Genomic DNA, 143,736 nt, shown 5'->3' on the forward strand with positions numbered 1-143,736 from the left:
GCTCTGATTTTAACAGTACAGCTGAATGAGTTTTGACACACAATCTACCTGTGGAGGTGAATTTGCTCTTGTCAAGAGTAGAGCATTTCTGTCACTCTGGCAAGTTCTCTCACGTCCTTTCCTCTCTAACCCCACACCCAACCTCTCCAAACGGCACCACTATTGTGGGCTGGTGTCCAGCGAACCCTTGTCCCCACCTTCCAGGCCTTCTGATCCTTGCCTCTGCCCCTTTTCTGGTTGCTGTTGTCTGTGGGGTAACTTTGTGTGCCCTCTCACCTGGTTAGCTCCCCATCTTCCTTCAAGACCCCTCCTCCAGGAAGCCTCCCTGATCTTGTCCTCCACTCAGCCTGGATGAGGGTACTCTTCTACAAAGCCTTGTATTGTGTCGTCTGGATCCCCATCAGATTTTGTTTTATGCCATTTTTTTTTGTGCAAGTATTCTCTCCACCGTGCCCACCAGATGAGATCCTTGGTGAGGACTGGGTCGTATTCTACTTTGAATTCCAGACTCTAGCACAATGCTTGGCATACAGTGTTTGCTGTTTAAAATAAATATGGTAATGATATCCATCCCCACCCCACTTCCAGGACACTTCCTAAACCTTTACCACCACATTATATACTGGGCCCTTTTAGTTGCAAGACAAAGAGACTCAGATAGGAAGATGCCCTTAGTCTTGGAAGGGTTCTGACCCAGCTTAGCTTGGCTGCTCTTGGCTTGTGCAATTTATTTGCTTCCCTTTTCTCCTCCTCCTCCTCCTCCTCCTCCTCCCCCTCTTCTACTACTACTACTACCACCACCAGGGATTGAACCCAGGGGCATTTTACCACTGAGCCATCCCAGCCCTTTTTATGTTGAGACAGGGTCTCTTTAAGTTGCTTCGGGTCTTGCTAAGTTGCTGAGGTTGGCCTTGAACTTGAGGTTCTTCTGCCTCCCCCTCCTGAGCTGCTGAAATTACGGATGTGCACCACGGTGCTCGGTGCCCAGCTGCTTCCCTTTTCTGATTGGCCCCCTCTACCCATCTTACATCTGCTGTCTCCTAACTTCAGCTTGCATTTTTACCTTGGCTTCTTTGGCCCTGACTTTACATCTCTCTGGTTTGACTTGACATTTGTAAAGGTAATAATCTAGCAAGTTCACCTAAGCTTTTTGGATCCACATATTAGCCATATCATGGGCCAGGAACTGACCTCAGGGTTACATGTCCAGTATCCCTAAGGGTGGGTCCCACAAAACATGATTGCTTGAAGAGCAGAGCACTATAGAAGAGGTAGGCAGGACTGTGGCAGGCCTTCTGAGATCTCTCCTATCCTATTACTGAGCAAAACTCCTTGTATTTTTGCCCCTCTTTGCTCCTGAATAATTTACATTTTCTCATCCTTCGTATCAGGAAAGTCCCTTATCATCTTCTCTCTTCTTAGGAATTAAAGGATTAAGGCGTGTTGAAGCTGAAGGAACCTCAGGGACTGTCTGCTTGCGCATGTTCTGTATGACATTAGGCACAAATTTGCTCCGTGAACATACTTCCCAGACCTCTGAGACCTCCTCTGCACAGATAGACCCCTGCAGCATCCAGGTCCTCTGCATTGGAGGCTCTGAATCAGGGGCTACTGGAAAGGCTCCACAGGGAACAAACCACAAACCCCTTGAGATTGTCTGCAACCCTGAGTCAGTGCCGAATGTGTGCACATCTTCCTGAGAGAATGTCTATAGTGCTCATCAAATCATTAAGGTAAATATTACCTGAAAGGAAAAAAAAATGGATAACAACCTCTACTTTAAAAGGTCATTGGCTGACTGTGCCTTCCTAAGGCAAAGCTCTATTCTTCCAAGTTAAACATTTTATTGCTATACTTAGTGTCCACTCACCCAGTGTAAATAGGACAAAGGGCTTTATATGACAAAGCTGAAGGGTCTTGATTACTTAGTGTCTTTAACCTTTTATTTTTCTAGAGATGAAAACACTAAAATAATTATGCATCATTTTAGGTTCGTCAATTGTAACAATCGTATCACTCTAGGTAGGGATGTTGATAAAGAAGGAAACCATGAATGTCCGGGGAGAGAATATATGGGAAATCTTTATACTACACCCTTCTGCTCAATTTTGTGGCAAATCTAAAAATGCTTCAAAAATTAAAAGTTTGCTTAAAAATGGACAAACAAACCAGCCCAACACCAAGAATCAAAGAAGTAAAATATAATTTTCCCAAGGCTAGACAACTGGGTCAGTAGGCACTACAGCCTTCCTCTCTCTTCTTCACTTCTATATTTTAGCCATCATTTTACAAATTCCTGTTATTTTGTGTCAATAAGTCATCATTACTGATCTCCCCCCATCCTGCCCCCCCAAAAACAAAAACAAAAACAAATAAACAAACCAAAAAACAAACAAACAAACATTTGTTTAGGGCCAAGCACTGTGTTATACATTTCTCCATTGACAGGTAGGGGAATCTTTCTATTGGATATTATTACCCCATTTAAAAATTTTACTTTTCTCATGACGATATTGATTCTTGGAGATTTAAAGAAGTTGCCCAAGGTTGCCTAGCTGCTTAGGGGCAAAGAGGGTGCAGGAAAGCCTGTGTTTCCACCACACTTTATTGATGAGGATTTTCTCTCACTTTTGTACGTAACTCGCCCAGGTTAAAAGGCTCCCTCCTGAGGTCTCACCTGAGGCTCCGCGGGGGTACAGGTAGGACCGGACGCCGCCCCCTGGTGGCAGGTGCGCGCCCTCGCAGCGCATGCTAATAAGCCCTCGGCGCCGCTCGCTGATTGGCTGGCGCGGATTCCAGCTGCTTTGCAAGTCGGCGGGTGCGAGGGAGAGTCGAGGGGCCGCGGGCGGCAGCCGGAGCTCTGCGCGCTCCCCGCCCCGCGCATCGCGGTCGACGCCCAGGCTGGGCGGGCCAGGCTGGCTTGCTAACTTGGGGCTTTCCCTCTTCTCTCCCATTTGTGTTGTGGTGGTAGATCCATCCAGGGTCCAGGATGACGATCCGACACCAGGGCCAGCAGTACAGGCCGAGGATGGCATTTCTCCAAAAGGTAACCCGGGTGCCCACACCTGGGCCCTGGCAGGTGGGCGGGGTCCGAGTCTGGGGAGAGTCCGAGGATGTGCTGGGCATCCCTTTTGGGCGGTTCGCGCCGCTAGATTGTATGAAATGACTTATTTGCTTTGTGTGTTGCTTTTGAAGACTATAATAATGAGGATTTCGTGGAAACTGTTTGTAGTGGAGAATCTGAAGCCAGCTATGATGGTCTGCCGGAGGCTGGAAACAACCTGTTACTCGGAGAGGAGGGTGCCAGAGGCAGTTCAGCTGAGGCTGTGAGGTTTGACACAACCTGCCGGTATTGTTGTAAGACATCCGGATGATAAATCAACATGTCTTTTGGCCATGTTTTTCTGATCCTAAACTGTAGTATTATAAAATAAGTATGTTTGTGTGTATACATAGACGATGAAAATGATGTGATCGGTAGGATCAAGGCCACCCTGTTTACAATGTGCAGAGAGCCCTCATTTGTGGATGGGCACTTGAATCTCCCTCTGACAGTGGCTGGCAGCAACATCACAACCTTGTCCCGTCTGTTGTAAATGCTTTCTCAGACCAAGTGACCAGGCACAGGGTGTCCATTCTGGATGCACACGGAGGGCGTGGTGGTGGCGAGCACTTGGAGAGTGATGTGTTTGGGGATGAAGTGGTTCGTTTTGTTCTGGGCTTTTGAGATATCGAGTGTGGGAAGAGATCGACAGAGGATTAGGTCCCAGGTCACCGTCTGCCCTTCCGAAGCACAGCCACTTTTCGCCGTGTGGTGTCCATCCTCTTAGGCTTATCCTGTTGAGTAGAATTAGCTGAATGCTTTTGACAAGCTGGGCCCTGCCCTGAGCCCCAGGAGCTAAGCAAATTGGCGTAGTCAGTGACCAACTGTTTCGATTTGCTAAATGTGTTAAAGCCTGGACAATCCTGGGCACACCAGGACAGTTGTCACACTCTGTCCACTGAGGGTGGCTGAATGTTGTCCTGCCAGAAAAGAACCAAAAAGCCAGTATCACAGATGCCAGTTCCTCAAAGCCAAAGAAACTGCCCAAGTCTAGTGTCTGAGAGCCTAACACCATCTTCTGGGTTTTATCCCAGGACGGCTTTCTTCTCCCAGGCAGGGCAGCTCTGACTTGGGGACTCAGAGAATAATTTTCCGGAGATGTTCAGCTTGCTTTTATTGAATCTTGGGCATTCTTTTCCATCAAGATGGAAGAGAATCTAGTAGATTCTTCTCTCTTTACCTGGTGTCTTGCTTTCAGCCTCCCCTTCTTCACCCCAGCCTCCCCTCCCATTTCAGCCCCCCTCACCTCCACCCCAGCCTCCCCTCCTCCACCCTAGTCTCCTTCCTCCACCCTGGCCTCTGCTCTCACCCCACTTTTCCCTTTCCACTCGATGTACCCTTCCTCCATGGCATACACCCACTGTTTTCCTTTCCCAAACCATCGATGATCTCCTTCACCCAAAACCCTAAGTGGCTTCCCACGCTCAGGATTCCGTCCACCCTTCTCAGTGTGGCCACTCATGACGCTGCTCTCGCCCCCTGCTCCAGCTTTCCCTCCCCCTGCCCTCCACCGCCAGGAGTGGAAGACCAGGAGAGTTTAGGATGCTTCTCAGGGGCTCTTGACTCAGTGACTTCCCCTGCTCTCTGGGAGTCTGTCCCATGCCCCTTCATGTACCAGCCCCCTCTAAGTCCTATCTCCCCTCTGCCAACCTCCCTCTCCTCCTCTTCTCATGCCCCACTCCCAGCCACTCCTCTCTGAAGGCAGGTTCTGTTGACCCTTCAGCAGAGTGACTTCCTTCTTTGTGCCTACAGACCGTGTCCCACCTCCAGTATATTTTTGTTTTCTTTGCCTCATGCCATCAACAACCCTGTCTGCTGCATATATTGAGTCCCTTGATCACATCACGGATTTCCTAAAGCGAGAGCAGGGCAAAAGGCTGCAAGACAGGTGTTGGGAGCCTGTGCCAGGGGATTCTTAGCAATGCACTAGCCTGGGCATCCCAGGACAGTTGTCACACTCTGTCCACCTTCTGGAGGTGACATCTAGCCTTCTGGAGAAGCCTGAAATGTGCCTTGGGTGCAGTGTCATTCTCCACCGGTTCAAAGCCTGTGCGTGTTCCTGGCAGAGGACTCACATTCCTCCTCTCATCTGTTCCCTCAGACAGTGGGGAGGGTCACTGTTCTATGGAGGAAGAAGCTGAGACTTGGAGAAGTTAAGCCACTTGCCAGTCATACAGTCACAAAGTGATGGAACCAGGAAAAAAAATACAGGACTGGCCACCATCTGTCCCCAAAGTGATACGGTGCTGTGAAATTCCCCATGATGTGGGATAGAGTGTGGTGTCTGTGGGAAGACCTGGCTCAGTGTGTCTGGGGGACACAGAGTGAGGACTGAAGAACATATAGGAGGGCGTTCCAAGCAGAGAGGGGGAAGGATGTTCCAGGAGAGGGAACAGCATGGGCCGAGGCAGGGAGGCTCAGGAAATCTGGTGGGTCTGAGGATGGTTGTTCAGTAACGGATGGAGTTTGGAGGGAAGGGGAGAGGGGTGTGGAAAGGTAGGTGAGACAGAGGGGACCACAGTGCCCTTGGAAACTTTTGAAGGTGGTTTGCTTTTTGACAGATTGGCAAATTAAGAAGACTCCTGGTGTGAATAAGAGGATGGAAGGGATGTCTTCTTTTTTCCTGAGCTAGGAGAGTTCACTCAAGGTCTCCTGTGCCTCCCCCAACTCCAGCTACCCAGGACATGGCGGTGTCTCACACTGGGGAGAGTGGAGCTGGTCAAGGGCCCTTCCCTCTGCGATTCCTAAGGCTCTTGCTTTGTGTGCCCACCTCATACTCCATGCGGGGGAGACTGCCCCTCAGCCCAGAAGCTGCCCACCTGTGATGCCTGGGCTGGTTTAGGATGTGGTGGGAAGAGATGGAGGGCCAGCCTGCCCAGGCGCATTGCTGGGGGTTTAGCTGAGGACACACAGGGGACTGATGACACAGCTGAGTGGACTCTTGTGGCTCCAGCACCGTGGGCTTTAGTTCTGGTCCTGGACCATGTCCCAGCAGGTTCCAGTTACCGGGATTCACTATAGGACTGACTTTTTTGGAGAAAGAAGCCTTGTGAGATGATTTGACTTTCCTGTGTGGCTCCATTTCTCTCCTCCTCCTCCTCCTCCTCCTCTTTTTGCTTGGGAAGGAGGAATACTGAATATTTTGCTGAAGAGGAACACTGACCACCTGGGAAGAAAGTGGTATCACTTGCTTGTATCATTCAGTGTAGATAATGGAGCACTGAAGTCCCAGTGTTAGGATACCAAGGAGATTAGAGTCTCTGGAGACAGACAGATGTGTAAATTAGGAGAAAAACACGTTCCATGCACCATGGCAAACACTGTTGGAGGCTCCATCAAGGGGTAGAGGTCAGCTCCACCTGGGGGCTGAGGTGTGAATCAGGGCAGGTTTCTCGGGGGGACCTGCAACGGAGTCGAGTTATGAAAAACGAGTCTTTTGTTTTTGGCAGGAGAATGGGAAGATGAGTGACATTTTAGGCAGGTACAAAACACAAAACATGTGAAATAGTCTGGTCGTTTTGGAGGCTGCTCAGTGGTCAGGAGTGCTGACCCAGAGAGGGCAGAAGAAGTGTTTGGGTTTGGTGGACAGCAGGGCTGGTAGGTGAGAAGGGCCCAGAACTGAAGTGCTTCTTATGACATGCTGAGGATTTGGTGCTCTATGTGTTTAACAAGAAGCTCTCTGATGTCAACCAGGGATGAATATGATGAGGTGATTCACATTCGAGAAGGATAATTCTGATGAGACAGTGTGAGGCTTTCCAACTCTGGATGTACCTTTAAAAATGTCAATATCAAGTCACTGTCCTTAGAGTTTCAGATTACGCTGGCCTGGCCTGGGGTGGGGCTTAAGCAATTTTTTTTTTTTTGTACTGGAGATGAACCCAGGGCGCTTTACAACTGAGTTACACCCCCAGCCCTTTTTATTATTATTATTTTTTTGAAGACAGATTCTTGCCCAGTTGCTTAGGGCCTCAATATCAGACTTGCTGAGTCTGATCTTGAACTTACAATCCTTCTGTTTCAGCCTCCTGAGTTGCTGGGATTCCAGGTATGCCCCACTGCACCCAGCAAGCATTGGTCTTTGAAAGAAAGCTTCCCAGGTGGTTTGAAGTGCAGCAAAGATGACATTCCTTGAGGACATTTGGCAATGTGTAGATGCACTAGGGGATTATTACAACTGGGGCTTTTATTGGCATCTAGTGGGTAGAGACCAGAGATCCAACATCCAACAATGCACTGAACAGCCCCTAAGCAAAAAGTGATCCTGCTGAAAATGTTGGTGGGGCTGTGGTTGAGGGCCCCTGGGCCAGGGGACATGCTGGAGGTTGGAGGCAGGTGCCAGTGAAGACCCAGAACCTGACGGTCCAGGAGGGGGTTAACAGACATTCATAAGGCCGGATTTAATGGGCAGAAAAGAGATGTGTGAAATATAAAAGCACAGTCCCTGGAAGTCACCCGTCACTGTTGTTGGCTGGGGTCATCACACAAGGGCTACGGCATGGTGCAGGCTGGGGTGGGCTGGCCACTGACTCCTTGTGGCTGGGTTTATTAGAAAGAGCTCACCCTCCTGTTAGAACAACAGCTGTTGTGAGGTCACCTCCCCCATCTCGATATGGGGAAGTCATGATTATTATTGTTCCCCTGGGAACCTTCTCCAGCTTAAAGGAAAATTCCAGCCCCTGAGATATTCTGCAGTGAGTGACAGCTTCTTAATTCTTGGAGCAGCGTGGGCCTGGTGGGTGGGATGTCAAAGCCAGCGTTTCTGATCCCTTCACGATGTCAGGGTCCCAGGCACACCTGCAGTCACGCATCCAAGAGAAGAACTGTGGGGCTGATATTTCCCCCTCCACCCCCCACACCCAATTCAGGGCCTGATGGGGCTCGGTGGTAGTCTGATTGTGTGGCATTTATGTGTTGCCTGGGAACACGATGGGGCTGATTCTTCATCTCGTGAGGAGCTGGGAGCTGATGTGGCTTGGAAGAGGGGCACTGATGTTCAAGGGCGGGGAAGGCCGTGGCTCGCTCTCATCTCCAGAGGGATGCCCCTCAGGTCATAGGAGGCTGGTAGGAAAGTTTGCAGCAGTTTGGAGAAGAAAGGCAAGGCTTTCTGAACAACATGGGAAGCAACTGAGTTTGTGTTCTTTGTGAGGGGAAGGGATTTTCCTGATTCAGGATAGAAAAGAGTCTGTATCAGTCAGCTCAGGTTGCCATAACAAAGCACCACAGCTGGGTGGCTTAAACAACAGAAATTTATTTTCTCACAGTTATGGAGGCTGGAAGTCTGAGAGCAAGTTGTGGTAGGGTTGTTTTATTCTGAGGATTCTCTCCTTGGCCTGTTTTCTCTGAGTCTTCATGTCATCTTTCCTACTAGTGCCTCCCAAACCCATATAGGATTAGGGCCGTCCACATGACCTCATTTCACCTTAAAGACCCTTTGTCCCCAAACAGTCACATTCTGAGGTACTGGGGGTAAGGATTTCACAATATGAACTTGAAGGGGCTGGGGGCGGACACAGTTCAGTGTATGACAGCATCTCTCAGTGCCATGAGTTAGAATCCTGCCATTTCCTGCTCAGGTGATTGAAGAGACCACTCACAAGAATTTGCATCAAGAAAAGTCTGAAGAAAATTGATTGGAGGGGGCTGGGGTTGTGGCTCAGTGGTAGAGCACTTGCAGAGCATTTGTGAGGCACAGGGTTCGATCCTCAGCACTGCATTTAAATAAATTAAATAAAGGTCCATTGACAACTAAAAAATATTAAAAAAAAAAAAGAAAATTGATTGGAAACTCAGCATGCTGAACTCCCTCAAAATGTTCCCAAGGTCCATGTGAGGCCCCCTCCCACACAGCTCCTTCTTTCTGTGAAGGGTGACACACCTGCTAGAAAGAAATCTGACTCCTCTCATTGTGTTTTTAAAATAACTCTCATTATTCCTCCTCTGAAAGTTATTTTCGAACCCTTTATAATAATTTTTTTAAAATGCAAAGACAAAGAATCAACTCTGACTTTTGAGAATCTCAGGTTTCTAACTTACAAGGTGGGATTCCATATGGGCCCCCTATTTCCACAAAATGCTGTTGTTTCACCTAATAAAAATATTTAAAATGAATACAGCGTTTCTTCTGGCATCTAATATGAGAGAGGGGAGTCTTGATGTTTGACATTAGAAAATCCAGGACTTCTTGGAATACATAAATCCAAGATGCATTGTTGGCTAAGAACTCTAAGAAAAGTCACTTCCACAGCCCTCAGATTTATATGGGCTTTTAGTCCACTATCTCCCCTGGCCATCCCCAGGGGCAGCAGCCTCCCGGCCTCTCTGCAGCACCCACCTGTCTCTTTGCTTCTCTGTCTCCTGCCACCCCTCATGTCTGAACCATGGCTCCAGACTCTGACAAGCTCTGACCTTGCAGAAGGCTAAGGGCTATAAGTTCCAGTGGATCTGAAATGAACATCCTCCATTCCAGACAATTCCGTGAGCCAGGACAGCCTGCAGATGAAGCCTGCAGTCTGTCTTGCTCAGGGAGTCCCTGATGCTGCTTGGGTCTTGCTAGCCCGCTGAGTCACTCTGTGCCTGGGAGCGGTCTTGATTGTGACCTGATCTTAGCCCATTTCTTAGAGATTTGGGTTCAAAAGCAAATGCTGCAAAAGTACATACAAGAGGAAGTGAGGGGAAGGGGAAAAATAATATAAGGGGGACAAACGAATGTCAGTAGAGGGAGCAGAGAGAGAAGAGGGGAGGGGAGGGGAGGGGAGGGGAGGGGGCATAGTAGAGGATAGGAAAGGCAGCAGAATACAACAGACACTAGTATGGCAATATGTAAATCAATGGATGTGTAACTGATGTGATTCTGCAATCTGTATATGGGGTAAAAATGGGAGCTCATAACCCACTTGAATCAAATTGTGAAATATGATATATCAAGAACTATGTAATGTTTTGAACAGCCAACAATAAAAATTTAAAAAAAATAAAATAAAAAAAAAATAAAAAAAATAAAAAAAAAAAAAGCAAATGCTGGTTTTGCATCAAAGACGGAACTAGTAAATCCCACCCCTCAGCCTTGAGTTGGGACCTTGTCCCACACTCCTGGAAAGGCAAGAAGCCTTCCAGGTGCAGGCAGGAGTAGACTGTGTAGGGAAGAGGAAAGGCACAGGGAGAGTGTTTGCAATTCAGGGCTTCCTGGAATGACCTTTACCTTGCATACAGCTGGGTCAGTCTCTCTTTTTTAATTTTAATTTCAATTTCATTTTATTGTGGTAAGACCACTTAGCAGGAGATCTACCCTTTTAATAAATTTTAAATGTACAGTACAGCATTATTAACTTCAAGTATTATATTGTACAGCAGATTTCTAGAACTTATTTGTCATAACTGAAATTTTTATATTCATTGATTAGAAAGTTCTCATTCCCTTTCCCACCAGCCCCTGGCAAACACCATTCTGGGAATTTGACTGTTTTTAAGGACCTCATAAATTTGGACCGGGAGGCATTTGTCTTCTAGTGTGGCTCATTTCATGAACTGTAATGACCCACAGTTCATGCATATTGTGTATGGCAGAATTTTCTTCTTATGTGTCTCTGTCTAAGTTATCTTTGTCCATTTGTCTGCGGGCACTTAGGTGGTTTTCACACCTCAGCTTTTGCAGTGAACACGGAGGGCAGACCCTTCTTCTAGTCCTGATTTCAGTTCTTTGGGATCTATGCCCAGAGGCAGGACTGTTGAATTTCTTTCTGTTATTTTGGAGGTGTATCCAAACTACTTCTCACAGTGGTCACATCAGTTTCCCTCCCACCCACGGTGTGCAAGGATTCCCAATCCACCCTTTCACCTGAAGCTCAGGCCTCTCCACGCCACGTGCCCTTGGAGGGCACCACACCATCCTCCTCTCCTGGCTGTTACGCCCATCAGTGCCTTCTTATTTCTTGGTGTATAATTTAGTCTGCGGTTGGAATCTCATAAATACTTACTTCATGCATAGCTTGGTCCTAAATGCTTTAAATGCTTAATTTCATTTAATCTTAACAACATCCCTATGATAATGTAGGTGCTATCGTAATCTCCATTTTACACAAATGAGTCTTAGTGGAATTTACCTAAGGCCTCTAGCATCTTAACTGGCGCAGGGATTTGAACTGAGCTCTCTCTGCATCCAGACTCTTTGCTTTTATTTTTGTTGATTCTTTATTCTCAAGACAGGGTCTCCTTATGTTGTTCAGGCTGGTCTCAAACTCCTGGGCTTAAGCGATCTTCCATCTCAACCTCCTGAATGCTGAGTCTGTAGATGTGCGCCATGGTGCCTGCCCTCTTGATTTTCACATACTTGTCTCTGCAACTCCCCAAGGGCTGGGAGTATGCCTTTTACCTTGCTGTATCCCCTACAGTGCCGGGGCACTGCCTGGGTGCTCAAGAAGTACCTGTTTTTGTTTGAGAAACAAAACTGGGTTATTATTCCTGGGCATCTGACTATGGCGGTGCATACAAAGTTTCAAAAATACATTAATCGTATGAATGCTGCTGACGTTTTGTTTTGAGATGGGATCCTGCTAAGTTGCCCAGGCTGGCCTCAAAGTGGTAATCCCCCTGCCTCAGCCTCGTGGGTAGCTGGGATTACAGTGCTCAGTCTGCTACTATTAATGATGATAACAACTAACATGTGTGTCTCCTTATAAAGCATACATCTTTATGCTTACAGAGGTAAGCGGCAAAATCAGAAATCTCGAATGCTTCAGATTCTGAAACATTTTGAGCATGAACATGATGGATACCACAAGTGGAAAAGTCCACGTTGAAACTTGTTTTGTGCACAAAATTATTAAAATACTGTATAAAATCACCTTCTGGTATTTGCACAGGGTGTATATGTGCACCATATATACAACTATATATATGAGGGTAAATGAAACCTAAGTGAATTTCATGTGTGTATTTACTTGGGTCCCACCCTAAGACATTGCATGTATGTGCAAATATTCTGCCCCCCCCCCAAAAAAAAATCTGAAATCCCAAACACTTCTGGTCCCAGCATTTGGATAAGAGATATTCAACCTATCTTTATACATATGTGATATATATATTTCTTCTTATAAAATGTTCTTGTGCAGTTACTTAATTAGATTCCATGAGATTACAAAAGCACATCTGTTAGTGGGATATGTACTATCTTGGTCCCTATTTTTATGATGGAGGAAGGAGATTCAAAGAGGTCACTGTGTTGCCCCAAATCCTTCAGTTGGGAGAGAAAGAAACTCCACAGGGGATGTGGGACCCTGGGGTTCACCTTCGAATGATAAAAGGCCCTTCCTGAAGTTCATTGTCATGGGCTGTAGGGTGTTGGGGTGCTATTTCGTTAAATGAAAGGAGAAAAATGAGGACATGACCAAGTCAGTTAAATTGAGGGGAAGCAGGTCAGTTGGGGCGCTCTTTTTCTCTGGGCACCGGCTAGGGTGTGGCAGGCTGGTCTGAGGTGCAGCCCTCCCTGAGGATCTGTCCAGCTGTGCTCTAGAGAGCGCTGGGCCCGGGGCAGGGGGAGGTTTCTTGTTCCCGCTTGCTGGTGCCTATTCTGAGGCCCTGCTCCTGCTGGGACACCCACCCTCCTTTCCAATTTCTGCTGCCCACGTCCTGCTCACCTTTGTAAGGTCCACTTCGGGAGCTCTGTCCTCCTGACCCACTGCACAGGTGCTGCTGATATCGTGAACCTGCCTTCGTCACTGTGCCTCCTGAGCTGCCCTGTCGTCCTGTGCAGTGGCCCCTTATCCATGGTTTCACTTTATTGGTTGTTTCCCTGGTACTAGGGATCGAACTCCAGTGGTTTCACTTCATTCCATGTGATATGCACAATCAACCTTGGCCTGAGAGCACTAAATGGAAAATTCCTATTTGGAGAGAAGAGAGGGGGAGGGCATTCACATAGCTGTTAGTATATTGTTAGAGTTGTCCTATTTTATCATTAGTCATTATTAATCTCTGACTGGGCCTAATTCACATACTAAGCTTAGCCACAGCTGGGTATGTATGGGGAAAACCACAGTAAACATGGGGGTACACGATGCTGAGGACAATCAGAGCTGTCCTGTGGCTGTCTTCCTGAAGTTCAGTCTTCCTTGGAAGAATTTATCGATTTTCTTTGGCCTCCACACTCTCTTGGATGTTTATGACTCTGTAATTCATAGCTCTGACCCTTGTCCTTCTCAGCTTGGGGCAGCCATTTCCAGTCCCTTGCCGGACACTGTGGGTGTCTCAGGGCCTCTTCACAGCTCACATACCAAAGCAGCAGCCTGTGCTTCCAGAAGGTGCTCCTCCCCCGCCCCCACCTTTCATTTTTTGCCTTGCTGGGGTAGAACCCAGGGCCCTGCTCACGCTAGGCAGGTGATCTACCTCTGAGCCACACCCTCAGTCCTTCTTTTGCATTTTCCATTTTGCTCACTGGTAACTCTGGTCCTATAGGTCATGACCTTGGCATTGTTCTCTGCCCTTTCGCTGAACTACCGGATCCCTTGCAAGTGCAGATGACGGTCACTTCCGAGGGCTCTGAGAGTCTTGCCTCCTTCCATCTTCTCGCTGTTGTTTTCATGTATTTATTAATTCATGCATCGACTGTTTATTGAGTACCCTGTGTGTGCCAGGCACTCTCCCAGGCACTTGGAACACAGTAGCAAGCAACCACAGGCTAATGACAGGTGCTTACAGAGCTTACTTTCCAAGTGCAAGGGGACCACACGATAAACCATTTAATAAATAGGCAAGTCACTTTGCAAGTTAGATGGTGAGTTCTATAGAAGTAAGCAGGGGATCAAGAGAGCCAACCATGGAGTTCAGGGTTGCAGCTCTGAGTTGGATCGTCGGCATGGGTCTCCTGGGGACCTCAGAGGAGAAGGAAGTGAGATTGTGAGCTAAGTAGATCTTTTTGGAAGACTGGTCCAGGCAGAGGGAATAGCTAGAGCAAAGGCCCTGTGGCAGCCTGGGAGCATGTTTGATATTGTTGGGAGCAGCAGGGGGACCAATATGGAAGGAGCTTGTGGGGAGTGGTAGGACAAGAATCAGAGAAGAAAGGAGATCCCAACCACGCAGACCAGCAGGGCGGCCCTGTCATTCACTCCAGGAGAAATGGCTGTGGCAGAGAATGGCCAAGCAGAGGGTGTCCAGGAATTATCCTAATTGAACTGGAAGGCTCATCTGGCTGCCCTGCTGAGAAGAAACCAAGTGGCAGGTGGCAGGGGTAGAAGTCCAGCAGTCTATGCCTGGACCATGCGGTGACTTTGAACGGGTCACCCCACTGACTTCCCATCTCTGGGTTCTTCTCTCTGTCATGGTCACACCTCCAAAATGCTCTCTGGCATTGGCTGCTTGATAAAACCCACACCTGGGGGTGGCATGCGAGGCCACTATGATCTGCCCTCTCTCTGTTCTCTGTCCCTCTTGCTCCGTGGGACAGTGTCATCCTCCATGCCCTCACAGTGACGTTCTCTCACCTGCTCTTAAAAGCCTCCCTGAATCTCCATGTCAGGAGGAATCTCTCCGGGCCTCCCAGCCGGGGAGGTGTCTGTGTCTGTGGGTGGTGGCACCAAAGCTGTCCAATGCCCTCAAGGTTCCTGTGCCAGATGGGACGCCCCAGTGTCCTCCTTTGTATCTTTGGATCCTACTCAATGCCATGAAAAGCCTCTGAAATGACTTCTCTTGCTCTGTCTTGCAGATTGAAGCGCTTGTGAAGGACATGCAGAACCCAGAGACGGGGGTCAAGATGCAGAACCAGAGGGTCCTGGTCACCAGTGTCCCTCACGCCATGACAGGTGATGTAACTCATGGCCTAATCTTGGCCTGGAACAGATCCCCACAAAGGGGTTGTCAAACTTGGTCACACAGGCCCAATGGGGCCCACAGTTGTATTTGTAAATAAAGTTTTATTGAAACGCATCCATGTCCATGCACCTACGCATTGTCTACAGCCACTTTCACACCATACTGGGGGAGTTGGAATATCCACCATGCAGAGGCTGCGTCAGGAGCCACAGAGCTGAAATATTTACTTGCTCATCCTTTACAGAATAGGTTTTCTGATTCCTATAGTACAGTTTTCCTCTGCAGAAGGGTTAGAAAAGAAAGAGAAAAGGACTCAGGGGGTCACTTGAAGCCATTTCTCCCAGAAGGTCATCACAGAAGGCCTCATGTCAGGTTTGTGTTTGCTTGCTGTTTGTTTTATTTTAATGAAATCAGCAGGAAAACAAAGTGCTGTTTGGCAGAAAAAAAAACAATGGCTTTTGTCTTGCTCCACCCTTCCCTACCTTCTAATTCACACCTGGGCCTTCTGAGGTCCCCACAGGGATGGAGCTGCTGTTTCCTCCTTGTGTGTGAGTCCAAGGGCCTGCAGAGCATCACTAGGGGATATTGGCAGGAGGGAGGGTAGTGTTATCTGGAGATGAGCCCAGGGAACATGTGAGTGGACCCCAGGGGCCTCCCCGGAGCGCTCCAGTAAAGTCTCTTCCCTGCTTCGGAAGACAGAAGTGTCATTTATGACTGTCCAGCCACGAGGAGGCAAGCAAAGGGGTCTTGAGTTCTGGCTCTCTTCTTTGATGTGTTTTATGCCAGTTCCCCTGCAGGCAGGGACCCTACGTGGTCCTTGGAAAGCGAGGAAGTTGGTCGGAAAAAGTGGCCATTGGCATTGAAGAGGACTTCTGAGTGAGCTCCCAGAGCACCTTGCCTTCCGGGATGCCGCTGCCCTCCTACAGGGAGCGCTTCTGTGGGGTCCCGTTGGTGGAACTTGGCTGCTTGCCTCGGCCTTAGATAAATCTGAGCCCTTGGTGTGCAAGGAGAGTCCTCTCTGGACTCTCCCCTGCCGGCCTCTCCTGCCTCACCCCATGCCCATCTTCACTCTGTGATTTTCCCGACCAGCCTCTAAGACTTGCAGGGCCTCCTGCAAGAGCACAAGTGAAGCCCCACTCCACGGTCCAAAGATAGAAATCAACCTGAAACCCGTTACTCAAATAGGTACCCTCCTCCCACCCTAATAAAACACCTTCACGATAACCTGAAGGCCGGGTTGGAATTTAGCTTTCTGCCTTTTGGGCCTTCTGCCTGGGAGACGGGGTGTGGGGGAGCCAGCAGGGCCTTCAGCCCCCTCTTCTCTTCCCATCTTTGGTTCTGTTTTACTTCCATGTGTCTCAGCTCTATCTAGAGCCCCTCAACAGCTGGCCTTGGGTCTGTTTTCCCAGTGTTTAGTCTTAGTTTCTTTGCTGTCTGGCTGATGAACGGAGGTCCAAGCACAAGTTTTTGTAAGGTAAAAGATAAGCACAACAACAGAGCTTGATAGTGAGTATGTGAAGGTCGGGTTACGCTCCAGGTCTGCTGACTTGCAGGCTTCAGAGTTGCACTGGACATACAAGTGGGAGGTGGTGGTGGGGATGATCACAGCCGAGCCGGGAGGGACTGGCCAGGTGACCTCACAGAAGAGGTCATGGCTGTCCAAGGATAGGTCAGGATGCTGTGACAATGACCAGATACTTCTCTGCTTTGCAGGAGGCGATGTTCTACAATGGATCATCCAGCGTCTCTGGATCTCCAACCTGGGTGAGGGTCCGTCCTGCATGGGCAGTTATGGCAGACTTGCGGTGCCCACTGCACCACACAAGAAATGAAATGGAGGCTTTGCCTATCTCTAAGAAACCTGCTGGACTTGGTAGTACATGTCTGCAATCCCAGCGGCCCCTGGAGGCTGAGGCAGGAGGATTGCGAGTTCAGAGGCAGCCTCAGCAACTCAGTGAGGCCCTAAGCAACTTAGAGAGATCCTGTCTCAATCAATCAATCAATCAATCAATCAATAAAAGGGCTGGGGGGTATGGCTCAGTGGTTAAACACCTGTAGGTTCAATCCCTTGTAAAATTGGAGAGACATCACTTCCATGCATAAAATAATCAGAAGCAAAAGCATGATAATTTAGGGACAAAATAGTTATTATTACATACAAAATATCGAGAGTGTGTAAATAGTGGGAAGCTGGAAAGACCTAGAAAGGCTTCCCAGAATAGGTGCTGCATGCCCCTGCTCTGGAAAGAAGTGATGCTCCTGAATGGGGGAAGGAGAGTTAAGAAGGTCTTTCCGGAAGGAGAGACTAGCAGGAGCAGTGATGTCAGAATGGAATGAACAGGAAATGGAGGGGTCATGTGGGGGATTGGGAGGAGTGACATCAGCTTACTCTGGAGGGTGGTGACAGGGTGGGAGTCCACTTAGCAGGTTGACAGATTCCGCCTTATCTGGAGATAAGTGAGAGGAAGCCACTGGCAGCATTTGAACCTGGCACCCTGATCAGGGTACTCAAGCTGGGATGTTGGAGCAGAAAGAATCTGGGGACCAGACTTCACCCTAGAAAAAAGGCTGTTGATAAATGAAGGCATGAAAACCGAGGGTCTGGTGTGTGTGGGAAGGAGTGGGACTTGCAGGGCGGGGTCTGGGGAACAAGTCATCCCAAACCTTCAATGATGATACGGCTGCAGGTTGGGGCCCTGGGCAGGGTGGGCCTGCAGGCTGAGGGATGCATCCCTCTCTTGAGCACGAAAAGCTACCTGCTTCCACTGGTGTTTCTGAAAAAGAACAGGAAAGTTTTCCCCTAATTGATGCAAATCCAGAAACAAGCCCTTGCTTCCAAAACAACTGAGGTGGGGTGGGAATTAAAGTGAGGCGGGTAGGAGTGGAAAGATCTGGACCCATGGTGCAGGTGAGTTGCACTTGACAGTAAACATGGCCTCCTTCCTGTTTCCTCTTTGGTTGAGGAAGTGTCCGTTGGTTAAGCAGAGACGTTTGCAACCATTCATGTGATCTTTTCTAGATCCAAAGAACCTAGATCCAAAGAATCAGGGCTTCCCCAGCCATCACCCCCAAGTCACCTGCAGTAGGCCACCTGCAGTACCAGTTGACATCTAGGTTCACTACTTCCCATCCAGACTTACTGAGTTGTCCTGGGAACAGGACCTGGGGGTCCTCTTGGCATGCTCCCCGGCTGGTGCTTGTCCATAGTCAAGTTCAGGAACCTCCACCCCACTCCTTAGGTGCTGCTGTGTGAGGACAGGGCACTCTCGTGGAATTTGGTGGGTGAGGGAGTGGGGCAACGAGCTTCTTCCTTCAGCCCCTGCTCCTGACATCATGTCTGAACTGCTTCTCCCCAGAGGCGCAGAACTTGGGTAACTTCATTGTCAAGTATGGCTACATTTACCCCCTTCAAGACCCCAAGAATCTCATTCTCAAGCCTGATAGCAGTCTCTACAGATTTCAGGTGAGACTTGGCCTTGACCTTGAGTGTTCATGGGGCTGAACTTATTTGAAAGATAATGGTTGGCCTCATGTCCTCACAGTCAGGAGTGCAGAAGTGGTGGAGAGGGATAAGGTGATTTTGTCTGAACCCAGTGGGTGAAGCATGGTTTCTCTGCCTTTATTTTTTTTGTAGACGCCATATTTTTGGCCCACACAGCAGTGGCCCGCTGAAGATACAGATTATGGTAAATACTTCATCCCCACCTCTGCCTTGGGGTGTGCTTGACACGTTGCTTATTTATTTTCAGCATTCTGTGACATTTGTCTTGTTGTCATCACGACCTTTAAGTCATCTGTATTGGGACCCCCAGGGGCAGGGACCCAGTGGGCTGAGCACTCTCCAGCACTCTGACCTCAGCACAGCAGCCTCCTGAAGAGAGAGGCGGCCAAGGGAGTTCTGAAATATGATGATGATGGAAAATGTCATTGTTTTCTTTTCTAGCCATCTATCTAGCCAAGAGAAATATCAAGAAGAAAGGAATTTTAGAAGAATATGAAAAGGTACAGAAATGTTTTCAAGTAGAGTTCATTATGATTGAGTGGAATATCATTGTAAGATTTTTCTTCCTCTTCCCCACATTACTACATTCATCTGTACCCTCACGAGCCATCCATCCACCCATCTATCTATCTACCCACCCACCCACCCATCCATCCATCCACCCATCTATCTATCCACCTACCCACCCATCTATCCATCCATCTATTCCCCCACCCCACCCATCCATTTATCCACCCACCCATGCATCCATTCATCCACCTTCCCATCCAGCCATCTACACTCCCCACCCATCCACCCACCCTTCTACTCACCCATCCATTCAATCACCCATCCACCTACCTGTTCACTTCCCACCCTCCCACCCATCCATCCAATTCATCCATCTATCTATTTGTATAGAAGCAGCTCACTGAAGTAAAGTTTTCCCATATCAAGCTTTAATTTCTTCTCTATAATTTAGGGCCTTGCCTCAATGTCCATTAGGCATGCAGAGACTACCCCCTTCATTTTGCTTTGTCCTGAGACAATATGACTTAATTAATTATATATAACAATTGACAGCCCTTGATTAGGGAATCTGAACCTGAGTTTATGACGTGAAAACAGTAGTATAAGCTTCTCAGGACAGGCGAGTCAGATTTCCCCCAGAACACACCCTAGTCCTGAAAAGGCTAACAATCTTGCTGTGTTATAATTCTTTAGAAATATATATATTAAGGGCCAACATCATATCAATGATAAGGCTTATCTTTGTGGATATTTTTTTGATACTCCATTGTTAAATATTGAGTTTCCATATTCTTCTCCATCCCAGTTTTCTCTTTCTAATCAGATTTGGGTCACATTTATTTCAAACAAAACCCAACACAACTGAGAAAAGCAAGGTCATAGTGGAAGCTTTTGAGAATCCCACACAACCCATGAAAGGAGCCTCATTGACGAGCTCGGGCTGAGAGGGCCGGGTCGGGCCAGCAGTTGCAGGGAGCCCGGGTCGTGTCTTCGTGGGTGGAGGGCTCTTTGCCCTGCTTCACGGGCTCACTGTTCTCATTTTGTTTCTTTTCTCTAGGAAAATTACAATTTCTTGAACAAAAAAATCAACTACAAGTGGGACTTTGTCATTATGCAGGCCAAAGAACAGTACAGGTGAGTGAAAGAAGGTCACCTCGGTCCTCTGGTTGTCTCTCCACCCTCCTCTCTTCTTTGTTTCCTTTCATTAAAATAAACCTTTATTGGGCATTTAAGTGCCAAACCCTGGGCTGAGCGTTGGGGGAAAAAGGTAATGGCCTGGTGGGTTGAGAGAACTGGCCATGACATGAAGCTACTGTGACATGAAGGCCACAAGGCAGGAGTTTGCAGAACCAGCTGTAGGAGTGATTGAACCCAGTAGCTCTGCTCACTGAGCTACACCCCCAGCCCTGTTCTCATTCTTGAAACCCAGATGGGATCATGTCATCTGACCTGTCCTCTGAGCTGTTAGAGGGAATGGTGACTTCAAATCTCTCTTCCTCAAACAGGCCTTTCTGATTAGCTGTTACTCAGCTTATGCAACATTTGTTTTATTGCCTCTCATGATTTCCATAGGTCAGAAATTCAGGAAGGACATTACTGGTTTGTTCAGAGCTGGGGTCTAGCTGGCATTCCTTGCTCTTGTTTGATAGCCTCTGGCCTCTCTGTGTGGTCATTTGAGCTTCTCACAGCAAGGCAGCATGGGGGCAGTGGATTGCTTACAGGTGGTGGAAGCTTCCAGAACCTGTAGTCCAGTGAGGAGGGTGGCGGCTGTCCCATCTTTGGTGGTCCAGCCTCAGAAATTACCCAGCACCATGCCTGACCTACTATATTGGTTAGAACCATCACAAAGCCCACCTGGTTTCGAGGGGAGGGAAAATAGACCCTTTTGTCATTGGAAGGAGTATCAAAAAAATTAAAGACATGTTTAGAAAAAATCACCACAGAGACCATCCCTGATTCTACATTGTGTTACCTGAATATTTGTTTCCTTGTAGCATATTATGCAACTTGCAATCTTTATTTCTTTACCATTTGTGTAGTGTTTAGATCAGAAGCTACACAAAAGCTGAGACTTTTGTCTGGCTCACCAGCATTCTCCCAGAGCTTGAAACATAGAGGAAGATCAACAAGTCCATGAATGAATGAATGAATGAATGGGCAAATGCTTTTGCTAAAGAAAAATCACAATTTGACCGAATAAAAGAATTCTGAGTTTACTGCCTCTCTTGGATTCCATCTATCTCCTCCCTCTTCCATGAATATCAATCACAGAGAAGCAGATGAGCAAAGCCAGACAGGACCACGAGTGTGAATTAGAGACGGACTGTTTCTAGGGCCGTCCAGCATCACGGAAACCCCGCCGTGCTGCAGGCTGTGTGTGGCCATCCTCCCGAGGACCCCAGCTAGTTAACCTGGTAGAAAATCCAGTTAGACTGTCAAGGGGAAGTGGGGAGAGACACTGTTTATATTTAATTTCCAGAAGAGGTTGGCAAAACAGCCCGCTGGAGTGGCGCTGCTCACCCATCTGGTCTCTGGATGTTATTGTGTTGTTCACAGAACATTAACGGGGAAATAAATCTGCAGACTCCATGGTGGAGCGGGCCTGTGCGTCATCTCATGTCGCCTGGGAAAACAAGCAGTAATGAATGTGAGCACAGCTCACCGCAGAAATGGGACCGGGTAGGGCCGGTGGCGTGATAATTGGAGCTCCTTTGCTCCTGACAGAGGAAAGCCCAGCGTCGCTACCTCTCCATAATGGGAAAGGAGGGCCCTGAGAGAGGAGAGGGAAATGACCATCCTTTCCCAGGCCCAAGCTGAGTTCAGAAAAGGCCTGAACTCTTTGGAGTGATCAGAAGAACTCATCAGCAGGGAGGAAAGAGGAGTCCTCGAGGCTGCATCTCCCCATCGCAGGAGGCTGACAGCTTGTCCAGATGTTAACTATGTTCTTTACCAAAGCAGGGACCCAGTAATGAAGCCAGGGGGTCCAATGGTGGCCCAGATGGGCATCCCCGCCTGCTCCAGTGTGAAGCCTGTTTGATTCTAGAGCTGGTTATGGCCACACGGTCGACCTCAGCCCAGCCCAGTGCTGTCAGGGAGAGCTGGACCTGGGCCTGACTCTGGGTTCAAGTCCCATTTCTGTTACGTGCTGACAGTGTGGTCCTGGCTGGCCGTTCAACTGCTCTTTGCTTCAGTTCCTTGAATTACGAAGCCAGCAAAGATCACTGAGAGCGTTAACCAGGATCAAACCAGTTAATATGCGTAAAAGAGGTTTGAGTGCCTGAGTGTGAAATTGGCGTTTGTTATTATCGTGGTGCATGCGAATTATTTGCACAGATTGGGTGAGCAGACCAGGACGCCAAGAACACAGACCATCATAGACTAAAAGATGCAAAGGGTTATGGCCCTAATCATGGCTTTTGGTTTCCCAGGGCTGGAAAGGAAAGGAACAAGGCCGACAGGTACGCGCTGGACTGCCAGGAGAAGGCCTACTGGCTGGTGCACCGATGCCCTGTGAGTACCGGTTCCCCCACCTCTTGCCAGGTGCCCCACTCTCTCTCTGCACTCACAGTGCTCATTGCCAGCTCCTCCCACTCTGGAGTTAGAACTGGGTCATCAGGAGGAGCTGCTTAGAGTTGGGTGAGCCTCCAAGCACCACCAGGCTTGGAGAAGACATGCTCTATGTCTGGAGGGTATGAATGTCAGGTAGCAAGGGACGTGGATGAATTTGTCTTTTGTGAGGGCTGGGACATTTTCTTTTTTCGTTTAGGATACCACACCTTGGAAAGGAATATAAGAAGAAAGATGTAGAACACAGGTTTCAAAGCAGAAATATAAAATTCTCTGAGAATGGAAACTCTGCAGAGCCAACGCTGTTCTGTGTGTCTCGTCTCCCTTTCCTCCTGCCTTAGATCCAGGCCCCAGCAACTGAGATGGCAGAAGAGAGGGCATTAGTGTGTGATGAGCTTCTCATGGCTTGAAGCACTTTGCTTTCCTGGCTTGGGAGCGCTTTTGCTTTTCCTGGCTTGGCGGGACAAGCTGTCCATAACCCATGTGACTTGTCCCAGCCCATCTCTGGGAAATGGTCACCTCACCCCCCAGCAGAGAGAAGCAGCCTCTGGCTGCCACCTGCTGGGGTTAATTCCAGTGCCTCAGTGTCCTCCTGGGTCAAGCTCAGGTGCTTCTTCTGGGAGGTGGGAGGTGGGCGATGTGAAAGAGATTCTGGAAACTCAAGAGTTGCAAACAGATGTTCTCCCTCCTCCTCTTTCAGTTTCCTTGCCTGCCGCTAGGTATCAGAAGTTTTTAGAAGCAGAAAGTGAGCTGGGTCAGGTGGGTTGACCAACGGAGCACAGGGTTCTGGAGACCAGGACACCAAGGGCATGCTCCTCACTGGTAGCTTAGGAGTGAGATTGTTGCAATGGAAGATGTGCCACTAGCTTGGCAAGGTGTCCCCCATGTCCAGTGGCACCATGATGGAAGGAGCCCTCCTCTGCGCCAGGTGGAGCATGATTTCCACTGCATATTCAGAGACTTTGTGATGTAAGATTGCCAGTGTGACTGCATTCCTTAAAAAGGGACAGCCTGGCTGTGCATGTGATCTGCCCAGGGTCTCTCTCCTCCCCTCTGTCTCTGTATCCAGAAAATCTGTAGGAAAGAAAGTGAATAACACATCGCCTCCATGAGACAAATGGCCGAGCTGAGCGGTTCCTTGCAGCACAATACAGAAGAACATAAATAGGACAGCATGTTAGATGACTCTCCCCACCACGCCCCCATGTCTACCACCATGACCATAGCCGACCTCCAACTCCATCCCCTCCCCCGCCTTCCCCATTTCCACCACCTTGCTGACTGTCCCCACTTACCTCCCTCAACTCCCCCTCTTTCTCCACCTCACCACCACCATCAGCACAGTTGTCATCGTCATTGATGTCATTATCACAACTGATCTGAGAAAACTCACAGTGTGCTGGGTGCTGTGCTGAGTGTTCTGCATTCGGTCTTCTTTAATCTTTGCAGTAATAATTTCCCTATCTTACTGATGAACAGGCTGAGGCTCAGGGGTGTTGCTAATGTGCCTAGAGCTGCACAGCTTACAAGTGCCAGAGGCTCGGAACCCACACTGCTGACAGGGGATCCTCCCTCTTGGTCTTGGATGCCCCTTTGCCTCTCATGACAATGTCACATGCCATGTTCGTGCGTTTTGGTGTTTCGTAACTTCCTTGGTCATGGGAATACTGCCGGAGTCGCTGCTGCTCCAAGAAGCATGGTGCCTGGGGTCACATAGGCCTGCTTTCTCTTTAATAGACCCAACTTCAGAGTGGGACTCTGATGTACTTGGAGCAGTCCTAAAACACCTAAGATGCAAACTGCTCTTCATACTCTTCATATCTGATCTCCTCCCTCAGTGCTGCTCCCCTCGGTTGAATCTGGACCAGTAGTCAAGGATGTGGCAGGACTGCATCCGGGGCTTCCCTCCTTGACTCTTTTAAAACAGGCTCCACCTCTCATTGGCCTACAGGGAGTGGACAGTTTTCAGTCTGAGGAGCATCTCAGCCCAGAATGGAACAATCCTTCTGAGGAGCCAGGGAGCCTAGAGTCTGTCAAGCCTGTCTCCAGGAGACCCAAACAAGCATCAGTTCAGTGGGACAACAGCCAGTCACAGCAGACTAAGCATTTGGCTCTCTGGAGGGTGAACAGGTTTTCTGTGGACCAACCGTAGCCACCTGTTGTAGAGTGTGACGCGGCTGCAGTCAATGAACTTGTTCATTTGTTCATGAATCTGGGAAGCCCTCATTGGGCCCTGACTCTGTGTGCCAGGAAAGGATTGAGGTGCTGGGCACCCAAGAGCTACATCATCAAGCACCTGCTGTGTACATGCACGCAGCTGTTGGCACAGGTTGTCTCAATCACAACTGGCCGCGGTGCTGTCCAGTGGGAGGTGTCGTTACTCCATTGCTCAGATGAAGAAGTCAAGGCTGAGTTCGGTCTGCTCAGTGCTGGGTGTGTCTCCACCTCTGTGGGATGGCAAAACCCACAGGCTGCTCCCATGCAAGGAGAACCCCACGTGCCCTTCTCTCTCAGCTCAATGAGCTCAAACTCCAAGTTGCCATCACACGGGTGGGTAGCCCCCTTCCAGAGATGAGACCCCAGTGCCCAGCAGGCACAGCCAGTGGTGACTGATTTAAGGGAAGGGGAAGGAAGGTCTGTCGGATGCTCCGTCGGAAACAGCATCCTTGGCAAGAGGCCAGTGGCAGACCTGGGAGACGGTAGTTGAGGAGTCTGATCCTAATTCCCATTCGGAGCCCAAATGCCACCCGTGAGTCAGCATCCTGTTGTAAAGAAAAAACCCTGTTTCTCTTTTGTCTTTGACTTGGATGGAGCAGAGGACGGAGATGGGCATGATGCAGAGAGGAGTGTAAATGGTTCCCGCAGCCAGTCACTCTGAGCCTTCCCTGCATCTTTGTGGTGCCACCTGGGTCTTGAACCTAGTCTGTCACTCAGGACTGGTTTGTGGACAGAGGCTGCTTTCTGGTGGTGTGTGACCTTAATCAAGTGGTCACCTGTGTGAATATCAAGCAAACTGGCCCTTGTTTCAACCACATACCCAGACACTTGCCTTCCAGGGAAGGGGATGTCTGGCTTCCATTTTCCAGTGAGCTAAGTACCCCTTGAGGGAGAAGGCAAAGTAAAGTAAGGCAGCGCCAACATGTTGATGATGACGATGATGAAACATTATGAAGCTATTAACCTGACGTTTTCAAAGGCCGTTCGATGACCTACAAAAATGATCCGGCAGACCATGTTGTATTATAAAAACAACATGGAACACTCCATATACTCTGGTCCTAATCTTTGAGAAATTAGCACATACTTTGTGCATGTCCAGTCTCTGCCAGATGCTTACGAGGCGGTGGGGATATTTGAATTGTGAGCCAGGACAGACACGGCCTGTGACCTCGAGGAACTTACTACAGTCTGGCAGAGAGACAAAGACTAAAACTATTATATAAATGAGTGAGTAATGTACAGAACACCGTGGCAGCTCGTAGGAGGCAGGGGCCCTGCAGCAGATTGGGGTTAGGGAACACCTCTCCGTGGGAGTGACGTTCAAGGCAAGAGAAGCTTGCGGCAGACTTCTCTAATCTTTGAACCTAAAATTCTCTCCCTGTTCCAGCTTCATCCCCTGTTTTATTTTTATTTTTTTGGTACTGAGGATTGAACTCAGGGGCACTCAACCACTGAGCCACACCCCCAGCCCTATTTTGTATTTTATTTAGAGACAGGGTCTCCCTGAGTTGCTTAGTACCTCGCTTTGCTGAGGCTGGCTTTGAACTCACCATCCTCCTGCCTCAGCCTCCCGAGCTGCTAGGACGACAGGTGTGTGTCACCACACCCGGCCCCCTGTTTTATTTTGTTTATTAAATCATTTAGCTTTTCTCTCTCATGCATCAAAATGCTTTCAGAAATACAGTGATGATTAGTGAAGGAGGTGGAAACTGAAGGACACGGTAGAGGGTCACCAAGCAGCACACATCAACTCGGATGCTCACAAAGCGGTTGTCTCAAAATACAAAAGGCCCTTCCTTAATGCCATCCCCAGGCATTTAGCAAATTTTCTTCAAGCCCAAGGGATGTAGCTGGGGCGGCAAACCCCGGTGTTCACAGTTCTGGTTGAAGCAAGGGAAGTTCGCTCACATGTCTGTGGAGTCCTTCGTGCATGTGGCACCAGGGCAGAAGGTGTCTGTGTGCCTCCTTATCTGCAGGCTGCAGGGGCACATCAGTTGTCCTGATTTTCTGACACTGAGTCAGCTCTAATGTATTGAAGAATGAGTGAGTGAGTGAGTGAACGCATGAGCCTCGGAGTCTCCCAAACCAGCAGAGGCAGAAAGGCAGCCCCCTGGGGGGTTTGGGAGCAGGGTCCTGGGTGGGACCACAGCAGGGACATATAAGACTTAGGGGGATGCTGCCCACAGAGAGCCTAAGAAGGCAGGAGCTGGGGCAGCAGGACAGCCAAAGGAAGGCAGCAGGATGTCTAGTAGAACTGGTGAGGGAAGCTGAAGGGGGCTGGTTCTGGATCCGCTGGCTGAGTAAGAAAGTCCAGAGGTGGCAGCAGGTCTGACAGTTCACGGCTGCCCAGCCCAGGCTGTTGAGGGTCACCCAGCAGCACATTCCAGATGAAGGGGGTGATTCCTAGAACTGATTTCAGGCAAGGATGTTTTTTTGGATGGCCACACTCTCCACTTTTCCTCTCCGCGCTACGCTAGACACCAGTGAGGGCCAGTTTACACCTCTGTATTGTCCCTTCATGCCACTTGTCACAACTGTAATTTGTTTTGGGGGTGATTAATTGCTGAGTGGCTTCTATCCCTCAAGACTGGAAGTGGCTTGACTTGCCTTCTGAGGATGCCCCCCCCCCCCCAAACCAGGGGGACACATCCATTCACCAGCTCCCCAGGGCTGGACACGGCGTCCAGGAAGTGCCTCATGATTGCATGTTGATGGAGGTCCCCAGTAACAGCCAGGGCAAGGATGGGGGCTCCCCTTCCCTGTCCTGCTCCGTGCCCATATTCTGTTTCTTGCTTTCTCGCTCTTTATTTTGCCTAGGCTCTCGGCCCAGTATTTGCCTCCACGGTCGCCTGCTGAGCTAGACTGCCAGATTTAGGAAGTTAAACACAGGGTGTACGGTTCAATTTGAATTTCAGATAAACAACGAATAATCTTTATATAAAAATATATTTTACATCAAAATGTATTTCCTATGAAAATCTATTTGCTATTTTTGGTATAGATACACAGTCAGTGTAAACATAATGGGACTTGAATCATTTGCTGTTTATCTGAAATTAACTGGGCCTCCTCGTTTTTCGTCTGGCAGCCCTACCCCAAGCTAAAAATGGTCTCCATCCTAGATGAGGCTGAATCGGATGGAGAAGAAGCTCAGTCACTTCCAACCCTCTGCTTCAGTGTAGCCAGCCTGGATAATAACAGGTGCTCAGCACTTGGTGGGTCTGCCCCAAACCTGCAGAGAAGTGACCACCTAGATTGCTGGCCTCAGGGAGTTGGGAGAGGCCAAGTGAGATTGGCTGGGGAGTTGGGTGACCTGGTGGAAAAGGGATCTGGCAAAGATTGCTGACCCAGCTTTGGGCCACCTCTTTACATACAGGATCTTATAATGAATACGGTCCCTTGCTCAATGACAGTAGCCCTCTGCTGACAGTGTTACATCCCACCTTGCTAAGCCCTCATGAGAACATTCCAGGTAGGAGGCATCGTCTCTCTTTCTCCGGTGAGTCAGCCAGTGCAGGGAGAAGTGGTTTCCAGGATTTTTGGCACAGCTGGGAAGCAGCAGAATTAGGATGGGAACCCAGAGGTGCCTGATTGAAGCTTGGACTCTTCCAACGCACTGCTGTGCTACCACTGTGCTACCCAGCCCGAGGCAGAAACTAGAGTGTGGGGAAGGGGCACAGTGGAAGGAGTCAGGAGTTCCACGTATTGATCCCAAAGAACTGTGACTGAGCTTGATTGTTACCTATCCAACCATTTACTCATCCACCCACCCATCTGTCCATCCCTCCACCCACCCATCTGTCCATCTACTCATCCATTCATACATCCATCCACCCATCCATCCGTCTATCCATCTACCCTTCCATCTATTCATCCATCCATCCATCCATCCATCCCACTATGGTACTGGAGAGGCCATCCGTCTGTTCACCTATCCTTCTATTGATCCATCCATCTGCCCATCTATCTTTCCCTCCTATTCTCTTAGGCTCTTGGGATGCTGTGGGTGCAGGAAGCTCTCTCACTCACCTGAAGGGTTCACACACCCTCGTGTCTCCCTGTGCACTCTGCCACGAGCCCTTCTCAGCTCAGTCTCAAGCTTGGCAGCTTGGTCAAGACCCAGAATTTAATCAGAAACTGGGGACTTCCTGTCGTGATTCTTTCATTGTTTTTATTCCATTCAGCCGGGAATGAACGACGTGCTGGACTATGGCCTGGACCGAGTGACCGATCCAAATGAAGTCAAGGTAAACCAGGTACGTTTTTGCTGCATTGTGGGTGGGACCTAGGTCAGGTTCTGAGGCAGGGAAGGTGTCCACATGTCCCTTCCTACCTGTGTGGGCAGTGCCATCTTCCCTTTGAGACTGCCATGGAGAGGAGCACCATGTCTCTGTGGCATCAGGGTCCAGGGAGAGGGGAGGCCATGGCCAGGGTCCTGGGTAAAGGGAGGTGACACTTGGAGAGAGGAGAGGGTGCAGAGTGTGGGTCAGAGCAGATGGCATCTAGATGACTGGTTTTCAGTCTTCTGTGAGTTACTTTCCCCTTTGAGAATCTGATGAGAATTATGAGCAACCCTGCCCAAAGATGCACAGGCAGACATTTTACACACACTGAGTAACCTCCAGGCTCAAAACCCTTGAATCAACTTTAGATTTAAACCGTAGTCCACGGGACTAGAATGTCATAGTTTGTTTCATATCCTAGTGGGGATCTTCCAAAGACTCTCAACTTTTTATTTGTAATGGATGGCCATTACAAATATATATATACAAATATATATATGTATATATATTTCAAATATATATATATATATATATATATATATTTGTAATTTAAAGAAGCATAGTTTGTATATTGTTGAAACCATGTCACTGTTGACATTTTGGGTCAGATAATTCCCTGGGAGGGGGCATTCTGTACAGTGTAGGATGTTTAGCGGCATCTCTAACCTCTGTGCACTAAATGCCAGAGACTCCATTCCTCTACTGGACCCACATCTCCAGGCCGACGATCAAAAATGCCTCTAGACACGGCCCAGTGTCCCTGGGGAGGGAGTCAGAGTGGCCCAGGTGGGAGCCGCTGACCTCTGCCAGCCAGCCTAAAACCCGTTTAAATTTGAATTGGGTGGTTTCATGGCTTTCCGTCCAGTGAGTCTCTGGTGGCCAGGAAAGGCCCCTCTTCAGTGCAGCTGTCACCTGCAGGCTTGTGCCTTGCAGCCTGAGCGCAGGGCTGGAGGGCTTGCTGGGCTAGGAAGGCGGCCGGCTGTGGAAGGGGAAGAGACAGGCGCAGGAGAGCAGTGCTGAGGCAGCTCTGGGACACGCGGAGAGGGACTTGGAGTTCCTAGAGAGTGTCACCGGGGGACTTGTTAGGTCCCTCGTCCACAAGTCAGACTGACCCTTCTTTGATCCCCACGTGGGGCTGTCAGCCTTCCCCCAGCGCCGTTCCCACGGCAGGCAGCCTCTCCTTGTTCCCCTTGTCAGATAGCAGATCACTGCTGAGGCCTTGTAGGCTCGGTTGCCATGGAAACAGAATCAGCCAGTGAAACGCAGAACCGGGTGGAGGATTTGCCTTTTTTGTGTGGCTAAGGGCTGCTCTGGAAACCTCTTTCCTGGGGAGGAGGGGGAGGGCGGAGGAAGAAAGCACGTCACTGGCTCTGACATGGGTGGGGCGTGGGGACAGTGCGGGGGGCACGTGTCTGTGACTGAGGCTCTGCTGCGTGTGTGGCGGGGTGTGTGTGTGGGGGGAAGGACACCGGAACTGAGCTGCTCCATCTGGGGCGCTGTGGTCGGGTGACCCCTGAGGGTCATGTCCTCCCTGGTGGTGCAGGAGGGAGGGAGCCTCTGGCTCTCAAACCCGTTTCTTGCCAGCGGCTGCCGGTGCCTCCAGCCCAGAGCCAAGGCCCAGAGGGTGTGAGGCTGAGTGTGTGCTCATGGTGGGCTCCACGCAGCAGCGCCTCCCCTGCCACTCACACCTCTCCCTCTCTCTCTCCCTGCAGCTCTCCTCCTCCGTCTGTGCACACGGGCTGCTGTGGACTAGTGACAAGAGCAGGCGCCTGCTTCTCATGCAAGCTGACCCCTCGGCCTCCCTCAGCCTCCAGCCTGTCCGTCAGACCTGGCTGTGCAGGGCATGGGGCGGGGGCCGGCCTCCTTTCCCACCATCCGAGTGTCCCTGTCCCCACGGCTTACCTGCCCTGAGAGGAGAGGGCGCCTGAGAGTGCAGACTCCCCAGAGCTCTGGGAGGGCAGAGGTTTTGCATTTTGTACATGGCGCCTGAGCTGGTTAGAGGAGAAAGGTGACTTCTGAGAATGAACGATTGAATGAAGAGAGGCCTCTTTTTCTTAAATACAGGCCAAACCCCATCAAGCACGAGAAAGAGGCCGCTAGGCTGGCAGGTGTCCAGGGCCCCTGGTGAGCCGCTGTGTCAGGCTGATGGCCTCTAGTTGGCAAGGCTGCCCAGCCCTGGGAGGACCTGGTCATGAGCCTCTCCTCAGTTCTGACCCCTTGAGACAATGGGGTGTATAGCTGCCCATTTCCCCTTTTATTACAGAGAGGATTTGGCCCCATGGTAAGGACCCTGATTGGAGGCCAGGCTTTGGCAGTGATGTGCCCTTCCTCCTGACCCTCCCCAGGAAGGGCTCCTCTGACAGGGTTCTCACTGTTTCTAGCAACCAGGGGCAGCACTGAGTGCTGAGGGTCAGGTCAGCTGGAAGGACCAGCGCTGCCTCGCGCTGCCTGGGTGGTCTTGGGCGAGCTCTGGAGCTGTTGCAAGTCTCAGCTTCCTCGTCTGTAACATGGGGACAACCATAGTTCCTTCCTCAGAGGATCGGACAGGATCATTCATGTGAAGTGTCCAGAATGGGAACCGACATGCTTCACAGACAGTAGCCGTGATTGCTAGAACGGGCGCTGGGTCATGTGGGAGATGATTTATGGGGTCCTGTCAACCTTTGACCCCACCCGGGAGGCTGTACTTAGCCGTGTTCCTGTCTGCCCTCATACCTTCGCATACTCCCACGTTGACTGGAGGGAGGGGGGTGCATTCCAATTTCAACCTCTCTGCCTGCTCTAGTCACCGACCGCTGAGCACAGAGTGGTTACGTAGGTGTGCGCAAGAGGCTTTGAGTAAAAGGAAGAAATATAAATACTGCAGAGCACTCAGCCTGGGGCCTCAGGGGGCAAAGCCCCCCTAGTGCTCACACCAGTAGGGGACAGATTGCTTTCTTCTTGTGGCCAACCACGCATTGGAAAAAGAGCAACCCTGGGGACTGATGTTTGCTGACGGCTCGCTGGCCAGGGAAGACTCCCGTCCGTCCGAGGAGGGACAGAACGTCGGGGCATCCCTGTTGGAGAGAAGAAAAAACCATGAAGCCCGGATGTGACCCTCAGCTGACAGCCCTGCAGAGCCCGCTCCGTATCCTGCCTGCTGCTTAGTAATGCCCACTGTGTGGCCTTCTGAAGCTTTGCTAGATTTCATTAAGCCCATGACGGGAGGTAATGTCAGCTTCATTTTTCATATGACAAAAACTGCAACCGAGAGATTTAGCCCTTTGCCAAAGGTGGCGCAGTCAGGACTCCAATTTAGATCTTTCCAGTTTTTACAGCTCAGGCCTAAGTCTTGCACCCAGGGCCACTCCACTGGCAAGTGACTTGAACCCTCATCCAAGGCCCCACACAGGAGGGCCTTGTATGATTTAATATCCATCACTGTCTTAAAATTTCTCCTGTTTTTCTGGAGAAGGGGCCCTGCGTCTTCCTTCTGCACCGGGCCCTGCACACTGTGATTAAATTCTGTCTCCACCTGATCAGGAAGTACCTTGCAGGGTGGGATTTGCTCCAGATGATAGCAACCTGGGATCCTCACTTCCGGAACAGCAGTCTCTCTTCCCTTTTCCTGTCTGCTTTACATTAACGACTTCCTTTTCTGGATTTCCCTGTTTGCAGCTTCTGTCCCCCTCTCTGCGGTCAGTGCTGTCCACTCCTCAGATTCTTTTCATCTTGCCCTTGGTTCTGCGAGGACGTCTGCCTGGCCGCCTCCTCCCAGACGCTCCCTGGCTCTTATCTGACAGGGGCCTCCGGGTCTCTCAGGCACGGCCCGGATCCCTCTGGCCCTGTGACGATGGTCCACAACCTCCATCCTGGCTTTGGCCCCAGAGCTGTGTAAACAAGTCTAGATGTGTCCCTATTTGGGAAACTCTGCAAGTGAAATATATTGAGTTGTTAGAATTCCAGGAATGCCGAGCACTCCAAGATTCCTTCAGCAGAGTATTCTTAGTGTGGCAAAGTGTATCTCTTCCCCGTAGAGTAAAGAGAGGGCCTCAATGCAGGGTGGGGTGGGGGGACTTTTAAGAAAGGAGGGGGTTGATGCGAAATTCTAGATGGAAAAATGTTTGCATCTTCCTATTTCATCAGGAGGTGGTTTTTTTGAATTGCATAGAATGGCAGGTAGGTGGGTGCGTTTTTAATAACTTCACTTTAAAATGATGTTTCTTATGACCTTTGGCTAAGTAATAATAATATTGAGAGTCGGCTTACAAGATTTAGCAAATAAAAACAGAGGATTCCCAGTGAAACTCGAATTCCAGATGAGCAATGATAACTTTTTAAATGGAAGTATGTCCCAACCATAGCCTGAGCATCTTGTAATCTTATCTTATAATGAGGCTTACGCCATACCATGTGTGTGATTAACCTCTCCATGTTGGGTCTCAGCAGTTAGCCAGTTACCTATGTATATTACCTCACTGAATTCCCTTTTTTCTTCTATCTTCCTCTTAAAAATGAGAAATCAGAGGCTCTTGGATGCTAACTAATTCATCTGAGGTGACATAGCCAATCCAATATGTGGTAGAGCCAGAATTTTAACATTTGACCCCAAGACTCTTTCCTGAGCCATTCCTCATCTTACAGATAACATTGTCTCTCCATCTTTTAGAAAAGTCCAGAACCACTTGGGCCAGGCATGGTACACGCCTGTAATCCCAGTGGCTCTGGAGGCTGAGGCAGGAGGATCACAAGTTCAAAGCCAGCCTTAGCATGGAGAGGTGCTAAGCAACTCAGCGAGACCCTGTGTCTAAATAAAATACAAAATAGGGCTGGGGGTGTGGCTCAGTGGTCGAGCGTCCCTGAGTTCAATCCCTGGTACCTTCCCTCTGCACTGTCCCGCCGCCCCTTTCCCTGGGCAGAGATACCTGTGTGCCAATCTGGAGGAAGACCCCATGAACGGCTATTTTTAAAGGTAGAAAAAAAGCTAAGGTTCACATGGACCATCTAAGGTATAGATGAAGCAGCCTCAGATTCAAAAGAATCCTGTCACAGTTGGAGCATCCCTAATCAAAAATCTGAAATCCTCCTAACCCTGAAACCACCAACATGGCGATTCATATTATAAAACTTTGTTTCTGCACAAAATTATTATTACTATGATTTTGGAACTGGGGACTGAACCCTGAGGTGCTTAACCACTGAGCCACATCCCTAGCCTTTTTAATTTAGAGACAGGGTCTCACTGACCTTAGGGCCTCAATAAATTACTGAGGCTGGCTCTGAATTTATGATCCTCCTACCTCTGCCTCCCAAGCTGCTGGGATTACAGGTGTGCACCACCGTGACTGTCTTCTGCACCAAATTGTTAAAAATATTGTATAAAATTACCTTCGGGCAAGTGTACAAGATGCATATAAAACACAAATGCATTTTGTGTGTAGACTTGGGTCCCATCCCCAAGATATCTCGTTATGTACCTGTAAATATTCCAACATCTGAAAAAAAAATTTGAAATCTGAAACCCTACTGGCCCCAGGCTGTGGTATAAGAGCTTCTCAACCTGCATGAGAGAATCTGGTTCCCAGAAGACAGCTGGTAGTTCTGGAAACCAGAAAACATACAGCAAACCACACCACAGAAGTGGATTCCTAAGGAGATACTAGAAGCAAGTAAAGTCAATAAAAATATAAAAATTTAAAAACCGAAGACTGAGATTAATGGCCCCAGAAGCAAATAAATACATGAGGCCAAAGAAGAACCAGGAGAGGTGGAAGGGAAATGCGGTGCTTGTGGCTATGGCTTGCAAGAACACTAGGGCCCCACCCCTTCCCTCTGCGACTTGTCTCGGGAGTCCTGGGCTCCAGGTGTTTGGACAGGAAGTTTGTGGAGCTGGGCTCTTTGAAGGAGGGTGTTTATGCCCCTGGCTGTGGAGCATGTGCCTAGCATGATATTGATCTTTACCATCATTAGAGTCAGTTGAAGAGCATTTCCTGTGTTTGTGTCATCATGTGGTTGGGGCTCTTGCTTTCTTTTTGTTTTAAGTTAAATGACTGGACACTCATTCCATTCTGCAGCATTCTCAGCTTCAGGGCAAAGAAGAAATTGGTGAAGAGAGCAGGCTAGGTGGGAGAGCTCATGGGCTCCCTGATTTTGTGTCTCTCACAGATCCATCCTCAGCTTTGCAAAGGGCAGAACTGGGTTTGAATCATGGCTCAGCCAATTACTGATCAGAAGATGTTGAGGAAGTTATCCACAACCTCTAATAGCCTTTGCTTTTCTTAGCAGAAAATCTGTATTAAAAATCTCCCTCCCTTGAGCTTTATAAAAACACAGAGTTGTATAAATTGCTTTGCAGTATTTGCTAGTCGTATTATGCAAACATCCCGCTTCCCCTTTGAGCAGAGGTCGGAGATCGTTAGATCTATTCTGAGTAATCTGTTTCTGCCAGACTGTAATAGAAAGATCTGATTGCATCAGATTTGATAGCTAGTTCACACTGGCCCTTTTCCTACCTGAAATTCATGTCTTCTAAAAGAGCGCCTTGTATTGAGAGAGAATGGAAGTGGATGGTAAGTGTGGTCGCTAAAATATTTAGATCATTTGGGGGAGTGTTTTCGAATTTTTGAGTGGAAAAGCTTAGAGAAAATCCTCGGTTTTCTAGGCCTCCAACTGTGCTGAAGTCATCATTTATTTGATATTTGTTGAGCATCTACCCTGCACTGGACATTTTTCAAGGGAAGAAAGCCATGGACTCTAGGCCCTTAATGGTGATAGTTTAAAAGAGTCACACAAATAAATACATGATTGGAATTGTCCTGGTGCTGTGAAGAAGGTCAGGATGTGTGAGAATCAGACACCTACCTGAGCTTTCCTTTTCTGAGATAACTTTCCCTACCCTGCTATGGAAGAAAAAGATTTCCCGTGAAGTGCATCTATAAAAGCAGAGTGGAACCCAGCTGGATCAGACAGGAGAGATGAGAACATGGCTTCCCACCGTGGGCCGGCCCTCATCCCTTGTCAATGGGCTCATGAACCAGTGCTGCTTTGGCTAACTGGCTAAGGAAAAGGTGCATCCATCATGGACTCTGACTCCGTTCCAAGTGAAGATTGGGTTTGGTTCAGTGGCATGGATGGCAGCCACCTGGAATGAAGAGGTTCAGCTTGAAGTGGGCACTAAGCAGGCTGAGGACATAACCACATGTAGGAAGGCCAGGACTGGAATGACCACCCACCATACCCAACCTCATGTGGAGCACAGAAATGGTGCCATGGGAGCCTGTCCCTCTGGGGTTGTAGGAGGTGATGTGTTTTAGCTGGAGACAGATTTGCATGGTTTCCAGGGGTTTCTAAAGCAAGCCCTTCTTTCTCTGCCTTAGCTCAAAAAGTCTGGAGAGAGGACACCTTGCAGCCCTTGCCCAGCCTGAACTTGCTTTGGTAGCTCAACTCTAGGGCTCAGCTGTCAACAGACACTGGGTTTTTAATTGTGTGCTTTAGTTTTGGCAATGAACTTGTTTTTTTTTTTTTTTTTAAACTTACAGTTGTTGATTAGATTGTTATGAATGGAGAGACTGAATCTCACCTTTCTTTCAGAACTCTCCCCTGTGAGAAAAGAAACACACTCAAGATCTTTGCTACTCTTTCTTTCTCCCTCCTTTTGTATCTCAGTGAGAGGGAAGGATTCCCTTCTTTATCTCCCACTTTCCAGATGGTTCTACAGAAGATCAAGGCCAACCCCAAACTTAGTCTTTAATTCATCTTGGATTTAGAAGAGCAGCATAAAATTACAGTGGTAAATGATACTCCTTCCCTGGCCGAGTCTTGTCCTTGATCTTGTCCTCCAGCGTTTGCATAGAATAGGGTGAAAGATGTGGCAATGGGGAAATCCTACATTTTAAGAAAAGTCGGACAGTTTTCTCTTGGGGAAGGGTTCTTATTTTTCAGATGGGTATTTGAACTGGAATGATTTAATGACATCGGTTTAATGGCTTTGTTTCTTTGCTTTACAGAAACAAACAGTCACTGCTGTCAAAAAAGAGGTAATTAGTTTCCTGGTTCCAGTGAAGTTCGATTTAAAGTCTTCTAACAAATTATATGTACTTTGGCCTCATGCTCTGGGCTCAGTAATGAAATGAAAACCATGTGTACTGTTCAAACAATTGTTTTCAAATTAATGGGCAACACAGAATGACAAAGGATCTTTTGTAAGATCCCACTGGGGCTGATGCTGAGACTCAGGATTTGAAACACCCCTTGAAGTCATGGAGCTGAGGGTTGGCCAGAGAGGACTGTGGGAGTGGACGTAGCAGAGTGTCCATATCCTGGCCCCCTGCTCTTACAACTGCGGGGCCACCCAGAAGCTAACCATCATGGTGAACTGCCTATTTGGGCAAATTTTCTCTCCAGGTCTCAAGTCTGAGGCCTGGGAAGCATTGGCCACTGATATGGGACATAGAGGGATATCCAAACGCGGGGGAGGGTGGTTGAGAAGGGAATGGCATGCTAGTGCTGAAGCTGTAGAACCAGGTCCCTGTCCTGGTGACCACCCTGTTTCTGTCAGCCAGAGGCATGTGAGGGCAAGCGAGGCATCTTCCCCCAGGTTTTGGTTTAATGTTCCTTGGGACATTTTTTTATGTGTTTTTCCAGGGGGTTAAGGAAGCCACTGACTTGGAATTTGGGAGTTACCTATCTTGGTGGGAGGGGGATGAGCCCTTTTGGCACACAGGTGCCTGGCTTAAGGGAACAGAGTGGGCTGTTATTATGGATAAATGGCTTCTGGTCTTGGAGCCAAATGTAACATCAGTGTTGGTGACACTTGAGGATGTGGAGTTGGACATGTTCTAACAACTGCGTCTCTTCCAGATCATGTATTACCAACAGGCCTTAATGAGGTCCACAGTGAAGTCGTCAGTGTCCCTTGGAGGGTATGTCCCTGATTTATTGGTCTTTTGGAACCTGGTCTTGCAACAGGTAGACAAGAGGGAAACTTCTGCTTTAAGGCAGACTTGATAAGTCATGAACTGAGATAAGATCCTAAAGAATTGTAAGATACAAACTCAGTCCCTTGGGTTTAGTTTCCAGCTCCTCGCTCAGAATAGATCTCCAGGTCTCACTTGGTTTGGGTAAAATCGAGGGTGGCTGAGGTTCTGTGAGTCTGCCATGTCTCTGGGTCACTACTTGTGTGGATGAGGAGGTCGGAAGAGTCGCCAACTCCATGAACTGGGCTCCTGGGGATCTAAAACCATCTAGATTCCTGTCACCACCCACTCCAACCTATTAGGGATATGTACGCCATATTTACTGGTTCAATGTGTTGTTAAATGTCCACTGCTTACCTTCAAGTTCGGTTTGGAGAGATTGGAAATTTATGTTTGATTGATTGAACTATCAGCCTACCTTGTCCAGGTCTGCATGGGGAATTATCTGGGAGACAGATCACTTAAGGGTTTAAGTGCCTCCCCAAATGCAAGAAGTTATCCTTTTGAAATATGGAATTCATTCTAGGAGCATCTTGGTAACTCTGAGATCTTCCTGCACACATGAAAACAAACTCAGTTTGTTTCTTTTCATTGTTTATTCTGACTGTGTTGGACTCCAGCCGTGATAAGGGGTATGATAAGGGGTATGAGGCACTGTGGGGGCTGACAAGGTTGTATTTTGTCCAGTACCCTCCTTCCAGTGGGGTTAGGGGTCAGGCTCTTTTAAAAATCTTTCTCATCTTCCCAAATTCCTAGTTTGTAAAAATTCCACCCTGAGAAAATGTCCTGTGACCCCACCCACATTTTTCAGTGACTTCTCTGTTGAGCTCTGATCATGGGTAAAGAGAGTACCTCTGTGTTCAGTGGGCCCCATTTTGGGTTAGGAGGCTAATCATTGCTCTGTGATAATCTCAGAACTATTTACTCTGATGCTTCAGAAACCAGTTTCACAAAAATGTTCAACATCTCTAGAGAAATGCAAATCAAAACCACTCTAAGATTTCATCTCACTCCAGTCAGAATGGCAGCTATCAAGAACACAAACAACAATAAGTGTTGGCGAGGATGTGGGGGGGAAGGTACACTCATACATTGCTAGTGGGGCTGCAAATTGGTGCAGCCAATATGGAAAGCATATTGGAAAACTGGGAATGGAACCACCATTTGACCCAGCTATCCCACTCCTCGGTCTATACCCAAAAGACTTAAAAACAGCATACTACAGGGACAAGCCACATCAATGTTTATAACAGCACAATTCACAATAGTTAAACTGTGGAACCAGCCTAGATGCCCTTCAATAGATGAATGGATAAAGAAAATGTGGCATATATACACAGTGGAATATTACTCAGCAATCAAAGGGAATAAAATCATGGCATTTGCAGGTAAATGGATGGTGCTGGAGAAGATAATGTTAAGTGAAGTTAGTCAATCCAAAAAACCAAATGCCGAATGTTTTCTCTGATATAAGGAGACTGATCCATAGTGGGGTTGGGAGCGGGAGCATAGAGTATTAGATGAACTATAGATAGGACAAAGGGGTAGGAGGGGAAGGGAGGGGGCATGGGGATAAAAAGATGGTGGAATGAGATGGACATCATTACCCTAAGTACATGTATGGAGACACAAATGGTGTGAATATACTTTGTATACAACCAGAGATATGAAAATTTGTGCTCTATATGTGTAATATGAATTGTAATGCATTCCACTGTCATATATAAAAAATTAGAATTAAAAAATATAAACCTGTTTCATAAAACCAAATGGAAAGAAAATTGAAGGAGACATGAATACTTTTGGATACTTCCTAGACTCACTTTCTAGTTTTAGGAAAATTGCCTCATTACCATAAATTTATATTATTAGTGTTTGGACCTGTGGACCAGTCTTTTTTGTCTTTCCAACGGATCCACTGGTAGTGTGATTAAAGAAAAAGCATGAAGGGCAGCTAGGAGGCTCAAGTTCTGCAAACCTAAGACTCTAGGCCAAGGATCCCGTGCTATCAAAATCCATAGCTATGGGAAGATTTTGCAATAGGTGCCTTATATACACCTATGGATGCAGGCTTCCCTACTTCTCAGACATCAGGAAATATATCAACTCAGAAGGTCTGATAATTCAGGGGAATTTGCTTTTGCCCAAAGTAGTGGGTTTGGAGTTCACACATCAATTAGGCCATAGGTTTTCAAGTTCCCAAACTTAGGCATGACTCCGACAGAGAGTGGAATCCAAGATGGCAGCAGAATCTCCGCACATGGGGGGCAACCTCGTGCCTCCAAGATGGAAGCCAAGAGACAGGCAGACTGAGTCGGTACTGAATTTTAAAATATCCTGATAAAATGTGAAGAGGTCATGTTTTAATGGTCTAGGGACAGAGAAAGAATAAAGGATCTGGACTGGGGAACAATACCTTGATTTACAGGTAGAATAGGGACAGATATTGCCAAATACCTGCCAATTCCAGCAGCTCTTAGAACACTTTTCTAAGAAGATAGTAATAAGTGTAGAACTAAATCGATACAAGGAAAGAGGAAAAGCTGGTCAACCCAAACACTGATTTACTCTCTTGGTGTTGAGCTTCTAGGAAATTGTTTTTCTGCTTTTCAGGATTGTCAAGTACAGTGAGCAGTTCTCATCTAATGACGCCATTATGTCGGGCTGCCTCCCTAGCAATCCTTGGATAACAGACGACACCCAGTTCTGGGATTTAAATGCCAAATTGTATGTATTCAATATATATATATATATTTTTAAATAGCTTTTGAATTGTAATTCACATGTATACAATTTAGTACAATTGTCACTACAATTGATTTAAAAATATTTTTATCACCCCCAAAAGAAATCTTGTATCCTTTAGCCATCACCCACCAAGTCTCCATCCCCCAGACCCCTCCAGCCCTAGGCCACTTCTGGTCAACCTACTTCTGTCTCTGTAGAGGGATTTGCCTGCTCTAGATATTCACATAAGTAGAATCAACAGTTCGTGATCTTTTCTCGTTAGTTTGTTCACTTAATATAGTGCTTTCAATCCTTGTCCATGTTGTAGCGTGTGCTGGCACCTCGCCTCTGTTTACAGCCTAACAATATTCACTGTGTAGATGACTGCGTGTTGTTTATCTGTTCATCCATCGATGGACACTTGGGCGGTGTCTGACCTTTAGCTATTATGAGTATGTTGCTGTGAACATTCATGCAAAAGTGGTGAAGGGGCAGCTGCCGTGGGTGATGGGTGGCTGGCTGGTGGCTGTGACTGTAGCATCCATAACCCAGGCTGCACTAGAATTCTCTCCTGGCTGCGGTGGCAGCCTGGCCCTCCACTGGATGGTCTTCAGGCCATCCTGAGGCCTTGGAGTAGGCCTGGAGCTCTTTCCCTGGAGGCTGTGGGAGCAGGGCCTGGTCACATGGCCCCCGCCTCTGCATTGCCCGAGGGTCCGCGTCTGGGGCTACATCTTCCTGGCGAGTAAACACTTGGATTGGGGACTGGGAGAGGAGGATTGGGTGAAGAGGTCAAGCCGTGGGTTGTGAGACTAATGAGGAGTGTGAAGCTCCTCGCTGCCACCCTGGCCACCATTAGGGACCTCCGCTGCCTTCACGTGGAGTGTTACATTTATAAATCATTGTCCTTGCAGGGTGGAAATCCCAACCAAGATGCGTGTGGAACGATGGGCCTTCAACTTCAGTGAGTTGATCCGAGACCCCAAGGGTCGACAGAGCTTCCAGTACTTTCTCAAGAAAGAATTCAGTGGTGGGTATTCTTTTTTAAAAATTTTAAAATAAAAATTTGACTTTTAGTAAAATTCCTTTAATGTCTAGCCGAGAGATTTAGGACTTTTTCAGTAAACGTTTCCATAGCTCTGCTGAGACACTTAAATAGGGGTTCCCTCCTTTACAGCTTCCAGAGTCAGACCTGGGTCCAGGACCAGTTCTAGGCCTCAAAGGGGCCCCACAGTCCAGGGGGATGATTGCATCTCTGCACAAAGTCCATGTTAGCTTTAGGGCTTCATCCTGAAGTAGGGCTTTTCGGGATGGGATGTAAAATAAGTGAGGTTTACCTCTTTGCCTCCCAGTTTGATGTTTCTTTAGCCCAGTTCTGCAGATTTGATCCACCAGGGAATATTTTAAAACATATCTTTGCTGGATCCCACCCCTGGAAATTCCTTTTTTATTGGTTTGGGCTATAATCGCTAAGGTGTTGGAAGGTCCCCAGGTGATTCCAATCTGTGATCATGATTGACAGCCACTGCCTTTGCTCCTGTCAGGGACCGAGCAACGTGCAGATGGTGATGAGTTGTAGGACCACATTTTATGCCCCATCTCTGGGTGCCCCAATGGTGGGCAATTGCAATTTCTTAAATATAGTGTGTTGAGAAACATCTGGAAAAACCAAGAGGCCAGATTAGAACCAGTGTCACCAGGCTGCACATTCAACTGGCTTCACCACCTTCATTGAACTATTTGCTTTCCTGGGATGTATTTTCTTACTTATGAAGTCCCCAGCCCTGGGAGCTTCATGTTGAGCCTTGAGACTCAGCTGCTCACCACTCAAAACCTGTGGGGTTGCTCTGGAAACAAATCCCACTGGACATGCCTTTGGTCCATTGGCCTGTCTGATGCAGAACATCACATTATAACATGGATTCTTGAAAAATTTTCTCCCTAATCAAGCCTAATGGCCATAATGTAATAAACCCCAGAAAAGGTGATGGAAGCGAGTGCTCTTAGGGCCAGCAGGTAAATAAGTGGAAATGGTGCCATCTAGTGGCTAGGTGATAAACTACGTCGAGTATAGTTCCTTCGAATCAGATTTCCCTGCGTTATTAAAACCCATTATTGTCAATCTCTTTATGAGAAGCCCAAGGGTTCACGTATGAAGAGAGAAGGTGAATAATCAGTTTTCTCATTTAATTAAAAAAACTTAATTTGAGATATGATCCACATAACATGAAGTTCACTCTTTTATATTAAAAAAGTAATAAAGTGTAAATTTCAGTGGTTTTGAGCACATCCATTAAGTTTGTACTGCCATCAAAACTAATTCACCATGCCAGAAAGTACCCCCTTGCCTGTTAGAAGTCATTTCCTATTCCTCCCTCTGCCCATTTCTCCCCCCGCCCTCCATTCTCCCCTAACCACACTCATGGATCTATGGATTTGCTATTCTGGACATTTCTTATAGATGGAATAATAATAAAACACATAATTGTTTGTCTTTCCCCACTTATTATATAGTGTTTTCAAGGATTGTCCACATTTTCGTGTGTAATGGGGCTTCATTCCTTTTTATGACTGCAGTATATTCCATTGTATGGATAGACCACCTTTTATCCATTCATCAGTTAATGGACATTTGGGCTGTTTTGACCTTTTTTTGTTGTTGTTGTTGATGTTCCAGGAATTGCACCCAGGGCACTTAACCACTGAGTTACATCCCCAGTCTTTTTTATTTTTTATTTTGAGACAGGGTCTTGCTAAGTTACCTAGAGCCTCACTAAATTGCTTAGGCTGGCTCTGGACTTGTGATCCTCCTGCCTCAGCCTCTCAAGCCACTGGGATTATAGGCATGTGCCACTGTGCCCAAGTGTTTTGACTTTTATTATAAATAATGCTACTGTGAACATTGGTGCATAGACTTTTCTGTGTATTTACTTAATCTTCTGGTATTAAAATACATATAACAAAATCTACCATTTTATTTTTATTTTTTCCAAGTTATTAAAGTTACCACTTAAACCATATTCTTAAGTGTACAATTCGGCGGCAATGAGCACATTCACATTGCTGTGCAGCCGTCACCACCACCCACCTCCAGAACTTTTTCAGTCTCCCAAGTGAAACTCTGTACCCATCACACACTGAATTCCCAGCTCTTGGCTACCACCATTCTTTCTGTCGCTATGAATTTGATCACTCCAGGCACCACACAAAAGTGGAATCCTTCAATATTTGTCCCTTTGCACCTGGTTTATTGCACGTAGCCTGATGTCCTCCAAGTTCATCTGTGTTGGGTCACGTGTTGGGATCCCCTTCCTTTTCACTGTTCTTCCTGAGCTATCCTCCAGCCCACGTGAGGACCACATGTTGTTTCTGCCTTCCTCCATCCATGGCTGTCTGGAGTTATTTTCACCTTTTGGCTACTGTGGATAGTTGCTTATTTAGTTTTAGCCATAGGCAATTAGCTGCCCTTTGTAGTGGGCAGGGTGGTCTCCATTCCACTTGGTCTCAGCTCAGCTGTCAGTTAAGAGCATCGCTGGTCTGTGATCCTGGAGCAAAGAATACCCTGAAAAGTTCATGCTGAAGAGCAAGGACCTGTGTGGCATGAAGGGACAAATGCCATAGAGTTTAGAATTGTGTAGCCTTTCCCAATATGAAATACCTGGAAGCTTTAAAACACAACAGGAAAGGAGAAGAGGGGAGTCTCCTCCATTTTCCTCTGCCATGGCATTTTGTGGTTTGCATGCAGGCATGCACACACTCATAGGCTCTTGGTCGCCTGTTAGTGTGATCATCTTTATTTTCCCAGTCAAAAATTCCCACCTGGGATCACTGTACCAACATGTTCCCAATGCTTCTGAGTGTCATGGACAACTGGTGAGAGAACGTAAAGTTGGAAGGAGATGAAGAATTTCTAGGGGTCTGGATTTTCTTCTAGGCCAAGAGGGACAGAGTCCCTCTGACTCTGGTGACGCTCAGTTGAATCTCCCTGGTGGCCAGGCCTTCCCTGAGGGTCAGTCCATCAGCATCATGCCTGAGTGACGCAAGATCCTTGCAAGGACCTCTGGGCTGGAGCCGCTGGGGGCTGCAGAAGTTCATGTCTCCACATGCAGTCACACCGACCGGAGGCAGAAGTCATGCAGTCAGTGAACGCAGCCCAGCAGGCAGGGGTGTTCAGGAGGAAAGTCTTGGGTGTAGGGATAGTGCTTACGTGCTTCATCCCATGGGCATAAGCCAATGAGAAAAGAAAGGTCACAACCCGGGGTGGGGGGGTTATGATGAGCTCTGTCCTGTGTATTGCTCTACAAAGGAACAGCACCCACCATGTGAAAGTGTTGCCCCAAAGGTGGCGGGCACCGAATCAGATGATTTCAAAGGCCATTGCTGGGTTCCAGATGCTCTCCCCGCCCGGGACGTGAGGCGGGGCTCCTTCCCCAGGAGTATTTAGCCCGAGGTCCCAATGTGCAGGGGCTCCCCAGGCTGCAGAGCGGATCCTGTCCCAGCTGACCCATTTCTTTTATGTCTCCTTTTCTTCTCTGGTTGCCCTTTGGTCCGTGTGGACCCTTCCTCCTGGTGCAGGGGAGAATCTGGGATTCTGGGAAGCCTGTGAGGACCTGAAGTATGGAGATCAGTCCAAGGTCAAGGAGAAGGCGGAGGAGATTTACAAGTGAGGCCTAGCTGGATGGTTGGGGGAGCCTTCCCGGGTGGGGCCGGGTGGAGCAGGAGGTCTCATACCTGTCCAGCTGTCTGCTTGGGTGCTTCGAAGACAGCCTGGTGGGATGGACATGGGATCCGGTGAGAATGTGTCTGGGGGCTAAAAGAGCAAGCTGCACGATTCCAGGGCAGAATTCTTTAGCTGACCCTCCTCAGGTCTCCCTGGGTTGTGTGTGTGACGTCCTCCCCTCAGCCGGGCAGTACCCTTGTCCTGCTGTGGGCTCCTCCCACTGGTCCTTCTGTCTGTGCTGGGCACAGTGGGCACCAGTCTTGGGCTCCGAGGCCCAGGGCTTTTAGCTCCCACTCACACGGTTCCCAAGGTCCCTACTGTGCAGCTGGAGCCAGCCCTCGGAGCCCCGGTGCTGGTGTTTGGGCAGCAGGCCAGGCGGCCCCTCCCCTCAGAGACTCAGCCTTTGTCCCTGTGACATCCTTCCTTCATGTGGTCTTAGGTTGGACCAGCTGGTGTTCAGAGAGGTGAGGAGAGCAGTGCCTGGCTGCTCTGTTGGGCAGGTTCACTTCCCTCCCCCAGTGGGAGGGGCTCTGGTCACCAAGAAAGATGTGTGTGTGTGGGGGGGTCTAAGAAGGACCTGTACAGGCTTCCCCAGAACAATGGACTGTGTTCACGACACATGGAAAACTCCTAATGCCAAAAATCTGCTGGAAGGGAGCATCAGCCTCCAACCACATTAGCCTTCTTTCTCCCCAGCCTCCCCATTTATGTAAATCTTTGAATTCCAAAATTTTAATGTCCATCCTAGGAGTGTAGGAAAACATCCGTGTGAGTGCTTGCAACCTGTAACTACTAAGAATTAGAAGCACTGGGGGAGCTCCCAGTGCTCAGATCCCAGGCAGAGCCACAGGACTTAGAAAGTAGGGCAACTTCAGGGTCAATAGCCAGGCCACCTCTGGGTGCCGGGAATAAGGGCTGCCTCCTGACTCAGCACTGGAGATTTATCACCAAACCCATTTAGGTTGGCACAGGGGAGAGCAGAACCTCCCTTGGGAGGTGTCTTGTCCTGGCTCCAGGTTGGCCCTGGAATCCGGATGAGTAAGGAGGCGGAAGGTGTTAAACTGGGGTGGACTGGCCAGGGCCTTCCCTACCTGGGCCCTCCCTCCCTCCTAGAGGGCAGCAACATCAAACTTAGACACTCTCGTTCCCAATTCTGGCATGGCTGTTTTCTCGCCTCTAGGAAAAGCCGCTGGACCACCTCTTCAAAGTTCAAACACTTCAGTGTTTCCTAAACGACGAACCTCACCCTGGGGAGCCCTCCCAAGCAGCTGTGAACTTGGTTTGGCTACTTTTGTGACTATCTCCCTCCTTCCCCAGACTGTTCCTGGCCCCGGGAGCCAGGCGGTGGATAAACATAGACGGCAAGACCATGGACATCACGGTGAAGGGGCTGAAGCACCCGCACCGCTACGTGCTGGACGCAGCGCAGACCCACATCTACATGCTCATGAAGAAGGTGGGTGGGGTCCGGCCAAGGACCAGGGGCCAGGGAGCCCTTCCCTTCCTAGCTACCTGGGCGGTTCTTTAGATACGGGGGAGGGAGATGACAGGAGGATATGGCTTTGCTGGTGGTAGGAGGCGGAATTGCCCATTGGGCTGGGCTGGACCCTCCTTGAGCCCCCAGGCCCACGGGCCATGGAGGACACCTGTTTGCATCTTATGGGCCCCTTGCTCTGCAGGACTAATGTAGGTGGCATCGATGACATTATTAATGATTGTGTTAATACGATAGCCACTTGTTGCAACTGGTGTGCCAAGTATAGAACTTGGTTCTCCAGGAGAACCGTGCAGGAGGCATTGCTGCTCCAGAGCCCAGGGTTCGCCCAAGATCTTGGCAGAGATGGGCGTGGGATGCCAGCTCTGGGTGTACCTGAGTCCAGAGTCCTGTGTTTTGGGGTGGTGGCAGTGTTTCTGGTGCTGGGCAAATAGAACCCACGGAAGGCTTGGTGTCTAAATGACACAAATTAGATATGATTGTAACCAGACCCTGAGAGAATCCAGATAGCCTTCTGGGTCATTAGTGAAATGTGAACATACTACGAATTTTCAGGGAACTGTTAAAAATAAAATGAAGAGAGAAGAGATAAAATCAGGCGGAGTCAGGTTTGGAGAATTGTCTAGTTTGGTCCATCCTTGAGGGTGGGGTGAGGAGGACTGTTGGTCCGGGAAGTTTCCACGACAGCCTTCCCCAGAACAGTTCGGAATCCCCAGTAAGGATGCTTCCATTTCTCATTACGGCAATGATTCCTTTTATGGCAAAGTACCCGGTACCTTGTCGTGTGGTGAAGATCGGTGTGAATGGTCAATGTTTATTTATTTCCCTTATTTATGTTTTTTTTTCCTAGTTAGTCTTTCATTGTGTTGTAAGGAAATATATTTAATGAAAACAGGTAACCCTTTAGAATTTTTGGCAAGCATCCTTAGCCATCTCTCATCACTTTTTCCATCAGTGAAATTTCTCTGTTTTTCTTGCTAGAGGTCCACAGCACGGTTTCTATAAAAATAGTCCTCCTTAATGTACTATGAAATGTGTCGATTCTTAAAAATGTTGCTTCAAGAGAAGCCCAGGGAGGCATCCAGCTCCCAGCCAGGATGGAACAGCGTCTCGGGTGACTTAGGAAATGAGCAGTGTATGTGCTTGTTGGTCTCCACGTTCCCATAGGCCGTGACCCATGACGACAAGCTCGACAGGACTCCCGGCTCCATTATCCCTATTTATTCCCAGACTCATCCTGGTTCCAGAACTGTTGCTGCCCACACTTGGTCTTCAGAAGAGCCCTGTCTCAATAGATCCCCCACCTGCGGTTGTTGCAGGGGGCTTTGTCCTCTATTTGTAATGGCCAGTGCTTTGGGCGAGTTTGGAAGTAGCAAACGTTCATGAAGTGACTTCCCTGAACCTGCCCAGGGCGCCAGGAAACATCCCCGTGAGAGGAGTCTGTCTTGGGCTTGTTATTGTTTCTTGCATTCTCTTGCTGTTATTCCCCAAATACAGGCAGACAGGGGCGCCGGTGGGCAGGGACGTGGGTTTCATACCCTTGGCTACTTGTGTTCTTTGAAGAAGATATTGGATGGGAGAGGTCCCTGTCCTCTTGTCCTTGTTGGCTTCACAACAGGCGAACAGCTCCAAGGAGGATTTTAATGAGTGGGGTTAGAGACTGGTCGCCCTGTCCTTGGAGTTTCTGATTAGGTAGGACGGGGGTGGGCTGAGACTGTGCATATCTAGGAAGTTCTGCGGCGAAATCGATGCTGCTGGTCTGGAGCCCACACCTGAGGGTGGCTTCCCTCAACACCTCCCTGGACACCTTGCATCCAGGAGATTGGCCATCCTACCTCCCAGGGGGGCGCTGGAGACTGGCACATGTATCTTTGTGATGTGATCAATTCCCTCTCATAACCGCTGTTTTTCTCTTGTTCCGATTAGGATTCCTATGCTCGCTATTTAAAATCTCCCATCTATAAGGAAATGCTGGCCAAAGCTATCGAACCTCAGGAAACCACCAAGAAAAGGCAAGTCGAGCTGCTTGTACTGCTGGCTGTCCACCAGAGGGGCCAGAGGGGCCAGGGTCCCTTCAGCCGAATGGCTACCACTGAGACATTGGCCTGGTGAAAATATGGGGGTCTGGGAAGGATTGTTCAGCCAAGGGGCACCTCGTTGGCTTCACGGTGCCCTGAAATCACTCTAGCAAGACTCCTTAGTAACGGCCTCCAGGAAGTTTCAGTTTCCTGAAGCTGGTGCAAAAGGAAACTGGTTCTGATTGGCACATCAGTAATGACCTTATCACCAGTGGCAACATCTCCCTGGCTTTTTTAATTGCTGTGCTTCTCCCCCTTCAAACGGACCCGTAGGAATTCACAAGCTTCATCCCTGGGTCTCTACCGTATGAACCTTAGAATAGCAAACTGTACCCCAAAAGAAGATGCTAGGCTGCTAGGGCAAACAAACAGTGACACTCCAGGTGTTCAGGGACTGCTTTCTAGAAGTCCATTAACTCATTTAATCTCACTTTCCGTATTGGAAACGAGGATCCTGTCATCTTGAACAGCCATCAGGATGTCGGGTGACATGGTGTTTTCCTGGGGGCAGATGGAACTCTTTATTGGGAAAAGATAGTCTACTCCTTGAAGATTCAAAAGAGCAAGGAAACGACAGATTGAGCAAAACCAGGGGACCCTGGCAGAGGTTTGCCAGAACCTCACCAGCCATGTGTGCTTCCAAACGTGGTTGGTAAATTCTCCTGCTTGTCCCTTCAGCTCACTCTGGGCCCTTTTCCAGCTCTTTGGTCCATTCAAAAGCAGGGGTCGTTGGGCCAGACTTAAGATCACAGGATCTTAAGAAAAAAGCACCCTGACTTGGTCTAATTCTTGAGGATAATGGCCCTGTTATGACTAAGAGGGAAAGGAGGGCTCTGTTGTGCTGTTCCAGGTTTACAAAGTAAGGAAAGGAGTTCAGAGCCCCTGGGGACTTGAAAGCGTCTCCTTGAAACCACAAGAAAGGGCCACAGTAGCTCCAGAAGTTCTGCCAGAAAGCAGTGAGGGAGGAGGGCAGCACCTCGTGCTTCTCCCTACAGATATTTTAAAAGTCAAGGCGCCCATGAGAATTCAGCTGGGATCCTTCCCCTGGCACAGCTGGGGCTTTGAGGGCCCGGGGAGCACCTGGCTCTGGCACAGGGTGTTGTGGTCTGGGAATGTTGTCGTCAACTGTTTCAAGTGAGAACCGCCTGTGAATGCTGTGGTCACCAAGAAGTTCAGCCTGCACCCAGGCAGGGATTGCAGTGGGCCTGAACTGGTTCCCTGATGTTGTCTTAAAACTTACTCTTTTCGGGATAAGACGAACCTCAGCTCCAAGCCTTCCCCCTGCAAGAGACCCAGTGTCAGGCTTCCTGTTAGGGGAGCTTCCACCTGCCTAGGGTAGACACCAGGGTTCTAAGGGCCTTTACAATCCCTGAGACTGAAACGCTTGTTTCCCAAGCCCGTGTGGCCTCAGGGACAGGTGTCTTATCCGCTTAGCTTTCCTGCATCACATGGACTCCTAGGTCCTCGTCTGGCTCCTAAGGGCCTGATGGAGAGTTCGGTCCATGTTTGGCTTCTGAAGACATTTCTGATTCATCCCAAGACCCTGTGCATGAGCAGACAACACCAGCCCACGCCCCGCCAGGGCCTTCCCTCTTTCTCTGCCCACTGGGACTCAGCCCTCTTGGACAGTCCAGCTCTTTTCTTCCTTCTCAGAGTCTTGACTTTTGAGGAGAAAAAAAGTGCCCCAACTCCTCCCTGAGGCTGAGACCCTTGGTTTTCCATTCCCCTAGCCCACCTTGCTTGCTGTTTTTACAGGAACATCTGACTACAGGATGTTCAGCTAACGCGTTGGTTTATGAATGTGTTGGAAAGTGTGTCTGCCATTTTTACCATCCACAGAGTCTTCCTGTGTCTCACCTAAAATCTGACAGCAGGTGATGATCACGCTGGTCCTGTCTTCCAAGTGGGGAGAAAAGAGCTAAGGTTGGCCGTGGCTCTGAGGACCCTACTTAAGGTTCACTGGGAAAATAAGGGAACATATCCAGATTCTGGCCTTCCAGCCACAACTCCCACCAAGTGTCGCTGGGCAAGCAGCGTGGTTTCCCACCAACCACCCATCTGTCCTTCCTTCCAGCTCCACCCTGCCGTTCATGAGGCGTCACCTGCGCTCCAGCCCGAGCCCGGTCATCCTGAGGCAGCTAGAAGAAGAAGCCAAAGCTCGAGAAGCAGCCAACACGGTGGACATCACCCAGGTCATGAGCAAACTAGACCGCCGGAGCCTACTCAAGAAGGAGGAGCCTCCCAAATAGACCTGTGAATCCAGGGGGCGTGGGGTGGGGCGTGCCCTCGGGAGAGGCAACCAAAGAAAGGTAGGGTCAGAGTCTAGAAGATTCTGCTCCTGGCAGTGTGGTCAACAAGCTTATCCCAGAGTCCCTTTCAGGGTGGACTTCCTAATACTAGAGTCACCAGAGCTTCTTGTTCTACTCTAGCTCACGAAGGGACTGGGTGGAGGGATCACCGGACTCAGTTGCCCACCTGTCTGACCTTGGGCAGTTCTTGTTGTGAGAACCATCGGGCAAACAGGCTGCTTTGTGTCCCACCATTAGCTTTGGGAAATTAAAGAGAAGGCTTCTCCCTACCCCCAGGGCATAGTTCTTTAAGGGACATTTATTTAAAATAGTTTTAAACAAAATGAAGCTCCTCAGGGACACCTGCTAGGACCCTTCTGTGGAGCTTGTTCTTAGCCACCGTTGCTGGAGGGTTAGTGAGCTCTCTTGTTCCTGACTCCCTATCCTCTTGTATGTGCTGTGTGGAGAGGTAGCTTGCAGGAATGAGGACTCAGGTTAAGCACAAGTGACATGGCTGTCTGAGGAGCATCTTTTCAGCTGAAGAACAAACGATCGGATGTCTTCATGGGTGGGTGGGTGGTGGACACCTGTGACATTTGCAAGATGAGTTAGGATCAAATACAATACTTGTTAGGGTATTTCTGGATGTTGATGCTTCCCTCCTCTCTAGCTATCAACTAGGCCAGTTCTGTGGTCAGGGCTGGAGGGATAGGACAGTTCAAACCTTGACCTTGTGAGCTTTAGAAGGTCATTCTTGGCAGTGAGGCTTACCCCATATACCTGTATGCAAAAGTGAGAATAAAGAAGAGAGTGAGGGACCAGCATCACACAGCAGGAACACTCACTTGTTCAACACATTTATTGAGCATCTACTGTGTGCGAGGCATTGGTGAACAAAAAAGACATTGTTCCTTTCAGGGAGCTTATAATCCAAGACTGATGAAAAGCAATTAAACTATCAGGTAGAAGCTGCTGTGTCCCAGCCAACAAGAAAACCGGAGTGGCATGCAATCATGTGCTTATTGTTCATGCACATGATCTGTGGCTGTCAGTTTTGGTTGGGTGGACGCGCTTGTCTGGCAGTTGGTCTTCAGTGGTCTAGGCTGGGATGAGGGGAATGAGTCTGCTCTGCTTCATTTGTCTCTCATTTTCCAATCACCTGGCCTAGGCATGAGCCCATGGCGCTGGCAGAGTTGCAAGGAAGCTAGTGGAAATATGGAAGGCTGCACATGGTCTCTTCCACCTCATTTTATGGGCCAAAGCAAGTCACAAAGCTAGTTTAGATTTAAGGGGTCGGGAACACACTCATAGCAAAAGTCAGAGTCTCATAGCAAAAGACACGGGTACAGGGAAGTGTCAAGAATTGGGCCATCATTGTAATCAATAGCACAAATATCTGATAAAAACCTGTAGAATGTATCATATAGGAATAGCCAGGGAGTTGTGATGAGCATTATGGGGTGTGTGCAGACTGTGCCTCCTTGAAGCAATCACAGGAAGAGGGGACTATGTGGGCCACGACCCAGAGGTGGGAAATGGCCAGTGAGGGGAGCCTGGTGGGCGAGGAGGACACAGTGCAGCACAAGGCGGGTGGGCGGGGGCAGGTCACTGTAGGCCCGTGTCAGGCATTCGTGGTCACTGGCCTGTTAGCAAGATGATTCCAACAACAAAAGGGGAGCTTATGCGTCCCAATTTCACTAGTCACAGGTCAGTTCACACTCCTAAAGAGCAGCTGAGGATATCCTTTGTTCATCTGTCTTTTGAGGAATGCTGGAGTCCCCATCCAGTGGTCACCCCCAGAAGAAATTTTAGGTAATGAACCATTATAAACTGAGAAGCATGAGAGGAGGGACGATGGTTGTCTTACCCCAGAACCTAACGTCTAAAACCTAACAGGTTCTGCCCAATATGTATTACATGGATGGATGGGTGGATGGACGGATGGATGGATGGATGGATGGGTAGGTGGATGGGTGGATGAGTGGATGAGTGGGTGGATGGGTAGATGGTTTAGAAAAGCCTTGGATTTGGAGAAAGCCTCCTAGGCTCTGTTCCTGGGTCTCATTGCTAGCCATGTGAACTTGAGCAAGTCACTGAAACTTTCTGCTCCCTCCTCCTTTGTGAAAGAGGGGATGGCACAAGATTTATGGTCAGAACAGATTTTATAAATTCCAAAGGGACACCATGACTGGGGCACTAATTTTACTTGAAGATTTGGAATAGGAGGAAAGTCAGGTAATTTTTAAAAATTTGCATTAAAACAATCTTGAATATATTATGAAATAGAATGCAAAATGTGCATGAATTTTTTAGGATAACATTTGAGACATCAAAGACATTTCCTGCTGGGCTGTGGCATGTTCAGGCTCTAGCCTGAGATGCCTGGGGGTGGTGGGGAGGTGGTGGGGAGGAGGTCTGTTCACCCAGCTCTCCTGCCATTTGGCCTAGTTTAGTGGGGAAGTTTAAGAAGCATGAAACTAGAGGATATATGCTGTCCTTTCCAGTTATTCCACATGAGCTGAGATCATATGCCTGGGAAAATGGTCAGGGTGGTGGAGGTATCGGGTAATTCTTCAGAGCACTGTGTTCTGTTCATCTTTGGTTCAACTCTCCACCATCCGATTCCCCATGTTTGGGCTTCACATATTTCTCATTCTCCAACAGATTACCATGTGCTCTGGGTCTGGCACTTGCTAGATTGTCCCCACATACCCACAGAAACCTACTCCATGTCACACACACAGGATCCACAATCTCATGAGAGGCACAGGCTTGTAAGCAAAACAGGTGATCATTCTTTACTAAATGAATGAAAAAATAAAGGTCTCATTACTCATGAAGGAAGGTTCAGGATCCACAGCTTCACCCCTGGATGGCAGCAATTATGTTCCACACATGTTTATTAAAGTCCACTTTTGTGTAAGCATGGGTGAAGGGTGCTAAGGGTAGATACAGCAATGGATAAGGTGGTATCTGCCCTTAAGGGGTTGATACAAAGCCTCTACCATAAGTCTGAGTAAGACTGAGATTGGGTGGAGGATGACACTGCAGAGGAGTCCAGAGTTGAGGGAGAATTTCTTGGCTTGGGAGATCAAGAGAGGCTTCCTGGAGGAGGAGGAGGAGTATCTTTAATAGGTGGAGCCTAGGCAGGGCTATGGCTGTTGTAGACACAGCTTGTGGGATTAGGAAAAGGTGTTCCCTTCAGATAGACATAGCCCCATAATATTTGGCTGGATTTCAGTCCTGGCTGGCCACTTAAGCAGGACACAGCTTGTATAACTATTTGGTGGCTCAGAGCACAGGGTCCATGAAGTGAGCCTGGAAGAGCAGGTTGAAGTTGTCCCATGGAAGGTCACAAGCGGAATGTGGACTCTCTTCTGTTGCCTGTGAGCTAGGTGGACGGGCCTTGGTCTTCAGACTAAAGCGGGATGTAGGAAGTAGGTCCTGGCAGCATCTAGTCCTTGAGAACCAGATGAAATCCATCTGGAGCCATTGAGGAAACTAGACTCAAAGATCAAATGGAATTTTCCAGGTAGAAAGCCGAGATCTATAGTTAATAATTATAATCTTCCAGAAAGACTTTGAGGCAACGTATAATGTGATAATACCATATGATGGAATTTCTGAAAAGATGAGTAGACAACCAATTTTTATCAGTAAGGCTGAGCAGGGTACCTTGGGAGACTGGGTTGTCACAACTGAACGTCACATTTTTTTTCAAGCATTAAGTTTTGTTCTGAGGTTTCTGATAACCACCAAACAAGAGACTGTGACATGGAACAAGGCATTCAGCCCTTCTTGACCAGATTCTTCTCACCCCCAGGTCCCAATAGGAAGTTGAAAATGTGCTTCTGGAAGGAGACTTTTAAGCCATTCCTTTAGGCATGAAGGATGCAGAACTGCACAAGACAGTCAAGTTTAATCTTATCAAATTTACTCTTAGTGAGAGACCCAGAGTGGATGGTAGGTCAGTGCTCCGAAGGCAAAGGGCGCTGGCTGGAGTAATTCTGAATCATGAAGAGGGAGTCGTGTTAGATGGAGTCCTTTACCAGGAAGTGATGGTTGAACATGTGAGCGTGGACAAGGACTCAGGGGAGAGGGTGGACAGGAAGAGAGAAGAAGGCTAACCAGGCAACTTGGAGGAAGTCACATTTTAAAGGTACAAGAGAATAAAGAGTCCAGAATGGATGGAGTGGGGTTAGAATGCGTCATGGAGAGGACGAGGAGCAGATGTGAGGGAGTGGTCAAGTTATGGCACAATACAATTGTTGGGCAGGGACAGTTGGGCCTCGTGAAACAGTGTGAGTCCTTCCACTTCCCAGCCTCCCCTGCGGCTGGTGGGGTCATGTGACCAGTGCTGGCCAATGGGCTGTGCAGAGGCCAAGAGCACGTGTTCCACCCCCACCCCACGCTCTGCTGTGGACCTGGAGACTACATCACCTTCAACATAGCACAGCAATAGACACAGGAGGCCTCCGTCTGTGTTAGACTCGGTGTGTGGGGGTTGGAGGCAGGGAGACCTCTATTGGAAAAAGTCACTGAGAGTTGGGAGCTACTGCAGCCTGGCCCTGCCTGTCCTGACCGATCCAGGAGCTGGATGTGTTGAAGGCTGGGAGGAGGCTGCTGGATCGAGTGGCTTGGAAATCACTGGGGATTTTTGAAGGGAGTGATTTTAGTGGAACAGTGAAGACAAATCCCAGGATGTGTTGAGGTGAAGAGGGAAGGTGGTGAATGCAGATCAGCATTTCAAGCAGTTTGGGATGAAGGTGAGGGCTGTAGTGGTAACCTAGATGGTGGAGGGTTGAGGGGAGGCCTTTGTAAAGACAGGGTGCAGAGGATGTGTTTGCCAGCTGAAGGGTGGATCTTGGGGAGGCGGGGAGGTAGGAAAAGAAATGATTGATAAGACACACCTTGGACAAGTCTGGAGGATATGACTGACTGGTCTTGGAGAGGATGGGTTCACTGCCTGGTGTCGCAGCTCAGAGAGAATTTGAAATGGAAGAGGGAAATGAAGTCACTCACTTAGCCTGAGATCAATTTTCATGATAAATAGAATTTGCGAGAGCATGGCTGAGGGCGGGCAGTGGGAAGGTGCTTGACACTCTCTGGCTGACAGTGATGATGTGATGCTGAGCCAAATAGAGGGGAGCAGAAAGGCTGTTGAGCTGAGAGAGGTAAGAAGTGTCCTGTATCTTTATCCAGAATCTTCTATATGTTGGAAGGTGAGCAAGAGAGTGAGCCCATGATGCTCCTTGGCCAGCCGGGTACCATTTTGGGGAAAGTTTTGGAATTCTCAGAACCTTGTCTGTGCAAAATGCTGGGGAATTTCCTCAGCGATGAGAAAAGGTGGGCTTCAGAAAGCACTGGCTACTTTCAACGCTGAACTTGAAGAAAACCACTCACTATTTGCTCCTAGTCAGTCCAGCATCCTGCGTGGGATTGGTCCTTAAATGTCACTGAAAAAAAAAACAAATCTCTGTGTTGACATAAGAAGGATTATTTCTAAACCCAGTGAGTGTGGACTGCAGAGTCGGGAGGACACTGTTTTGATATTTACTAGCTGTGTGACTTTGACCTTCAACTTACCTGCTGTTGTAATTTCTTCTAGAGTGTTACTGAGAGCAGAGTGTCTGGCTCAAAGTGGGTGCTGAGAAATCCTCTTTCTGTCCCCCCTTTTCTCTTTTTCCTGCCTCTTGTGGACCACCAAGACTGGGGTCCATAGTCTAGCTTCTGTGGTTAAAGGGGCCAGGCTCTGACAGTTTTCTTCTTCTTGTCCCTACCATTCAACATCCAATAAAGACGTTCAGCACCTGTGACATGCTCAGCATCCTGCGAGGTGCTGGGGATCAAGGACGGGGGGACTCTGACCCTTGGGACACTTGCAGTCAACAGGAAAGACAATTGAACAAGAGCATCACTAGCTGAATTATGGGATGGTGCTTTGGGAGGGCATTGCAGGGACCACTAGCTTGGGGATGGAGTGAAGACCAGGAGATCAGAGAGACCCTAGATGGTGTATGTGATGAGGACCAACGGTCAACCTGGACCGCCCATCCTGGAAGGCTCTCCACAGCCCCTAGGGATGCAGGGCTTCATGCATCTGTGTGGGCTCACTGTAGCTCAGCTCCATGAATCTGCTCTTTTCCACTCTCATCTCCTGCCTGCTCCCCTACTAAAGGGTCCACTGGGTTCTGCTCTCTGATCCTGGAATTTACCAGGAAACTCTCATGTTTGATGTCAGTGGGGCCACAGGTCCCTACCCAGTTCTGAGGTTTTACTAGAGCATCCTCAGCTGTGGCCAGAGCTCTAGCAGGTGGCAGCTGCTCCTGGTGACTTTGTTGCTATGAGTCAAACTAACAGTAGCTCCACGAGGCCCATGTGGATCTGAAATGGCATAAAAAATGGTATTTATTTGGGCACTATTATTGACATATTTACACCACAGGGATAGCCTCTACCATGCGGTGTACTTAAACATCATCTTAATTCCTTAATGGCATAGTTTAAACACATAACTTACCCATAGAGTGTACATTTATGCTGGAACATAAATTATTCTACAAGATCCCAGTATTCTCTTTGTAGAATTCCATTTTCTAGCTTGACTTTTAGGGAAAAGACTGTTTTCATTATGAATATTAAGTGAAAATACAAGGACTAGGGATAAGGAAATAAGGGTAAGGTCATTAGAACCATGTCTGGCGTATCATAAATGCTCAATAAATGCTTGCTGCTGGTATTGTCATCATCACCATCTTCACCATTGTCAACTCCATCATCATCATCTCCACCATCATCACCATACTACCATTATTACCACTGTCATCATCACCACCACCATCACCATCACCACCATCACCATCACCATCATCACCACTATCATCAGCATCACCGTCGTCACGATCACCATCACCACCATCACCACCATCACCACCATCATCACCACCACCACCATCATCATCACCACCATCATCAGCATCACCATCATCACCATCATCACCACCACCATCATCATCACTATCATCACCACCACCACCATCATCATCACCATCATATTTATCATTGCCCTCTCTGGAAGCTTAATGGTCCTCAAGTAAGCTTGTGCTTTCTCCTGCCTGTCAGTGTTGTCTAACACAGTGGCTCATTCTTTATTGTTTAAAGATTTCCTGAGGGATATTTAAAACATTATTGTTCCAAAACATTTTCTGTGCTCCCTCAGAATCTCTCAGTGTAACCCTCTGAACCCTCCAGGGAATATTAGGATATATTCAGGGTGGGGGGAGTTGATGTCGCGCCCCTGCCTGCAGCTCCTAGGAGAGGACTGACTGACCAACAACAGCATAGTGACTGGTCCGTCCTGAAGTCCGAGTTCCATGGCTGAAGTGAGGTCACTCCCAGCTGGAAAGGCTCTTGCAGGACTGTGTCCGGTGGGTTGAGTGGTAGAATGGCATGGTTACCTAAGTGGATTTTTCCCCGTGGAGCCAGTTTTGCTCGTTTGCTTTTGGAGAACTGGGGAAGGGAAGAATGGGAAGGGACCAGAAGGAACCGCAGACCTTGCATGCTGAATCTGAGTGTGGCCCCTGCTCACCTTCCTGCTGTGGGGAAGGGAGTTCAGGTGGCCTTCACATTCTCAGCCACTCTCTGAGGACAGAAAAGTGAACTGCATCTCTCTGCACCATCTGCTGCGCCTTCTGTGTAAACATTCCTGACTGTCCTCATGTCAGCGTACCTGCTCATTTCATGCTCCTCCTCCCTCTCCTGGCTCTTGCACAATAAAAATGCTGCACACAGTGAAACAGAATCAAGCTCTCCTTTACTTTGTTTGTGTCCCATCACATTTCATTGCCATGTGTCTCGAATACCATTGCTTTGCTGCCCCGCACAGGAGTAGGTGGGGCTTGAGCTGGAGGGGCTGGGTCTCGAAGCACAGGCCCTGGCCTCTGTGGAGGGGCCAAGGTGGGAATTCATGGTTCCCTGGTGGAAGGGGGTAGAGAAAGCAGCCCGCTTAAAGTGATGTGGACCCACCAGGCTAATGGCCATTGGCCCAGAAGAAAGGACCATCTCAAGTCGGTAAGTGCAAAAAGATAGTGGCCATCATTCTTCCCTGTCTTGTCATTCATTCTGGAAATCAGGAGGTGCTGGAGAAGAGTGGGGTGGAGGGAAGAGAGACAGAGGGAGTAGGAAGGTGGGAGTGAGCACAGAACTGGGGGAGGGTATGTGCAGAGGCTGATCCCATGGAAAGCTTTGATGTTGGTCAAGTTGCATCATCTCCATGAGCCTCAGTTTTCCTATCTGTAAGGTGGAATTAGAGCAGGAGTTTATCACGAATTCTAAAGGAGTGGGATTCAAGTTCATGAGCCCAGGAAGTGCCGCTTTGATACCTCTGTATCCCTCTTCACAAGGCCGATTTCCTAGTTAGAGTATTTTTACCCCACTCTCTAGGACCCCAAGTCCTATCTGAACTCAGCAGACAGTGGAATGGCCACACGGGGGTGGTAGAAACAGCAGGGCATTTGGGTCACACAGGCTTTGGTTCAGCTGCTCACCAAGTCATGGCTTTGGTGCTCTGTTGCTGTGTGACCAGTGACCACGGACAACAAGCAGTTGTCCACCTTGGTCCATTTTGGCTGCTATAACAAAATACGTAAACTGGGTGGCTCAAAACCAACAGAAACTTCTCACAGTTCTGAAGGTTGGGGAGTCCACAACCAAAGTACCAGTGGGTTCAGAGTCCAAGGCCCGCTCTCTGGTTCTTAGACGCCTTCCCACTGTGTCCTCATGTGGTGGAAGAGCTGGGCTAGTGCTCTTGGGTCTCTTTTTATAAGGACACTAATTCCATTCCTGATCACCTCCTCCCAAAGCCCATCCCCCAACATGAATTTGGGCAGGACAGGAAACCTTCAGACGGAACCGACAGCCGAGTTCCCTGCTCAGGGCTCACATGCAGGCTGAGCAGCTCTTATCTGGAGGCTCTGGGCAGAATCCTCTTTCTAGCTCATTCAGGTTGTTGGCAGGATTCAGGTCCTCGAGACTGCAGGCCTCGTGTCCTTGCTCTTGGCTCTGGAAACTGCCCACTTTCTTTGACCTGAGGCCCTCCATCTTCAAAACCAGCAACAGACAAGTTCGCCCACCTTGAACCCCTATCATATTTTGAGTCTCTGATTCTGCCCCTAGACTCAGGTTTAAAGGGTTCCTGTGATGAGGTCAAGTTCACTGGCTACTCTCCCTTTGTAAAAGTCAGCTGTGCCCTCTCACGCCGCCTGGCCTAAGAGTCACCAATCCATGGCACTCATGGTTCACATGCACACTACAGGGCAGGGATGGGAACCCCGGGCACCATCTTAGAACTCTACATGCCACAGTTACTTACTAGTCATAAGAGCCTGGGGAGAGCCATGAACCCCTCTGGGTCTCAATGTCCTATTCTCTAAAGTGGGGTGATCATAGAGTCATAGAGGAGCCAGCGTGTCAAGTAGATGGGTAAACCTGGGTAAAGGGTAGAATATGCTTCCCCAGAGCAGCGCCTTCTGCGGGGCTGGCTGGGGCCAGGGTCTGTGTTTGTAAAAAGTGGCCTTGGGTGATGGTGAGGAGGCGGCTCTGCCCTGCTGTCCCCACAGTCCCTCGGCTGCTTCTTCTCCTTCTAAGGTCTCTTTCCTTGGCTTCTTGAAGCAGGTGTTTCCTCGTCTGTACAATGGGGTAATAATAGTTGCTTCACGCAGAGGTTCTGGGGAGTCAACAGATCATCCACACTCAGCCCAGGGCCACATTTGCTAAGGTCCTACTGCCCTCTACAATGACGATGACCGTTATCAGTGGCCCCTGGCCTGGGCCTTGGCTCTGGAGTCTGGGGGCGGGGGGGTGGAGCAGCAGACCCAGCTGCCCTTCAGAACGGGGTCTTCTCTGAACCTGAGGGAACTGGTGCAGGAGAATGGAGAGCCGCCCTCTCAGCCCAGGCTCTGAGCGCCCAGTGGCCCCTGGCTGCCATCTTCCTTCAGGAGCTGTTCTGGGTGCACCTGCCCTGCCCTCTTAGGGTTGGGCCTGGCCTGCTCAGGGGCCTGGAAACTAGGCCTTGCTCTGCGGAGGCCAGAGGCAGCCTCCTTCAGCCACAGGGAAGTCCTGGGCCAGGGACAGCGGGGCCCTCTGAGGACATCGTGAGGCCATTTCAGTCTGTTCTTCACCAGAGTCATTTCCGGTTCTCTCTTGGGGGTGGCATTGGTCCAACTGTCCCACAGGCCCACCCGCCCCAGGACTTCTGTCCTGCTGGGCTTTGATGTGGTGCCCTCAGGAGGAGTCCAGCAGGCCCAGGCCACAGACCCGTGTGTCCTGCGAGGGGAAGGGAGGTCGTGGTGAAGAGCCCCACTGGAAATCCCGATTTCAGTTTCCTTCTGTCGGTTTGGGTGAAGCTCCTTCAGGCTCCTCAAGCTGCAGATGCACCAGATCTGTCCCTCCTGCCCAGCCCTCGGGGCGCTGGGAACACATGGCCCAGGGAGGCTGACGGCCGCCCTTTCTCCTCAGATCACCTCCTGCCCCACGTCGCCAGCTTCCTTGCTGGAACACCCAGGCTCTAGGCTCAGCCTCTGTACCCTTCTCAGGGGAAACCAGGGGAGATGCTGGGGCTGGGCCACCCCCAGGGCACTGCCAGGGTGGACTTGGCAGGCTCTGGCCTGGAGGGGGCAGCGAGGCATGCTCCAGGATGACTTCTGCCACCTCCGCTGCTCTGTTCAAGCGTTAAGTGCGGTGCAGCGATGGAGACTTGTGACGTGGGAAACGGCGGACGGGAGGCCTTGCTCATTTGGAGGCTGGAGCTGAGGGTGAGGGAGACCTCAGCCTGGCTGAACTCCCGCATCCTGAGCCTGGAGGAAGGTGGGGTTGGGATACAACTGTCTGGCCCTGGGGACAGATCCCCGGGTGGGCAGGAGGACTTTATATGGCTATACCTCTGGGTGACAGAGGTGACTCCCCAACTCCTCAGGAGGCAGCCACACCAGGCCTGCGTCTTGCCACTGGAAGTGGGCTGAGTCAGCACAGGGCCGCTCAGGGCCCTGGTGACGGGTCACACGACTCACCGCTGAAACCTGTCCTTCTCTCCTCTACAGCCAGGCCAGCACATGGCTCCCAGCCCCCACCTGGCTGTGTACACTGGGACCTGCGTGCCCCCCTCTCCTTCCAGCCCCTTCTCCTCCTCCTGCCGCTCCCCCAGGAGGCCCTTCCCCTCGCCCAGCCGCTTCATCAGGAGGCCCAGCAGCACCATCTGCCCCTCGCCCATTCAAGTGGCCTTGGAGGGCTCCTCAGGCTTGGAGCCCAAGGGGGAGCCCAGCTGGTCAAGTGTGCAGCGCAGGGCCCTCATGGCCGAGAGCAGCGAGGCCTCCCTTGACGGCCCCAGGCCCCGCAGCCAGCCCAGGGCCCTGCCCAAGGCCCGCGCGGCCCTGTCCTTCAGCAGCTTCCTGAGATGGGGCTGCCTGGCCTCGCCCGTCTTTGCCAGGCTCCCACCCAAGTGCCCTGCGGTGTCCCACGGAAAGGTGCAGCCCCTGGGGGATGTGGGCCAGCTGCCGCGGCTGAAACCCAAGAGAGTAACAAAGTAAGCGGAGGGGCTCGTGCCTGGCGCCGGCACCGGGGGGCTGTGGTGTGGACAAGGCTCCGAGCCATGAATGTGGTCTGGGGTTGATGGGGTGGGTAGTGAGGAGGGTCCTCCAAAGCAGACACCATGAGTAGGCTGCTCATGTCCCTGGGCCACCGGAAAGTCTCAGTCTTGCTCTTCCTCCTTTTCCTGAGGCCAAGAGACAGGCATCCTTCTCCTCTTCTTTCCCATTCATGCACTTCCGCCCAGCGGCCCATCCAAGCGTGTTGGCCAGTATGTGCACTGCATTAGGAAAGGGCAGGAAAGATCTGGCTGCAGTGAGAACCACAGGCGGTGGACCCTGGGAAATGACTCCAGGGTCCCCGCCCTCCCCTGCTTTAGGTGCCCTCATCTCCCCGCCCCAAGGACCCCCGCCCACATCATTCCTGCACCCACCTGCACACTCTCTTGACAGGCTTGCAGGACCCTGGCCCCAGCAGGCAGTGGTTTCTGTGAAATCAAGGTGCCCTGTGTTCTCCTGAGCAGTGGCCCCTCTAAACTCCATTTTGGGTGGTCCCGCAAGCCTGATGTCCCCTGATGTAAAACCACAGCTCAGAGGAGATGCCTGAACCAGGGGCAGAAAGCAAAGAATGGAAAAAGTCAAGAATCAGCCCTGTCCCCGTTGGGCTTGGGAGTGGCCAGGGGCAGGCACCCCAGTCCTGATCAACGTGCTCTGTGCTTGGTTCTGCCTGGGTTTGGTGAAGGAAGTGATAGGCAGAGGTCTTAGGTTCCACAGAGACTGAGACATGTGGCCTGGGCAGGGCAATGTCATGGGGGACAGCAGGGAGTGGAGGTTGTTACCCTCTCCTGCCTTGTCTCTTGGGGAAGCAGGAGGCAAGGTGGCTCCGTGGCCTTGGGAGGGGATCGGGATCCAGCGTGTCTGCTGAGTCTTCCCAGCTGGCCCTGCTGAGGGAATGTCCTCTCTTACAGCCACTGTCATGCCTCACACGTGGACCGGAGGCTTTGAAAATGCTCTCTTCTCAGGGATCATCATGTCCTCAGAAAGCAATTTAAAAAGGTTGAGAATTAAGTACTGGTGTGTCCTACAGGAACATCCTGAACTCATCAAAACCATGCAAATTCAAGCCCCTTGAAAAAGAAAATCGAACATGTTCAGAATTACCTTTAATTCAGCAGCAAAGCAGGAATCCCCAACCAAGGGATCCCTGGCCAATGCTGTGCATGTGAAGTTTGGGAAACGCCCCCCAGGCTGATCCTCTCCGGGCCCCTCGGGAACTTGAGGGTGAGTTGCCCTTCTGCCCTTTGATCACGGCTTTTCTTTTGTGCCTGAAGCTTCTTCCAGATCAAAATGGATGTGCCCATAGAGAGTGGAGCCTGCCTGATGGACTCGGATGACACTGGAGAGGCTGGTGACCGGGCCACAGAAAAGGAGGTCATCTGCCCCTGGGAGAGCCTGGCTGAGGGGAAGGCAGGCTGAGCCGGGCCGGGCTCCCTGAAGATGCTCGTGGCAGACCCTGCTGGACAGGGCCACGGGGCACGCTTGCTCTCAAACCAAAGTGCATTAGGATGGTATGTGAGGGCCGAAGAGTCCAGAGGAGGTGGAGTGTAGGGGAGAGTGCTCTGGCCGGCTCCCGATGGCCAACCCCCTCCCTTGCCCTGACTTCCCTTTGCTTGGCCAGAAAGGCATGTGGGCCAGAGGATGTCCCTTGCTGCCTTAAAACCAATAAAAGGAGAATTTGGAAGATTTTCTTGGATCAAAATGTTAGCATGTGCCTGGCTTAACTAGTTATTCGTGACCTATTATTTGTAAGGTGAGCTCATGTCTTCCTGAGTCTTGTCAACAAAGGGACACTGAGTTCCTTCCGAGAGCTCCCTCCCTGTCCAAACTGGTTTGAGCATGATGCTTTTAGTAACTGCACTTCAGGAGTCGGGGTGCCCCAGAGAGTGGCATCCTGCAGGAAGTGGGGGGTGGATGAGGAAAGACACTCTCCTGGAGTTCCAGATCCTCCAAGAAGCTGACACCAAAATGGGATTTGGTGATGCAGGTCTGACCTGTGGGGAAGGAGGTGGGGAGAGGGAGAGTCTCAGATGGCAGTGCAAATGGCCAGGCCAGCCCTAGTTCACCCTTGAGTTAGAGTCATCGTCAGAGGAGTCCTAGAGATCCTGACTTGGTACAACCACTGTGCATGGTCACTGCATGGGAGTGCTCATGGGAAACTGCCCCAGCAAGGACATATGCTGTGGGTCCCACTCTGCACCAATGAGGCCATCTGTTCACCTGCTGTCTGCAGGAGGTGGTCAGACTGCTCCTCTTCACCCCCACTGCACCAGGTGAACAGCAGGCAGCCGTTCCGGAGGTGCAGACTTGGTGTGCACTTCCCATCTCTCCCCCCAAGTACTCATCCAATAAGTAGTGATTAGTTGAGCTCCTACTGTGTGCCCAGCACTGTGCTATGCTTAGGGATGTCACTGTGAGTAGGACTCATAGCCCCATGGATTTGGATGGTTCTCAACCGGGTCGATTTTTCTCCCCAGGGGACACGGCACAGTGTCTGGAGATATTTTTGGTTGTCAAGACTTGGGTGGGGAGTGGGAGTAGCATCTGGTATCTAGTGGGTAAAGGCCAGGGATGCTGCTAAACATCCTACAAATGCCCAGAAACCCCACAACAAAAGATTATCAGTCCAAGACGGTGTCACTGTTAAGAAACATAAACTGGAGGTTACGGATTATATTGTCTTTGGTTTCCAACCCCATTCTGAAGCATTGCCCCAAAGAGTCCTGCTGGGATCAAATTGGGTTGGACAGTGGGTTGAGATTAAGAGATACATGGTTAATAAAACAATTCTTCAAAGTTGCATGGAAAGTCCTTGAAGGAGAGCAAAATTCCATTTGTTTGCAAAATCACTCATTATGTTCCTCCCCTTTGGCCCTCAACTGTATCAGAATTCAGTTAGTAGATAAGAACCCCCAACTTGCTTTTAACCTCTGACAGCTTATCTTATTTAGGCCATAAATACTGGGACTGCTGAATCCTCTCTCCACAGGGCAACCACAGATGTGTGAATACTTCAAGAGCTTAAGAGCGTTGCTCAGTTTAGATTCTAGCAAATCTACTCCACGGAGCACACACAGAAGTCACTCACCGAGGGCAAAGGAAACTTTTCTTCCAGGAAATAAATAAAATAGTCTGGTCTTTCCTGAACGGGGCATGGGTTGGTTAATTTGATTCCTTTATTTGTAAAACTGATTCAAAATGAGGTTAAAGATGAGGCCAGTTCCTACCTTTAGTTACTACCAGTCAATATGTCAAGAATAATGACAATCTCAACTCTGGATTTGGATACTAGTGTTTATGGGCCTTTCCTCTAAGACCCCAAGATGCTAAAGAGAACTAACCTTTCCTGGATCCCCAGAATCAATGACAGAAGGCTCCAGGGTCTACTGGTTGGATAAGGTAAAGTCCAGGCTGAAGTTCAGTAATAGACATCAGAAGGAAGTGGCTCAAATAGGATCTTCTGCCTCTGTTACATAGTTACCCAAAGACAGGAGAGTAGTCCTATGGGAGGAAAGTCCAAGGAAGATAGGAAATGCAGGGGCCACTATTTTTTTTAGTTTATTGCTCTGCCCAGATCCACGTCACAGGCATGGAGTATGATGTTTCTCCATCTTGTGTGGATATTAGAATCCACCGGGGAAACCTGAAAGGTTCAGGACTTTCTAGCCCTTCCCCAGGTGACTTAATGTCCTGATGAGGTTGAGAACCATTGCCCTGGGGTAGGGATTCAAGCTGCCTCACCACCCTCAACACTCATGCCCAGGAGGGAGTGGCAGGAAGGTAGCTGACCTTTAAGTTCACCACCCATTGGTCAGCACTTGGTCACATGGTCTCACCTAACTGCAAAGGAAGCTGGGACATGTAGTCTTTACTCAGGCCCACTAAACTTGAGGCTTTTTGAACACTAGGAAGGAAGATGGAGAGAATTGGTATTGGTAAACACTTGTTCTCTCCCACTCTGGAACCATTACAGTCTTGGGGGGACTGAGAGTATGATGGGACAGGAGAATACAGGTGGTGGCACCAGTTAATTTTCATTTGATCAAATATTTTGTAAATGCCCCCAAATGCAACTATGCTCTATTCCATGGTCAGGTTGCTTTTCACTCCCTCAAACCCCACGTGAGGATTGGGGTAAAGGTGTTCCCCTCATGAAGCTGCTCTGAAGCAAGCTGGGGAACTTGGGTCTGGAAGTCCTGGTGGACCATAGGGTGTAGGATGTGTGAGCCCTGCCTGGGGGTTAGTTGGAAACACATGGAATGAGGTGATGCATATATGGTCCCTGGAAACCCTGACTTGTGTGTCAGTAGTTTTTCATTGCTGTGAACAGACAAGAACAACTTAGAGGAGCAAAAGTCATGTGAGCTCATGGTTTCAGAAGTTCAGTCCATGGCTGACAGACTCCATCACTCTGGGCCTGAGTGAAACAGAACATCATGGTGGAAAGGTGTGGTGGTGGAAAGCTATTCAGCTCCTGGTAGCCAGAAAGCAGAGAGAAAGAGAGATGGAGGCTCCCAGAACAAAATATAAACCCCCAAAGCAGGTCCCCAGTGACCTACTTCCTCCAGCCACACCCCACTTGCCAACAGTTAACACCCAGGACAGTTGTTCTTTTCAATTATTAATCCATTAAGTGGATTAATCCACTTACTTAATCACTGATTAGGCCACAACTCTCCTAAGCTAGTCATTTTACCTCAGAACATTCCATTATTAACACAGGAGCTTTTGGGTGACACTTTGGATCCAAATCCTAACACTTAGCTTAAGAGAGGACAAAGCACCCTGTCCCAGTGGGTGAGTTTGTGAGACGAACTTCTGGACCCCTGCCTGATCTAAGCTGCCCATGTGGCCCAGCACCTCCACTTCATGGGGAGCAGGTGGTTGGTGTCTACTGCTTATTCTCAGCTTCTGGGGTCACAGTGGACATAGAGGCAACAAGAATCCCTTTGTAACATTCCATTACACTTGTCAGAATTACCACAGTTGTCTCTCGACCAATCTGTAAGCAGAGCGAGTTTCTCCCGGGGCCTAACATGGTCACCCTCACCTTGTCCTCTGGGGCAGGGAACCCTTGGTGGTCCACGTAGGACGGTGAATTCATTGAGCCTGGGAGGAGGCCAAGCTGCTCCGTGCTTATTTGCTAGGAAAGAAAAAAGGGGCATCCAGGATTCTGTGCTGGTCAAGTCCTGGAGGAGTCCCTGGGTGCCCAGCAGGTGGACTGGGCAGGTGAGGGGAATACCGTCCCTTGAACAACTGACTCAGAGTCCCAGCCTTCCAGGCCGCGTGGCTGTTTCCTCCTCACACTTCACCAGAAGAGGGAGTCCTCGGCTCACGGATCCCCGAAGAGAGGCATCTGGGATTTCCCCTTAAGACTTCAGAGACCAGGGCTGGGAAGAGAAGGGACTGGAGAGAGGAACTCCACTCTTCAGAAGCTGGGTTGGGGTGTGGGTGACGAGGGTCTGGGCCCCTGCTGTGACTTTGTCCTACTATCCTCAGCCTCCAGATCTCCTGGAGCTGGCCAAGGTGGGGACTCATGAGAGGGAAGCCTCTGGCTGGGCCTTGAAGCTGCCTCATGGCCCTGAGTGACTGTGGGGCCCCCAGCAGGGCTCTCCTGGCCTCTGTGCACAGAGGGGGACCAGGCAGTGAGACCCTATCCCTGGTGGCGTTGGGTGAAGGTTGAGACTTGACAGAAAAGCTTCAGCAGAAAGAAAACCTCCCCCTTCCTTCTCCAGTGGACTGTGGCCAGTAGAGTCTCACCCTGGGGGAGCCATTTCCTTTTGTCTAGCTCTGGTTCCTAGGACTCGAGTCTGATGAATCTTCTCTCATCTTTGACTCCTCAGCCTGAGGGGTCTATCCGCTCCTCTGTGGAAGGCAAGGCTGGGGGGCTGGGGTATCCAGAGGGGCCAGGCCTGCACAGGGGGTTGTGAGCGGGAGAGTCAAGCTTTCCAACTTCTCAGTCGATGGCAGGGATTCCTCTTATGATAAACTGGGAGAGGAGCAGGCTCCTTTTCTCGTGGGCTTATTCAGAGACCCTCAAGTAGGGGGAGTGTATGGACACAAGCACCCAGGGCCACATGGGCACACCCTAGGCTGGGCATGCGTGGAGAGGCCCCATGGTGTGTGCACGGACGGCTGTGGATGTGGGCCTGGGATTGGCTGCCTGGGGACTCCTCAGACTCCAAGGCAGCAGTAACTGTGGGCTGAGGTTGTGCATCAAGAGGCACATGGGAAGCATCTCCAGGAGGCCCCCGACGAGCCTAATGCTGTAGAAGAACATCTGCCTCCCTGACCCCGTGTTTAGGGACAAGTGAGATCCGTGCATGAGCCGAGGCAGCTGGAGGTCCATGGGGTCCAGCCCACGGGACCAAGGTCAGGCTCTGGGCTGGGCCTGGGCAGATGACAGCATGTCTCTGCACAGAATCTTTAAAAAAGAAACGTTTTCATGGTCCATCGGCTAACTTTTATCCCTTCACTTCACCCACAGGTAGCCACATGAGTTGTTTGTCCTGAAGGACTGCATCTCAGGGAGTCAGGGATTTGCACACCTGTAGCTGACACACTCACATGGAAACAGCCCTCTCTGAGTTCCTGCCTGCCCCTCACCCTCACCACAGTCCTGTGTGTCCTGCACCACCACCCTCGTTTTGTAGGAGTGGTTTCCCCCTCTCTTTAAATTTCAGAATCTAAAAATATAGAAAAATACAAAGAATAATATAACAAACATTCATAGACACAACACTTAAAAGTGGCTCATGTTATTATTTTGCCCTAATTACTTCGAAAGCTTAAAACAAAGTAAAATGATCTCTCTGTCTCCCTCCCCTCCTTCACCTTCTCTCTTGTCTTCTGTCTGCAATTTTTTTCTCCCCGGTAAATGGCCAGTTGGTAGATGTTTTAGATTTTCCAAGCCTCATTTGGTCTTTGTCATCCCACAACCCCTAAGCTCCTCCTCTTCCTCCTCTTCCTTCTTCCAACCATTAAAAATGTGATGGCTATCATATATATATAAGAAGAGATTAATATCTAATATCCAGAATATATAGGGATTTCTCCAACTCAGCAACAATAAATATCAGATGAATGAAAAGTAAGCAATGGACTCGAAGGCCACTTCTCCAAAACAGATACACAATAAGCCCATGAAAAGATGTTCCACGTCACCAGTCATGAAGGAAATGCAAGTCAAAACCACAATTCACACCAATTAGGGTGCCATTTGTAAAAACAAAACAGAAAACAAATAGCATTGGTAAGGATGTGCAGAAATTGGAGCCCTGGTGCATTGCTGGTGGGAATGTAAAATAATGCCATTATTTTAGACAAGAGTATTGTCAAAAAATTAAAAACTGAATTATCAAATGATCCATCAATTTCATTTCTGGGTATATTCCCCCAAAGAACTGAAGGCAGAGACTTGAACAGATATTTGTATACCTATATTCTCAGAAGCATTATTCGAAACAGCCCCAAACTGGAATCAAACCAAATGTTCAATAATAGAGGAATAGATGTTAAGGATGGCACAATAAAACATCATTCAGCCTTAGAAAGGTAGAAAGGTCTAATGAAGGCTGTGACATTTACTGGCCTTGAAGACGATATGCTAAGTGAAACAAGCCAGTCACAGAAGTACAAATACTGCCTGATTCCACTTTTATGAGTTTTTTTTTTTTTTTTTGTCTTTTGTCAGTTAATTTGCAGGCCACCAACCACTGAACTAAATTGTTACAGGGAAATGATTTTACCCTCTTAGTGTATCCATCCGTCCATCTTCCTTCCATCCTTCCATCCATCCATCCTTCCATCCATCCATCCATCCATCCATTTATCCATCCATCTACTCATCCATCCATCCACTCATCCATTCTTCCACCCATCCATCCATCTAACTATCCATCCATCTATCCATCCATCCTTCTATTCATCCACCCAAATATCTACACATCCATTCACTCATCTATAGTTTCATCCAAAAATCCATCCATCCATCCATCCATCCATCCATCCATCCATCCATCCTTCCATCCATCCATCCATCCATCCAAGTTTCATGGAAGGCCTACGAGGCATTTGGTATGCTTTCATGAATCAGGCCCTACTCTCAGGAATGCATGGTTTCGACAGGAAGCATTCTTTTAAATGAACAATTACAACACCCAGTACTAGGAGGGAGTGCAGAGGGTGACAGCTAAGAGCCCACACTCTGGTGTCACAGAGCCTCAGATCAGGTCCAGGTTCCACCCTTTCCTGAGTGACCTTGAGCATCTTATTAAAATGTTCCAGGCCTCTGTTTTCTTATCCATCAGCTTGGGACCTGGGTGACACTGGCTCCTGGGGCTGTGTGAAGATCATGAGCTGTTTATGTAAATAGCGTTGACCTGTGCCTGGGACCTGGTGAACCCTTGATCAATATTTGCTACTTTAACGCATAAGGCGGTATTAAAGCAAAGAGGAGCCTCATTAGTCCCAGAATGTGGCCCTGTGTGTGCATTGGAGCCAGGGGTGGGCAACGTCAGCTTCTTTCAGGAATATTTAGTAGTGATGGCCAGAAACATGAGAAAATTATCTCGGAACACTTAACCTTCTGCAAGCGTTGAGATGAAGTGAGAAGACACACCATGAGGGAGACAGCCGCCTCTGGGAAGAACTGACAAAATATATCCTGGGATCTAGTTCCTGGAAGTCCAGGAGTTGGGACTTAAGGACATGAGGAAAGAGAAGAGCATATTTCCAGCCACAGGGACTGTGACTATGTATTGAGGAGCTTCCGCTTCCCAACAAGGAGGCCCAGGCACTCCAGCCAAACCCCGAGGTTCTGTTGTGTGTGTTACTAATTCTATATTAGAAAGACCTGAATTCCAGGGTTCTCAGCTTTCCTTGCAGACATCCCAGCCCTGGTTTCCTATGCTAATCCTCCATGTCTCCCCCTCCCCCCTTTTTTGGACTTCACAGCAAGGAGGATTTAGAGCATGGTGTTAATAGATACAGTGCTCTTAGGAGTTTGGGCCTTGCTTCTTGTGTTGGCTTTCTGTCTCTGTGACAAAATACCTGAGAAAAATCAACTTAAAGGAGGAAAGATTTATTTTGGCTCACAGTTTCAGAGCTTTCAGCCTAGGATTGGCTGGCTTCCTTGTCTGAGGGCCTGTGGCGATGCAGCACATTATGGGGAAGGCCATGGTGGAGCAAAAATGCTCACCTCATAGTGGCCAGGAAGCAGAGAGAGAGAGAGAGGAGGGTGGGGGGCAGGAACAAGATACCCCCTGAAAGGACACACCCTTAGTGACCTACATTCTCTAATAAGACCCCACCTCCTTAAATTTCCACCACCTTCCAATGTTGTCACCAACTGGGGACCAGGCCTTGAACACATGAGCCTTTGGGGACATTGTAGATCCAGGCCTTCTGGACAGGTCTTGGTCACTGTGTCATGGTTATTGAATTCGACTTGTCCAGCTCATTTCTAGATATTTCGACAACGGGAACGTCTATAGGGCAGACGTGACATCTACAGCCTCCTCCTTGTACAGAGCCCATGCTCAGCCTGGGGTTGACAAGGTAACTCATCTGTTATTAAGACAAAACTCCTTGATTCTACAGCACACGTCCAGACATAGGGTTAATTGAAGCTAATATTTTTACTTTGTTACTTTACTTTTGTATTTCCTCATCATCTTCTGCATTCTTGTCAAAACAGGCAGAACTATTAATAACTTCATATCAGTCTGAATTTTTACACCTTTCTTTTAAACCCTAGCAGTGATTTACTGAGACAAGAGTCATACTAGATTAGAGTGAGCCCTAGGCCCAAGGCCTGGGGTTTTATAAGAACAGGAAAGCTGGGTGAGATGGCACATGTCTGTAATCCCAGTGACTCAGGAGGCTGAGGTTCAAAGCCAGCCTCAGCCACTTAGCGAGCCCCTTAGCAATTTAGCGAGACCCTGTGTCAAAATAAAAAAAAAATATAAGGACCATGGATGCGGGTCAGTGGTTAAGCACCCCTGGGTTATATCCCCAGTACCCACACCCCACCAAAAAAAAAAAGAGTAGGGGGGAGACACACAGAGGGAAGAAGGCCACGTGAAGAGGGAAGTGGAGATGGGAGTGATGCAGTCACATTTCAAGGGACACCACAGACTGCTGGGCACCATCAGAAGCTGGAAAAGGCCATAAGGACCCTCCCCCGGGGCCTTCAGCGGGAGCATGGCTCTGTGCACAGTGATTCCTTCCCGCCTCCAGAACCTTGAGAGAGTAACTTCTGCTGTTTCAAGGCACCTGGAGTGGGGTGCTTTGCTCTGCAGCTCTAGGAAACTAACACAGCCCTGCATGCCATCATTTGCTGAATCTCCTAAAGAAGAACATTAAGTTGTTCCCGATTTGTAATGAACGTCCTTGTGCATTCCTCTGTATCTTTCCAGGACAGACGCTGCAAAGAGGAGTCGCCAGGTTAAAGATTGGCATTAGGACCAAGCCACCATGCTGAATTGCCTCTCTGAAAGCCCACCCTAATTTAGACGACTTCCACCAATGAATGTGTGGGGTAATCATTTCCCTACGCCCTGGGAGGACCACAGGGTCTGCGCTAGTGTTGACCGCAGCACGAGGCAACCTGGGTTGAGTGCATTCTTCCAGAGGCCAAGAAAGCTGGGGTTCTACTCCCACTGCCCGCTCTTAACCCTGGGAGGACAAGGACAGTGAAGATGACCAGATGACTGCTGGGATGCCCTCTGTGGCCTCCCAGCTGGCAAAGGGGACTCAGCCTTGGTGGGGTTTGGGGTGTAAGTGTTGGGTGCCACTGTTCCCAGGGTTCCCAGGATAAAGCTTAACCAGAAGTAAGAGATTCTGTGTCACGACATCTGTGACACTGCACTGTGTGACATTGCAGTATGTGGTCTATCTCTGAGAGTGGGAAGTCACTGGGACTGGGAACTGGGCAATCGTCTTTGCATCCCTGGATGCACAAGACCCTGTCCCTGGAAGGAAAGAAGTGGGAGTTCTTTTCACCCCCTTGTTGGGATTCTGCCCTTGAGGCTGCTGGTGCCCCTGCATCTTCCCCAATAATAGATTCTGTCTTTGAAAACTTAAATATGACATCCCTATCCCCTGTCCACTCAGGCCTGAGGATGTCAGCTACTGGGGTGGCCGTCCTGACCCTGGAAAATGCTGCAGGTGCCTCCCGCATGCTACGGCCCCTCGTTGTGGGGAGTCCCACCTGGAGAGGCTGGCTCCAGGGTTGCTGAAATAGAAGAGGCAGGTTCTGCCGGTAACTGCTTAAAATTCATGTTGCCATAGCAGCGTGGCGTTGGGCCACGGGTGATCCTACTGCACAGAGCTTTGATCTCAGGGAAGGCAGGGCTTCTTTTGCTCTTTGGCTGGTTCTAAGGGGACACTACCTTGGGACCAAGCTTTGCCTTTGCTCCGGGGCCTGGGGATTGTCCCCAAAGCAGAAAGCTGAGGACAGAAAGACAGAGAATGAGGCCCTCAGAAGTCCACAAAGCCTGGAGACTGTGATTCTAGTCTGAGGGAGTTGGCTCGAAACCCTAAGGGCAAGAGATGTGGGTCTGAAGAGAGCAGTCAGATGGGGCTGTAATGAGGGGATGTGCCTGGGCGGGCTGACTTAAGAAAAAAAGCACAAATGAGACATTTGTGTGTGTTTTGGGTCGCAGCGCTGAGGAAGAGGGTGGTTTATAAATAGATGTGGGCTAGCTCAGCAAGTCTCAGCCCTCTTTATAATTTGCCCGTTCATTCAACACACGTTTATTGAGGACGTACTATGTGGCTGGCACTGGGACATGCAAAGGGCTCTGACGATTTCAGCCCTCAAGGGCTTTCCCAGCAGGCAGGGCTCTAAAGCATACCCGGGACTCATTCAAAGCGGAATGTGATCAGTTGCTGGAGAAAAGAACATTTCAGAAGGGAGAGCTCCCCACCCCCCGGCCCCCGGCCCCAGTGCAATTCATAGACACATTTCCATTGAACCTGAAATGACAGGGAGAGATAAGGGGAGCATTCCAACCAGGGGGCACGGCTAGAGGTCGATGTGGTCAGAGGACAGAAGAGAGATGTGTTCTGAAACAACGGGAGCCAGGTTTATTAAAGAGACAGTGGGAGTCCATGCTGAAGTTCAGTTGATCCCAGAACTGAGCCGAAGATGTCGGAGGTGGGGAGCCGGGGAGGGTGGGTCGAGCATGACTGATGGGAGCCACATTTTAGAAAAATGCACAGGGGGTGGCAGGATGTGGGGTGGACTGAGTGGTGAAGTGAAGAGGTAAGGGCGTAGGGTGACGTGATAGGGTGTCACGCACAGGGTGTCCCAGGGCAACAGTGCTGGGATTGGAAAGCAATGAACGGTCAGAGGGGGACGAACAGGGGTAGGGCTGGGGCTGTGACACCCAGGGTGCTGCAGAACACTGCCACCGTTCCAAGGGACCAAGAAAACCAGGAGCAGGGAGAGAAAAGTGGCTCCCTCCAGACATTTCTACCGCTTGGGGCTCCGCAAGAAAACTGCCCCTTTGTGCCAATTTCAGAGGTGCCTTCCTTCTACCACTCAGTGTGTGAAGAGGAGCAAAGGCTTGACTGGGGACACCAGGCGCTGAGTCACACAGTGAAGCAGGAAGGAAGACGGGGGTGGGGGGGGGAAGGCGGGCGACAGGAGTCAGGGGGGTGGCTGGGGAAGACGTCCCCAAGAAGAGGAGGAAAGGCATTCAGGACCCGAGGAGAGAGAAGCCATTGAGAGGTCTCTAGCTGTGGAGTGGCCTGATGCCACCCTCCTGCTTCTGGCTGCTGAGGATGGACTGTGGAGGCCTGGGGAGAAGCAGGGGGACCATTTAGGAGACTCTGGGATACCAGAGTGAGAAATGACGATGGGTTAGGCCAGGGGCCTAGCCACAGGGGTGTGGGAAGGGGCAGTCCCGGTTGTGTTTCAATGGTGGAGCCAAAGCGATTCCTGGTGGACCGGATATGGGATGTAAATACAAGGAAGGGTCAAGAGTGGTTCCAGATTTTTACAACCAAAGAAACTCAGAGGACAGCACGACTTTTATTGGATCGGAGAACGCTTCAGAAAGAGAAATCATCGGAGTAAGAAGAACAAAAGGTCAGAAGTTTTCTTACGCTCACAGATATGTCAGATGCAGGTGTCTGCATTAGACAGAGGAGAAAGCAGTTCATATCTGAGGCCATGGCTCACGGGAATTCTTTGCACTGGAATTAAAAGGCTGGGGGCGAGTGTTGATGGAAAAAAGAAAAGGCCTAAGGAGGTCCAGGGGCCCTCTGCAGTCGGAAGCCTGGTCAGTGAGGAAGAGCCAGGAAAGAATCGGAGAAGGAACAGTCAACGAAGGAAGAGAACCAGGAGAGGGCGCTGTCCTGGAAGCCAGGGAAGAAAGGGCTTCACCGAGGAAGGTGCAGCTGTGTCCACTGCTGCTGACAGGTCAAACAAGGTGTGGGCGCATTCTCCACGGCTAAGTGACGTGGAGGGCACCGTGACCTCCATAGCTGCAGCTTCATTAGAAGGAGGCACCCGCCACGGGCCACCAAACTTTGGGGCTCAAGAGGGTAAGTAAAAGAGAAATCAAAGACATAAGGAAAAGTTTCTTTCCACAAGTTTCTTTAGAAAGAAAGGAGAAAAATGGTCCAGGGGATTGCAGGGGAGTGGGGCCAAGAGCGATTTTTGTTTTAAGGTGGAAGAAATAAGAGTATCCTCCTAAGTTAGTGGGAAAGATCCGAGAGTGGGACAGGAGAAGATGCAGAGGGGGAGCGTCTGGAGGGAAGTCCCTGGGTGAGGAAAAGGGCCGAGAGCTGTACGAGGGGAGGGGAGGGGAGGAGGGGCTTCTGTTGGGCGCACGGGCAGCAGTGACCAGGGAGGGGGCAGGAGAGGGGAGGTGGTGGATGTGGAGGCTGATGGCCTCTCTTTTCTCAGGGAAGGGGTTGGTGGAGGGATTGCTGGAGAAGCAAGCAGAGTGGCAATGTGGAAGTGATTGAGAATGGCAAGGGGATCACTGAGGTCACTTGGGAGACTTCAGGACTCTCCTGTGATTAGAGAGCAGGAGTTTCCATTCTATGGTGTAAAACTGCTCCATGTCACAAGTTTTCAGGGGCAAGTGTCTCAGTCCCGCTGCAGTTGTCCTTCCTTATCAGCAGAGGATGTATCCCAAGGTCCCCAGGGGACGCCTGAAACTGTGGACCATGCTGAACCCTATATACACTGTGTTTCTTACTGCACAGACCTACCTATGACAAAGTTTCACCTTGTCACTTAAAGGAAGCAGTTTATGGCTTCTCTGTAGCACGTCTGAATTATCAGCAATCACTGTTGTCACACTTTGGAGCCATTATTAAGTAAAATAAGGGTTACTTGAACACAAGTATTGGGACATTGAGACAGTGGACCTGATAAGCAAAAAGGCTACCAAGTGACTTGGTCACTCAGCATAAACACGGGTAGCATATACAGTGCGGACACACTGGACAAGGGATGATTCACACCCCAGGTGAGATGGCGTGGGATGGTGTGAGATTTCATGATGCCACTCGAAACGGTGTGCATTTTAAAACTTATGAGTTATTTATTTCTGGAACTTTCCATTCAATATTTTCAGACCACGGTTGATTGCAAGTAACTAAACCCATGGAAAGTGAAATCACAGATAATGGGGAACCCTACTAACTACTGTGTCCAAATACATGTCCTTGAGCCCCTTCTCTAGGCAGGATGACTGTAAGTATTTGACCTCATAATCATGTTTTTGGTGACTTTCAACTTCATTTCCTTTCCCCAAGGCATAGTTGAAATTCTCTCTCAACATCACCCTTAATGGTATGTAGGGAACAAATCAACTTTTTCTTCAACATTTCTTTCTACCTGCTTTACCCACAATATGTGATGAAGGGCACAAAAGTAATAAATATTACTTTTCATTCCCTCATACGTCTTTATGGCTATTTATGTCTCATCTATATCTCAGTGACTCCTTGACTTTATACCACCAAACGTCTTATCCGATTCCGCTCACGTACAACAACTTTAAAATAATTTAAGAAACTGACTTTATTTAGCATTCACATGTTCTCCCGTTTCACCAATTAAAAAATCACATAGCTCCCAATCAGCTCTGTGGATTCCTAGATCTTCTGATAATTTCTGGATGCTTCAAATCATTTATAAGGCCAGAACTTGGTGTGAGAAGTCGAAGGACCAGGGATAGATCTAGAGGGGGTCAAGCCAGACTCTGAGAACTGTTGTCAGTATGAGATTGGGCTGGGAATGGTGTGGAGAACCATGGAAGGACCTCAGAAGATTTTAAATTAGGGAAGACATGGTAAGATTTCTACGACAGTAAGCTCCTTTTTTAGAGCAACATGGAAAATGGATTGGTTGAACCAAGGAGTGAGATGGAGAGAAGCAGAAAGGTTGGAGAGGTGGATCAGCAGTAGATTAGCAGGACTTGAGGGATCATTTCAATTCAAGAGAGTGAGAGCTGAGGATAAGAGAGCAGTGTTTGAGGGAACCAGATTCAGGCCTGGAACGTGGCAGAGTAAGGTCCAAAGGAAATCCACCACAAAGGAAGAAGAGGTCAGCTCACATGGCAGGAGGAACACACATCTGGATGGAAATGTATAAGCCAGAGCATGAATTTAGTGCCTCAGAGGTCAGTGCCCAAAGCTTTGATTGCATAACAGATACACAAGGAACCATCCCTTCCCCGAGGAACTGAGTTTCTCCTTAGGGAGGAAGACATGGAAATAAATAAATGGCCACCCAGCGTATTATAAAACAAGTGTAGATGGAGTACCCTTTGGTCCACTTTCTTCAAGTGATGTTGGTCACATATATGACGTCTTATCAAAAAATTTACTAGATTCTTCTAACTTTACACCAAATACCACATTTTACGTGCAGCTAATTTTATTTTCATCTTTGTGACATTACTTTGCTCTGAAGATTTGACAATGCAATAAGAGTCGAGACAGAAGTTGGAAAACGAGGAGAGATTATTATCGACTATTTGTCGATAATACAACTGTAAATGGAGAAACCCCCACCCCCTAAAAACTATTTCATTGGAATTAGAATTTAGGAGGGAGATTAGATAAAAGACAAATATTCAAAACGGAGTAGGCACATGGTTCACCTGTGTAAAGTTCTTTCTTCCTTTCCTATTTTTGTTGTCATTTTCTTGAAGGCGGCGTAGGCTGAACTTCCTACCCTTGGGGACCATGTGACTTGCTTTGACCAGTGGGAATGTGGAAGAAACCGACGAAGTGACCATTCCCCACTGAGACCCTGAGGCACAAGCTTCCTGTCCACTCTCTTGGAGCACCTGCCCTCCAGGGAAGAACTGATCTCTAGCAGCCTCCACAATCAGGACGGTGTCTAGGAACAAAGGCTCATGCAGGAGACCTGGACTGTCCCCGAAGGCTCCAGAAGAGCTCATTCCAGCTCTAGGAAAGATCGGGCAAATTGCAGCTGACCTACAGAGTGTAAAATACGTGTTTGTATGTGCAAGTGAGGGAGAGTCTTAGAATTGTGGGTTATTCAGAAAAATCATAGCAAGAATGAAGTCCCTGACTTGGGTTGGGAAGAGTGCTTGTGAGGACTGCAAGGAAAAGAATATTTACCTCGACAACCAGTAATAACCAGTTAGGAAATTTAATACAGAATAGGGTATATTTATAAGAGCTTGCCAACCCCAATTCTTACGCATAACCATAACAAGAAAGTAATGATATTTTATGATTTAATTGTTTAAAGCTTTTAGGCCAAAATGCATAGATAAGAATTGTTAAGATATTTTGAAAAGAAGGAATGGCATATGGGGGGATGTTGGCTCTTCCAGATGTTAGCCCAAAGTTACAATATTACAAACATGATAGCACTTGGTGTAAATTAAACAACAATTTTATAATCAAAATATAGGAATAATAAAATACATAATACATAATAAAAGTACTTTATTTTAAGAATTAGATGAAAGGATGGTTATTCAATAAATGGTGCAAGAATAGTTAGTTTCATTTAGAAAAATATTTACTTATTCAGCTTAGAAGCAAATTAAATTCCAGGAGTTAAGTGTAATTAAGGAGTTAAGTGTAAAAATTATGTGCATTTAAATAGAAGAAAATATGGATACTGTAAAAATTTTTAAGATGGGAAAGGACTTTTTACAGTTAAACTATAAGAAAAATAGTGCCAGAAAAGTGGTTGTTCATGGTGCAACCAATCTGGAAAGCAGTATGGAGATAACTTGGAATGGAACCACCATTTGATGAGCTATCTCACTCCTCTGTCTATACCCAAAGGGCTCAAAATCAGCATACTACAGCCACATCAATGTTTATAGCAGCACAATTCATAATAGCTAAACTGTGGAAGCAACCTAGATGCCCTTTGATAGATGAATGGATAAAGAAACTGTGATACATATACACAAGGGAATATTATTTAGTATTATAAGAGAATAAAATTATGGCATTTGCAGGTAAATGGATGGAGTTGGAGAATATCATGCTAAGTGAAATAAGTCAATCCTAAAAAACCAGGGACTGGTAAGTAGATGCTAATCCATAATGTGGGGGAGTATAGGATGAGTGGAGGAACTTTGGATGGGGCAAAAAAGAGGGGAGGGGAGGGGGCAAAGGAGTAGGAAAGACATTATTACCCTAGGTATGTATATAATTCCATGAGTGGTGTAACTCTAGTTCATGTACAACCAGAGAAGCAAATATTCTGCTCCATCGTGTACAATAAATTGAAGAGATTTCTTCTGTCATGTATAATTGATTAGAATTAATAAAAAAGTGGTTGTTCCTAAGGGGAAAAATATTAACCCCAATGATACATTGTGAACAAAATCAACTCAAGATAAATCATGACTCTAAATATAAAAGCCCAAACAATATTAGAATAAATATATGAGATATTGGAAGAAAATATCAGAGACTATCTTAATGATGAAATACAGATATTTTTGGAAGATATCAACATTTCTTAGTATATAGAAAACCCAAACCATAAAAGGAAAATTGATAAATTGGACTCCATCAAATTTAAAAACTTCAGCTCATCAAAAAGACACTCTCAAGAAAATAAATAGAACAACCATAGGTGGGGAGAAAACATTTGCAACACGTTTTGTCTGACAGAGCTTGCATCCAGAATGTGGAAAGAGCTCTACAGCTTTGTAGTGGAAAATGAACACCCCTATTATAATGGGCAAAAACCCTGAAAAGACACTTCAAAAATTTAATTTGTACAAATAGCCAATAATTAAGTTAAAACCACAATGGAATGCCATTACAGACATCCTAGAAAGGTCAAAATGAAAAAAAAAATAGTTGACAACATCAATGTGAAGGTAATGCAGGACACTGGAATTTTCCTACACTGACTGTGGGAATGTGAAATGGTCAAACGTTTTGAAAACTAGAAGTTTCATAAAAACTTAATCATATACCTATTTTATGAACCAGCGATTCCACTCCTAGCTTTTTGTTCCGGAAAAAATAAAAGCATATGTTCCCCCAAAACGTTGGTACAGAATGTGCTTAGCAGTTTTGTTCACGACAACCCAGTTCTGGAAACCACCCAGGTGTCCGTCAATAAGAGAATGGACAGACTTTGGTATATTCACACAGTAAAATACTACTCAATGACAAAAAGGAATGAGCTGTTGGTATACATAATAGCACCGATGAATTGTGATTTGAATTCAGCACTTTAAAAAATTATTTTTTAAAAAATTAAGAGTTTAGTGGTTTTACATAGTAGTTGGATTCATCTTGACACACTCATACATGCATGGAAATCGATTTCTTTTCTTTTTTAAAAAAAAATTTCTTACCCAGCAATTCTGCATCTAGTTTGGTTGGAAAAAATAATCTGAAATGCATTGTTATTTACTAAAACAGAAAATCTCAACATTCTAGGTTATCGAAGAAGGAGAATGAGTCATGATATTTCAGTAATAGAGCCACTCAAATTACTTTTATAAGCAGCATTTAATATAATATGGTAGATGACAATAGCAGAAAATGAAACTAAATAGACAATATGCTTTTGGCAATAGAAAAATGCCAATAAAAACTAAATCTTAAGACATAGATCTTTTGGTGGTTTTTCTGGAAAGCACGTTATTTCTGCCTAACATTGGTTGCAGATAATCCATCATGGGTTGCGTTGGGCTCATAATTGTATTTATTTAATTATTGGTTCCTTCCATATTTTGTTTGTGCATAATAATTATACATAATAGTGGAATTTATTTAAATATTCATACAGGCACATGATGCAACGACATAATTTGGTCAATATTATTCCTAAGTATTTCTCCTTTCCTTCTTCCCTCCTCCTGGTCCCTTTCCTCAACTCTGCTAGGCTCCCTTTCATTTTTATGAGACTCCTCACATTTTTCCTTCTTTCTTTCTACCTTCCACATATGAGAGAAAACATATATCCTTGACTTTCAGAGTTTGGCTTATTTTGCTTAACACAATGCTCTCAAATTCCATCCATTTTCCTGCAAATGACATAGTTTATTTATTTTACTGATTTTAAAATACATTTCTTCTTTTCCATACATTTTTATTGGTGCATTATAGTCGTACATAATGGTGGGATTTGTTGTTCCACATTCGTAAATGCAAACCATATAACCATATACTTTGGCCAATATCATTCCCCAATATTTCCCCTTTCCCCCCATTCCTCCCTTCCCATAGTCCCTTTCTTCTATGCTCAGAGTTTTGAAAATAATAACTCATTTGCCATATTTTAAAATTCTAGTTCCCAGGTCCTCTTGAATGTTAGAGGGTCTGGCGACAGTGTTTCCACATGGCAGCAACTACTGAAGATCAATGGTGGCTCCCTTAGACAGGAAAAGTGCCTTCTAATTACTTTTTTCTTACACGGCGCCTCATTTACATTGCCCATATTGCCCCTGTAGGCATTTGCTCATGCAATCCCTGATTAAACACTGAATTTAATCCTTGGATTATATCAGACCATGACAGAACTCTTTCTTTCAACCACATTGCTTTGGCTTTCTGCCAGCATCTTATGGAATTCATTACTAGAATTATTACAGGAAATTGTTGAGGATGTGGTTCTCTATAATCTACAGGACATTTTTGTTTTCTTAGCACTCAGGGCCCCAAAGTACCTTTGCTTCTCCCTGGCCATGATATTTTTCTCATTCAATTGCGTAGACATCATGAATCTTGGGACCAGTCATGACTCTGCCTTCACACTGGTTGCTGGAAAGTTCAGAGCCAAATCTTCCACAAAGTACACTGTGTCTGAGCCAGACAACGTGTGGTGCATTCATAGAAGAAAGGACGTTTTAACATGTGTTAAAACATCAATAGCAATGTCTTAGGTGGGTTCCCCAAAAGTAGACCCTGAGATGAAGATTTGTGAGTAAGCGATTTTTAAAAGTGCTTTTAGGAAAAACCAGTCAGGGAGAGGGGAAGAAGCCAACCATGGTGGGATCTCAGTACCATGGACAGTAGCTTCCGTCTCTCACAGGGTAACCCTGGAGTGCTCTTACACCTCACAGGGTTTTGCACTCTGCGCTGCCTTACACCTCTCTGCATGGCTGGGCAAAGCTGCTTCAGGAACTGGGGACAGCCCTTCCAAGAAAGTCTGGCGGTTAGAAACAAAGCCACACTGCAGCAGGTAGAGGAGCTCCGGAAATAGGAAAAGGGACCCGGGGATCTGAGTAGAGCACCAGAGAGTCCACTACCCAGTGAATATTTCTAATAAGTAGGATTATATGTGATTACTACATTTTTGAATACAATATCATGATGTTCAAATTTTCTATATAATTGACAATGTATGCTTTTATGATAAAAATAAAATATAAAATAAAATGTTAAACCATCCCTAGACCCTATATCTTCCTGTAACCACGACTCTTTCTTCTTTCCCTCTTTGCTAAGCTTCGCTTTAAAGAAAATTTAAGACAAATTTGATTCATTTTTCTTGCAACAAGGATAATACATATTTACTGTCGAAAAGATAGAACATTCAGATGAGTAAAAAGTAAAAAAAACCCAAAATCCTCTTGAATCCCACTGCCTGGAGATAAACATTGTGATCACCCTCAAGGATATTCTCCTAGGTGTGTGTCAAATAAAACATGGAAAGATATTGCAAATGCCTGTTTCTAAGATATCTAAACAGACTTTTAAATTTCAGAATAGTTTTATATTTATAGAAAATTTGCCACAACAGTATAGGAGTGTTCCCATACACCCCTCACTGAGGATAAACTCTGCTTTTTCCACTCAACTTGTCATGAACATTTTCCCATGTCAGTATGAAAAAAAATCCCAAGTTTTCAATCTTGACATCATTTTTAATGATGAGATTGTATTCTATAATAGGGATAGAGCATAATTTATTTAACAAAGCCCATTTTGTTGGCTCTTTGGGGTGTTTCTAATTTTTCATTTTTATAAGTGTTTCTTAAAAGACTCCAGAGGTAGACTTGCTTGGTCACATCGGAAGAAAGAATTTAAGTCTCTTTAACTTGTTGATCATTTGCCTTTCAGAAAAATACTCTTAGCAGAATATGAGGCTATTTATTTCAGCACTATCTACTGCCTCCTATCTGGGCTCCCTGGCCCCAGTCTTTCCAACCCACATGGCCTCCAATATGGGTTTTTAAAAATATAGACCCTGGGCTGGAGTTGTAGCTCAGTGGTAGAATGCTTGCCTCACATGCATGAGGCCCTGGGTTCAGTCCCCAGTACCACATAAAGATAAACAAATACAAATAAAGATTTTAAAAAAACCAACATAGACCCTGCTTAAAATCCTTCCATGGTCACACTGACTATCAGACGGAGCCCAAACTCCTTGAATGACATCCAAGGTGCTTGCTTTGTTCTTTCCGTGTCCCTAGTAGAGCTTCCCTTCTGTTTAGGGACCATACCCTGCTTGCACTCTCTAACCTGTCATGTGGCTCCATTCTTCTAGAACTTTCCTGAAGCTCTTCTTTCATTCTGCCTGATTGATGAACACATCTCCATTCTTCCAAGGCTCATTTCAAATATCACCTCTAGGAGGACTCTCTGGAGCCCTCTTTCCTCCCTCCCCAACCTGCTTTCTTTTCTGTGTCCAACTCCATCAAAGCCCAGACTCCCTCTCCAGTTAACTGACACTTCAAAACATGTGCCTTTGGCCTCTAAGGTGGTGACTGGGTGGGGGTGGAGAACGGATGTCTGATTCATCTGTGCCTACTGCAGTGATCTAAGCAAGAAGAATTGGATGGGATGGGAAAGGAGGCATCAATTCTGGATACATTCTGAAGGTGACACCAAAGCTTCATGACCAGACTGAGAGACAGTGAGGGTGAGTGATGGGGAGACTGTGGACAAGTCCTCACTTCCAACCTGGTGTAGACCAGCGCCATGTTGGTTTTCTAGGTGGCACTTCTTTGACTTTTTCTTCCTATCAGATCAACACTCTAAGGCCTTGATTCCCCACAGCACCAAGCACTCTGTCCAGTACTCAGGAGGTGCTCAGATCCCCCCCGTGGCTCAGGCACAGTGGCAATTCTAGGCCACACACCGCGCTGAGCTTGTTCACCTACAGAATCTTGTCATGCCAACACAACTAATCTTCAAGGTCCACGTAGAAGTAGGTTTGTACATGCAGTTAATATAAAGTTTTCAAGAAAAGTCTAGAAGATTCAAAGAAAATTTTAGTGCAGTGGATGGTGCCTCCTCTCCCATTTTTATCTGCAAGGGAAGGACACTCAAACTCCTTTGAGTGCCATCCATGATGAAGACATATGTGCCACATGGCAAAACTGATGTCGTTGGAGTGCCATCTGTTCCTCTTGGGCTACCTCAACGTCACCATCATGAGCTCCTTTGCACTTGGTCAGCGATCCATCTCTCTGCCTGAGGGCATTCTGTGGCCCTGGGGGGCATCGTTGGTATATATGATAGTCATCCTAAAAGTGCTAAGGAGCTGATGTCTGTCCCTGAGCAACAGAAGAAGGGAGCTTGTGGCTCAAGGCTCCTGCTCCTTGCCTTTGGAGGGACAGTTCTGAAGGTGTGCCCACAGGATCTCACCCAAGGTTCCCAGTGGGTTGGAACTCCAGTGGCCACAGTGGTCACCCAGGCACCAATACCCAGTATTGGCTGTCCTCCCCTCCTGCCTCATTTCCTCCACTTCCTCACAGTACTTTCTAGAACCACCCCCCCCACCCCCCCAACCAGATAAAGGGACAGGATGAGATACAGTAACCCAGTGTACTCAACTGAAGCAAAAGTTTCAAGGAACCATATTTGCCCTAATGCAGTCAGCCTGTGGATTCGCAGATTTTGCCTTTGACCATGTACAGACTTTTTTTTTCTTATAATTGCTTCCTCAATAATACAGAATAAGAACCATTTATTTTTTCCATATTTTAATTGATGCATTATAGTTGTAAAATACATAATGGCGGGATCCATTGTGAACATATTTGTGCACGCACACAATATAAGGAGAAAATTTGGCCAAAATCATTCCCCAGTGTTTACCCTTTCCCTCTCCTCCTCCCCCTCCCAAGAACTATTTATATAACATTGACATTGTATCAGGTATTAAAGTCATCTACAGATGATTTAATACACAGGAGGCTGTGTATTGGTTCTAAGCAAAAAATGACATCACTTTATGAAAAGGACTCAAATAGATCACAAGTCTCAATAAATTTAAAAACTGAAATCATATCAAGTACGTAAGGGATCTGAGCTTCCCTGGATTTTGGTATCGCAGGGGCTGCTGGGATCAGGTCCCTGCAGGTGCTGAGAGAGGACATCCAATGCTCTCAGACCTCCGCCCTTCTCTCTTTTTTACTCTTCTCTTTCTTCCCCTTCCCTTCCCTTCTTTTTCTTTTCTTTCTGGACACCACCCACTGAATCGTTTAGATGACCCACTCACGGGTCTTGGTCTGCAGATCACCCTCCCAGAAGGCAGGCGGGTCACTTAGGACAAACCGGTCAACAGTCGATCCGTTCCTGGGGAGGCCCAGGGAGCTGGGGTCAGCCGGGAAGGCTTCAAGAGCCTTGCGGACGCCTCCGTTTCATTGAATTTCAAACTGACACTTCTTGTCGAGGGCTATTTCATGGGTCCCTGATGACCATTTTGGCACAAAGCCCAATGGAAACAATGCCCCCCTTTTCTCTGAACAGTCCTTTGGGTCACCTCAGAGAAGACCAGGGCTGGGAATGGAGGGTGGAGAGAGCAATTAGGAAGGAGGAGGAGGAGGAGTGGATGTGGATTTTCAAAGGTCAGCCCGAGTACGATGAGAGAATGCCTGGAGATGTATTCCAAGTGCTTTTCCCAACTGGGAGAAAAAAAAAAAAAGAAAAACAATAAAAGAAGCAGGAGGAAAAAAAGAAAAGAAAAAGAAAAAACAACCCAGCCCACAAGTGGGGTAGAAGTTGAAGAACACTTTAATTCATAAGGAAGAGGGCTTGAATAATTGATGCTGCCGCCATGCCAAAGATAATTTCAGCTCTCTCTCTATCTCACAAAGACATTTAGCATTGATTGAGATCAAAGTACCAGGCACCCCTGCCGCTAGGCTGCAAGGCAAAACTGGCAGCGGCCTTTCTGCGCTCTGATAATGTCGTCTTTATGTAGTTAATAAACTGCACACTTCAGTCAAACTCTATCATTACAGAAGAGTTAGGGAGCTAATAATTTAAAAGCAAAGAATTGCCTCTGTTCTCCACTTTGAACTAAACAACATTCTGTTGAATGAGGGGGGCATCAAAGTCTTGTCACTATTACCAGTGTGGATCGAGCAGAAGGCCTCACAGAGCGGGTACTTCAGTCATCAAGGAGGGGAAGAAGAAGAAGAAGAAGAAGGAGAGAGAGAGAGAGAGAGAGAGAGAGAGAGAGAGAGAGAGAGAGAGAGAGAGAGAGAGGGAGAGAGAGAGAGATTAAAGATATTGGCTTATCAACCAGCAGGCGGTTCCAGGTGTTTCTATTATTTTTATTTGTACTGGGAGAGCATCAGGTGGCTTGCTAATCGATGCACGTCCTTGTGACGTGGATGCACAGGACGGAGTCTGACTGTTTGCTTTTCACCTTGGGCCCGGTCTGCACTTTGTTGAATGGTGTCTCTGAACACCTTGGGCCCTTCTGCCCGCCTTGTCACTCTGTCCTCTGTGGTCCATATCCCCGGCTTCCTGCACCTCTGTACGGGGCGCCATCCAGTCAGCACGGGCAGGGGCAGGGGCAGCCTGGGCCCTTGAGCTGGGGAGACGCAGCCAGCTTGATCAGGGGTTTCCTGGGTTGGAGAACCCAGTTCCACGACCCACACTCTCATCCTGCCTGGGTGGTGGGGTTTTAGAGAGTGACATTAGCTTTTCCCCAACCTCATGAAGCGGGTGGAAGGGTTCTCAGGATGGGTTTGTTAGAAGGAGGGATTCTCAGGCAAGTGATTTATTGGGGTGGGGTGGGGTGGGGGAGGCTGTGGGGCAAAAAACAGCAACAACACCCCCCCCCCCAATAAAAACCCTGCACAGAAGCGAAGGGAGCAAGAGAGACAAGAAGAAGCCATCGAGCGTGTGGTCCCTGCCTGAGGCAAGGGGATTGCTTGTGTGCCCTACATCAGTCAGCCAGCGGGCGGACTGACATTTCAGATGTGTCCTGCCTAAGTGGCTCCTGTTGAGGACACTGCCCTGTGACAATGGGAGTTGTGAGCTCTTCACAGGCAACCCTCACAGAGGCTGGGAGACAGGTGCGCCATCCTGCAGAGTGGCCATGGGGAGGGTACTAGGGAGGCTAAAGTGAAGTCCCAGGTCTCTTTAGAAAATTCCAGATGCCTTTAGAAAGGTTAATTATTTCACCCAGCAGTTTTTGTTTTTTTTCCTGAGGAAAATATCCAGAATTTGTAAGAAGTCAAATTCCAGATATTTGTTGTCATTCCCATCCTCTCTGTCATCCTTTTTTGAGCATGTGTTTGCTGAGCACTTGATGTAGGTCACCTCGTTTAGTTCTTTCAACAATTCAGAGAAGTATTGCGATCTTTTATAAGTCAATAAATGAGGGCTTAGAGAGGTTCTCACCCTTCTTGCCTTGGGACCCACAGCGTGAGGGTGTCATGTCCGGGGGATGTCTATGGAAATACTATTTATGGTAATAAAGATTTGGAAAAGGTCTCTTTTTCCAACACTGGGCAGAGTTAGGTAAATTACTGCCTCCATGGAATAGCGTGGTGGACGGATAATGAAAATGTTCCATGACAGGGGTTTGGGTCCATAGTGCCACAAGGCTGCATTACACTGGTGTGTGTGTGTGTGTGTGTGTGTGTGTGTACACTATTAAGGGATATTATTGTGTCTTCATTTTCTTCTGTACTCTGAGAACCCTCCTCCTATCTCCCAGCTCTGAATTAAAGCTCAGCTCTGGTGCTTTTGGTGTCTGGGGAGGGACGTGAAATAGAAAACGGTGGAGAGGGGAAGTTGCTGGTGGAGGAGCTGGGGCCAGGCCCCTGGTCCACAGGCTCAGGCATCCACCCTGGAGCACATTTGGGCCCCAACCCCTCTCCCTCTTCTTCCAGGAAGGTGGATTGAACTGGAGAGGTTCATTCCTGCCTGCAGTGGTACCTGCACTCAACATCGAGGTCAAGTTGCATTAGAGGGAGTAAAGAGGGGTTTCTTGCCCACCTGAAGGTGTGGCTGGGGTTTATGCCCAGGGAAGGCGCACAGGGACAGAGCTCAGAAGCGTGGCTCAGAGCTTCAGGGTTCCCTTCCTGGTGCTCTCCGGTGTGTTTCATGATATTTGCAATAAAAGATTATTTCCAAAGTTCGAAATATAAAGTTCATTTGAAATCTTTCTCCCCACCCGACCGTGGCAGGAGCGCTGGCTTAGGTCATTAGGTAGCTTGACGTGGCTGTCATAATTGGGCTGCCACTTGTCCCATCCCATGCATTCCTCACGGCTCCCCGGGGGGTAGGGACTATTGTTATCACATTTTACAGGTAAGAAATTTGACTTACCCAAAGTGACAGACATGTACAGTAGCCTGGGTGTACCTGACTCCAACCCATGGCCTTTCCACTTGCCCCACTGACTACCAGGGGAATTCTTCCTGCCAAACACAAAATTAGCCAAAGCATCTGGGGATGGGGTTGAGACAGCAAATGAGCACAGGTGGGAGCAGAGCCGACCTCACCAATGACGGGAGGAGTCCACCCAGAGGGCTGGTGGGCGCAGAGCCCGAGGACACAGCTGTCTGCACAGCATGAAGGACAGTGGCGCCATTATAGATTTTATTGATGCAACAATGAAAGGATTGTTTTTTGGAAGAACGGAACTGATATTTAAAGACACATGAATCATATCAACATTGATCTACTCCATGTAGCAACCAGCATACAGCCTCATGGATTTTCACCAACCGCACACGCCCCACGCCCCTGTGACCAGCTCCCAGCTCAGGAAGTGGGCGTTCCAAGAAGTCCACTTCCTGGCGTTTTCCTTGGTGCCTCCCCCCCACCCCAATCACACCTCTCTCTTTCTCTGCAGGCCTCACTTTTGGGTGGGAGAGCCTCATGGACAGCCAGCAGGGCGCTGTGCTGGAGAGCCGGCCACATTGGCATCCCGGGCAGCAACGCAAGCAGGGGACCATTCCCGGCCCCCTTGTCTGGAGGGGGACAGTGAGCATGGAGGAAGCTCAGAGACACAGAGATGTCTCTCCAGTAGGTCAAGTCATCGTCAGGCAGGGATGGTGCAGTTTCAATTTGTCAGGTCAGCGGAGCTCCTGGGGGGAAACTCGTGGCAGAGAGAGGTTTTGGGAGACAACTGTAGGTTCGGAGACAGTCCACAATTATTTGTCTAATTTCTAATAAGAATCACAAAAGGAAACAGAGGGCTGGAGATGTGGCTCAGAGGTAGGGCACTTGCCCAGCATGTAAAGGGCCCTGAGTTCAATCCCCAGCGGTGGAACGCTAGTCCAGCATGTGCGAGGTGCTGGGTTCGATCCTCAGCACCACATAAAAATAAATAAATAAATAAATAAATAAATAAAGGTATAAAGAAATCACATTAATCTTAAATGAAAAAAAAAAAGAAAGAAGGAAACAGTATTTTCATTTTAGAAAGGAGGCCATTGGATGCCAGGACATTGCAGCCATTCCTGTAATTTACATCCTACAAATGGTAGAGCTGGTATTTTAACTCACCTCATCATATTCCTTTATTCATTTGTGCCCAAAATATTTTCATTGACAAATGAAAAAATCTATATATTATCGGTGATCAATAGGATGTCCTGAAATACGTATAAATAGTGCAATAGCTAAATTGAGCTCATTAACATATGTATCACCTCATTTTTGTGGTGAGATCACTTAAAATCAACAGTCTTAGTGATCTACAAACATGTAATACGTTGTCCTTGACTAGAGTCACCATGTTGGGCAAGAGAGCTCTTGAACTTATTCCTCTGGAACCACGGAACTTTCGTATTCTTTGATCAACATCTCCCTGTTCCTTTCCGTACCTGATAACCACCATTCCATTCTCTGTTTCTATGTGTTTGACATTTTTAGATTCCATACATAAGTGAGATGAGATCATACGGCACCTTTGTTTCTGTGCCTGGATTATTTTACTTAACACAAGGTCCTCCGGGTTCACCCATGTTAGACCATATGATGGGATTTTCTTCTTTTAAAGGCTGAATAGTATTCCTCTGTGTATATGTACCATTTTTCTGTCATCCTTCATCCACTGATAGACAGGACGACTATCTTGTCTATGGTGAAATGTGTTGTGATGAGCATGGGAGTTCAGATGTCTCTTCAACATACTGATCCCACTTCCTTTGGGTAAATACCCAGGAGTGGGATTGCTGGATCACATAGTTGCCCTACTTCAAAGTTTTTGAGGAGCCTCTCTACTGTTTCACATCATGATTACACTAATTTACTTGGGCTCCATTTTCTCCATCCTCACCAACAAGTTCGTTTTTTTTTTTTTTTTTTTGTCTTTTGATAATTCCCATTTTAACAAGTAGGAGGTAGTATCTCGTTGTGGTTTTAATTTGCACTTTCCTGATGATGAGTGATGCTGAGCGTGTTTTCATGCACCTGTTGGCAATTTGTATGTCTTCTTTTGAGAAATGCCTATTCAGGTCCTCGATCCATTTTTTTTTTTTTTACTTAGGTTATTTGTCTCCTGCTCTTGGAGTTGTTTGCATTCCTTGTATATTCTGTATTTGATCCCTTATCATATGTATGTTTTGCAATTATTTTTCCCCATTCTGTAGGTTGCCTGTTCCTGGGTTGATTCTTTCCTTGGCTGGGTAGAAGCCTTTTTTATTTATTTTTTTCTTGTCTATTTTTCCTTTTATTAGCTCGGCTTTCAGATTTGGTCTTATCCACCCAAAAATTGCTGCCCAGGCCAATGTCATAGAGTGTTTTCCCTTTATGTTTTCTTTTAATAGTTTTTCATTCCAGGGCTTATGTTTACCTGTTAACATCTTTTGAGTTAATTTTTATATGGTGTGAAATAAGGGTCCGATTTCATTCTTCTGCATGTGGACATCCAGTTCTCCCTATGTGATGGTACGGTCCTTTCTCTGCTGTGTGTTCTTGGCATCTTTGTGACAAGTCAATCAACCCCATATGTGTGGATCTATTTCTGGGCCTCCCTCTGTTCATTCTGTTGGTCTGTTTGTCTGTTTTTATGCTGACACCATGCTGTTTTGATTACCACAGCTTTGTAGTAGATTTGAAATCAGGTCCTGTGATGCCTTTGTTCTTTTTGGTCAAGATTAGATTGGCCATTCAGCTATTTAGTTTGTGTGTGTGTGTGTGTGTGTGTGTGTGGTTCCATACACATTTTAGGATTTTTTTTATTTATCTGAAAAAAATGTTATTGATTTTTTTTCTTTTTGTACCACGGATTGAACTCAGGGGCACTCTACCACTGAGCCAAGTCTCCAGCCCTATTTTTGTAGGTTTTTAGAGACAGGGTCTCACTGAGTTGCTTAGTATATACCTCGCTTTTGCTGACGCTGGCTTTGAACTCATGATCCTTCTGCCTCAGGCTCCCAAGGCGCTGGGATTACAGGTGTGTGCCACCATGCCCAGCTTGTTATTGGGATTTTAATAGGAACTGCATTGAATGACTTTAGGTAGATATTTTAATAACATTACATCTTCCAATCTGTCAACATAGAGAATTTTTTCATTTATTTGAGTAGTTCACTATTTCCTTCATTAGTTTTCAGTATAGAAATCTCTCACACTTTGGTTAAATCTCCCTTCCTTCTTTTCCATTGTTTTTTGTGGTGCTGGTTAAATCAAGGGCCTCATGCATGTTAGGCAAGTGCTCTACCACTAAGCTACCTCCCTTGCCCACCTTGGTTTAATTTGTTTCTAAGCATTTGTGACTTTTATGAAGGTAAATATGTCCTTTGGAGAAGCGGAAAAAAAATAGCTGTAGCCTGTGGCAGAATAGTTAATTGCGGTAGTGACCAGGTGGCATTGCTGGGTCCTCCACATCTCTCCTTCTGGACCCAAGAACCTTCCTTTTCCATGTTGGAATCCACTCCTCCTGTCGTTCTCCATCAGCCACCACCCACATCCTGGCCTGACCAATCAGAATATTCATTCCAATGACCCAGTCACAGTGATTGGCTCAAGACGAGGCACTTGAGCCAGGCCTGCAAGAGTCAGCCCCAGGACTTTAGCTGGAACTACTAAGATCCTCTTTCTCCTATGATCCTTGGCTTAAAGAACCAAGTAAGCTCAGGGCTACTTGGTGCAATCAACTTTTTAAAGCCACATGTGTAAGAACCTGCCTGAGAATGCAGCCAAAACAGAGGAATGTGAAGCTGAGAGATGAAGAGATAAATTTTCTCTTTAAAAAGTATTAATCGTCCATATTAATGGGGTTTGACGTAATATTCCATACAAATCCGTCTCCCCCCTACACACACACCAAAGCAAACTTTGAGGTTCCATTGTTTACGGACCTGATTTAAGCTGTATACAGAGGCAAATTTACCCCTGGATGTTTTGGTTTATAATGCCAATAAATTCTTTATGCGGCATAAGCCAGGTTGGGTTAGCTTCTTGCACAAGTGTCTTGATTAACATAGTGAACTTCTCCTCTAACTATTAATATGGAAAAATTGAATCAGAAACTTGCCAAGTTCCCCTTGGAAGAAAATTCCAAGGTTCCAAGGACACGAAAGCATCACATAAAGTAAATCTTGCTCTTCCAGGACAGTCGAAGGAGCAGCAAGTCTGGGCCTGGGAGGAGCAACCCGATGGCTACGTGAGACCCGAATGGCCGAGGAGAGATGGGAGACAACGGTGGATTCTGCTGCTTCTGACAGTGCCTCTGGTCAGTTTCGGCATATTTTCAGAGTCTGTTCAGGCTACTGTAATAAAAGACCAGAAGCGGGGTGGCTTTAAAACAACAGCATTTCCCACAGTTCTGGAAACCAGGACGTCCAGCATCAAGGCACCAGCAGATTCAGTGTCGGGTGAGGGCCTGCTTTCTGGTTCAGAGACGGTGTCCTCACACGGTGGGAGGGGGGAAGGAGCTGTCTGGGGTCTCTTTCACAAGGGCACAAAGTCTGTGCATCCGGGTTCTGCCCTCTTGTTCTAACCATCTTCAAGAGGCCCCACCTACAACCAGGCATTGACGATTAGGGCTTAACATGAATCTGGGGCAACACCAGCTTCCACACTAGGAACAAATATGGAGCCCTGAGCAGGAGAGGAACCTTTTCCAAAGCTAATAGAGTTTCCATCCCCCCACCCCCAGATTTGCCTATGAATTCAACACATATCTGTTGAGTGTAATTAAGTGCTAGACATAGGATCTCCTGAGAGAGAGGTTTTGAAGCACTAGGTCAAGGTCAGACTAACAAGCTGCTTCCCTTCCTGGAGACCAGGGCTCGGCCAGGTGCCCTCTTTTCTATCTGCAAAGTGAGAACATTTAACTCAGTCACTTGCTCATTGCTTCGAGCACTATTACTCCATGATTCCATTTCTAAAATGGAGGACACCACAGAGCGTTATCTGGTTCAAGTTTCTGGTGTCTGGAATGAGAAAACTCAAACCTGGGGAGCCTGAGGGGTCTGCTCAAAGACCTGACCTCCCTGGTGACTCCATCCCCCGATGATCTGAGGGCTGATGGGAGAGGACAGAAGAAAGACTCGGGGCAGAACGCACAGGTTATGGGCCCCTGGTCTGGCTAAGACCGGAAGTAGCTGGTGTGGTCATGTGGATGCCCACCCAGGCACAGGAAGTGGGAAAGAAGAGGGGGGACACGGAAAAGCTGCCCTGGGGGTTGGTTTCCTCTCTTCCTTCCTTCTTTTGCCCCCCCCCCTTCTCTCTCTCTCTCTCTCCCCCTTCCCATCCCCCTCTGTTTCCTTCTTTTCTCTCTCCAACAATTGGAACTCTGCACATTATCTGTGTGGACTTGGGAGGGAAGCAGGCCCAGCGGCCTCGCAGGACTGCCTTTCTGAGCAGTGGCCCCAGGAGCATGTGAAAAGCCTGCTCTGAGCGGCCTCAGGGAGGGCGCCAGGCGGCTCTGGCCAATAGCAGTTTCCCCGACTTCTTTCCAAAAAGGAAATTGCAGGCCGTGTTACTGCTTTGCAGAGGACCCGGGGATTACGGAGCTTAAACTCTCTCCTCCAAGCCATGTTCAAGTTTTTGACTTAAAAGGGAAATGTTTCATTTTCGGCCAAATGCATCCCCCTCTTTCCCCCTTCCTGGAACCAGAACAAAGCAATTCAAATCAGAAAACAGAGGGAACTCCAAGAGCACTGTCCACAGGGACCCGGCTCCCAACTGGATCCCACGGAATTTGATTGAAGTGCAACTGAGCCCCTCCACGTTTGTTCAAATGTCATTTAAATAGAAATGTTTCAAATCTCTGCCAAGGAACTGCCCAGGGGGTGGCCTGGGATGGAGTTGGGATGGAGTGGGGCCCTCGCTGCTCTGCAGGCTGCTTGGGGCCCAGACAACAGGGGCGGGACCCAGGCCAGGTTGACTCCAGCCCGGCTCACAGGAAAACAGTGGTGGGAAAAGAGAGGAGAGGAGAAAGGGGAAGGAGGGCGGAGGAGGGCTCCCTGGGCAGTGTTTACACTAAAGATACTCATAAATGAGACCTGAGGTGCTCCACTCTGGCATTCATTCTTTCTTTTCTTTTCTTTTCTTTTTTTTTAAACTAGGGACAAATTCAAATCCTAAAAGAATTCATGATCAGGATCACAGTGAGGCTTCAAGTTTCTTTCCGTACAGCTGTTTGGTGCTTACCAGTTGGTTCACCTGGGCCTGTTGGGGCCATTGGTTAGGACTTGATTTGAGGTTTGGGGCTGAGAATGTGGGTCTTGCCGTCCATACCCATGTGAAAGTCAGGGTTATTTTTGGACAGGGGTGGGTGGGTCCCGGAGATTGAACTCAGGGGCACTCACTCCACCACTGAGCCACATCCCCAGCCCTATTTTATATTTTATTTAGAGACAGGGTCTCACTGAGTTGCTTAGTGCCTCACTTTTGCTGAGGCTGGCTTTGAACTTGGGATCCTCCTGCCTCAGCCTCCCAAGTCACTGCTTACATGCACCACCGCACTGGGCCTGAAGTCAGGGATTTGAGATGATGTTGGTACCCAGTCCTGGAGATCTGGAAGCCTCTCCAGGTTGCATTCCGGGCAGGCCTGACAGGGAAGAGCCCAGAAACTCATCTTCCATTCAACTTGTAATGACTATTGTTTATCTGTTATTTTGTATAAAATCACTATTGATTCATTCCTAAGGAATAAGTTTGTTTTAAATTGTATATACTTTTAGTATTGCCTGGAATGTATTAATTCCTTATTTTAGCAGGAATCTTAGATCCATTAATCTTGAGCTATTGGAGAATGGAAATTCTGTGTTTTGTAGTTCTTGGTATAATTTTGCGGCAAAAAGAAATCTTTGGCCACGCTCTTGAAATCCCAGCTAATGAGGAGGAGGATCGAAAGTTCAGGGCCAGCCTGGGCCTTGTCTAAGTGAGACCTCGTCTCAAGAAATAAAAAGGACTGGGGATGTAGCTTAGTGGTGAGAGTGACCCTGGGTACAATCTCCAGTGCCACAAAATAAAACAGAAGGAAGGAAAGAGAAAGAAAGGAGTCTTTTATGGCCACCTCTGTTTGAGAGTCACTGAAGGAAGCATTTCAAAGGTCTGTGAGTCTGACTTCTGTGAAATCAAAATTGGGAAGAGATTAGCGTGGGGATCTTTCCTTCCTCTCTGGGACCCATCAGCATGGGAAAGAGTTGATTTATATCCGGACATCTTTCCCAAGACAGATAAGACTTACCTGGCTGTTGGGGACACTGTGTCAATGCCAGTATGTGACATAAAGTAACTCATTCTGTATATTTGAATCCTGCCAAATCATTGCCTCGTGGTTACCTCATATTCTTTCTACCTCTGCCCATGGGAAGGCTATAAAACCGGGGTTCCCCATATTTCTCAGGATAAGAACAGTTTTTAAATATCAGGTAGTTATTGTGGAGCCTCCCAGATTGGTAGTTGGACTTACCTTATGTGTGGATAGAGAAAATACATATACTGAAAGAAATCCACTCCAAATTTAATAGTTTTTCAAAGTAAATTTGTCTTTCATTACTCTATCTACTTGTATTTGAAAGACTATTGTGCATTTCTGTGCAAGACATTACTTATTCACTTTATAAATGATTTTCTGTGTAAGGTTACCTCCCAGTTCATAGACTGGGGAATTTGCTGTTGGGTGTGGGAAAGGGAGAGCAAATCTATGGAGTCTGTGACTCCAGGCCCTTTTCTTTGCCTACTCCATCCTGACATCTTTTCTCCTGCAAAGCCTGGCACTCGACCTCAGAATCCTTCTCAACACAGCACTTTAAGAAGCCACTACCAACGTGTAGAAGTTGATCCATAAGATAAACCCATTTCCTTCCGTGTTTCAGAGTTCAAGTTTCTGGAGGATGAGGGGTGGGGGGGTCAGAGGCTGCTTGCTTGACATTGTTCTGAGCCTAACGGCAGTAATGAAAGAATTCTAGAACTTGGGATGGGTCTGAGGGCCCTGATGTAATTAAGTTATTGAGAGACCTGGGACTCATAAAACCCTGAGAAAACTTAGTATTAGTGATCTTACAATATGAGTTTCCCCCAAATTGAAATTATGATCACTAGTTGTAGGAGAAGAGCAGCCAAAGACTTACTGATGGTGAGCCCTCCTGCTCACGTGTAGAGGTTTGCTCTTTTATCTTAGAGAAACTCACAAATCAGCAGGAAGAAGTCAAGCAGAGCCCAGCCCCTTCATCACTGTGTCAACTAAGAAGTAGCTCTGCGGAGTCCCTTTCCTGAGATCACCAAGGGAAAGAGATGGCTCATGAACTGGGAAAAGACTTGAGATAGGAAGGAGTCATTCATTCACTGTTGCTTGGCTAATTACTGAGACCATGGAACTTCAGGGATGGAAGAGAGCTGAGAATCATCCTCACTTGCAGATGGGGGAAACTGAGGCCCACATTAATGCGCATTCAAACGTAAGTAATTGTTGCATTTGTTCAGGATGTAATTTGACATGATCATGTATCCATTACATGATTGTACGATAGACAACACACAATGGAGAACCTTGGTTAATTTTCAAGATGGTGGGTGTAACCCCAACTCAAACGTATTGTGCATCTTGACACTTTTAGTCATGGATTAAATCGGATGGAAATCAGTTCATTCCTCTGCAAGTGGTCATGGAATAATGGATAGGCAAATATAAAATGCTTCCCTGGTGTGCTGATTTGGATAAAAAGCCCGTGTCACTCAGCTGTCATTGTAAGTCACAGCTCTATCAACTTTCATGAGCCTCTGCAAAGCAATTGGACTGACACTGTCCTGTTTCCATTTTCAATGTGCTACAAAACTTCCTTACCTGCCCGCAGATTTTCTTCCTTTTTCAAAGTAGAAGGACACGAAGTCAAAATCCTAGCTTCCCTTTTTGCAGGGATTGTTGAGATGGTCCTATAATTCCTATGGAAATGCAAAGGAACCAGATTAGCCATCTTGAAAAAAAAGAGCAGCGTTGGAGAGCTCATACTCTCCTGATATCAAGATGCAATACAGAGTGATAGTGATGGAGACTGTGTGATACTGGTGCAAGGACTCAGCCACAGATCAATGGAATAGAGTTGAGAATCCAAGCCCACACGCTGACGATCAAGTCATTTTAGACAAAGGTGGCAAGACAATTCAATGGAAGTAAAGAACAATCTTCTCAGCAGAGTGCTGGGGTAAACTGGACTTCCATATGCTGAAGAGTGATGTTGATTCTTGCCTTACATCACCTACAAAAATTAACTCAAATGGATCCAAATCCTAAATGTAAGAGCTAAAACTTTAAGAAGAAAACATAGATATGAATCTTCATGACCTTGCATTAGGCAACAGTTTCTTAGATAGGACATCAAAGATACAAGCAACCAAAGTTTTTTTAAAAAAGTTAAGTTGGACCTCATCCAAATTACATGCTTCAAAGGAAAAGTCATTATCAAGAAAGTGAAAAGACAACCCACAGAATAAAAAAAAATATTAGCAAATTATATATTTGCAAATTGGTAAAGGTCCAGCATCAGAATTCTTACAACTCAAAAATCAAAAGACAAAAACTCAGTTTAAAACATGGGCAAAGGATCTGAATAGGCATCTTCCTAAAGCAAATGTACAACTGGCCAATAAGCCATGAATAGAGTCTCCCTAGCAGCTCCACAAAACATAACTGAAGCTCAAAAGGAAATAAGAAATAGTTTATTCTGAGCCAAATAGGCTCTGGAACATGGATTTGGGTGACCCACAATAATGTGCTTCACCATGGAAGAGGTTATATAAACTTTCATAATCACAGAACAAAAGAAAATGACAAACCAATGCATTTGCCAAATATACTGGTGGGGGTATCCGGGCAGGTGGGCTACAGGAGAGCAGGGAACATTCTACAGGTTTCAGAAGTCGTCACACTAGGGCTGCACTGGGTTTGGCAGTGGCTAGAGGTCTGTTAAGCTTGGCAATACCTTCCAAGAGTTTTACCTGAAAATCACAAAAATGTTAGCCAGACATAGAGGTTGATAGCAAATGGCTATTGAAAAGGGCTAAAGATTGCCCCAAATTATTTTGGCTCTCGACCTGTAGCCTGTTCTCTCTCCATAATCATAATGTTCCAGTCGGCCAAGGTCACAGTCTGCAGGCTTTTCTGTACATACGTGGCTTTCTTAGAGAACTTCAGCTCACAAACGTTCTTAGTCACTACAGAAATAATGTGCTTCACCATGGAAGAGGTTATAAAAACCACAGAGAGTGATCTCTTCAACACACTACGAAGACTAAGTAAAACACGGTACACAGTGACAAATATTGGTGAAGAGGCACATTGCTGGTGGGAATGTAAACTAGTGCATGTACTTGGGAAGACAGTTGATTCCTCAAAAAGTTAAACACGGAGTTACCATAGAATCTAGGAGTTCCACCTTCAGGTGTGCACCTGAGAGAACAGGAGGCAGATGACCACACCAAAACTTGAACATGAATGTTTAATATGGCCAAAAGGTGGAAGCAACCCAAGTCCCCATCAATCCGTGAATGAATAAAATGGGGTATAATCCACAAGGAAGTATTTTAGGTCATAAAAAGGAAATACTGATACATGCTACAACTCAGATGAACCTTGAGAACATTATGCAAAGTTAAAGAAGTCAGACATGATGAACTATGTATCATATGATCATTCCATAGGAAATGTCCAGAACAGGCAAATCCATAGATACTTAGATTAGTGACTTCCAAGGACTGGGGATTGGGGATGAGGTAGAGTGTGACTGTTAATGGGTTTGGAATTTCTTTTAGGGGCAATTAAAATATTTGGACTTATATGGTGGTGGTATTTGCACAACTTTGTGAGTATACTAAACATCGCTGAATTGCATCCTTTCAATGGATGGATTGATGGTATGTGAGTTATATCTTGATTTTAAGAAAAGGTCATGGAGATGAATCGGGGGAATGTATTTATAGCACTAATCAGGGCTAGTGAGAGCCCAGACTCATTACTCTTGATCATTCTAGGATCTTCCTTAACCATTAAATGCAAATGGAACACACAAGAGGTCACTTGTCCATAGTCTCATTGGCCCCAGCTGGAATTTCCTGGCTGGGTAACTTTAATCTGGTGATGGACATCTTATATTCTCTTTGACATGTAGGTGGCCCAGAGCAGAAGAAAGCACAGGAGCTGCAGAGGCAGAGTTGTGTTGGACGTTGGTTCTGCCCTTGGCTCAACGGGGGCCTTTGGGCAAGTTCCTAGCTGGTGTCACCTGGCTACCCCAAGGGACTTCCCGCCACCCTCTCCTCTATCTCGGAGAGACCCCTCAGCAGAGGTGGAAACGGTGTCAGAGGCTGCTTTCTGGAAACCCGTCCCCACCTCCTGGCCCCCGCCCTCCTCACTCTGCCCCGGGAGCTGTCCTTCATTGTCCCTGTCTCTCAAGCTGTGGAGTATCTCTCCCTAACACTTGTCAAAAATTAAAGCGAGACCTGCTTTCAAATGTTCCGTCTGCACTCCCTGGCCAGGGAGGCTAGCCTGTCTCCAAAGAATTTGCATTTGCATTCCAAATATGCGCTTGGGCTAAGACGGAAGAATGCCTTCCCACTTTCAAGCCGGTTCCGCGTGACCTCTAGGTGTGAATGTTTTCAACAAAGTGTCGGTTGACAACTCGACTGCATTCAGAAAGAGGAGGAGAGTGGGGTCCTCTCATAGGTGTGCACCCCAGATCACGAGTTGGATGAGAAAACCTAGCTCTGGGCCAACTATTTCATTTTTTTTTTGCTTTCATCCTTTGCTTAAGAAGGTCCACACGAGGCTCCTCAGGAACGAAGACCAAAGAGTCTGTATTTCTTAACACAAAGGGATCAAGCCAAAGGGTAGAGCATCTCCCATCTCTGGCAGGTCAATCTAGACCCTCATCCTCCCCGCAGGAAGGGGAGCTGGTCCCAGTCCGAGCGCCAGCCTGAGGTCTTGTCTGGGGTCCACATCCCCATTAGCCCTACGACAGTGCAGGTGACTCTGCTCCTTACGCCTGAGTAATGTGAAGCCAGGATCCCAACACCCATTGGGTCCCCAGCTGGGGCCACCTCCCAGGGAGCCCGGAGCTGCTGAGAAGGGTGCAGTCCCTCGAGGTGCCAGGAGGGGGGTGTCTTGTGCTGCAGAAATCCTGTCAATAACCTGTCCTCCCTTCTTGGTTCTCCTTTCTCCTTCCCCTCCTGGGCCAAGGCTCCATCCCGGCTCCTGTGTGGCGTGCGCTCCACGATGCAGCCTGTGGATCAACTTGTCACAATAATCAACGCTGCCCCAGGCCGCGCCACCCAGCTCGGTTTTACTTAGAAGTCGGCCGAGCGGCAGCAGGACTTGGTGGGACAGCTTCACTCAGCACCTGGCAGGCCTGTGGGCACAGGATGGGGGCCCGTTTACACAGATGTGGGTGTCTCTGGCACCCCGAGCAGGTGTCTGTTAACCTCACTCAGACCACCCTCCCAGGGAAGGGACCCCCCTCGGGCTCGAGGTATGAGAGGCCAGCGTGCGGAGTGGCCTCCAGCGGGGAGTCCACTGCCCGTCTGTCATCCACCAGCTGGCCGGGGCCGAGGGCCTGCACAGATGCTGGGGGACTGCGACTTAGGGTCCGCTTTGGGTTGAGCATTTGGGTGCTTTGCAGGGCGCTGCACTGATTCGTGATGGGCACCCCCAGAGGTGCTGCTGTGCCCATTTACCCACAGAAACAGGCTCAGGTCCGTGACATGTCAAAGGTCACAAAACCAGCAGGGTGCAGAGCCAGGCCTGATGGGAGGCCCTCTGAGCCCTCGGCCCACCCTGCGACCCCTGTCCCATCTGCAAAAACAGATGGATCTCCTTGTGCCCTGAAGAAACAGCCAGCCGCCGCTGGGTGCTCTCAACCTGTGTGTGTATGGGGGGTGCGGAATGCAACACCTTTTCACAACTCCTCCCCCTGTCTTCTGTCTTCTCACAGATCCCTGGTTTGGCATCTCCCGCAAGGGGCCCTACCAAACGTGTGGGCAGTCTACCCCCAGGAATGGGCAGGTGGCCCTCACCCCTTCCACAGAACCCACGGGGACTTAATGGCCTGTGAATGGCTGGGACTCCCCTGTGCCAACAGGAACATGATAAAATGGGTCCCCTAAGGGTGCTGGAGTTTGGTGTTAGATTCTTGGAGCTTCTAGGTGTCTGCCCGCTGGGTATCCTTAAAGGCTGAGGGGAGGAAAGATGTCTGAAATGGCTTTTACACGGGCTATTTTATTTATTTATTTATAAAGTTTAAGGACATCCAGGCACGGTGGTGCACACCTATAATCTCAGTGGCTCAGGAGGCTGAGGCAGGAGGGCCACAAGTTTGAGGCCAGCCTCAGCAATTTAGCAAGGCCCTAAGCAAGTTAGTGAGATCCTGTCTTAAAATAAAAAAATAAAAAGGGCTGAGAATGTGACCCACTGGTAAGAAGAAAAGAAAAGAAGTTTAAGGATAATTACATCCTATCTTATCACATATATTTCTTTCTTTTCTTTTTAAAAAATTGTAATAAAATACGAATGTCATAGAATTGGCCATCTTAACCTTTCTAAGGGCACAATTCAGTAGCACTAAGTACATTCACATTATTCTGCACCCATCACCACCATCCATACACAAAATGTTTCATCTCACAGAACAGAAACTCTGCACGTATTGAACACTGGCTCCTTGTTCCCATTGTGCCTTCTCAGCCCTGGCACCCGCCACCTTCTATCTCAGCCTCCTGAGTTGCTGGGATCACAGGTGAGCGCCACCCACACCAGAAGTGAGATGATTTTTTTTCAATTCATTCAGAAATGATTTTCCTCTCCTCCGGGTTCACACGTGTCCCAGAGTTCTGAAGTGGCATGTTCTGCTCAGAACTACCTTCATCTTCATCGTCAGGCCTTTGGCTGAGTCTGTCCCCTCTCTGGCCAAACCCCTTTTCCCAATGTGACTGCTTCTTTCTTGGGTGACCCACAGAATCTTCCCAGCAGCACCACCCCAAGTTACCAGATCCGTGTGCAAATGACCAACTCCCTCAGACCTTACTCAGTCCCCCCTAGATGCAGACACTTGGGAAATGGGGTGTTGCATCTCAAGATGCCAACAGCACCTGGAGCCCAATTCAGGGGTACTTGCCCAGAACTTGCAAAGTATTATCACTTCCACCTGCCCTTCTTGAGTGGCACTTCTACTCAGGACACTTGGCCTCTGCCTTGGGTTGCTAGAGATGCTGACTCCAAACTTAGAATGCGTGTCTGATGTCTTCTACCAAATCTCAGGGGAAGAACACACGCGCTTGGGCACCAGGCAAATCCTACCACCTCCAGGACAGGGTTTCCAAGAGAAGATGTTCTCTTCTCCTTCTAGAGAGCTTTAAAGCATTTAAAAAACAGCTCTATTAACGTGTAATTGAGTCTACAATTTGACCAGTGTTGACTTAGATATTTATATTCATGGATCCATCACCAACCAAGGAAGGAAGTCCATCCATTTCCCCCTAAAATTTCCTCATGCCCCTTGGTCATCTCTTTCTATCCCTCCTCCCCATACCTTTCTCCCTAGCTAACCTCTGATCTGCTTCCCTTCATCATGGATTAGTGTGCATTTTCTCAAGTTTTCCATAAGTGGTTTATGGAGTGTACACTCCTTTTCGTTGACTTCTTCCAGTAAACAATTTTGAGATTCATTCATGACATGGAGCAATCACTGGTTGATTCATTTTTATTGCTGACTAGTATTCTGCTGTATGTATATACTACAATTTATTTATTCCCCACTTGTTGGACATTTGGGTTATTTCCAGTGAATCAGGTCGGGTTGGTTGGTAATGTTGTTCAAATCTACTGTAACCTTGAAGATTTTCTGTTTATACAGTTGATCAGCCATGGAAAAGGAATATGGGACTCTCTAACTAGAAGGATAATTTGTTCATTTCTCCTTGCAGCTCTGTCAGATTTTGCTGTGTGTGTTTCGCAGCTCAGTTATCAGGAGCATAAGGGTTGAGGATTGTTACATCCTCTTGATTACTTAATCCTTTTATCATTATGAAAAGGATCTTGGCTATCCAAGGTCCACCTGATCATCATGGCCCGCAGGAAACACTCTGGTTTCTTAGTTTGGTTTTTCCAGTTGAGAACGTGGGGACACAGAGGCATTCAGGCCATCATGGGGGACGGGGAGTGGGGAAGCCCAGTCACACTCAAGCCTGGCCCATTCTGAGGGACGGTGGGACATACCAGGTCCATTTTCCTTCCTGCAATCGGTGGAGGTCAAGTGCATGGTGGGGAATGGAAGCATCTTGTTTTATCACTGGGCACACGCCCCGACCTGGTGAAGACCCAGTGGTGGTGAAGGGGTCACGGTGACCTGGTCTAGGCTCTAAATTTACTTTTAAGAGACAATTTTGAACCAGGGCCCAGACTGTTCTGAGATGGCGCTAAAAGAGCCTACTGTACAGGGGCAATGTCCTTAGGTTTACGGTTTCCTGACTAATTCCACCATAAACTTAATTGCCTTTTCTCTGGCTTTGAAGCCCATGAGCCTCCCTTGGCACAAGACTGCCTCCCGCACACACACCCAGACTCCTGGCAGGAAGTAATGACTCAATAGCCAAGTGCCAGGGCTCCTTGACTCACTCTCTAAACGGTAACTCCTGCCTGGCTGGGGCCCGGACGCTCCCTCTTCAGGAGGTGATGTCAGGGAGGAGCCCATTGCCAAGGACAGGCAGGAGCCTTTGAGAGCCAGTGCCCAGAAGCGGCTGTCCCCAGCGCCCTCCTGAGCCCTCGGGACCCCAGCTCATCTTCTTGGACCCCAGGCCCAGCCCTCTGGAGAAGGAACTGGGCCAACCTTACCTGCACCGTCTCAGACTTCAGATTGCTTTTCCTTCTCACCAGGAGGCAGGGTACGGAGGCCTGGGTGAAGGTGGTGCACAGCTAGGAGGTTCAGAGCCAGCCCTTGAATTTGGGTCGTCTGATTCTAGGCACAGGGCTGCTTCCATTACACTGCCCGGGGCCGCCATAACAAATGACCACAAAGTTAGTGGCTTAAAACAACAGGAATTTGTTCTCTCAGAGTTCTGGAGGCCAGAAGTCCAAAATCAAAGCGCTGGCAGGGGAGGCTCCTTCTGGAGGCTCCGGGGGAGATTCCATTCCACGCCTCTCTCCAAGCTCCTGGTGGCAGCTGGCGGCCCTTGCTCCCTGGCTTGGAGATGCATCTCTGTGGGCTCCGTCTCTGTCTTCACATGAGTCTTCACAGGACCTACCTGCTCTGATGACATAGTTGGGGGCATGACAGGAAAGGTAACCTAGGCCGAGGAGGATTCAGAGTTGGGGCTTCTAGGCTGATTCCTGGCCAACGGACGTCACTTTCAACTCTTGAGCTTCCCCGTCTGCAAAATGCAGGTAGTAATGGCCCGCTCCTGATAGGGTTCTCGTAAGGATTAAATGTAAGTGAGCTGCTTCTTCCAGGCCTGGCAAGTGCTCGGTCTGCGTGAGGGATGCGAGAATATCACTGGTGACACGGTTCCCAGCCCCCAGGGCCAACCCCACCTTCCACGACTGGCCCTGCCATCCTGATCTTACCTGCTAGCCTGCCCCCTCTGATCCCTGCATAGCAGCTGCCCCTGACCCCATGGCTGTTCCCTCCTTCTGCCCCAGGCCTTTGTATCTGCGGTTCTCTGCTTGGCCAGCGTCCTCTGCCTTCCCGTCTGCCTTGCCACTCACATTATTCTCCTCCCTCCTTCCTCCTCCTGAGACCTTCCCGAGATCCCTGTTTAAAAATGCTACCCTGACCTTCCCTGCATCCGCTCTGGCCCCGTGAATTGCTTGATATGTGTTTATTTGTCTGATTATTTCTGTCCTGCTCTGCTGGAGTGCAAGATCCATGGGACTCTATGTGGCTAGTGGCTGAATCCCTCATGTCCATGACAGTGACCAGCAAAGAGTAGTTTTCAATAACTATTTGTTACAGAAATGGATGGATGGGTGGATGGATGGATGGATGGATGGATGGGTGGATGGATGGGTGGATGGATGGATGGATGGTGGATGGATGGGTGGATAGATGGATGGTGGGTAGGTGGATGGATAGATGAATAGATGGATGGGTGGGTGGATAGATGGATGGGGGTAGATAGATGGATGGGGGTGGATAGATGGATGGGTGGGTGGGTGGATGGATAGATGAATAGATGGATGGATGGATGGATGGATGGGTGGGTGGATGGATGGGTGGATAGATGGATGGTGGGTAGGTGGATGGGGGTAGATAGATGGATGGGGGTGGATAGATGGATGGGTGGGTGGATGGATGGGTGGGTGGGTGGATGGATAGATGAATAGATGAATGGATGGGTGGGTGGATGGATGGATGGGTGGATTGATGGATGGATGGATGGATGGATGGATGGGTGGATTGATGGATGGATGGATAGGTGAATGGGTGGATGAAAGAAAGAGTCCAGCTGGTCTGTCCCAGCTGGTGGTGAGGTTCATGTCTCCAACCCTGTCTCGTTGGCCACCTTTTAAAGAAGTGGTTCAATGGGTGGTCATAGAGGGACATCCACATCGCGGCTTTGCTGGCTGCCTGCCACCTGAGACCATGAGGACATGATGGTGAGCACAGGCCACACGTATTGTACACCATACACAGGGCCTCAACTCACCTTCACATCTCCTTTCATAGGTGGACAGTCAGGGTCTGAGAGGGTGTCAGTTGCCCCAGATCACACGGTTCATAAGAGTTTGGAAGAGGGAATCAACGCCCTATCTGCCTGTCTCCGTGCCTGCCTGTTTCCACAACCCCAACCGGGGTCTCCCTCAGCTTTAATTTCTAGAGGAGGAAAATGTGGGTAAAGATGGAATTTGTCCCCATCGGGGGGGCTCCATGGGAAACTCTCCACCCTTGGCTCCCAGTGGAAGGGTCCTGGCCTCTGGAAATTCTTGGCAAGGCATGAGATGTGCCTGGACCCTCCTGCCATTGACCTTGAAGAAGTGTCTTTAGAAACTCTTTTAATCTAAAATTTCCCGCCGCGTCCAGCCACCCGCGTCCTAAATCGTGTCAGCAGAACCTTCTCATGTTTGACATTCCTTCCCGGAGTTGCTGACCCGGTGTTCCCAGCATAGCTCTCTCCTACACTCCCACCTCTGGGGTGAGTGGAGACCTGGGGGAGGGGAGGGACCTGGAGGGACCAGGAGCAGAGGTGCCTCTGCCATTTGGCCTTAGAAGATCCATCTCTAGAAAGCTTCCAGGAGTTTCCGTGAAATTGTTGGTGTCCTTCTAGAGCCACAGGACTGTGGCTCAGTAGATGCCAAGTTCAACTTCAGAGGCAACTGCCCCCACCCCCAGGGGCCAGCAGGGTTCCGTGGGTCCGCAGTCTGACAACGGGACTCCCAGCCTGGATCTCCGGGCCCATCCATCGCTCCCTACTCCACCTTGGCACCTCCATTAGAACCAGGTTCAAAGTATGGAACCAGCATAGAACCTGCTCCCAGCCCTGGATGCTTCAGGCCAACTTGGAAGGTCCATTCCCAGTCCCCTGCTGTCTGCTGGTCAAGAGCTGGCTCAGACCTCAGATCCACACAGAGGTCTTCCCAGGTCAGTTTGCCCGACGGAGAGCCTTCCACACCACACGCCGTGAGGCGACCACGGGAGTGTGACGGGAGCTCTGCCCTGCTCGGAAGGAGGAAGCCAGGGGTTTCAAAGCTCTGGGGACCTTCTGCGTCACTTTTGCTGCTGCTGTCCTCAGGAGGTGCTCAGTTGCTCCTTCTGTGGCCCATGCTCTTCCCCCCTGTGCACCGGGTTGAGAGGCGTCCCCCCTCCCCAATTCACATCCTTCCCAGAAACTCCGAGTGTGACCTTGGTTGGCAGCAGGGTCCTTGGAGAAGCAATGAGTGGAGGCGAGGTCACACTGAAGTGGCGAGCCCTTGGTCTTGGCAGAGGGGGCCCACGGGGTGAGATGGAGGCAGAGGCTGGAATGGCGCAGACAGACTCAAGAACGTACAGGACGGTCCACAAGGAGGCAGAGACGTCTCCTTGTCGGGGCCTCTGGAGGGAGCAGGTGCTGATGCCGACACTTTGACTTCAGATTCTAGCCTCCAGACCTGGGAAGGAAAAAAAAATCCTGTGCATTTAAGGCTGCCAGTTCATGGTGCTTGGTTACGGCAGCCCTCGGAGACTAAAGGTACCACCCACCACCACCCTGGACGCGCATCTCCACTTCCCGGACCCACGTCCACTCCATCTTCCTGGGACAGTCCCCTCCCACTCAGCCTACAGCCCCCCCACTTTGGACAGCCCCTCCTGATCGCCCCAAACCAGGTCAGATTCTCCCCCAATGCACCCTATTTTCCTCTCTCGTGGTGATTTTCTGTTTGCTTGCTACCTGTCCCCGCACCTCCCACCAACTGCACCCCAAAGTGTGGCTCTGAGCCGTTGTAGGCAGATGGAGCACATTTCGTAGGACATGGACTGAGAGATTTCCCCTAACCGCTCTGTCCTTGCGTCAGACGTGAGCTTGGGTCCCCTGGCCAGCCCAGCCCCTCTTCTCCCTCTAGCCTGCGGGTCCCGTCCTCCCCTCTCAGACTTTGGTGGGGACTCACACCCTCAGGTGTGGAGTCTGGAGTGGCCACCGGGGGACCGGATGACACAGCTGAATGGAGTCAGCTCAGCTCCTAGTGGGGGGTACTTGGACCCATGGGACACGGGAGGGGGCTCAGCAGATAAATTCTCTTTCTATTTGGGGGTACTTCCTTCTTGGAGCCATTCTGGAGAAATCCCGCAGTGTCCTTGTCGGGGCTCCTGGGGACTCAGCTGTTTCCGGAGCCTTCTTTTCCCTCTCTCGGCCTGCACTGCCCTGGGCACCTCACAAACCATTAGGAAACCATATCTCCTCCAGGCTGCACCCCACCTGGGGGGGGGGTCACCGTGCACGTCAACTTGTCAAAGGCTCAAGGACTTCTGCAGTGACCAAGACACCTCAAAGGGCTTCTGACCTACAAACACTCACCGAACACTCATTTTATGATAGATGCGATGCTAAGCCCTTTACATTATCAACTGTGTCTGTGACGGGAACGCCTATTTTCCATTTCACAAACGGGGAAACTGAGGCAAAGAACACTTAAGTACCTTGTAACACAGGTAGCAGGACAGAAGGCTGCCTTCTGATCCAGGAATCTTTAAGAAAATATTTATTTTTTAGTTGTAGTCGGACACGATACCTTTATCTTATTTATTTATTCTTATGGGGTGCTGAGGTTCGAACCCAGGGCTTCGCACGTGCTAGGCGAGCGCTCTACCGCGGAGCCACAACCCCAGCCTCTGATCAGGAATTTTTGCAAAGCTGCGCATGCGCTTGGTTTGCGCTTGGTTTGAGCTTGGAATTGCCCCACCCACCTTTTTTACGACGGGTCGTTTTAATTCCTCTCACCTGTTAACATCAACCGAGCTGCTTTACTGAAAACGGTTTGCTCTAAGTTTATCTTGATTTCCTGCAGAGATGTTGGTACAACCCGCAGTGATCTTTCTGCCCTTAGCCGTTCAATCCCCCCGATGAGCTCACAATCTTGCATGACAGTAAATATTTGTAGGAAGGGAAGGAAGGAGGGCAAGGTTGTCCTACATAAAAAAGAAGACCAAAGGACCTGTCTGCAAAGAAAAATGACTGGTAGAAATTCAGGGGCATTTTTAATTCCTAGTTATGAACCCCACGTTGAAAATGAGACCCTGCTTCTAGGACACACGTAGTCATCAATTGCTCTACTTCTTTGTGGCTTCTAAATATGGGCATAGCCGAGAAGGAAACTAGAAAGGACTGTTATGATAAGGAGGCATTGTCTCCTGGATTCTGGGAGCATAGCTGCCATGTGCAGTTGCCTAGGTTGTGCACTTCACAACTGCAGGGGGTGCTGTTTACATCATCCTCCGTTGAACAGTTGCCCTGCACAGGAACCACATTGTATGGTAACCGCAATGCTGAGGTTTGGGTGGGGTGGCGTGAGGGTAATTGCAGGACTATAATCATTACAAACACAATCTGGCTTATCTGAGTGGCTCAGGGTGTAGTCCGTGCCATATCACAAAGCACCAGGAAATTCTGACACTGGCGCCTGGCAACCTGCCTTGTCTGAGGCAAGGCCTGGGCCGCAGTGGGCGTGTCTGCAGTGGCATGGCCCCCGCCATATGGCTCCGAGCACCCGGGGCCTCCAGGATTATGGGGAGCAAGCTCTGGCTTGCTCCTTGTGGGTCTTTCTTTGTTTTGGGGGCAGCCTGTCTATTACAGGGTCCTAAGCAACATGCCTGTCCTCTACCTTCCAGATGCCAATAGCACCCCTTGCCCTGAGTTGTGACAAATCAAATCAAACAAAGTGGCTGAGAAGTGTCTTAAGTATAAAACATACACCAGGTTCCAAAGAATCAGTTCAAACTGTAAAACACCCCGGCGTCCTTGTAAGGCATGGACCCCATGTTGACGTGATATTTGGGATCTCTCGAGCTGATCCGTTGGACTACAACTTAATTTCACCAGGTCTTTGCTCTTTAAAATGTGGCTCTTAGAAGGCTTCAAATGAAATCTATGCCTTCAATGATGATTCCACTCACGCTGGGCTGACGGGTCCCCACCTACATTCAGTCCTCCAGGCCACCCTGTGACCCTGCCTGCTGGGCCTGCTCCTTCTGACCCCAGCTCTGCCCTCCCCAAGACCATCCTCAGGTCCCTGTACCCCTTTCAAAAATGCCCCATGTTTGACATTTTGCCCTGTTGAAAGCATCAGGGAGAAGGGCTGTGCTTGGCCAGCATCTCCATACCAACCCGTCAGGCAGGGCCCCGGCCCACGGGCATCTGCTCTTCTGTGGGATGGGTCATGTCGCCCGAAGGCGAGACCACCCTCGGAGGACCCTCAGTTCTGCCTTATGCAACCTCCCCCTAATCTCATCTCACGAACCCCCTAGTTAAGAAGCCTCCTGCCTCGTGACCCCTGGAGGAAGCAGGCTCCTTAGCGGGGTCTTCAGAGCCTCTTCTAACTGGCCAGGACCCACTTTTGGGGGCCATTCCTCACAGGTCATTTGTCCTCTTACAACCAAACGGGGCCGTTTCCTTCCACCATCTTCACCCCTGGGCATCCTCCCTCCTGGTTCTGCCTGTCCAAACCTAGCCACCCTTGAAGACCCCTTGACGTCCCCCCTACTCCCGGAGGCCTTCCGGGTTTTGTGGTGACCTTGGCAATGGTGACTGGGGAGGCTCATGCCCCAATGGTAGCTTTCCTTTGTCTTTCTGTGTGTAGGTCTGTACTCTCCGAGTCCTTTGGACCCTCTGTAAAGAGCCACTCAGTGACTTTGCGAAGGACTTGCCTTCTCTGAGTGTCCTCACTAGGGCCGCTAGCCAGGGGACTTTAAAAGCTGATTCCCTCCCGCCCGGTGGAGAGTTGGCCGTCCTGGGGAAGCTTCCTGCTGTTTCCGACCCTGTCCCTGCACATCTGGGCTGTCATGGATGCTGTGGATTGGCTGAATGAAGAGGCTCCCGGGTGGAAGACAATCAGAAAGGAGCAGGTTGGGGCAGGGTAGGGCACGGGGCGTGCGCGCCTTGGAAGCCACTGTCACCTTCCCGTGCCTCATCTGCCCAGTTCTGCTGTCCTTCTCTGAGCGGGAGAGAGGCATTGCGGCCTGGGGTGACCCCAGTCTTTGGCAGGACAGGGGAGGAAGGCCGACTTGGCTGCCTCTAGGTGAGCGATTTCACAGGGAGGGGCTGTCTTCCTTCCCTGGCCACCCTGCGGCTCAGCGCCTGGACTGCAGAATCGTGTCACCTAACAGAATGACGGGCCTCACTTCCCTGCATCCAATGGTGCTGGTCCTTATGAGGGGTCGCAAACCCTGATTCGGAGGGAGGGAGGGAGACAGCGGCAGAGGAGAGTGGCCCTGCTGCCCGGCCCACTCCAGGTCCCTTGACCCCAGGACATCCTGACCACTTGGTCAGGTGGTCAGCCTCGGGCCATTGCTGGGGCTCTGTGGTCAGGGCCCTTTTGTCCTTTGGCCTCAGGGCGGGGTGGGAGGAAAGACAAAGATCTTCCAGGGTCTTCTTAGGGACCGTCTGACCTGACCAGCGATGCTGGTGGGGTTCACGCTGAGACCAGCCGATGCCCTGTCAGGCCACATCTCCAACAGCGAGCGCTCTTCATGGTGCCCGGGGTCTATCAGGGACGTCCCCTCATATCCAGGGAAGTGGGGAAGAAGAACGGAGAGGAAATCCTAGGGCGGGCACCGTCCACAGGCCCGCTGTGGGATGAGGACACCTCGGGAGCAGGTTGTGGGGTTCCCTGGGCCCTGTGCCCAGGCAGCCAGCAGGTGTCTCCGTCACACACTGGTGGAGGATGAGCTCCCCACCCAGATGGGAGGGCCCCCTTTCCTCCCCAGGTTTCCAGGGGTGCTCTGAGGGTCCCTTCTGCTCAGCCCTCTTGGGGGGAGGTGGAAGAGGCATTTGGAGTTGGGAGAAGGGTGGACACTAGGAAAGCCAGACCATGTATGGAGGGGGGGAGGGAAGGGGAGAGCACAGGTGTTCAAGATGCAGAGGGCCTGGGAGGCGGAGGGATCCCCAGAGAAGGGGGAGGGGAGGAAGGAGAAAACAGGGGAGGCCGCCTTTCCAGGGGACTTCAGGGCACAGCCCTTGGAGGAAGGGCAGGGTTTGCATCCAAACTCTGGTTCTTACCAGCTGTGTGACATTAGGCAAATGACTCAACCCCTCTGTTTCCTTCACTGACCTATAAAGTGAAGACACAATAGGGTGGGGGGGGGGCATTTAAATCAAAGTCCCCAAGAATAATTGCTGTGGGGCTCAAGCACACGGTGACTCAGCTGTTTCTTATGAAGTAGGTGAGGCTGCCAGGAGGGGCTGGTGCCGACCTGCCTGTCCCCTATTACCAACCTGCCCCGGTCCCCCTGAGGCAGCCAACCGAGGACACTACAAATCAGCAGCACATGTAGAGATGGGCCCCAGGAGTGTCTGAGGAACAGGAACATGTCAGGGTGACCCTGTCATTTTAGTGTCACAAAAGGGACGGGGGGAACCAGAAGGATGGAAAGCAGTAAATGACTGTCACCTTGGAAGAAGGAACAGGAACGTCCCTCATCCCTGACACTAGGCAGTGGGCAGCCGGCTTCACCATGCTTGGGAAGATGTGAGAACATCTGGGGGAACATGGGGGAACACGGGGGTGTGTGGCTGAGGGACAAAGAGCAGCACCCGAGGTTGCCATCCTAGCACTGTTGCTGGCTTCGGCTGTAGGGCAGGTGACTTGACGCCCTTCAGTGCCCCTGAGACAGGAGGCAACACTGAACTGTGCTGTAGAGACCACGTGATCTCAGGCCATCTCTTAAAGGGGAAGATACGGGAAGTCGGGGCTCTCAGGGGACTCCAGCCGTTTCATTAAAGCAAGGCCACGTAAATAAATGACTTATTCAAGGTCCTAAGCTCCTGGGGAGCAAAAGAGGGGCCTGGTTTCTTGACTGTAAGTGAAAGAAATTATTATTCCTCTGCCTTGCCGAGGAAGGAGCTGGGGGGGCCCAGAAGCTGCTGCTGGAGCTCATTCCCCCAGCGATGACGGTGGGGTTCACGCTGAGACCGGCCGCCGCTGCCGTGTCAGGCCACATCTCCAACAGCGAGCGCTCCTCATGGTGCCCAGGGTCTATCAGGGACGTCCCCTCAGATCCAGTTAGGATCTCTAACAGCACTTTCTCCAGATGTTTCTCAAAGGAATAGTCCTACATGTGTTGAGGAACAGGGCCTGAGGCATAATTGAATCTGGGAAATATTGAACTAGAAGAAAAGATGTAAGTATTTTTTTTTTTCTGTAGGACTTATCAGAGCCTTGGATATGGCTATCGATGGGGCGACACTCCTAGAGGCCACTCTAGGGAGAAGCCCTTCTCAAAGGACTTGTCGATGCTGTCCCTTGTCATGTTGGGGCATCTCATGGAGCTGGTGCTTGTGGAATAGAGTTTGGGGTACTGTCTGACTTAGAGAAGCTTTTCATTGGGGGATTCTGTGTGGCAGTCGAGTGTCGATAACCAGCTCCCTGATTGTGCTATATTATCAGGCCCATGAATAAGCACGTTCTAGTAGAATGCATACCACTGAATCCAGGTGGATTAATGCCCCGGATTTCACAAGGATCCATCCCAAATGAGAGCACTTACATCTGCGTGATGGGAAAGCAAATCATCATCGTTTCCTTCTCGGGCTTAACTGCACTTTGTGACCACTCTGCAACATGCGCACGCGTCTCGGGCCCACAGGAACCATCATTCTGTATTGCAGAGTCAGTAAGGAGGCAGGGGCATGGACCTGAAGGAATGTGTCTCCTCCGGAGGAGCCTCTGGGTCTATCTAAGGGCTTAAAAACAAAAGGGCGGGGCCTGTGCTCACCAGAGCTTCACATGATGCTAAATTTGGTGGGATGGCTCACACTCGGGGAGCCAAGAGGAAAATTCAAAACAACCGTGACAAATTGAAAACACGGCCCTACAAAAACTGGATGAAAATCAATAGTACAATTATAAGGTGACATATTTAGGGCTGAAAAACAGCCACCATATGTTCAGGAGGAAGACAGAGCCTGGCGTCCAGTGGGTCAGCAGCTGGCAGGTGAGTCCCATGACCACCTTAGCCAAGGGTCCAGGCACCAGATAAGGACTCCCTGGTAAGGCTCCCAGTCCCATGGCCAGGACCCCATCAGGAATGTCCCCTGTCCCCTGCCAGGGGGACAGTGTTGTCAGAGGCGCTCTGGGGCCTGCAGTGTGGACGCAGGAAAGTCAGAACTTCTGGGGCATTTTACTGGTTTATGGGGACAATCAGATGGAATATCTGAAATCTGAACCGCCTCTGAAAGGCCGCTGCTGGAAAACCCGGCATCTGGACACAGTCAACCGAGAGCGCCTGGCTCTTCAAAGCCGGCTGGATTCCGCACACTTAAAAGGCCCGTGACATGCCACAGCCCCCAAGTCATCCCCTCTCGGGTGGGTGCCGCATTAGTCAGCTCCTCGTTAGACTGTGGAGCGCAGTCTGCGTCACCCCCTCCCGCCAGCGGCTCGGAGAGGCTGGAGTGTGTCCAGGCAAGAGCCACAGACGCGATCAAAGAGCAGGAAACTGGGCCCTGCGAAGAAAGGTTAAAGGGGTTGGAATTGCCGTGTCTGGCGGGGGTGGGGTGGGGACCAGGGGGAGTCCCAGCCACCCAAGCCCAGGGCTGGCGCAGTCCTCGCCTTGCGCATCCTGCCTGGCGGCCCGCAGCGCGCAGCCCGGGGGTAACTGCGGAGCGCGCACTGATCCCCTGCTTACCAGGGCTTCCGGCCTTCTGCTGAGCACTTGGAGTGGTGACCTCATTTCATCCACACCATGATTGTCCCCTCCTTGCAGCAGAAGGAGCTGGGTCCCAGAGGTTACTGCTGGAGCTCAAGGACCCTCGATGCTCGCGGGATTTGCGCAGAGACCCGCCAATGCCTTGGTCAGACCACTTCTCCAACTGTGAGTGTTCTTCACAGTGTCCTGGAGAGATTACCCGCATCTCAGGCCAGCGTGACACTTGAGGACGAATCAACTATGCATCTTGTGCAATGTCATGCAACCTGTCCTGCCGAGCTCCGGTGGGCAGGGTTCGGAGCTCACAGCGGCCTCCGTCCTCTTCCTGACTTCAAGCCTCAACCTCTAGTCCCTGGCACCTCGACTGTATTTGGAGATAGTCTCTGAAGAGGTAATGAAGTGAAAATGGGGTCACTAGGGGGGGGGTCCTGGTGGAATGTGGCTGGTGCCTTTAAAGCCAAGGAGAGTAGGACGTGGATGCCCTCACAGCAGGAAGACTGGGACATCAGGAGAAAGGCCTCGGAGGAAACCAACCCTGCCTGGACTTCGACACTGGATTTCCAGCCTCTGGAGCTGAGGGACATTCGTTTCTGTCGTTTAAAAGACCCAGTGTGCCATTCTTTAAAGAGTGCCCCCAGCAAACTAATAAATGGGCAGTCCTCCCTCCGAATAGCCCCTTTTATCCCCTGAGGAAAGGAGGCGAGTGAGACCAGGTGGGTTTGGCTCACGGTCACTGGGCGAGCTAGTGGAGAGTCCTTCGAATCTCTTTCTGGTGGCTCTGAGGCCTCTTTTCCCTCGGATGCCCCTCAGGAGCATCGTGAAGAGGCAGACACCCCCCCCCGGCCCACACAGGCCACTCTGCCATCATCCCGCCCCTAATGTGGAGGTACAGAAGCCGAATGTGGGGCCTGGTGACCCCGACCACTGCAGAGGCCGCAAGGTGCGTTTAGAGTGCACGTCTGAAAAAGCTGAGCTATAACTCCTCCAGAGGATAACAAAACGGACCTGATCGTGGAAACACAAATCCAACCCATCTTGAGCTAGAGGAACGTTCTCGCAGATCAAAGAAAAAACACGCTGGCTATCATCAGACTGCCAAACCCGTGGGATTAGGCCTTGGTAATTAGACCTCTGCTTTAGTACAAGGGCATGATTATCACAGAATTCATAGAAATGGAGGATTAGGTTCTACGGGCTCCGCCCTGGCTCCCCAGGTCGGGGAAGGCAATGGGATTTGTAGGAGAGAGCAGCCTAGGTGCTGCCGGGGGCTCCAAGGGGCACCCCAAGACCATCAGGATCTGGCTTCCCTGGGAGGAAACTGGTCTCTGGATGGGAGGGGGCAGTGGGAAGGAGTCGTGGCATTTGCTGATAGATTTTGGACCAAAGCAGTTTTAGTGCCTTCTGATTTCCGCCCACAGAGCAGGCAGCGAGTGCTAACATAGCAATGCTTCCTACGCAGGTGTGGTGGGTACACACAAATGCTTTATTTTGTTTTGAGGCTACGGGGAAGTCAAGGAGCTAATCAGAGGTCACACGCCTCATAAGTGGCAAAGCCGTGTCTTGAATTTGGCTCGGCCTTATTCTAAGGCCCCTGCCCTTTCCGTTACACAGTGACCCCTCACCCCAATCCTCTGCCTTCTTTTCCCTTCTCGACATTCCCAGGGTTCAGCCTGCCACTCGGTACCCGGTCGGTCTGGGTGCCCAGTTCTACTGGATCATGTGATAGCCACAGTAGAATCCAAACCAAAGAACACATCTCCCCATTGGACCAAGGCTTCTGTTTCTCAAAGCTTCTGGCCTGATGACTGCCCCTGTGCTGGTGCAACAGCACAGGGGAGTAGACAGATTGCAGCCCCCTTGTTGAGAACCACAAAGCACATTAGCTGTAAAAGGTGCAGAGGGCGCTGCCCTCTGGCTGTCTCCTGGTCTCCCTCCCCACAGCACCTGAGTGCAGTCAGTTCTCAGCAGAGACGCAGGAATCCAGTGCACAGCGGATGGATGACTCTTGTCAGGAAATCTGTCCACTTGGCTTCTCACACTGAATTAGTCTGCTGGAGCGGCCATAGCTAAGTCATATCGACTAGGTGGCTCCATGCACAGGATGTCTTTTCCCACAGTTCTGGAGGCTGGAAGTCCAAGATCAAGGCCAAGCAGGGTTGCTGTGTGGAGGGAGATCTCCCCTTCAGCTGCAGATGGCCACCGTCTCACTGAGTCCTCATGTGACTTTTTCTTAGTACCTTTGGAGACAGAGGGGGTACGGGGATTGAGTATGCAGGAGAGAGCCCTGTGGTGTCTCTTGTAAGCTCCTGATCTCATTGGATCAGAACCCCACCTTTTTTTTAACCTCATTTAACCTTAGTTACTTCCTCAGAGCCCCCACCTCCAAGCAGCCACATTGGGGGTTAGGATTTCAATATATGAATTCGTGGGACACAAAGCATTCTGCTTGTAACACGTGGTAATGTTCCCGTCATGTGGTATTTGGGAGGACCCACTTGTAGGAAGGCTGCTTAGAGTTCATGCTGCCTGACCAGAGACCCACAGCAAAGTGTGCTGTGGAGGGTTGTGCCCACCGTGCCCGGGTTTGGAAAGCCCTGCCTTGCAGAAGCTGGAGGTCAGCGGTAAGGAGGCTGCGGTTTGGAGAGGAAGTCACTCATCTCCGGATGCTGTCTGGGCTCTAGCAGATAGAAGCTGGGCTCGGATGGGAGGGCAAAGCAGAGCTCAGAGCCATTCTGGGGTCAAGCTTCAGGTGCCTTGGGCAAGAGCAACTTCTCCCTCAGGCTGAGAGGCGGGCAGGAGATCCCGCGACTTAGCTCAGGTTGTAACCAAAACAGTATAAACTGGGTGGTTGAAAGTGACACATGTATTTCTCAATGTTCTGAAGGCTGCAAAGTCCAAGATCAAGGTGCCAGCAGGTCTGGTGGCTGAGGGTTCTCTTCCTGGTTTGCTGACAGCCGCCTTCTCTCTGTGTCCTCGGGGTCCGCCCTCGTAACCTCATCACCTCCAAATGCACTGTGACAGGGTTCTGCACATGAAGTGGGGGTCACAGGCCTGCCGTCCATCACACCTGGGTCGAAGGGATCCTAATCTTGGTTTCTTGGAAACAGAGGGAAAAGAAAGAGAGATGTTGGGTATAAAGGCAGCCAGGAGCAGGCGGGCAGGGGCAGGACACTGAAGGGTGGAGACTTATCAGACACACACAGGGAACAGGCCACAGGTCACAGGACTGGGGATCCTGGGGATCCTTGTCAAAGCACACAAGCATCTGAAAAATGGGAACTGGCTTGCCGAACCTCCTCCAGCCATAGTTAATTACAGCCCCTGAAGGGAACTATTGTTTTAAGACTGTGTCACACCCACCCCTATGACCAGGTCATCAGGACCCTCACAAAGAAAATGTGCTGAGGGCTACAGAGGACAATAAATCACCTCAAGGGCAATGGGAAACTAAGGGAAGAACAAAGGAACCCGTATCCCTAAAAGCCCCAGACTTGGTGAGAGGTGTGCTGGCCTGGTCACTTAGGGCCCCCAGACCTGTCCGGCCACTCAGTACTTATCTGGCTCATCTCACTTTCTCTCATGAACTCCTGCTTGTTGCTCTGTTAGCAAGGACAGTTTGCTGTGGAACCCCTGTGGACACTGAGGAGTACCTACACCAGTGTGGTGGCACACACCTGTGATCTCAGCTCCTAGGGAGGCTGAGGCAGGAGGATAGCTGGTTTGAGGCCAGCCATAGTCTGTCTCAAAGTAGAACAAAAAAAGGGTGTAACTCCATGGGCACTTGCCCAAGATCACTTGTCCGGCATGTTTAAGGCCCTGGGTTCAATCCTCAGTGACACAGAAAGCAAAAATCAACAACAAACAAACAAAAAGCAAAAAGCAAAGATTCAGGTAGGCGCCAAAGAATCCAAAGGGCAAGAGGCACGTTCCCAGAGGACTCGGCGCTCAGCCTGCAGGAAATGAATCCGGCTGCCAAACGCACGGAGCCCGCCGTGATGACAAGCCCCTCTGCTGCAAACCCCAGGTCCTTCCTACCACCTATGGGTACAAAAATCAGAGGAGCTGTCACGGAGTCCCTGAATGTCCCTTAGTGACGTGGCCTTTGGCATCCCCAGGTGGCTCCACCTGAGCTGCTGTGTGGCTGGGAAGGTGGCAGCCCTGGGGTGCTCCTCTGGGGAGGTGCACTTGGGGTCAGGGCTGTTAGTTCAGTGTCACTGACGCAGTCTGGTGGAGTCCCTGGGAGCCACCCTCTGTGCGTCCCGACAGCAACATGTGCCTGTGATTCTGATGAGATTGAGGGAGGCTAGAGTCCGTGGGCCTGGCCCCTTCCTTCTCCAAGGCAGGAACCCAGTCCTGTCGGGCCCCTGGCCTCATGGCAGAGTTGGTTTGGAATATTTTTGTTCCATTCATGGGCCTCTAATGGAATCAAGACCAGGCTATTTATATTTACAGATGGTGCAAACTTTAGTGGGACATCAAATGTGCCAGATGTTTGAGGGACAGAGGAACATCAGTGAACTTGCTAATGGAAATCCACGAGCCCCCCACCCCAAGACTCTCTGGACCCAAGATGCACCCAGTTCTGAACACGCAGATGGTGAGCAAAGTGCGGATGCAGGACCCATCGGATTCCGAGCAGCTTGTGCAAGGCCAGGAGGAGAGTTTATTGGAGATTGTTTTGCTTGGGGGAGAAATAAAATGCAGTCATTGTCTGTCTCCATTGTTCCTTCTGAGACCAGGCGGGGGACCGAGCAGCAGGCATTTCATCTCCAATTGTTTTCAGCCAAGGGAAAAAGCAGATGTTAAATAGCACTGAAAAAAACTTTTTTAGAATTAATATTAATAAAAGATGTGTTGGAGGTTCTGACGGAGTCCCAAGGAACCAGGGCCAGCCGCAGGAGGGGACGGTGGGGAAAGGGCCCGGATAGGGAGAGGTGATGGCAGAGGAGGCACAGGGATGTGGGGCCAAATGCTCCCAAGGGACCGTCAGGTGCCAGGGGAAGGTGAGGGGAGAAGACCCTCGGGAGCCCAGATATGGGGGGGGGGTCTCAGAGGCTCCGGGCACTGTGGGGCAGGAGGACGGTGGGGCAGACCAGGGGCTGCTCTCACTTGCAAGGCAAGCTGGCGCCACTGGGTCCCCCTCCAGCCGGGTGTGGCCCAGATGGCTCTTTGTGCAGCTGCAGCACAGAGGAGGCGTGTCCTCACCTCCTCTGTGACAGCCCTGTCCCAGCCCGGCTCCTCCAGTCCCAGTGTCCACCTGTCAGCAAGTGTTATCGAGTGTCCACCAGCTGCCCAGCTGTCCTCCGAGAGCTTGGATTCCACATTTAAGCAGAGAAGCTGTTGTGACTCCTTCAAAATAGAAAAGTTCACAGGGGAGAGAGGTTGACGAGCAGTGGGTAGAGGGCGGAGGAGGGGAGGCTGGGGAGGCTGGCTCCTCTGCCCATTTATGAACAAAAGCTCTCGGGCACTCACTCCATGGTCTGAGAGAGACACTGGGGGACAACTCAGATGAGGGCTGGCCCACTAGGGGCTTTCACTCCAAAGCAGGGAGGAAGTAACAGTTAAATGCACACACAAGCATGAGGAAGCTCCCACTTACCAGGCCTTTCTCCTGGCTTCTCCCTCCCTTTCACCCTGAGCTTAGGGAGGCAAGAGCTTAAAGAAGTTGAGAAGAGAGTATATACCACAGTCATGAACCATAGACACTAACATTAAAAAAGGAAAAATCTATCATAAGATACAACCACTCATTTGGGATAATTCTGCTGCCCTGCCTATTGGCTCTTGTTTCTTTCTTTGCTTTGGCCACTAGGAAGCTCACAGGCAAAACCATGGCTCACAGCAATAAATGCCACGGACTTCATGGTATATATGTCCTTATGAAATAAGCTCGTCCCCCACTTTAGCTTTTCTTATCCCCTCAATTTCATCAGATACTTTTTTAATCTATATTTTATCTTATTATATGTTTTTTGAAGAATCTTTTCAGTAACCCAGGGAAGAGTACCAATATACAAATCAGTATGGACATGGACAGGATATGGTTAAGGCCTAATGATCCCCTTTTTTAAATATAATTCTAGGTGCATTGTGATGAGAAAAAAAAAAGAATTACTCTAAAGGACTCTTTTTTGAGATGTCTGATAAAATTGGAATACGGACTGTGGTCAGGTGAAGCATTGTCTTCATGGAAACTTCCTGAATTTGGTAATTCAGGAGAACATCCCTGTTCTTTGGAAACGCGTGTCACAGCAGCAGAGGGTGATGTGTAAAATCTACTGTCAAACGGTCCAAAAATGAGGGGGGTTGTCCACCTGTCAATCAATCACATCAGATAGGCCCAGGGGAGAAGGAGAGATCACAATCTCATACTTGATAAATGAAAACGCTCACACATCCCAGCGAATTGGCCTCAGAGTTGTCATTACAGTGGTGCCCTTTCAAAGGGGAGTCTCAAAGAACCAATTGCGTCTTGCCTTGGATGCCTCCTCCTCTGGCTCCCTTCTGCCCTGTCCCCCCTGGAGTGCTGAAAGAAGACTGAAGATGGTGGAGTGGTTCCGGGAAGCATCGTTTTCCAACCATTAGGCATGGTCCGCATGCGCCTCTGGCATTGCTATAGACATAAAAATCCTATCTGGGGTGTGAGCAATTTCGTTAAGCATTTTTTTGGAGGCTTTTATTAACCCCCAGGAGAGACACCCTCAGCCTTGCTCCCCCAGGCCTGACTTCTTGTCATATGAAATCCAACCACTTTGGGGTTCCAGAGAGAAAGGGCGCGTTGCCAGCAGTGGTGGGCACAGCCTCTCCCGGGGCAGAAGTGAGGGCTCTAGACCGGCTCAGCTGTGGTCGCCTCTGCTTGGCTCGAGGTCCCTCCAGCCCAGAGCCGCCTGCTCTCTCATTCTCCCTCCCAGTCCAGGGGGGCTGGCTGGAAAGCCCACCAAGGAAGGTGGGCTTCTACCTGCGTCCGTCGGTCAAGACAGCTCAAGCCAGGCACTCCAGCTTCTCCACACTCGACGCTCTGGTTCCTGAGGTGTCCAGACGACAACTAAGGAGATGTCTTCCCAGGAAGGTGGAGCAGCTATGTGCCCAGGTCCCTGGAAGAGCCTTCGGTTCTGGCCAAGGCTGCTTCTCTCTCAGGGAACCACACCCCAGTGCCTTCTGGGCTGGTTCAAGGCCAGCTGAAAGGATTTGGGGCTGCACCCAGGAGGACGCCAGAGTCCCACTTGCCTCCTCTCTAGCAAAGGCTTCTCCTTCCTCCACCTCCCTGCTTCCCTGAAGCTCATCCTTCCAGAAGCATGGCTTTGTCTCCTCTTGCTCACTGAATGATGGAGTGGCCTCTGTCTGACTCTGATGGCTACTCTCTCTGACATTTGGGGAAGGCTACCACCAGACTGGTTTAGTCCCAAGACATGTAGCGTGCTGGCAGGGTGGCGGAGCCACGTCACGTGCTCTGTATGGGTGTGGAGGGGCCACAGGGCGAGGGAGGGAGAGAAACGTGATTATTGCAGACAGGCTTCCACCCAGGTACAGGGCCACAGGAGTTACGGGAAGTCAAGTGACTCTCCTCGAAACACCCGGCGCTTTGTCCCCACAGCCCACTGTTTGGCTCTTTTCCGATACTCTGCTTCCAACCCTTGCATCCACACAGTTCAAAGTGTTTTCCCAACCCCCGCTCCCGGATCCAGCAGTACTGGGTGATGCAGACGAGGACCCTGGTAGGGCCCCAGGAGCAGGAGGAACCAAGTCCCAGCAAAGCAAGAGATGTAACCTGGGACTGGGCCGCGTTGACCCTGGCCAGCCTGTAGGTGGCCCATGGGGGTCACACCTGAATCTGATACAGACTGTGGCAAACACCAGGGTGACGAGACTGGTACCCAGCCGTGGAGAACCACTTCGGGTCAGGTGCTCGGGAGGTGGCGTTTGTGCTGAGATCTGAAAGGAGGAGCAGAAGCATGATCCCGGGGGAAAGGTCTGACAGGATGGGACCTGGGAGTGGAAGAGCCGGCGGTGGTCTAGCATGGCTGGGGCGAAAGGAGCAGGGGCCAGGGACGGCAGGGAGGGGTCTTTGCGGGTGTGGAACATGCCAGGGCCTCGTTTTCTGGAGAGGTTCTAGTGGGGTGTGCAAAGCTCTGACCTGCTCGGAGAGCTGGCTCTGGCTGCTGGGGGGATGACAGATCCCGGGGGCTTAGAGCAGAGGCGGGGAGACCAATCAGGGCGTGACTGTCAGAGTCAGAGGAAACTGGCGGTGCTTAGTGGCTGGCACTGGAGGGCCAAGCCCTTCTAGGGGAAAATCAACGGCATCAACTGTGCCACCAGCACTTCTTACCCCATAGACCTGTGGGAAAGGAAGTGAGCAAAACCCCAGCCCAGGGCTGAGGCCCTGCTGAGCCAGGCAGGCACTGTCTAGGCCGGCGACTATGTGGTCCTCGAGGATGGGATTGTCCTGCCTAGGTGAAGGTCAGTCACAGTGCATAGCCCAGAGTCCCCTCCAGAAGTGACCTCTCCACCAGCACAACAGACCCTGTGTGTAGACGGATCCCCAGACGGGTCCCCTTCCCGCCAGCAGTTGCACCCCCAACCTAGGCTCACTCTGAGGCCTTTATATGCTCCTGCCCCACATCCCACGGTGGGCCAGTCTGGAAGGCCACAGAACCCCTCACTACACGTAGCAGCCGGGACACCAGCCACAGAGCAGAAGAATACGGCAGCTGGTGTCCTACGGGTTCCTCCAGGTACCAGGCACCCTCGTAAGTGCTGCAGATGTGCTGCCTCATCTCAAGCAACCCTGGGAGGCAGACACTGTCACTGTTTCCATTTTACAATAAGGAAACGGAGCTACAAAGCAGTCCAGCAATATTCCCAAGGTCCCCAAAGGGAGAAAGAGAGAGAGAGAGAGTGTCAGGGACCCAGGTGGCAGCATCCCAACCCACGCCACCTGGCCGTGGTGTGCGTGCTACTCAGTCCTACCTACCCTCTCCTGCTTCCCAGGATGCACGCCCAACGTGCCAAGGACTCACAGGTCCTTGAAGTTCCAAGCAGTCGACAGCAGCCCAAGCCTCCTCCTGACCAGGGACGATCCATCCCCACCCCCAACAGCTAGATCAATTGGAAAATGAAGAAACTTAAAAGAGAGAAGAAGAGAAGCCCCAGTGTGCGGACAGAGCGAGACAGAGCCCGGGGACCACCAGCGGGAACCTCCCGAGCTCCGTGGCCGACACGGGGAAAGCCAGGACCTTCTGTGGGAGAATCGGCGATGGCAGTCACTGTTCCCCGGCCACAAGAAACCTATACTTAAGCATGATTAATATGCTCTCTGCAAAGGAAACAGCGCCGGGTTTAACCACACCCGGGGCACCCTCTCTCTTTCTCCCAAATACTATTATGGTGGTTTTGTGGCAGGCGATGTTCTGAACCCAGCCCAAGTCCATGAGGCCACGGTCCAGACACTCCCCCCCACCCAGCACCCTGGGCCTCACTTAGGCCAAGCAGAAGGCCAGAGCACAAAGCTCTGTCCCTGCGCCCTGCTGCTCTGGGGCTCGGGGTGCAAAGCACTGAATGTCCCCATGTGGTTCTTTTCTGCCTCTGAGCTCTGCATGCTGACCTCTGAGCCTTTCTGAGCCTCCAGAACATTCCGCTTGCCTTCCCCAGGAAGAAGCACTGGAAGATCCTAGGTGAGAAATGAATATGTTTGTACCTTTCTCCTGTCTAACGAAAGGAACCCAAGTGAGTTAGTAAAACGGGTCCCCTGCCCCCCTTCCACCCTCAGTTCAACTCAGAAGATGATGGTTTCCAAAATGACCATTTCCCCTCTCCAGTGTCGGTGAAAGAAAGATGTTCTGTGCTTCCAGTTATATGGGCACCCACTCACATACATCCACACCCACAGGAGACGGTACGAGCGTGTGTGTTTTTGAATATCCTCACCCATCTGCTTTCAGGGTTCTGCAATTAACCCCCCCCCATAAAGGACAAGTCTACGTGTTAGCAAACACCAGCCTCAATCCTGAGTGACCGACAAGCCAGAAAACCTCATTTCCCTCTTTGTAGGGGAGATCTTTTAAGCTACCTTTTGATCGCCTCGACAGATTAGGCCAGCTCGGAACTGCTTTGGAGAAATGTGTTCCTTTGCTCAACTCCTGGACTCTGCCTCCCTGCCCCCAAAGCGATAAGGCATCTGTAAACACTCTCTGAAACTCTTTCCCCAGCCTTCTCGGGTTGGCCACTTTGAAGTAGAGCGGCAGGAAGACCTACACATGAGAAGAAAATGCTTGCAACCTGCAAAGAAGGTCCAGCTGAAATCCACTCAGTAATAGGGATTAGTGAACCTGAGAAGGTTCCTTTGGCTTGAAGACTGAGTTGAAAAATGGAAGATTTGGATTCCATCGAAATGAACCTGAACGCCAGTCTTCGGCCCCTGCCCTCGTCCTGCGGAGGGGGATGCTCAGCTGGATGCTGCGAGTGCCCACCTTCAAATTCAGAACTGCTTCTCAATTTCAGAAAGAAGCATGCAACTTTTGCTCTGTGTTGAGGCTCTCAAATTTCAACCCGCGTACAGATCCACCCTACTGGCTGGTTCATGTGCAGATTATGGGGGGTTCTAGTGCCAGAGTCTGATTTGCATAGTTTAAGTGCTGATCTGGTGAATTGGATTTTTAGTAAGACTCCGGGGGCTTCCAACACAGGGGACCAAGACCAGATTTTCAAAATCACTGTTCTAGAACCAGGTGAAAAGTGGCAAATAAAATATAAGAAGGGCTACATCCTCTCTTCTTATACAAGAGGGACTTATGTACTAGACTATAAAACGGTTAGGGGGCTGGGGTTGTGGCTCAGTGGTAGAGCACTTGCCTAGCACATGTGAGGCTCTGGGTTTGATCCTCAGCACCACACTAAAAAAAAAAAAGAAGAAGAAGAAGAAGGAGGAGGAGGAGAAGGAGAAGAAGAAGAACTATAGGTTAGGCTGGTAGTGAAAATACTGGGATATAGTCACCCTTTGGAGTCTACAGGGAGATGGTTCCTTCAAGGGCTCCATCAGATCCAAAATCTTCAGATGCTCCATTTTCTTATATAAAATAGCTTACCATCTACACTTATCCTACACAACCTTCCATGTACTTTAAGTCATCTCTGCATGGATGGTAATACCTGATACAATATAGATGTCATGTGGATAGTTGTTACATTGTATTGTTTAGGGAAGAAAAAAATGTCTGTGGATACAGATGCAACTTTTAAACAAGTATATTTGACCCTTACTATCTTACTTCCTTGAGTCCGTGGATGCAGATATGGAAGGCTGACTATATTGGGATCATGACTGACAGACGGTCACAGTTTCCCGAGTACCATCTGCCACCCCATGACCCTCCCTGGATTTCTCTACATTTCAGACACCAAAGACTTAGCCCGACCCAGCAGAGGACTTCTGGTCCCTGCACCTGCAGCTGAGGTCCAGTGTCTGCCCTGACTGGTTGGTGTGTCAGCATCAGCTGGGGATCTCCATTATCCCTCTGCCCACCTGCTCCAGGCCAGGGCATGCCCAGGTCCTGGGTGACCACATCAGGGCCATGGTCAACCCTGTCTCCTGCTTGCAACACCACCCTCTAGCCCCTTCCCTGGCCTCCCTTCTGCCCTAATCGCTCCCTGTTCCACCTCTCTCTATTGGTTCTGTCCAGTTGAGTGGTGGCCATCTAAATGTCAGTGATGACCAGTGGGTAGCCGCCTCTCCCTGGGACTCCAGACGTATTTCAGTGTCAACTGGCAACTCCAGAGAAGCTGAAGAGCAAGACCAAGCAGAGCCCCTGATTCCCGGGGTTCTCCCCAAGCTGCCCCATCTCTGCAGGCCATTCCCGCTGGTGGAATTTGCTCATCAAAATTCTAGGAGTTTACCCCCGATTCCTCTCTTCCTCACTACTGCAGCGGACCCCTCAGCAAGTTCCACCAACCTGTCCAGAGCCTGTGCACTTCTCTCCATGTCCACCACGACCCGGGAGCCTGCCATCGTCACAGCTTGCTGCACCAAACAGCCTCCCTGAGCTCTTGGTCCCTTGTGCCTCATTCTCTACCTGCTGACAATACGGGGTTAGTAAAACACATGCCGCTAGCCTATAGTAGAATAAGACCCCAATTCCCCTGTACCTGCCCAGCCAGGTTTCACTTGGTACCACTCTCCCTCTGCACCATGACAGCCAGGCCATTCTTGCCTTCCTTCCATTCTTTGGAACATCCAAAACTCATTCCTGCCTCAGGGCCTTTGCACTAGATGAGCTGTTGTCTGCCTGGAAGCTGCTCCTCCAAGGGTGATGGCCTCCTGTCAGATCACCTTAAACGGACCTTTCCTTGATCTTGCAAACTACATCAGCTATGCCGTCTCTCTCCACCTTCCTGTTTTAAAATTCTCTGCGTAGTACTTACCAATAGCAGATGTTTTATTGACTGTTCACTTGTTTGTCTACCAGCTGTGAGCCTAACGCTCCCTAATGAAGACGCTCACTCCAGAGCGCAATGCTTTGGGAATTTGTAAAAGTGCTCTTAGAATATGTACGTTATGTATATAAGTTTTATGCCTCTTCCCTTTTTTATCCAACCCTCCATTCACTATGGATGGGACCCCTATCTCTCTGTTAATATGTCTTGACCCAGGAAAGCAGTAGGCAAGTTCATCAAGATTGTGCACAAAGTAAAAGTGCACCTTGTGAGCAAAGCAGAGACCCTCCCAAGAAGAAAAGATGCCTTGGGTTTAGTGAGATGCTCCGCAGAGGCTCATTGGTGGACTAACTATGGCCGGATCCCCTGGGGAGGATTCTATGACTCGCTCCCTGGAGGACCTGCTCCAACAGGTGCCAAGTATTTCTATGTGTCAGAGAGCATCCTGGGGTGTCCTCACACTTCTCACATTTGGTCATGGTCAGCTCGGTGCCTAGGCCCACCTGGTTCAGGCCTGCAGGAAGAACCCTTCTCTGCCGGCTTCGAGGGCAGGTTCCGCCAACTCCACCACCTGGGATAATGCTTTATTGCGAGGGTCTGGCCTTGTATCCCAGGTCCACGGCATCCTGGCCTCTCCTTCCCAGTGCCCTAGCACCTGTCTCCCAGTTGTGATGACCAAGTATGACTCTAGATGTTGTTCAATCCTCCAGGGGCAAATTTGCCTCTGGTTGAGAACCACTGTCCCAGGATTTTAGGAATGTTCTAGAAAGCCAACCTCACCGAGAGGAGACCTCTCTATTCAATGATCTAGAAAAGCCAGTGACCCGGAATAGACAACAGCATATGTAATGGCCAACATCTCTTCAGCTACATGGTTGCCTAAACTGGTACGTGCATCTGGGCCGGCTAATTGTGTACTTGGAAATCAAGAACAGCTTTTAACAAAACTAAAAGAGATATATCCTGGTCAAAGCTTATTTGAAGACTGCCATATTTTAAAACTCGACATGACTTAAAACAGAATCCTATAAGTTCCTTTGCTAAAATACTTTCAGGATGTATTAGGTATAACAATAGTTTGCTACATGAAAATGGCTTTGAACATCTTAAAAGTGTTATGAAAGAAAAGGGACTTTTTTTTTTTGCAAGGCATTAAATTGGATGTGAATATGACAGATTTCAAAGACTGTCAAAATAACGAATTTACATCATAAATGCACCGGCTTTCTTTTTAAAGGCTCCCGAGCCACTCAGGAAGGCATTTAATGGTGATCAGGTTCAAAATGTCGCCAACTCCCACTGGTACAAAGGGGAGGCGATCCCCACTAGAGTCTCGGGGCTTCAGATAATGTCTCTGACTCTTTTCAAGTTAATAAACTGCACTCCTGTCAAATTTCAGATAAATGAAAGAGACAGCACCATTGTTTTCTCCCACATCTTGCTCAGAAAGATATCTCCCAATATTTCGGGAGGACCAGTTATGCCAAAAAAACAAACTTGAAATAAATCCACCCTGCCGTGACTTTACCGGATCAAAGACGGCGGAATTTCCACAGAAGCCCTTTTCTGAAGTTAGCGAGGCTTTTAGTTCACATGGCGGCTCATTAAGAAGCTTCTAATGCATTTGATTGTTTCAAAGTTAGCCATCTAAATTTTTAATCATGTATGGGTTCAAGATAGTCACAGGGTCGCACCCAAGCCCTGCAAAGCCTTTCTATTCTAAAGAGTCATGTCAATATAATATTTTCCAGAATAATCAGCAGGTAGGCTCCGGGAGGGGGCAGCTTCAAACAGATGTACTCTTTGATGGAGGCGTGGACAGGCTTCTGAAGTTGGCTTTTCAAGAAAAATAAGTCTGAGCGTTTTGAAATCTGGATTCCTTTCTTTCTGAGGGAGTGAGGCTGCTTGCTGGTCTCTGTTCTCTTTTCTTTTCTTTCTTTTTTTATTAATAAGAGAGGGGGAAATAGAGCTTAACTGGGGTCCCAGCCTCTCCAACTGGGGTCTCTGGGACAACAAACACTCTCGTTAGCTCACACTCGCGGGTTAAATTTCATCGAGGGCTAACCAACCACAGGTCCCTCTTAGTTTTCTTCTCTTCTTTGGGAACATTCAGGATTTCTTTCCAAGACCCTAATATTTGATTGGCAACACGGAAGGGCACTGGGGTCTTGCTGCACCTGACCCCAGGTGGAGCCCCAAGGCATCAGCTCCTTGATGCCTGCAGTAGGGGGCGCTGCACTTGCGATGGGCAAAAGATGGGGGTGAGGAAGCGATGTGGATGAGACCTCACTGCCACCATCCCACAGAAGAGATGACAAAGATGACAAAGAAGAACTCTGGGAGGCTGTGAAATTCATTCCTTGGCCTTGCGTAGCTCTTCATCGGCTCTGCATTCACTGAGCGTTTACTTGGAGCTGGTCTCTGTTCTAAGCACTTCACACAGATTAGCATATTTAATCATTGCAACAACCCTACAAGGCAGTTCTATAGTCCTGAATGACTCTCAAAAGTGCGTGTGTCTCTGGAAGGTGCGGTTTGGGGAAGTCCTGTGCATCTTTAAGAGGCGGGGCCTAGTGGGAGGCCCTTAGGTCATTGGGGGCGTGGCCCTGGAGCCGGGGGGATTGTGCAGCCTAGCCCAGGCAGTCTCTCTGCTGCCTGACTGGTGATGCCAGCACATGCCCATGCCATGATGGGCAGACCTCGCCCCAGGCCCATATCCCTGGGGCTGCCCAGCCTTGGACTTGACCTCCAGAAATGTGAGAAAACAAACCTCTCTTCCTAAGCAGCCTGTCAGGTGTTTCCTTATAGTGACACAAAGCCCACTAGCACGGGCCGGGCTCTGTCTCATCCCCAGGGTGCGGGGGAAGAAGCAGAGACACAGAGGGGTGGGTTGCACAGCCAGGATTTGAACCCACGTACTCAGGCTCGAGCTGTGCTCTGGATGGCTGGATGTCACCCCCTGTTGATCAGAGCCAGGGACCTGAGTTGGCTGCAATGCCCAGAGTTTTGGGAGGGACAGTTAATTTTGTTTCTGCTCCAGGGTCATGAAACTTTCTCCCTGGCTCTAGCCTCCCTTGACAATGGCTGTGACCAGAGAGAGAGGAAGTGAGACAAGGTAACTTCATCGGTACAAACCAGGTCTTCTGTTGGGGGATGCCCAAGACAGGGGGGTCTCTGGCCTCACCCACGAGGATGAAGTGGCATCTCAGAGGCTTTACGGTTAGCATCAGACTACTGGATATTCAGGGTAATGAGATTCTGACCACTCGTGAATTCCTTTCTGTTCAACAAACAATTTTTTAGTGGTTGGGCACCTTAGAGTTAATTTGTCTCCTATTTAAAAAGACATCCTATGTAAATGCTTTGCTGTCCAAGTGAAAACCAAGGCAAACCGACCTCCAGAGTGTTGATTTTTCTTTTTTTTTTTCTTGGAAACTGTTATTTATTTGCCAAAGATTCCCATTATTTTGAGACAACACCCAGGAAGAAATGGTGTCTACGTTTTAGAACAACAGACTCCATTTACCAAGTGCTCCATTATTCAAGGTCGGTGAGTCCCAGCGTGAGTGTCTGGGTGGAGAAATTCACCAAACTAGAACAGCCTAAGCTTTGGGGCCAAACCTAAGGTGTGATTGCCAGGTGGGGGGGGGGGGCTGGACAGGGAGCCTCTGCTCTGTGCTCAATTCCACCACCTTTGAGCAGCAGAGCCAAGAGGACCATCATCCTGCTAACCTAAAGATAGCATCGAGGAAGGTCTGTTTTTGATGTTTGCAAAATGTTTCTTCCCTCAAATCTATTTCTTTCTGGCATCAGGTGTGTGGACTTGGACTAATTCCCACAGATGTGCAGAAGTATAATAGTGAACTCAGTATGTGCCATTCACTGTCAGTGCACCCAGCCCTCATCTGCTGGTGACTTCAGGCAAGCCATTCACCTCTCTGGTCTCAGTTGACCCAACTTTCAAAAGGGAACAAAACTCTGCACCCTGCCTGCCTTACAGGACTATTTCGAACACGGTCTATCTCTTGTTTGCAGTTGTATCTCTGGTGGTTTGTGCTGTGCCTGGCAATAGGGAAGCTGTGGGGAAAGAATCTGGGGCAGATCAGAAGTTGAATCTACTTGGCCTGAGACGTGGGCCAAGTCCCAGTGTGGGTGGCAGAGCTGAGGCAAACTCTGCTCATACAGCCAGGGGCTCCCGAAGGTGGGGCAAGCACGAGAACAGAGGGTACCTGTGAGAACTTCTGGAAAGTGGAGGAGGAGCACAGGGAGTCACTCACACCTCACAAACCTTGGGGGGCTATTTATCGTCTAGTGCTGTCCTAACACAGACTCAGTGTCTGAGACAAATCACGTCGTAGGTCCAAGAGGTCCCCAGAGGCTGTGTGACGTTGGGGAGGGAGCCAGGAGGGTGGTTCTGGAGTCCTGGGCACAATGGGACTGCGGGGATCAGACCTGAAACAGACCTCCAGAGCGTTAGAAGACAGTGTCTGTCACCATGCAGTTTTGAATGGTCCCCATGAAGAGGCCAAGGAGACCAAGCCTGCAGAGATGGCTGTAAAGCAGATTCCATCCCAGGTTAAAAAAAAAAAAAGCATTGCAAAAGGTGAAATGAAGGTCACAAGAGCAAGGTAAAAGATACTGAAGTGGTTTAGAATTAGATTGAAAGAAAAGAGGCACAGGACTGATCACACACACACCTGGGATAGGACTGATCACACACACACACCTGGGTTAAGGACTGATCACACACACACCTGGGATAAGGACTGATCACACACACACTCACCTGGGATAAGGACTGATCACACACACACACACACCTGGGATAAGGACTGATCACACACACACCTGGGATAAGGACTGATCACACACACATATCTGGGATAAGGACTGACCACACACACATATCTGGGGTAAGGACTGATCACACACACACACCTGGGATAAGGACTGATCACACACACATATCTGGGATAAGGACTGACCACACACACATATCTGGGGTAAGGACTGATCACACACACACACCTGGGATAAGGACTGATCACACACACATATCTGGGATAAGGACTGACCACACACACATATCTGGGGTAAGGACTGATCACACACACACACCTGGGATAAGGACTGATCACACACACACACACACCTGGGATAAGGACTGATCACACACACACATATCTGGGATAAGGACTGACCACACACACACCTGGGATAAGGACTGATCACACACACACACCTGGGTTAAGGACTGATCACACACACATATCTGGGATAAGGACTGATCACACACACACCTGGGATAAGGACTGATCACACACACATATCTGGGATAAGGACTGATCACACACACACACCTGGGATAAGGACTGATCACACACACACCTGGGATAAGGACTGATCACACACACATATCTGGGATAAGGACTGACCACACACACACCTGGGATAAGGACTGACCACACACACATATCTGGGATAAGGACTGATCACACACACACACCTGGGATAAGGACTGATCACACACACACCTGGGATAAGGACTGATCACACACACATATCTGGGATAAGGACTGACCACACACACATATCTGGGGTAAGGACTGATCACACACACACACACCTGGGATAAGGACTGATCACACACACACCTGGGATAAGGACTGATCACACACACATATCTGGGGTAAGGACTGATCACACACACACACCTGGGATAAGGACTGACCACACACACATATCTGGGGTAAGGACTGATCACACACACACCTGGGATAAGGACTGACCACACACACATATCTGGGATAGGACTGACCACACACACATATCTGGGGTAAGGACTGATCACACACACACCTGGGATAAGGACTGACCACACACACATATCTGGGGTAAGGACTGACCACACACACATATCTGGGGTAAGGACTGATCACACACACACCTGGGATAAGGACTGATCACACACACCTGGGATAAGGACTGACCACACACACATATCTGGGGTAAGGACTGATCACACACACCTGGGATAAGGACTGACCACACACACATATCTGGGGTAAGGACTGATTGCACACACACCTGGGATAAGGACTGATCACACACACACACCTGGGATAAGGACTGACCACACACACATATCTGGGGTAAGGACTGATCACACACACCTGGGATAAGGACTGACCACACACACATATCTGGGGTAAGGACTGATTGCACACACACCTGGGATAAGGACTGATCACACACACATATCTGGGATAAGGACTGACCACACACACATATCTGGGGTAAGGACTGATCACACACACACCTGGGATAAGGACTGATCACACACACACACCTGGGATAAGGACTGACCACACACACATATCTGGGGTAAGGACTGATCACACACACACCTGGGATAAGGACTGACCACACACACATATCTGGGGTAAGGACTGATCACACACACATATCTGGGATAAGGACTGATCACACACACACACCTGGGATAAGGACTGATCACACACACATATCTGGGGTAAGGACTGATCGCACACACACCTGGGATAAGGACTGATCACACACACACACCTGGGATAAGGACTGACCACACACACATATCTGGGGTAAGGACTGATCACACACACCTGGGATACGAAGCAGGTTCATTGTCAGGAGCCTGAGAAGGCTGCTCTGGGCCGAGAGAGGGACAGCAGCAGCCACTCTCCCTTGAAGGTCACCTTTTATAGACTAGAATCAGGGCTGCGCACTAGGGCGGGCTTGGTCTTGACTGACACAGGAAGCATCCCCTGATCTTGTGCAAGGCAAGTTTGTTTCTTGGGAGCAGAGACAGGCAGTATCCTATCTCTCAGAGTGGGGACAGGTAAAGTGGCATGTCACCTTATCTTCTCAAGGAAAAAAACAGGGAAACCAGGATGTCCCCATCTCAGGGGCAGGTGAGTGGTCTCCTGTCTCTCAATGACAGAACAGGGAGACACCGGCTCGCCTCCAGGCGGCAGGTTTTATCTCAGGCTACTTTCTGTTTCTGGGGAATAAGAACCGTATTGATAAAGTGGGGGTGGGAGAGGAAGATGGCTGCAACGATGCCAACAAGAATGATATCAAGCTGTCAATGAGATTTCTGAGATCAACTTTAGTGCTTCTACATGTGTAAAAACATCCAGAATTTGTCTCTCTGGGCTTGACTTATTCCAGTTAACATAATGACCTCCGCTTCCATCCACATTGCTGCGAAGGACAGAATTGCATTCTTTTTATGGCTCAATTGTACTTTACTATGTCTACGCACCACATTTTCTTTATCCGTTCATCCATTGATGGACACCTGGGTTGATTCTAAATCCTGGCTGTTGTAAACAGTGCTGCAGTAAACACCCTGATGAAGATGTTCCCCCAACATACAAATTTCATTTCCTCTGGGTGTATAACCAGTGGTGGGATGGCTGGATTATGTGGTAGTTCCAGTTTTTTGTTTTTTTTTAAATTTATTTGTTTTGTTTTTTGAGGAATCTCTGTACTGTGTTCTATAACATCTTTACTGATTTGCACCTCCACCAAGAGTGGAGTTTCCACATTTGTTATTTTTTACCTTGTCTCCTCTAACTGGTGCAGGTATTTTATTTCATTGTCTTTGGCTACCAATTTTACGTTTTTGATTCACATACTACTTGTCCATTCTTATGAGGTGCAACGTGATGTTTGATCACATCATCTTTTTTGATAATAGCCATTCCAAATGGAGTAAAATGACATCTCAGTGATTCTGATGCACATTGACCTGGTGGTCAGTGACGATGGGCAATCTCTCATATATGTGGGCCATTTACATATGCTCTTTTGAGAAATGTCTCTTCACTTGTAAATTGGATTACTTGCTTGTTTGGTTGGATGGTCCGTTGGTTGATTGGTTACTTGCTGTTGGGTCCCTACAAAAAATACTCAGGGTGACTATGAATGGATTAGGGGTGATGAAGCCACAGGGTGCACAACACCTAGGGGTATGATCGAATTAAGATCCGTTTCTCATCGGGGCACCGGGGCATCGTTTGATGAGGGTGTCCTGGCTGCAGGACGCTCTCACGTGACAAGACAGGGCCCCATGCCCTTCCCTCCTGTGTTTCCTCCTTCCGGCAGGGCCTCTGAGTCCTGGGCTCTTAGCGGGCGGGGTGGGAGAGGAAGTGGAGAAGACACTCCCAACTTCAGCTCTTCAGCCCAGATACTATGTCCTCATTCCACCAGCCTTCCCTTGGGGACAGCTAGCCACAGGGTCCTAGCTACATGCCAGGACATGTGAAATGCGCCTTCCAGCTGACACTGTGAAAGGGAGCACTACCTTGTTGGTGGCCCTCTCGGTCTCTCTGTGACAACTATATGAGGGCTTTTCCTTTTAAAGTGGCAGTCAGGAAGGTGATTGGGAAAGGGTGGACCTGGGCTCTGAGCCTAACAGTACCTGTGGTGGAAAAGGGAGGTGAAGCTCCTCATCTTCTCCTGTTTGTGGCTTCTGTCTCTGGGAAGAGAATAATCAGGCCGACTAGACTAGAAGGGACATTGGTGACAAGGCATCAAAGCCCAACCCAAACAGCTACTGACCCCAGGATTAAGTCCTAAGTGCCTTAAATGATAATTATTTTTGTGCTCGTGGAAAGGTAAACAGAGATGGTCAAGAGGTTCCCGAGATCAAACAGGCCAGGCTAATTGCAATTTCCTCCTCTTTATTTATACAACATTCGGGAAGAGCTCTCAAAAAATTCAGGGGAGATTACATGGCCTGGAAGATGGCACAATTAAGTGTCTTTATAACTAGTTGACAGATCATACCCGTGAGATACTGGTAAATAGGAAGTAGAGGCTTCTAACTCAGTGCCTTTAGTAGTGAGCCCAGGTATTGTCAATGAGGAGGAGTGGGTAGGTGCTTGATAACAGGGAAGAGTGGGGACAGAGGCAAAATGGAGAGCCTGGGTCTTGCCTAATGACTGTGGTCACTGCACCCATCCATGTAGAATGTAAAGTCCACAACCTGCACAACTGCACACAGCTGCTCTGGTTGCTGGATCCAGTGTTGACATATCTTTGATCTTTCAGAAGTCAGAAATCCAGATGTTGGCCACTAATTCAAAGTTTAAAAAAAAATACTATGCAGGCCAAAACAAAACATATCTGCAGGCCTCGTTTGGTCAAGAATACGCGGTCCTCATTTGGATCATCAGTAAGTGACCTCTGACCTCGAGAAAGATGTCTGGTAGCACAGGGCTCCGTCATTGGTCTAGCTCTGTTCGGCAATTTTATCAATGACTTGGATTAAGCTCTAGAAAGCATGCGAATCAAATTGACTGTTGACCCAAAGCCAGAGACGCAGCTGGATGACTGACTCTGGATTCTGAATAACTTCAACAGACTGAGACAGGGCTGAGCTGCCCAAGAAGGAGCTCTGGGGTAAACAAATGCTAGATCACACACTTGGGTCCAAAACAAATCAGCCATACGAGTACAGATGGCTGCGCAAGGGCACGTGTTCAGGGGGAAAAAATTGCTACAGAGTTTTCATTGCCTGCAAATCAATACGAGGCAGCGGTGTGATGTGGTTCCCAAAATGCAAAAGCAATCCTGGACCGAACCAAGAGAGCCCCAGCCTGAACTGCCCGGGGCCAGCTGCATCTGGAACTTGGCCCTTGGTTCTGGGAAATGTTTGAGGAGGGACCCAGAAAGGAGCGCGTTGGAGGACTTCAACTGGGAGGGTGAAGAGACTGGGAACCCTTCACATGGAGGATGGCTGAGATGTTAGGGCTGCTTCCTAATGCTGGACATATGTAAATGCTGGGGGTTGGAGGAGTTGTTCTGTGGATGAGGAATTGATGTGACCTTGGTGTCTAGACCAATGCCAAGGGCAAACAGTACAGAGAGCCAGAACTCAGCCTGAGGTTCAGATACCCTTGGATCATGTCTCTAAAGACAGAATTGTGGGAGCTGCGAGTGCACCACCTTTGGCCAGGAACAGATTGCAGGTGGTTGGACCATGACATGGACATCCATCAGAGCAGGGATGCTCACAGTTGAGAGGGAAGGCAGAAACAGACCGAGTGGGCAGCAGAGCTGTCCTACTCACTGCTAAAGGTAAATGCCCACACGGCCTCTGAGAGACACGGCGGGGAACAGCACCCCAAAGAAACTGATGGGGGAGGGGGTGATGGCGGCGGGGAGTTAGGAGAAATCTAAGTTTTGGTCATTACGAATCCTAAGCCTCAAAAGGATGGACCAGGGCTGGGGCTGGGGCTCAGGGGTAGAGCGCTTGCCTAGCACAAGTGAGGCCCTGGGTTCAAGCCTTGGCACCACATAAAAATAAATAAACAAATAAATAAAATACAGATATTGTTTCCATCTACAACTAAAAAAATTAAAAAGAAAGAAAAAAGTCTGGACCCTGTGGTGTTGCCTGAAAATGGAACCCCACTCCTGCAGGGAGGCTGGGGACAGCATGTTTGGCTGAATTTTTAATAATGTTTAGGGAAATGCTGAGTTCCCTCACGGTGGGTGTTGTGGTTCACAGATGCAGCTACAGTCCTGCAACAAAGCCTCCTTGAATCATTAAGCCAGAGCCCTGGTGGATGACCGTGTTCCACCTCTTTATTGTACCAATGGGGCAATTGATCCCTAGAAAGGAGAAGTGACTTGTCTAGTGTCGTATAATTGGTAAATGACAGAATTCTAACTGGACCTAGGACTCCCGACTTCTGCTATTCCCATGATGGTTATGACTCTGTTTAGCTACAGAAACATGAACCTCGGGACACTCCCATTTTAATGGCTTACAAAATGGCGCCAGTAGCAACCATGGTGTTCTCCAGACACAAAGCCCTCGGAAGCCTAAGAGATGGCCCTTGGGACACGTCCCTGCTGGTTCACGTGAACTTCCCCTTGGGTAGATGGATTTTGAGATGCGTGTTCCAGCCTACTCTTTCTCTGTCACGGATCTTTCCTAGCTGGGGTTCCTGTGACATCTTCTTGCCCAATGAAAGGCTCCGTAGGGTCTCTGGGGGAGAAACTGGCACCTTTTCAATCCACCCGTGGAGGCCAGTTCCTAAATCTTCTTCACTGTCTTTCCTTTTCTCAGAAGTCCAGCTGGCACGGTGCGGAGGGAGATGCTGCCAAGGTCCATCTGCTACATTGTTTCTGAACACATTCCCCTGGCACAGACACCGCTGGACAACCCGCTGCCGCTCCAGTGGCTGTCCACTGGTCTCCACGGGACACTGCCACACCACCCGTGCAGTGGGAGGGGCAGAGGGGCCCTGTGTGCAGGGACAGGCTCTCCCCCCACACCCAGGTACCAACCCAGGTCAACAACGTCCCTGTAGCCAGTGGCCAGAAAGGGTGATGAATTCCAGCTCTGGGGAGAGACCAGGCCATCTGGCCGAGGCCCACCCGAGAGAACCTTTCTCCTAGAGCTTCGGCTACGAGTCTGCTGAGGTGCTTCTTGCTGGGGTCATAGGGGGAGCTGCGTTCTCCGAGCGCCTTGGCGGAGATCTCATTTCCTTCCGTTGCTTTTCCATTCAGTCTCCCTGAAGCTCAATGAGTTCAGGTTTCCACAGTTGTGATTTTTCTTACCAAATATGAGAAGAACTCTCCTCATCCTGAAAGTTAAGACACCTGCGCCCTTCTCAGAGCAGACCTGGCCTGGATGCTGCCGGTCCTTGGGACACCAGGCAGGGCTCATCTAAAACAAAGCACGAGGGACCACTGTCTTCCTATGGGGGAGGAATGTACATTTCCGTGTTGCTGAGGAGGAAGAGAATCCCCAGAGTCCGGAGTCAGCCCCTACACTTCTGCAGATGGAAGGCGTCTCTGGCAAGTGTCACGAGCTCCTATCAGAGCGAGAAGTGAGATGGTCTCAGGAAACCCGAGCTAAGGCCCACCTCCTGGCCCTCTGCTGCTTCAGATCTGTTCATACCAACGTCCTGAGAGAGAACAAAACAAACCATCCATTTAAAGACTACTTCGTAGACCACAAGCCTGAACCTGGATTCTGCCCATGAGGAACAACCTTGGCTAGCAACGCAGTGATACCTGCTCACAGTGGCAGAGTGTGTCACCCGGCTGAGACCCATCTCTTTGGCCATACCTTTAAGTGACCTTCGACCACAGCTTGAGTATCACCCCAACTGTGTAGTCATTTTCCTGGATGCAAGAACATCTACTTTAATTTCTAACCTGAGCCCTTGACCCTTGATCGCCTCCAAGACGATCCCCAATTATTCCTGGACGCTGATATTCACACCCCTGCTCAGTGCCTTCCCACACGGAATAGGCCCAACCTGAATAAGGGTGACTCCTTGGTAAAGAGGATATTGCAGAAGTGACAAAGTCTACTCGGGTTAGGTCATAAAAAGTACTGCTGCTTTGTCCATGCTTTTGCTAAGATCACTCACTCTGGGAGAAGCCAGTTGTCATGTTCTGAGGACACTCCAGAAACCCTATGGGAAGGTCACCATGATGAGGAACCGAGGCCTCCTGTCAACACGTGAATGAGTGAGCCACTCAGAGGCAGATCCTTTATTCAGCTGTAGCCCCATCTGATATATTGACCATAATCTCATGGGGGACGACGGGCTGGGTCAACCCAGCTAAGTGGCTCCGGAATTTGTGAACCACAGAAATTATAAAAGATGATACATGTTTATTGTTGTCTGAGTTGTTAAACTTTGGGGTAATTTGTTACACAGTAGAAGTCAACTGAAACACGGTCCATAAATGCATGGTGAATGCCTAAGTAAATAATGACTGTCGATGACTGTGCATGACTCAGTGGTCACTGCTGCTCAGTTCTATCAAAAGGAGACAAAATTGTCCATGTCCTGTCCCCAAAATGCCTCGATTCCAATAAAAGCAGAAAGAAGGAAAGGAATAGCCCAATCTATCTCCCATTCCACCAAAAGAAATTAATTTCTCACTAAATATCACCAGAAAAGATGGTTGAGATCATTCAAGATTCCTAAAACCTGCTTCTTTAAACCTTAATACCACTGTACAGGCCCACCTGATGGGGAGGCTCTTCCCTAGTTCCTCTTCCTGGTGTCTCCTGCTCATATCTCATAAAATGAGGATATAAAATAGAAATTCCCAGAGTGACTGGGAGAATCCTCAGGGGATCCTGTAGGCTCCAGTTTCACAGACTCTGAAAAGTGGATTTCCCCCATGATGGAATATTAAACAGTGACTTAAAGGGTGCAGAGGGTGGGCATGTGGCACCGTGGTAGAGCGCTTGCCTGGCAGGTACAAGGCCATGGGCTTTATCTCCAACACCAGAAAGGAAAATAAAATAAAATAAAGGTAGGGGACAGGAGAGAATGTTGTAGGAAAGCAATTCGTGGCAAGGAAAGATGTTTCCAATAGACTGCTAACCGAAAAAAGAAAACAGCGTGAACACCTGAGCAAGTATTCTACTATGCAATATTTGTTATTGCTTCTATTATTAGAAAGGGTGATATAATTGTGTGTATAAATCTATGAATAATAAAATACTTCCCCATACCAGTGTGGATGTAGATTGATGGAGAAGAGAACACAGTCAGTCATCTACATCTGTGGGTTCTGCTTCCAAGGGTTCAACCAATCACAGATTGAAAAAATCGTGTCTGAACTGAACATGTACAGAATTTTCTTTTTTGTTATTCCATAGACAATACAATATAATGAATATTTACATAGCACATTGTGTTCAGTGATTCAAAGTACATGGGAGGGTTTGCACACACGATGTTTAGGTAAGGAACATGAGCAGCCTCAGATTTGGGGATTTATCAGGGTGGATGTCCTGGATCCAAACCCCAGCAGATTTTCCTTTGTCAGTGGGGTCATGTAAATAATTCTGAAAATATTTTTTTAGTGTTCTGTAATATCTGAATTTCTCCACTACTTTGCTTATAATTAGGGGGGGGGGAATGAGATATTTTATTTTTCAAAGGGAGAAGAGAGGACACCCCTGGCTTGGGCCTGTCTCCTCTGGCTCTGGGAACGATCCTACCCATGGAAGCTAACACTCGTGCCCCTGGTGCTGGAGGACCCCCGCAGTCACAGAGCAGGACAGGACGGGGAGCCAAGGCTGGGCCATGCTCCCACCAGCATGTGGAGCCGGAAGCGGCCTGGGCCTGCCCTCTGGCCTGGAAGGTAAGAGCCTCCTCCTCCCCACAAAGCAGGAGGCTGAAGGAGTGGTTGGGAGAGGAGGAAGAAAGAGTGAGACGTGAAACTAGGTCACCAGGAAATCGAGGAAATAAACAAGGGCCGGAGGGAGGGGGCTCCCTTTGATCCCAGGACGGGAGTGGGAAGGACAGAGTCTGGGAAGAGTGACCGGGCACTGCGACATCCTCAGCCCACCGCAGGCGGACACAGTGGGAGCCTTAGAACTGCGCAGCTGGAGGGGGAATGGAGCCCATCCAGCAGCCTCCCTCCCACCTTCCCACGCCACAGGCCTCAGTCAGGGACCCCCTGCCCCTCTGCTTCTTCCAGGGCTGGAGCACCAATCTCTGAAGGATGCCCAGCCCGACCTCCACCTCTGGAACAGCGCGCCAGGTGACCCTCTTCTCTTAGCTCTGCTTGGTGAACGCCTTCCTCTAAGACTCCTTAAGCCTTCCTCTTCCAGAACAAAACCGGCTCACTAGGTCCTGCTTCCTTTTCTTTAATTGAGTTTTTTAAAAAAATCGTGGTAAAATACACATCACAAAGTTTACCATCTTGCCCGTGTTTGTTTGTTTGTGGGCGCTCCAGTCTCCAGTGGGGAACAGCTGGTTAGGCACAGAGGGCACCTGCCCCAGACCCGTCTGCAACCTCAGGTTTAGTACCACCTAAGCAGGGGGTCCTGCTGCAAGGAATTTGAGGACATGCTCCTCCTTCATGTGCAGGACATCAAGGGCTCTGGACACCATGACAGTTTCCCTTTAAGTGACAACAGGGATCAAGAA

The 143,736-nt window shown here is 49.0% G+C and overlaps 1 protein-coding gene and 1 long non-coding RNA gene across 2 annotated transcripts; one reads left to right on the forward strand and one right to left on the reverse strand.

Moving 5' to 3' along the window:
- Positions 1–2,841: 2,841 nt before the first annotated feature.
- Positions 2,842–64,592, forward strand: Rgs9 (regulator of G protein signaling 9). Its single transcript, XM_046422673.1, has 19 exons — positions 2,842–3,046; positions 14,802–14,898; positions 16,622–16,672; positions 18,265–18,371; positions 18,543–18,594; positions 18,852–18,910; positions 19,978–20,054; positions 22,349–22,430; positions 28,892–28,954; positions 36,976–37,005; positions 37,829–37,890; positions 40,558–40,671; positions 41,583–41,698; positions 45,244–45,331; positions 46,706–46,844; positions 48,810–48,895; positions 51,036–51,153; positions 62,346–62,827; positions 64,160–64,592. Exons 1-19 carry the CDS (start codon positions 2,990–2,992, stop codon positions 64,302–64,304), a joined length of 2,025 nt encoding a protein of 674 aa, XP_046278629.1. The 5' UTR covers positions 2,842–2,989; the 3' UTR covers positions 64,305–64,592.
- LOC124078044 (uncharacterized) lies at positions 31,812–32,846 on the reverse strand. The gene is made up of 2 exons (XR_006846793.1): positions 32,520–32,846; positions 31,812–32,046 (listed from the first exon to the last, which is right to left on the reverse strand). It is a non-coding gene; the product is annotated as an uncharacterized LOC124078044 (long non-coding RNA).
- Positions 64,593–143,736: the final 79,144 nt, after the last annotated feature.

Source organism: Marmota monax, unplaced genomic scaffold (genome assembly GCF_021218885.2).
Source record: "Marmota monax isolate L192 unplaced genomic scaffold, Marmota_monax_Labrador192_F-V1.1 WCK01_AAM20220418_F8-fsc00173, whole genome shotgun sequence".
NCBI classification, from domain to species: domain Eukaryota; kingdom Metazoa; phylum Chordata; class Mammalia; order Rodentia; family Sciuridae; genus Marmota; species Marmota monax.

What these genes read in the sequence shown, in the direction of transcription:
- Rgs9 (XM_046422673.1), top strand. Translation starts at nt 2,990, where the DNA reads ATGACGATCCGACACCAGGGCCAGCAGTACAGGCCGAGGATGGCATTT. An exon ending in TCTCTGGATCTCCAACCTGG is followed by an intron (nt 16,673 to 18,264) that starts GTGAGGGTCCGT and finishes GCTTCTCCCCAG; the next exon opens with AGGCGCAGAACTTGGGTAAC. An exon ending in CCGATCCAAATGAAGTCAAG is followed by an intron (nt 28,955 to 36,975) that starts GTAAACCAGGTA and finishes TTTGCTTTACAG; the next exon opens with AAACAAACAGTCACTGCTGT.